Source organism: Notechis scutatus, chromosome 2, assembly GCF_049901735.1.
Source record: "Notechis scutatus isolate UNSWTSFEM ecotype Mainland chromosome 2, rNotScu1.2, whole genome shotgun sequence".
Classification (NCBI taxonomy): Eukaryota; Metazoa; Chordata; class Lepidosauria; order Squamata; family Elapidae; genus Notechis; species Notechis scutatus.
In genome coordinates, this window is record NC_142010.1 from 58,765,621 (window position 1) to 58,872,357 (window position 106,737).

Here is a 106,737-nt window from a genome sequence, read left to right on the forward strand (position 1 = left end):
CTCCCGACCCCATTTTAGTCAGAAATCCCACAGGATTCAACCTCAGACTTCCTATGCTTGTGCTCACTGAGCTGTGATCCCAATCTGTGGAAACTTCTGTTGGCCTTCCCTTATTTTGGAGAAGCTTCTGTAATGTTTTGTTTCTTGTGTTAGGCCAAGTTGCTTCTATGAGTCACCCATACCAAGTAATATATTGAGGACTAATGATCTTTGCGTTTTTCAGAGCTTGGAGTGGGACTTTATCTCTAAGCTCTAAATATAGCCTGATCCTAACAACCCCTAACATTAGCTACCCATTTGATTCACAACTTCATTTTGTGACTGAGATTGAAGGTCAGCCCTCCTGGTCTAAACATCTGATCTAATGTGTGGATTTACTCATTTGTTCTCCATCCTGTGTTTTTGCAACATTTTGCTTAACTAAACATTCTGGAGGGCTTTCAAGCACATACATTATTTTGTGTGACATTTTGAGTGGACTTACCCAACTATGGATTTTAGATTCTTTCCCCATAAGCCTTTGATTGTTTTTCCTGAATTACTGCGTTTCATCTGCTAACTTGGAGGGATTTTGTTACTGTTTTATGGATTATAGTTTCAGTATAGTGGATATGTTATTACATTTTTATGTAAACAGGCCTGAGTATAAACTGGGGTCTGGGAAAAATATGTAAATATTATAAATAAATATGAATATACATTCTTTGCCACTTTCTCAAGCTGTGCCTTTCACTGTAGTGTGAAACTTTGTCTGGATCAGAGCCATGACTCTACCCACTAACAGAAAAGGGTTAATGTAACTTGGATGGTAACTTTAATACCACAGAGGTTTCCAATCTAATAGCTGCCTACATGTTCTCCCTCTTCTACTAACACAGTCAAGGTAAGAACCAGTCAAAGATACTATTTGGGTCAGTGGTGCCTGACTGTTTCCCACTGAGGCCAGTTTCTTAAGCACTGTAGCAGTTATTACATTGCTCTTTCTTGTATTTATCAATGTCTACACTGCCCCACTCTTGCTTTTAGCACTGTCCACACAGAAGGCAAGTCTCTCTGCAAAACCCCCATGTCTGTTTACAAATGTAGAAGGATGAGTGTTTCTCAGAGATTAGTGGCAAGGCCCTGTTTATTGGTGGGAGTAACACAGCACCTAGTAATGGAGGTCATAATTAACCACTTTCATATGTTGCTGTAGAGGGAGGAATTGCTGTTTATATTAGAATGCAAGATTCTCCAGCATTCTAAATATTTACACATTCAGTGTTTATGGCTTTCTGGGCTTCTATTGCTCATATAAATCAATGATGTCTTGATATTTACGAACAGAGATGCAATGAAAGGTTCTTCTGAAAAGTCTTCATTTATCATTTTGATCCCAAAATGCAGTTTTTGCTTAATTGCAAAGCTTGCACACGTATGATTTGGTTATTTTTACTGAAGCTAACAAAGGGCATCTTCCAGGTTGAGAGAATGCTGGGCACAGACCTACAGACGAAGTCCGAAGGGAAATAAATCCCACGTGGAGGAGTACACCATTCCTTATACAACCTACTGGCTGCTGGCTGCAGAAGAAAATGGCTTCTTCCATGGGGACAAAATCTCCGGCTGCTCTGGAAGTAGTTTTTCCCTTCTGGCTTTGAAATAATACAGGCTTATATGCTGTCCCTCTGTCCCTTTTGTCCTCTTGAGAGGCTGCTTGCCTGCCAGCCATGCACTTGTGTTCCTAATGAGTATGACTAGGTAAAGTTAGAAAAGCAAAGATGGAAATTTAAGCCGCAGTCCCCACCTCAACATATTAGCCTGAATATCATGCAGTTTGCTTCCAAATAAACATGTAACCCCTCCCAGTTAGCTTTCTAAAATGGGATTGAATCTGGCAGAGAGGAATTAATGTCAGCCAGAACATTAAAAGAAGGGATAGGCTGAATTTTTTGTGTCAAAAATATAGCATCTGCTTCTTCTCTTCTGCTTGTGGCCATCAGAATCATTCGCCACAAGCAGAATATGAAATTTTGGTCTGCTAAAGGTGCTATTTCCAACTTTTGGATGTTGGAAATATTCCAATATTTTCAGTGGTGGGATTCAATTTTTTTTTACTACCGGTTCTGTGGGCGTGGCTTGGTGGGCATGGGTGCGGAAGAATACTGTAAAATCTCCAGTTAGAGGTGGTATTTGCCGGTTCTCCAAACTACTCAACATTTCTGCTACCGGTTCTCCAGAACTGGTCAGAACCTGCTGAATACCACCTCTGAATATTTTCCAATATTCTCTCCAAATGTGTTGCACCATAATATGCATCAACCTGAACCAGCAATCCCATGTAAAACTAGGATAAAAAAAAAGTTTTAGTAAAAGGTGAAAGATTTAAATGATCTGCAGAGAAACCAGAGTATGATAATTAAAAAAAAGTAAAAAAGAATTTTTCATCAAAGTTAAAGGAACATATTTAAAAAAAAGTACTGACAGGAAAGATATGATAAAATATGATAGAAAGAAGAGGCAGGGTGATAAACACAACTACTCAAAGTATTTTATCTGTTTTTTAAAACAAATTATTAGAAATGGCTTCTAGAAATCAGATTTATGCTTGCTGAAGTCGTGTTATTCATCAATTCTTTTCCAAAACCTGGATTTTGTACACTTTCCAGAAAATGAAAGAATCTTCGGAACTTTGATATGTTGACAGCAGCAAGTTTACTGTATGCCCAAAAATGGAAAGACATCTAGATTCCGACCATGGACAAATGGCTACAGAGGCTGATGGAGTTGGCAGAAATGGCTAAATTGTCTGTTTTGATTAAATAAATACCTTTCTTTCCACATGGAGACTGCTTCTGAACTTTGTGCTTGAGGTGGAAAAAACTGAAACTATGATTTTGGGTTTTACCAATTAGATTGATATGTATTTATAGAAATGGCTAGTTTATATTACTATGGAAAAGTTGTGGTTTGATGTTAATGCTTTATTTTACTTTATTTTAGTGCAACAGATGGAAGTTGCACTAAAGTCAACTTTTTTTCCCTTTTCCCCAGCCCTTCCTCACTTCTCTTTCCCCCCTTTCCCCTCACTGTCTTCCTATTTTCTTTTGTATTTTGTATCTTATTTTATATAGAATGAGGCATTTACTTATCTCTTTTGGGAATAAACTCAGTTTCAAAAAGTGAGATGTATTTTTGAATAGACAAGCATGGGATTTTATTCTAATATGAATACAATTATGTAGCACAAGTTGTTACAACCATTAAACCAAATCTCATTCATCTTCAGATGACTCTCCAGAAAAAGTAATTTATTTGATATTTTTCTATCAATATCTTTGTTTCCAAAGATTAGAACCTTTCCAAGAGTAATTTCCAGTTTTGGAAGAAACGTTACCATAAATCATGGGAGCATATTACAGGGAGAACAGAATTTGAACTTGCTCCAGTTTGGCATCATATGGCAAGGTTTTGTTCATGGCCTGTGCAAGGTCAGATCTGCAGCTGTATTTGACAAGCCAAAGATGAAGAAATGAACTGAAGACTCCAATAGATAACCAATAAATCTAGTGAATTTAGGATGAAATACACAGGCACAATCTTCGTCAAACTGATGGGCAACTCTTAGTGCCTAGGAGTCAGCTTAATATTTGGCATGAGCGAGGCATCTACGGTAGTAGCTCAGGTATGCGGTCCTGGGACCTTGTTGTTTTTTCTTGCTTTTTTCCACCCCGATGAGCTTGGTGGATTTTTTCCCTTTATTGTTTTAAATGTGAAGACTATTTTAGCATTTACACTGCAGCTGCAGTGGAAGTAATTTGCACTGTGGATTAATGTAATCAGAAAAACACTAGGAGTTTAAAGAATATATAAAAGCAGAAGCTGTCCTCTCTATATAAAAGATGTTTGAGGCTGGGATAGACCACCTGGTGCCCATAGATATCTGGACTATAATTGTTACATCCCTTATCCTTGAACATGTTCACTCAAGCTATTGGACATTTCTCCAAAACACAAGATTGTGTTTCTTTCTTTCTTGCAATGCAGGACAGCTTAGATGCACAACTAGCTTTGGTTAAATCTCAGTTCTACTCTCTTATTTCCTATAACTTGAGGAGCTTAAATGGGTAATAATGAAAGCACAATCATTGCACCTACATTTCCTGCTTGGTTCTGCTATCTTTCTGAACCTTGCTTTCTTCTACTAAACCTTTGAAACTTGCCTGTTGGTCCCACCCACAGTCAGTTTGAGAGATTTAGAAGGTCTTTTGGAACCCATCATTTAGTTTCTCATTTCATTATGGCAGCACTAGGATGGGAAGATACCCAACGCTTAGGCAAAACAGCTTCAAACTCGATTGCAGAAAGTGCGACTTCAGCAACAGAGTGGTCAATGCCTGGAATGCACTACCTGACTCTGTTGGTACATCTCTAATCCTCACTCCTTTAACCTCAAACTATCCACTATTGACCTCACCCCATTCCTAAAAGGTCTGTACAGGGTGTGCATAAGCACATAATCGTGCCTACCATCCCTGTCCTATTGTCCCCATTTATTCGTACCTATTTCCTGTATTCTTACTCATGTTTATATTTATGCCTATTATCTTGTAAGTGATTGACAAATCAAAAAAATAAAAAAATAAAAAATAAACACCAATTGTTGTGCTGGAATTCTCTCCCCTGCATTAACTGGCAAATCGTCTCCAACATCTGGAGCTACTTTAGCTTTCATAATTTTCCTCCATGAAACTACCATAGTTGTTGATGTAAAATGGAGGTTTCCAATCCTTTTGTTTTGCCTAGACCTTCCCGCCAGTACCCTGCTTGAGGCTGCAATTCCTGGCACTCAAGAGCTTCGGCTCCAGTTACATTTGCTGCTGTAATGCAGCCTCTACAAGTGACTGTATTATACTGACAATCTAAAAATAAAAGAGTGAGAAAAAACATCAAGCCAAAGCAAGAAAGCAAGCAATTAAAATTGGGTGGGGATGAAGAGAACACAGGAGGAAAAATTGCAGGCTACATTGAAAAGACGTTGAGAGGCTCCAAAGAAAATGTGAAAATACCTTGGGTGGTATTTAATTGGAAGTTGTGGGTTCACTGCCTTTTTTTCAGTCTGCAGCAGCCGGGTGTTCAGTCAAAGTGTTTGTCTAATCTGTATGGGAATCTGGGGAAGACAAATTGAGCTGTCAGTCCTGGGACCTTCCTCCCACCCTCCAGTTTAGTCAAGATCAGCTGCACCTTGTTTTCAGATCTGCTGAGATTCCTGTTCTAATTTGTTAGTTCTGCAAGCAAATAGGATGCCCGTTGTGTGAAAACTTCCTGATTGACCCTTAAGTGGAGAAAAGAAGCTTTTAGGACTTCTACTGGTAAGTTTTCATGCTTTTTCCAGGTTTTTTTTTTTAAAAAAATTCATTGGACCTAAAAATGGAGGATAATTTTGTCTAGAACAGGTCAAAGCTTGATGTGAAAATTACTGATTGGTAGAACGATTAGTCATGTATTACAGGAGCTAGAAAATAACAGTGTAAACTGAGATCAGTTCCATGTGTGGTTCAGTTCATTTCTCTTATCCTTGATTTGTCCCCTTGATCAGTTTCAATTCAGTAAAATCATCTCTAGAAAGCTCAGTTGTTTCATCATTAATGCAGAATTGTTCCTATGGAGGAATCATCATTTTTTGTGCCAATTAGATTGTTGCTTGAATTTCATGCATTGCTGATGGTCCACACATAAGCTGACACATTCAGGGATGAACCTTAAATAAAAAAATTAAAGGGGTGGTGGTGGTTTGAGGGTGCCTTCTTGCCTTATAATTTCAACAGGGACTTCAACAGGGTTGACTAGGAAAGTGATTGAAATAAAAATGTCTGCTGACAGCTCTTTTTCCAAAGCTTAATTTGAACAAGTTGGATACCCTTTGATATTTATAGCAGCCATTTATTTATGAACAGGCTGCATTTCCTTCTATAATAAATGCTGTGATCATTAAGATGTGGTGGAGAAACCATGGGCTGAGGCAATGGCTTCAGTCTTAACACTCTTTTTAAATGTTTGTTTTTAAGAAAAGCCAATCTAAAGATGCTGGCAGAATACATGTTTTTTCTGGGCAAAATCCTAAAAATGTTCCAGGTAGAACAAGGTAGGGAAACTCCTTGTTGTGGAAAAATCACAGTTTGGCAGAATAAGCAGAAATCAGTGGTTTGACTCAGGGCCATGTGAGATTGGGCGGGTTGATGACAGTGGGAGGACAATAGGTGGATCCAGATATCAAAGATCTGATCTGGAAAGCAAGAGAAGAACATAGGTATAGACCATGGAATTCTTGGGGTTCAAGCTTCAAAATGATGGTGATTGTTTTTAACCAATTGCTAAATACCAGTACTAAATACTGGCACCATACCAATACTAAATACCGTACTCTCTCTGCCATCTCAAGCTACCGGTTGATAGGCTTTCTATGCTGTTTAAATTGGCCTTCTTTGGGCTTTCAAATACTGTCAGGTGACAGATTGGGTTTAATTCACACATGATAATAGGCACTTCGTATGTTTATACTTAACTGGTTTTGATTACAGAAAGCATATCTTAAGAGTCCATTGCATTGGTCATCACTGTTGACTAGCTTCAAAATTCTGAAATGGTTGATTTCTCTTTGATCATTATTATTGGAGTGATAAATAGTCAGTATTGGACTGAAATCAGTATTTTAACAGAGGAGTGGAATTAGATTCATTAGAACCTCAGTTGTATTGATAGGTGCCCAATATAAATAGGTCTAAACTGCCACTAAATATTAAGACCACTAGTGTTACAAGTGGTTGTATGTCTATGGTTACCAATAATAATTATTATATACACAAAAATGAAAAATCATAACTGCCAGTTCTTTAACTGGTGTTGGCCTTCGTATACACTGAATTTTCCCAATAACCTAGGATATTAATATAACAGATCAGCATAGCTTATGTGCAGATTTAGTCCAACTGAAAATTTTGCCAATACATTTATAAGTGCCATTCAAGACTTTTTGGTATGGCACCTAATGCATTGATATTATTGTTATAATCATAGGAAGCATACTTTAGATACTATTAGTTCACAGTTTAGGAACAATGTTACTTTCCTGTCTGTGCTTTGAGCTTCTTGAAAGCACCTGTTTACCCAGTGTGACACAGATTGCTGGACTTGGTGTCTTCACCCAATCCAACAAGATCTTGTACTGGAATTCACTACTATGGCATTACTAGGATATGGTCATTGAACTTCTGCTTAAACAACTCCAGTAAAGGAGACTCCAGCTCATTCCAGTCAATCTGTTCCATTGTTGAACAGTTTTTTCCTAGTGTCCAAGTACTTCCTTGTACTGTCTTCTGGAACAACCCTGACCAAAACTGCTCAACTTACCTGACAACCCATAGATTTTCAAAGGCAGCTGTCTGGGATACTCTGGCTGTCTCCGGTCCTAAAGTTTAGCTACTGTATCTAGGTTGGAAAGAGCCAGATGATCACTTGATGGACCAAAGAGACATTTAGTTTTTTGAGATTCTTATCTATATCCATTTCTCCTACATTTTTCTTTACAGGCTTTTTACTAACTTGGTTGTCTCCTTGGGACATGACATCTCTGGACATGATACAATTTGTCAATATTCTTCCTAAAATGCAAAACCCAGAATTGGAATCAATATTTTGGGTATATTCTTAGGATGAACAAATATTTCTCTAATATTTACTTTCATATTTTTATATTATATTTTTTTATTTCTGACATTTACTTTTTCACATTTTTGATCACATCACACAAAAACAATTATTTCCATCCATATACTGTGTAAGTGTATATATATACACACACATGCTATATCCATAGATATATTTATCATATACACATACAGTACTGTACATTACGCATATGTATCGTCACAGGGATAAGACAAGTGATAGACTGAGCAATTAATGCATGATGCATTGAGTTAATTCTCTTTAACTCTTACAGAAAAATTTACTACTTTTATTTGATGGCAGTTGGTATGACCTTGGCAAAGACTAATTTTTTTACCTAAACCATTTTCACCAGTGATCTCATTAATTTAAGCATGGGAATTCTGAATCCCAAGACAATGTTCTCCTTCAACGCATTTATAGTGTCATTATGTATCTAGGCAAAAATGTGGGTGGCCACTAGAGGCTAGTATTCAGGTTTTCCTATTCCTTTACCTCCATCTATATCAGCCACTTGGATTGTTGCAATCTAGACAGGAGATATACTTTTAGGATGGATAGACCAAGAGTAGAGTTCAAATCCCACTTGCTTCTTGCATGTTTTCTTTATGAATGCTTCCAGCAAGCTAATATTTGTCTCTGTGGTATCACTACGGTTAGTTGCATTCCATTGTTTACAGCACACATTTCAAGCATTGAAAACCTTTCACATATAGTGGCCGTTTCACACAACTTGTTAAGCCTTGAGTTGCTTCTTGACGGTTTATTAAATTAATTACAATTATCTGGATCTATACAACACGCCTCCTTACCATTATGTTGTCATTCAGGAATTCTTGCTACCACCTGGTAACTTAGTCAAACTGATGCAAGTAAGTTATTGCTAAAGGCTTCTGAGTAACTATATGTAAGCTAACATTTGAGTCAGGTAATGAGTCATTGTTTTACGCTGTTTATGAATGCAAACCCTTTAAACAAAAAAGATACTCTTGGTAGGAGCACATTGTGCCTACTGAAATAGGTGGAAAAAAAATTCAGTGTGTTCAGAAACTCACATAGTAAACTTTGAAAGGCTTCAGGAACCATTTTCCTTATTTTCTCGATGCTGTGTGAGCTGCCTAAATTGTTGATTTTTATCAATAATCAAATAATGGTGGCTTCAGTGGAGCCAGGAATCCACATCTGAAGGCTGATAATTTTTCTCACCATAGGTTATTCTTGCTATAGTCTCCACAATTTTAACAGTCACCGAGCATAAGGACATTCAGCATGCAATATTTTTCCTGACATGCAGAATTTTGTGCTAGTGGAATACCTGCCAATTTTTGCTATTATATTATCCATCTATGAAGGAACGGCCCTTTCAGAAAACAAAGCTGGCAAGCTCATGTCTGCAGTGTTCCAAAGGCCTTGGAACGCTGGATTATATCACCCTTTTAGATCTTATTGAGTAGAGCCCTTTGGTGATTGGTAAGGTCGGAGGTGGGGGTGGGAAAATCAGACCAGTATCAGTTTTACTGTAGTCATCTCATTTAAACCCCCCAGGTCTGAGGTTAACTTTCCAAAGACATTCTGGTGTTGCAGAAATACGATTATTTGCAGAAATAAGGGACTGTAGGATATGCACTGCCTTCCAAATTCTGCATTCCAAAATCTGGCTGCAAAAATTCCAAGCAAACCCCAAATTAAGGTGTGAGGAAGAGACTGAAGGTTATATAACAGGGTATGCTTTGTTTGTAAGCAAAGCCTACAAGCTGTGACTGCATTTGAGATGCTAAACCAACATTCTAGCTGAATAGTCAAAAAAGTTTTATTTGGTAGTTCCAATAGGTGCAGTTTGGATAACACGCTAAGCAAATCATTAAAAGGAAGTTCCAACAAGAGTATCTAAGCAGCAAGCTCTGATAAATTGTGGCAATAATTATGCAAATCATACAAATTAATAATGCACAGCAGCTTCTCCCAGAAAGTGTCATAGTACAATTCCAGTGTTCCTCAGCTCTTCAACCAAGATACTACAAAGATTAAACTGTTTGAAATTGTTGACCAATGCCTTTAGTGAAACACAAATGAAGGCTGCTTAGAGAAATGTGCAACATGTGGTCTTCCAGAAGTTTGGACCATAATCTATCATTTCTCATTAGTTCTAGATGATATGCAAGTTCAATACCTGGAGAGTGCTTACATTGCTCAACTCTGGGTTGGAGGATGGGAGTTCAGTCCAATAAGTTCACCCAGTGAAAGGAGGACCATAGTGTGATTTCTTCAGTTTTCTTTCTTGCAATAAAATCCATAAAGTATCTTTTAAACCTCTGAAATTAAATGCTTAATGGAATAAGTTCCCTTCTTTCTGATGCTCCAAAACTTCACCAGTTAAAGAAATATCGGTTTGCAGAGCCATTCACAAGGAGCAGATATCCATGCTTTCTTTTTACCTGATAACATTGGCTTTACTTGAATGCAACAGGGCCTAGCAATGGCCCTCTGGCAGTCATTTTAGGTGTTGTCAACTCCCGATCTAGTCAGCAGTGGTAAATTAGGAATTCTTTGGGTGTATCAGACACTTAATTTAGCTCTGGGCATGTAAGAGGGAAAAAAATACAGGTTAGTTTAGGAGTTCAAAAGGGAAAGAAATGCAACATAATTGGATCAGGTCATTATATGATAAGTTGCCCTGAAACCCACTGAGCTGCATTCTGGGTCTTGAGACACTTTCCAAATCCCAGGAGAAGAAAGAGGAGGGGCGGTGAAAATTGTACAGGAGTTGCCTGCAGTGCCTCAGTTTGGAAACAACAGGAGCCATTTTTAGTTCCAAACAGGGAGCCATAGGATTAGGTTACTGCTGCATTCAGGCAAAAGGGACGCTAACATTTTTTGCTTGAGTCAGCGTGAAATGCGAGGTTGCATTGAGAAACAGCTGTTCACCTGAGAAATGATCTCTGCTTCAAAGGTGGTGGTGGATGACTTGTAATGGTCATGCTTTGCAGCCACTATAGTACAGGTTTTGTGGAATGTGCCTGTGGTTTTCTTTTCAAACTTTCAGTTTGTGCCAGGCTGTCTGGCTGGGAATTGGAACTGAACGCTATCTCTTCTACACAGACAATCTACTTTGTACTTAATTAGTATAGCAGCCTAGCAAGAATATTATAATTAAATGTTACTATGTTCCATATTTTTCCAGGCATGGGTAATAAACTGTTCAATTATTTTTAAATGTGTTATGTATACGTGTGATTTGCAACAATGAAAAAACAACAACAGTCCAATGTGCCAAAAAAAGGAACTCGACAGAGATAAAGAAAAAAAAAAACCCCAAACAGTTGTTTTGCTAGCTGAACTAAATGTATAGTTCAGTATGGGAGTGAAGGAAAAGGGAAATAATCAATTTTTTTTAAAGATAAAAGTGTTAAAAAGGGCCAAGAGGTTTGCCACTTGGTTCAAAAAGTTTAAGCAAAATAATTGTCCATCATTTTAAAGAACTGTATGAGTTGCAGGATCCAATCTGTGTCACCACCGGAACCAGAGATTTAGTCTTTTGAGTTTTCAGACTCATGTTTGAACCGATCCTCGATCCTCGGGGAATGTCTCTCTTACTAGAATGTGAGAGAATCTGGTGAGAGAAAAGTTCCTCAAGAATGAGCTCCAACACAGGTCCGAAAGCTCGGAAGACTAAACCTCTGGTCCAGGTGACCGACTCAGACTGTATCCTGGAACATGTGCATTTGCTTTCAGTTGTATGAGTAGATGATGTAATTAGTACATGTAATTAGTATATAATTTTAAAACTGAAAGTGATGCCACAAGATTACTTTTCCCCAAAATTTTTATAAATAGCAAGGATTTCCATTCCTTTTCTTTTCTCACAAAGCAAATTTCCACAGTGTAGGGTTGGTGACTAATCAGCAATACAATAAAAGACTACAGCCAATTCTTTTGCCTTTAACAACAGACAATCCAGCCTGTGTAAATCAGAAGGCAAGATAAACATCTTCTAGCAGGGTGATAAACATTATCGTCTGCTAATGTCTCTGGATCATGGGCTATTAAAGGAACAATGACCGTTTCATAATTGGCAACCCAAGTTCAACTCTAGTTTCTGCAATGTTCCCAGCTTCATGCTGATTTAAATACCATAATTTCTGTGTTCAGACAAGACACTAAAGCGCAGCCAAACAAACTTCATTATTCCTTTGCACAATATAAGATTTTTTAAAAAATGAAAACATGTGCTGTATGAATCCAGCCAATCACAATTGTTATGTCAGAGAGGATTACCACTGTAGTCTGCTGCCTGAAGGCATCATGGATAACCACTGTAGTCTGCTGCCTGAAGGCAGCATTGTTCAAAATCTTTACAAAGTGGATTCCCTTCAACTGAATAACAACTGCATGCTTATACTGTAATAGTACAATTTTCTGATGATCTCACCTCCTGATTTATAAAGCTCTTGGAATGAATGAACTATCTTTGCATATTATTTCTAAATTCTAAAACCTGCTGCTTTTGATATGAATGAGAGGTCATGTGGCAGTTTTCTTCAGCAATGGTGTTTTAAGCTGTTACTCATTTGCTGCTTTTCAGGAGAAAGTCATCTTGTTCCTCCATTGATCCAAAAACAAAACCATCTTTTGCTACCAGGAGTTTTGAGTTTCACTTACTTTTCCCCCCCACATGGAACTGCATTGAAAAAGGAGTTAATGGAGGACAAGTTTTCTACCCCCACTCACTACTTCACCACTCTACCCAGACTATTTTCAAAGCCACTGTCTTCCTCAAAAAGAAAGATTGTATTTTTATTTTCCACTTTTTATAGCACACACAAATCAAAAGACTCTGAGTGGCAGTGGTGGTTACAACAAATTAAAACTATAAATGCAACAATAAAATAAATCACAAGTATTAAACCAACCGAAACAAGAGATCATTAATAATCACTCCTCCCCCAAGTTGGATGTCAGTAAAACTTAGCTAGAGTTGACTGCTTGGTGAAATCAAGTTTCCTCCTAAAAACCATGACTCAAGTAGCTTTGTAGATCTCTGGGGATAAGGAGTTCTAAAGCTTGCCAAAATGTGGAGAGCTATAGAAGATGATCTGTCATCTTGTTCATTTATCTCTTGTTTGGAGGGTGGGGAGGGTAGGGGGAGAGAAGAGGATTTCTTGAGATATGGACAGATTCAATTCTCTATTCCAAAGATCTTTTAAAAGCTTTTCTCAGTCAAATTGCCCCTTTTTGCCAGGATTCTGCATAGTCCTGCAGAGCACCTACCTCTTATTCTTAGGATAGCAAATGCTAAAAATAGTTCAGAATAGCATGCATATGGTCCCCACCTCTGTATAACTTTTATAGCAAAAGCAAGTAATTTTGTTATTTGCAAGGATTTTATAAGATGAATATTGTATAAGATAATGGATTATGAGACCTTTATAAAGCATTACTTTACACATGCACAAAAGCCTGTCCCACTGATTTTGTACGAGCATAACACAAAAGCTTTTGCAAAATAAAAAAACAAGCCAAAACACTGTGAATTTACTAAAACATTTATCTTGTAAAACAAAGTTGTACTGTGATCTGATCTGTGAAATGGTGGGACACAGAACCACAGATTTGGATCATCTGCATATTAAAAGAAGAATGGTGGGATTAGATATGATGACAACTCAAGTCAAAATTAGAGGACAAAACACAACTGTATGCCAGGAACACAAACCACATCACTTTGTTTACAAAAAAACATATGACAGGACTAATCTTCACTTCTTGTTTGCCTTAACATAAGGTTGGGTTAGCTACCTTCTGTTTGGGGAGGACAGGAATGGATGACATTGTCTTCAGCATGCCACTAACATGCTGGGAAGCCAGCCTCCACCAGAGTTTTCTAGTTCTGCATCAAAAGCAGTGCTTTTCCCACTCTGGTCTATCTGCTGCACTATGTTCTATGTTTTCTTTGTGTGTTTTGGTAGACAAGTGGCAGAACACTTTGACAGAACACTCTGGAAAATATAGATTTGCAGTTGCTTGCTTGCAGTATCAAAGACTAGAAAGTCTCATCAATCAGTCCTGAACCAAATAAAGACTGATTGCTCTCTTGAGGCAGTGATCAGTGAATGTAAACTCACAAAATTTACCCATGCAAGGTGAAAGGTGAAGAACTAAAGGAAAAAAATACAATTATGTTTGGTAAGGTTGAGAGAAAAATATTATAATGTTGCTAATTACATTATAAATGGAACAGTTCAACAATTTTGAGCACATTACTCAAAATACATTCTTCTGTCTACCCCCCCATTTCCCCTTATTTTCCCCTATCCAAGAATAGCTTCAACATATGTAAAATCGATCATGCTTCACCCTTTGGTATGAAGTTAAGTGACCTGTTACTGGTGTGAGTAGAATGTGTTGGGAGAGGTGGCCATCTCTTTGTCCTCCCCATTATCCCTTTTGTTTCTTGAGTACTCTTCGTCTCCCTTGTCTTCCTGTTTTGATGTCATCTTTTCTCCAGGCTTCCAGATAAGCGGTACTATTTCACCATTTGGTGACGAAGAAGGAATGTGTTTGTTGTTTGATAGTTTTCCTGTGATTGTCACTTTCAATCACATCTCTTCCCTCTTGAAATAAGAAAGGTGGATGGCCACAGTTAGTTGGCTTCAGTGCTTAAGCTCTGCAGGAATTAATTGCAAACTACAGCAGAATCTGCCTCCTCCTCTCTCTGGGAATACTTCTACTCTAGTGTCTTCTCATATACATTTCCCATTCTTTTAACCTGGGGAAAGCCCAAATGAGGTGTGGGAAGAAGGCAGGCAAGGAACCCTTTCCTATTCCTGATGGATCATTCAGACTGGTAGAGGTTTCCTCCAATATCTAGTAACATTCTACAGAGGGAAGGCAGCAAAGACAGTGGACCAAACAACCCCCCCCCTTGACTATAATAAGGGGCAATCTTACTAATTGGGATAAGCCTGTTCCACAGTGACTTCAGATAGACTTAACAGGGATTGGACAGAAATTGACAATGGGGGCAATTTTATGTTAGCATTATTTTATGTCAGCTCAAGGAGGGTGAATAGCACTTCAACTTTGGAAAATCCCCAACTGCCTACATTTTGAAAGAAAAAAGTACAGAGGTGTAAGTTACTTTTAGATACTCTCAGCATTTGATTCTCTTCACCATGGGTCAATGGCTCTACTTGATTACGACTCATGGAATCCCCAGTTCATGGTAAAAACCTAGAGACTATGGCTTCTATTTCTTTTTCAATTGGGCTCTAAAGCAGGGGTCTCCAACCCTGGCAACTTTTAACCTGGAGGACTTTTAACCTGGAGGACTTCAAATCCCAGAATTCCCCAGCCAGCTGGCTGGGGAATTCTGGGAGTTGAAGTCCTCCAGACTTAAAAGTTGCCAAGATTGGAGACCTCTGCTCTAAAGGACCTATCCATTCCAAAGAGCCAACAAGGACCTGACCATCTTTAAAAAGGCTGTGGAGGAGAGTGGCTGTTCTATTAGCACAAATATTTATTAAAAGTAATTATGCCACTTCTCATCATAAAATGTCCTGAATGAGTTTATGAAATTGTTATAAAATAAAACTAAAATGTGATAGAACAAAAGGATCCATTAAAGTATCAAGAGGAGTTAACATCAAATGTCAGTGTGTGTTAGAAATGTCCCAACTTTCTGTATTGGGGCTTGGTGTGCTGCAGAAGAGAGATTGCCTTAATGGACAAGATCATCATGCTGAAGGCTTACCTTCCTATTATTGGTAAGTTGCAATTGGCAGGCTACAGAACAGTTGTCAGTCAAATGAAAAGGCTGACGCAAAAGCAGGCCAAACTATAGATGGTATCAACCTTCTTTTCTATAAGAGCTGGCATTCCAAGGATGTCATAACACAACTGTGTTACATTATTCACTTGATCTAACTGTTTGCACAAGCCCATGGTTGTCTTACTGGAACCAGATTTTGAGTATCACTCTGTCCCTCATGCACTGCAACATAATTTATTGAGGCATTTGAAATACAATCTCCAATACTTCAATATTAATTCTATTAACATTGGCAGCTGGTTTGATATGGGGTCTGGCCTATAGCTTAAGCAAGCCTATTATTTACTCGGCCTTGTTCTTTTTTTGGTGAGTCCAGTCTAAAAATTCATTTTTATAAAAAATAATTTTCATTTGTATAAAAGCAAAACAGCCATGACAGAATGCAAGTCAAGCCAAAAGTACAATGAAAGTTGTACTTAGTGAAGTTTGATTTTTCCCCCCTTTTCTTTGCTGATCCAGGAGGGCAAGATAAAATATAATCAGGAGAACAAACCTTTTCAGAAAGCCTTTGGGCAGTCTTATAAAGTCTTAAAAATAGCATTAGGCAAAATATTCCTTTATATCTATTGTGTTCTTTCACATTTTCGATGCATATAAATTTGCTCAAACTGATTTATTGAAACTGATTGGTATATTTTATGAAGACAGTGGAAATACAGTAGATTCTCTGTAGAAACTTCTAAGATGCTGTGACTGGAAGGCAGCCATTAGAAGAAAATGTGCTCTAAAAGCAACATTCCTCAATCAGCCACCAGATATTCTGGATTACAAATCTCATTATTCCCAGCCAAATTATTTGTCAGTTTATGCTACAGTACAGATCCCAAGCCTTAATCAATGCTTTATACTAGTGTTTCTTAAATTGTGGTCCTAGGATTCCTGAGAGTTCCCTCAAGATCCTTTCAGAGGTCTGTAAAATCAAATTATTTGCATCCTATGTTTAAAAATAATACCGTAATTAAAATCCCATCAAAGAATCATGACAATTATTTTAATATGGTAAATATTGTTACATATAACCCATACAAGCACAAGATCTTTTGAGACACTGCATAATTTTTAAAAGTGGGAAGGTGGCCTGAGACAAAAAAAAAATTAAGAAACACTGCTACATGCCATATATTCACACCATGACTTTCCTCAAACAAGCCTAAGGTAGCATTGAGGATGCTCCCTTTTTCATTTTAATTTGACAACATTCCTTTCTCAGGCAGGTTTGATTCTGAAAAACCTGATTCACCAGGGGGTTTATTTGCTTTTATACCTTTGCTTGTTGGATTAAAGATGTCCTTTATTCAATAAACAGTGTTAATTGCACCTGAATGAAATTTGTAAGCTTTGTTATAATCACTAGAATTTGTATTATTTAACACAATTAAAACATACTCTTGGCCATGCTGGGCATTGCTGCTGGGCATTATAGTTAAGTTAGAAGGCTCCCTGCTTTAAGCAATGCATAGAATAAAATTAAAAAATCCCTGCAAGCAAGAAAAATTAAATTAAAACAAAATCTGCAAGAAGCTCAAGTGTTTTTTGAACAGAGTTGTTCACTTTTTCATTTTGAAATAAAAGTTTACACATTGGTAGATCCTTACACATCTACCCATTCACAACAAAATTAATAGAGCCTCCTCTCTGCAACTTTGTCTATCAATAATGAAAGGTTTCCTCCTGTCTCTGTCTCTCATCCCCTGGCAACATTCTTTGAGATGATAAATTGCTGTGACAAAAACAAACATTAAGGGAAGTGATGTCCTCATCTTCGGAACCAGCTGATCCTCTGTCAGCATTTGTGGTTTTCATCTTTTACAGAGCTTTAAACAAACAGTATGGGTCATGAGTCTATTATTTCAGTAAAAATATAAGGGCATGCACCAAGGGTAGTGTCCTAACTTTCCATGCTGTTAAGCGTCAATTAGTAATAATGTTGACCTTGACATGTTCAGATCTCTAGATCTCTAGAGAAATATATTGCCAAAAAATACCCCAAGTACCTCAGTAGTTAAAAAAAAACACCTGGGTGGTTGCAAACTGTCCAATCATTTTGTATGGTTGGTATGTAGGACATGCAGATACCAAGAAGAAGTAGGGATCTACAGTGTTTGGAAAGTAGTTTGAAAATGTGCTTCAGAATGGTGAAGGGATAGAAACCGAGCACCTATCATTATCTCTTTAAAGCAGGAGTGTCAAACTGAAAGCCCGCTGTCCGGATCCAGTCCCCAGAGTGCTTAGATCTGGCCTGCAGGGCTGCCCTGGAAACAGTGAAGGACCAGTTCGTGGTGCCTCTGTCAGCAAACCTGGTACTTGGGAGGGCCACGTGCACCCCTCCCGAGCTCCATTTTCAGTTGCGACGACTTCCTGCAGCCCTCTGCCAACAAAAACAGAGCTTGAGAGGGCTGCACATTACCCCAATGAGCTCTGTTTTGGGGTGTGAGGGCCTCCTGCAGGCCTCTGCCAGTAAAAGCAGAGCTCAGAGCACTTGGGTCACCACAGGCCCCCCAACATGAGTGATGTTGAGCTGGCCATGCCCACCCAGCGAAGTCAAACACATCCCTAATGCATCCCTCAGTGAAATCAAGTTTGACACCTCTGCTTTAAAGCAACCATCTATTTTCCTGGGACTATGCAACTAGTTGAGGTGAAATAGGTGATGTAAAATTAAATAAATTAGTCCATGCCTTCACTCTGTCTTTGCTCTATAAGGCCTCCTCCGACTACTATCCTTGTTTTCTTCTGAATTATTCCAGGCCCTCACTCATACTCAAAGCTTCCCCATTCCTTCAGAAGCCATTCCTTAAAGAACAGTTCAAGTGCTAAGTCCTCCTATAAGTGCTCTGCTGATTGCACAAAAATCAGCCCCCTCCTCTCAATTACTGTTGGAGATCATGTCTACTTTCCACTAAATTTCTTAGTTGCACACAACCACCAACAAGCTGGATACAAGGTTTATTCCACCATTTCCTGTGATAGCACAGTTGTACTTTCTGGCTACCTTGAAGATACACTGGTTTTCCATCATTTTTTCCTGTCTTGAGAATAGTCTCCCCCACTCCTTACTTATCTCAGTCTGTCATGTCTTTCTAGCTAAATAAATAAGGAGACAAGTTTTAAGATAGAGATAGGAAGTTTGCTTCCCATTATTCAAGATACTGCTTATAAGTGCTATGTGCTTAGAACTTGAAGCATTGTTAGAGACCCTACACACACACTTTACGGTCTGTTTCTATTACTCCCCTCTGGGACGAGGTTTTGAAGTATTTCAAGTAGGACTCCCAGATTCTGTAACAGCTTTGTTCCCAATGCCATCCATCTGGTAAACTCATAAGATTAGTTTTTCTCACCATGTACATGTATAAATCCAAACTAGACTGTGATGTTTCTCTGTGTCATATAATATATGTGGATATGTGGGTATGTGCATATTTTTTGTCATGTTTATATAGTGTATATTGGAGATGGTGACCCTTTGAGAGCTACATGCAATGAAATTTCATTTTAATGTATGCAGATTAGTGTACATTTAAAGTGAGAATAAAGTTATTCTATTCTTATTCTATTCTAGAGTGCATTCTGGACTCTTGGTAAAGCACAGGTTATCTTTGGTATTTGATTAATTGGAATGCCTATCTGGGCACTGAATATCCCAGAGAAGTGTCAGAAGTTATACATGCATCTCTCCTCACCTTCTTTGCCATTTCCATTTTACAATATCTTCGTAATCACAACCCATCTGAGTCATCACACAAAAAAGTTTCTTCAGAAACCAGTAATTCTCATATTGGGGAGGAAGGGGCTTGAAGAAAGAGGGGAATTCAGGGGAATTGACGACTGAAGAGAGAATGCAGAGATAGTTACTCAGTGCCTATCAGTCTCTTAGGAAGATTTCCATTCAAATCAGGTTTAGGCCTGCCTGATCCAGATGGCATCAATTGGTTCTGTAAGCTGACTTGTCTTTTTCTGGCTCTGGATTAGCTTGTTTGAAAACCAAAGGAGTGCTGTTGCTTTTTTCTTACACAATACCAGAATTGTGGTTGGTCTGTTGTCTCACTGGTGGGAGAGAGGATGAACTCTGTCTTTTATAAATGTAAACACATTGCTGTATTATATGGATTCCTGTTATGTAGAGGTAACTTACACAAGACTTAAATTACAACACAGTACCCATTGCTAAATAACTCTGTTTTTGTTCGTTTGATGATTCAGGAGGATACATTTTCTCCACACTCTAGAAATAATTTTTAGAAATTTAAACTGGGAGATTTAAGGTTTACCGACATTAACATATGTGCCCTTTTAATTTGTGGAAGTGAGTGAATTGCCTCAGTGGAAAATCCCTGGATCAATCAGACAGGGACTTAGGTGATTTTTTAAAAATCTGCATTAATTTTGTTATCATAGAATGTGATAGACCACTAGTTTTGAAAAGTTATATGTTATAATGAGACTAAACTATATCTGAAGCAACTCACAGTTAGAACAGTTCAGAGGCGCTAATAGTCACAAATTGTGTGATGATTGTGTCTTAACATCTTCACACCCTACTGTGCAATCCTGGGCCCACTCATTCACCTTATGCCTGACTAATGAATGCTACATTTTCAGAAAAATATGGCTTGTTCTAAACTGCTTTGAGTATTGGTATAAACAACAGTTTTGGAAAAACAACATCTATGGTATATAGATGCAACAGTATGTTAAATGATTAGTCTTTGCTGAAGAGGAGCAATCAATGGTATATACTTATCCAAAAGATTTCAGCAATCAATAGCATATCCTTATCCCGCTCCAAAAAAGATGAGGGATTATTTTTCTTGAATAATTTACCTTCAAATGGAAGATCATCATAAGCCTTTATCCACTTGCTCTTATATCCACTGCATATATTTCTAGGTAATACACAGAACTATTAACCTGAGTAGAGAACATATGATGATCTGGTCTGCCTCATATGCTTAAGATCTTGGTAGATTTTCTGCCACTAGGATTGACCATGCTGTATAGAACTGGTAATTAGTTACGAGAAGAGCCTGATCTTTGTTCTTGATTTTCCCTAGTGCCCAGATGGAACGGAAATTATGATTCTTGGGCTTATCTCTTTCAAATAAATACACTCTATTTACTAGGTGAAATGGGCAGCATATTAATTAATTTAATAAATAAATGTTTTCCATTAACAAGTATACATAGGACTGCTGTCTACAAGGCAAGACACAATTCTTGTGGTGGCATGCCATAATGGATGTGTATATTGTGCACAAGGGATGTCATAATTTGGGCTTCTACTATAGTAGTTCCCATGAAGGATCACCAGAGCCTCTACCCACTTCCTTGCTGCACCCATAACAGCAGTACCTGAGGAAAAACCAAGTATGTCTTCTGCCATAGTCAGTTCAGAGACTCCTCTCTGCCCTTCATTGAGAGGAGGTAAGTGGCCATTCCATTCCTTCAACAGCACGACTTGGCAGAAAGGTATATGTTGAAAAGTAGATATCCCTGTCCAAAGGAGCACCACTTTAATTTCATTAGGAATTCTAAATGTATATGATCTAGGCACGAAGTTACACAAGGCTAAAAGAAAGTTGAAAGGAAAGGAAAACAGACATAAATAACTCTTTTTCAACAAAGCTGGTCTTGGTCGTGATCAACTCAGGAATTGGTGACCCCTCAGCTCCAAGATCTTCTCACAACTGAATACACACATACAGCCTAGTTCTCTTTTCATAAAGCAGCATACCATAAATAACTTTACTGATCCTAGCTTCCTGCACAAATTAGCAGATTCAGCATTTTGCTGGGATCTTTTCTTTTTTCTTATTTTCTTTGATGACCTCAAAAAAGTTACAAGCTAAATGGAGACTGCCCTCCCTTCCTTTAAAAGCTATATGAATTAGCTCTTCATCTGATTTTCCCATCTTCTATGGTCTCTGCTGGTGCCTTGGAGAGACAGATCATCTAACTTTTCTTTAATCCAATGTTTCTTAATTCAGCAACCTTAAGATGTTTGAACATTAACTCCCAGAATTCCCTGCTCCACATATCTTAAAACTTGCTTAGGTTGAGAAATACTGCCTTAACCCTTTAAGTGTCTAGACCTCTTGAGACAGAGTTTCCTCCCATTTATCACACACACACAAAGTTGAAAACCAAAGTGGCCAGAATTATGATGTCATCTTCTGGAGCAAACAAAAGATTTTTTAATATTTCTTGTGGTAGTTGTCTTTAATGTTTTAAGCTAACTTAAAACCAATCTTACATACCTCTTCAATTTTATTTTTAAAACTATGGGAAAGTGTACTTTAAATACTTAGGGCTTCTTGGATCATGCTCCCCCCCACACACACAAAGGTTCAGGGACCACAGTCAGTCACAGTTATTCACCTCTGCTTTAAGATACCCGATTTCTATGGGTGTTGAAAACTGACCCCTGAGGCAGCCTTATACTTGTGAAGTGTATTACTTCTTTTTCTTGTTCTCAAAATAAATTGTAGAAGGATCAGAACCCTCTCTTTTCTCCTGCTTCTTTAGCTTAGAGGTTCTATATTTAACATTTGTGTAGAACCAGAATCAATGCGGTTTTTATTGGAAGAGCGAACCATTTCAGCGAATTGCAGCCAGTCAGTAAAAATGACAGATTAAATGACTTGGTGGAAGCAGGGTGGGTGGGGAGGATCAAACTAAACCCAAATGAACTACAATATTGTAAAACTCACAGAATGCAATTGCTCAATATAAGTTCACTTATGTACATTAGACTAAATGATAAAACATCAATAGTTTTATTCTTCAAGATAAATACATGCTAAAGTTCTGATAAGGGTTGATATTGCTGTATTTGGATAAGTTTTGCATACATAAAATTGGGGTAGAATCTTTCTCTAGACCTGGAAGTTTCCATCTACGAGCGGTTCTGGGAGCTGGAGGGATAATGTCCCCTCTTTTTTTTTTTTTTCCCCCCAACAGAAGGCATCAGATTACTTTCTTCATTGGCTGCTTTAATGATGTTTGTTTCTATGGTCACTTGTTCTCATCCCACTCAAACAAACAGGGGGAAAGTATTATGTTTATTTATTGTTTTGATTAATTCTGGGCTCTTATTTAGGAACTCACAGTTGCTTTTGGAGCTTCTATTTTATTCTCAGAACAATAACCCTCTTTTCTAAATCATAAAGGCTGATTTGCATCATATGCTAAACCACATCCAAACAATAAAATGATGGCTTTAGATAGAAGTAGGTTGCCCTTGCTTGTTTCAGGTTTCTCACGCTGCTTGTGTACAGGAGAGGCCACAATGGCAGAACTATTTTACACTGATTGTACATTTAGAATAGAATAGAATTCTTTATTGGCCAAGTGCGATTGGACACACAAGGAATTTGTCTTGGTGCATATCAGAGGTGGTATTCAGCAGGTTCTGACCAGTTCTGGAGAACCAGTAGCGGAAATTTTGAGTAGTTCAGAGAACCGGCAAATACCACCTCTGACTGGAGATTTTACAGTATCCTTCCCCTGCCACGCCCACCAAGCCATGCCCACAGAACCAGTAATAAAAAAAATTGAATCCCACCACTGGTGCATATGCTCTCAGTATACATAAAAGGAAAGATACATTCATCAAGATTCAAGAATCATAAGGTACAACACTTAATAATAGTCATAGGAAACAGTCAATAAAAATCGTTAGTATACAAGCAACAAGGTTACAGTCATACAGTCATAAGTGAGAGAAGATGGGTAAAAGGAAGGATGGGAGGATTAATAGTAATAGTAATGCAGACTTACTGAATAGCTTGACAATGTTGAGGGGATTATTTGTTTAGCAGAGTGATGGCGTTTGGGAAAAAACTTTTCTTGTGTCTAGTTGTTCTGGTGTGCAGTGCTCTATAGCATCGTTTTGAGGGTAGGAGTTGAAACAGTTTATGTCCGGGATGTGAGGGGTCTGTAAATATTTTCACAGCCCTCTTTTTGACTCGTGCAGTATACAGATCCTGGATTGAAGGCAGGTTGGTAGTAATTGTTTTTTCTGCAGTCCTATTTACTCTCTGAAGTCTGTGTCTGTCTTGTTGAGTTGCACAACCAAACCAGACAGTTATAGAGGTGCAGATGGCAGACTCATTAATTCCTCTGTAGAACTGTATCAGCAGCTCCTTGGGCAGTTTGAGCTTTCTGAGTTGGCACAGAAAGAACATTCTTTGTTGTGCTTTTTTGATGATGTTTTTGATGTTAGGTGTCCATTTTAGGTCTTGTGATGTGACAGAACCTAGAAAATTGAAGGTCTCTACTGTTGATACTGTGTTGTCTAGTATTGTAAGAGGTGGTAGTATGGGAGGGTTTCTTCTAAAGTCTACCACCATTTCTACGGTTTTGAGTGTGTTCAATTCCAGATTGTTCCGGTCATATCATGAGACAAGTTGTACAACCTCCTGTCTGTATGCACATTTGTTGTCTCAAATGAGACCAATCATTGTTGAATCATCCGCAAACTTCAGTATTTTAACAGATGGATCATTTGAGATGCAGTCATTGGTAGATAGGGAGAAGAGAAGTGGAGGTACACAGTCTTGGAGGGCCCCTGTGCTAATTGTACATTTGAACTTGGTTTTGCTGTTTTATCATGAATATTAACACTTCAAAATATTTTTAAGACCTTACATGGAATCCCGCCTATTTAAATGTTTGGGTCCAAAATATTTAGCACTTGATAGTAGTTTTGATTCTGCTGCCAGATGAACCATTATCTGAGGAAATGGTTACAATTAGTTGCTCTGTAAAGTTCTACTTTTACTAGAGACTTGGCAAGAAACATGAGGAATTCATGGCATCCTTCAACAACCAGGTGCTTTCCCAATTTGCATGAACTGATCCATTCCCAGGCAATTAATACATTAGTCAAGGCTAATGTAAAATTTAAGTCTTGGCTTGTGTTTCCTGGGAACAACACTCAATAAGTCACACTGGGCTCCTCAAATTCATTTTCTGTTCACTGCCATTTTTGCCTGGTCTGAACTGAAAGATGTTTTAAAGTAGTAGTACAAATGTGGGCCTTTAAAAAAAAAACACCAATGTATTTTACATGCTGTAAACTAACACATGACAATGGAAATGTTTAATGTAATTTTTCTCCCATATTGAATATGTGTAAAACCTTAATTAACAGAAGGAAAAATTTGAAAGGGTGTCTGTTTCCCTGAAGATTGAATGCTGCAGTCTAAAATTAGATTGGTTCCTCATTCTAAATAATATATGAATGCCTATAAAACAGATATATAGGCATTGTATTAGCTAATTCTGTCCTGAGAGCTTTCTTCGTCTACTGCCCTCCAGATGTATTGGGATGGCACTCCCAAATTTCCCCACCAATATAACGCTGACAAGACATCCTGTAAATTGATTTATTACTCTTATCTACTGTTTCAATTATAATTGACTCTAAACTGTGCTCATATATGTAAAGAGAGTGGATTATAAACAACCTTAATACAGTAAGACAATAAAATAGAAGACAAAAACAAAAAATGAACTAGCTGATGACATAACTGACTCAGACAATAGACAATGTACCTTGATTTTGAACACTTTCTGAATGAGAAGGTTTCAATGGTCTTCTGGAAAATTATGAGAGAACAGATCATTCTTTGGTTCTGGGAGAAAGCTGTTCCAAGGAGGTGGGTGCCTATAGAGAGTTGTAGCTTCTGTGCCCATCTCCCATCAAAGGTATCATAGGGAAATAACATTGAATGGTTGGGTTCTGCTTTCGTGAAATAGGCAGGCAGATTATATCCAGAAGAGGCAGTCTCAAAGATGTAAGCTCTATAAGGCATTATATATGATAATCAACACCCTGAATTATACTTGCAAACTGGTACTAATTCAGTTCCTTCAATATTAGTAGAACAGTACAGAGACTCTTAGCTGATGGACACATATATTCTACACCAACTCAAGCTCCTGGATGATTTTCAGGGGGAGCCCTATGCAGTATGAATTACAGTAGTCCATTGGCTGACATGGGCATGAGTGACAGTGACAGTCTCCACACCCATTCCCCAAAAGGTCACAGAACTTGGTGGCAGAACAAAACAGCTGAAAGTGGACAAAAGCCTTCCTAGCTACAGCCTCCAACTGCTCTTCTAGCAGGGACCATGAGTCCAGGAAAAAAAGAACAACTTTGGATTGCTTTTCATAATTAGTTTAACCTTACAAGTCAGAAATGGAACAGTTGTGGGGTCAGGAAACCCCTGAATTGCTATTTATCTTTCTTGGGTTGAGGCTGAGTTTTTCCCCACCCAGTCCCCCAAAACATGAAAACATCATTTAGGACCTCTACTATCTCACCCATTTTGGTTCAGAGTCAAGACATAAGGTATCGTCAACATATTATTTAATAAAATGCAGGAAAGGATTGAGCTCTGGGGCATCCCATATTGGAGATCCTGAGGGGCCAATAGTAACTCTAACCAACTTCAAATTAAAATTGCCCCACTTAGGAAGAAGAAAAACTACTAAATAATGATATCTCTAAACCTAAACTCACAGGAGCATGGTGGCGCAAATTGTTGGCTTTAGATAGGTTGGAATGCTGGGCAAGAGGTCAGCAAGCCCACATTTGAGACCCTAGAGCTGTCATGTGGAGGGATTCAACTCTCATCCTTTCTTCCATCTCCTGTTGGAAACACGAAAAGAGCCCCCAACTGGGCATCCCAGGGCAATGGTGATGTCACCAGCTAATCATTTCAACCCAGAAATGCCTCAGTGCTTCTGACATGGGCGCAAAACTTAAACTCACAGGTGACCCCGAAAGATCCAGAATCCACAGTATTGGAACCCACTGAAAGATCTAGCCAGACAAAAATGGATGTATTTCTAGCATCCAGATGCTGCCATAGGCCCTATCAAGGTGAACAATGCATTCATTTTCTATAATTGCACTTCAATATAACCTTCTGGGTCTAGATTATCTACTTCTCTCAGGATTCTCAGGAAGTAACTGCTACCCACCAGCTTCTCCATCAACTTGCCCCTGAAAGGAAGATTGGAAATAGCATGATAGTTTTTCAAATTCAATGGGTCCAGGGTAGGCCTTTTGAAGAGGAGCAAATCAGTACCTTTTTCAAGCTGGCACTTTTCCCTTTCTCAATTAGATATTGCTTATTTATCAGACCAAACTCCCTACCCCCCTCCCAATCATCTAGAAGAGGCAGGTTGACAGGTAATAATGTTGTATCACAGAGAACATTTCTGAGACACCCCCATCCGACTCTAACCATCCAGTTTCCAACTCAGAGTGAATATGAGTGAATTTTTTTCTACAAAAATGCCCACCTAAACGGCTCAGTCTTCTCCAGATCTAGGTCAATCTTAAACAGTATTATTGCACGGTATTCCACAGATGCAATGAGGACAGAGAAAATAATGATGTTTTACCACCCTTACCAACTTGGTCTCCAATGTAGGCCAGGCCAGCAATGACCTGAGATACTCACAGTTGTCTTGGTAGCCATGAAATCCCATGCTACCTCCAAGAGCAAAAAAGAGAGGATGAAATTACTTAGAACTACTTCTTAGGATGAACTCTGCAGTAACGTAAAACAGTTCAAGAAAGGTAGCAACCCAGTAGCTGGGATGATAGTACAATAGTCACAGTAGTTCCACAAAGATTACAAACAGAACCTCATACCTGGACTCTTTGGTACATTGCTTCTTGTATCTTACACAGTCTCTCCATACATGATTGATACACCTCTTTTTCTGTTGAGGTTGATGAACTACCCAAAAGTCTGTGGAGATTCTCAGTCATCCAGGTTATGGTTGTCCCAAAGGTTCTTTTTCAAGAACAACTGGAGTTTCTGGTTGTCTTTGAAGAAGTTTCTTGGATGAGAAGCGAAATATCTTCAAAGAAAAACCAGAAAGTCCAGTTGCTTCTTGAAAAAGCACCTTTGGGACAACTACCTAAAAGCCAGCCAGATTCATTCTGGAGAGAGAACCCCACTCTGTCAAGCCAGGTAGTGCTGATATGCCCAGGTCCTTCTTCTTGTCCATGATCACGTCCTTGATGATAATAGACTTACTGCAGGCAAGGGGCATTAGGCTGGAGTGAGGATTAGAATGTAATCTGTTTATGATTACTGTGGCATTTGCAGCAAATATCACCTATCAATTACTTGTTCTGTATCAGATTTCCTCTCTCTGCTCTTACTCAAATCCTGTTCAGCTAACAGAATTCTGAAGATTACAATAATATTTGGTCAGCTGACAAACACCAAGATTACTAATCTGTAGTCATTACAAACACCAAGATTACTAATCTGCAGTTAATCGGCTTATTGGCTCTTATTATTTATTGTTCCATGCCATTTCACAGCAGTAGCATAATCTGACTTGGTTTAAAATAACTTCTGAATACTTTGCATCATGGTTTATGTAACCAAAATTCTAAATAAAAAAACAAGATTAAAAAGATCTGAATAATCTGTAGCTACAATATTATCTTCACAAAGAGGATAAGTGATTTGTCCCTTATCTTCAACTTTTGCTTATAGGAAAAAATGTCACTATAGCAATTTTTGCTGTCCTTAATCGATCTTTATTATGCGGCTTAATTAAATGCAAGGGAAGGGTATTTTGAAACAAATTAAAAATGCTTACTTCAGAAGAATTGTACTATTCTGTGGTAGAAAAATACAAGTTGATATTTGTAACTCCAGGTTTTTCTGAATGCCCATCTTCATAAAAATGACATGACTAATATTTTACTTCCTGCCATAAACATACAGTATGCTGTGAAATAGAACAGAAGGGAAGGCCATTTTTGTCTCCATACCTAGAGCCTTCTCTCCAGTCTTCCCTTTCCTCTCTCAGTTGGTTCTTAATTTCCTCAGTCCAAATAAACTTCATATATAAAAACTGTATAAACCAGTGGTGGAATTCAATTTTTTTTACTACCGGTTCTGTGGGCGTGGCTTTGTGGGCATGGCAGGGAAGGATACTGTAAAATCTCTAGTCAGAAGTGGGATTTGCGGTTCTCTGAACTACTCAAAATTTCTGCTACCGGTTCTCCAGAACTGGCCAGAACCTGATGAATACCACCTCTGGTATAAACTCCACTCTAGAAATTTTACCTCCAGCTTCTAAAATCCTGTAGCCCGGAGTCAGATATGTCCATCTTTAATCCTCACAATTTCTGGTTAGATCAGCTGCTTGTTGAACTTGATATTTGTTTTGCTGGCTTCACTTGCCATACTTTATTTCCTAAGTTCTGTTCTTTATTTCAGTTCTTTATTTCAGAAGTTGTGGGTGCATCACTGGAAGCTTTCAAGAAGAGAGTGGACAGACATCTGTCAGAAATGGTATAGGATCTCCTGCTTGAGCAGGGGGGTGGACTAGATGGCCTACAAGGTCCCTTCCAACTCTGTTTTCTGTTCTGTTCTGTTCTGTTCTACTCTACTCTACTCTACTCTACTCTATTCTATTCTCTGATTCAACTAACACCCTCCATACGGTTAAGCAATTAAGTGTTTCAAACTGTTGAACTACACAAAATGTGAGTTAACTTTTAATTAGTTTTTCTATAAAATTATTAAAATGTATTACTTGCTATAGGTGATTAAAATTTATCTTTAGTCTTTAATTTAAAATTAATCTTTAGAAGCAACTGTCAGCAATGAGTGAATGGATATATTGACTGAAAATTTAAAGTATAATTGCAACAGTCTTCTCACAGAAGTTGCTCTTATAAAATGAAAGTATGTTTAGTGATGGATGCACCATTGCAAATAATATATATGTCTTCACTTATGGATGACCATTTTACCATAAATGCATACATGGAAAAGTTCTTTACTGGGTATGGGTAGAGAGATAGTATGTTGAAAATGTTGTCACAAAGAGGTATGAGAAACAGAGACACCCTCTCTATCCTACTTGTCATTTACTATGTACTATGTATTATGTAATATAGGGAAATGGTGGTGCTAAAATATATTTCTGTCCCCATTTGAACACTGATAAATTACTCAGGCTGATCTTGTCAGTCCTGTCCCGCTCCCCCTAAGCACAGTTGCTCATATAATTATCCTTTATGTTAATTTGTTTTAGAAGAATATCTCAATCTCAAATAAGACACCAGATGAGGTGGGAGAATGGTTTTGTATTTTTATACAGAATAGTCACTCATATTTATTTGAGAACATTATCAAGCCAAAAGATCTCTGAAACAAAGACATAATTTCTTCATGATTAAGGGATTTCCCTCTGGTGCACTATATCCATTAAAAACAGAAACACCCATAAGAGAATATAATGTAAGACTATCTCATATTATTTATATCAGGGTGGTTACATCACTGCTAGACTACATTCCAATCTGCTAGTGTACCAGGACAAACAATTATTCTAGAAATCAAGAGTAACAGAAATTAGGTAACAGTGTTAAGATTTAGACTGTGGAGAGTGGCTTTGTAATCCAATCAGGTAATCACCTGGTACTGATGCCATTATTCTGGTCATCGTATTGAGACAATATATTTGTTTGTATAACTAAGTACATGAGGAGTAGTGACCACCTCCTTTCCTCTCTCCTTAGAGTATCATTAAATAGAGTTCATTTCTTGATACAGAAAAGATGTAGGCCAGAACTGTCAAACTTCCGGCCCATGGGCCGGATGCGTCATATGCTGGCCATGCCCATGCACGGTTTAGTGAAGGAGGGAAAAGTCCTGATACATCATGTGACGTTACCGTGATGACATGAGTTTGACACCCCTCATGTAGACAGTGGAGAAGCTTCCAGGAGAACTAAAACTTTGATATTGGTGATTTCCAGTTGTGCTGGAAACACACAGAGAGAGACCATCATGCTGCATCCAGTGATATCATTAGAGAATTGGAAGAGCAGAAGGTCTCTTCACAAGTTCTGTGACATTGCCTGAACTTGGTTTCTGTTATGTTGGGTTCCACATCTTTCCTCTATGGTTGGACTGATTCTTTATGACATCATTTTGGTTTAATGGATTTCTAGCCAAGCTGTCTCTTGTTTTATTGATCACACTACAAAGTGTCTTCAAAAGATAGAGAATTAATGTTTTAATAGTCATTGCAGTGCTTGGGTTTACATGAGCTGTAGTGTGATTTGTTCTGTGTTGGCTTTGCATTGTGGTTTAATTTTCTTTAATTATGATTAAACTAGAGACCCAGCATAGTTATGGTTAAGGCACCATTCTAGAAACAGGGAGGATGTGAATTTTAGTCTTGCCTTTGGCACAAAGCTGGCTGGGTGACATTGGGCCAATGACACCCTTTCAGCCCTAGGAAGAAGATAAGGGAAAATTCTCCTGCAATCTTGCCAAGAAATATTGCTGAGACTTTATTCAGGCAATCACCAGGCGTCAACATTGACTTGAAGGCACACAAAATAAAAATAATATAACATGTGAAGCTTTTTTAAAAATGCAAATTTACTGCATTTATCTGCTTTTTATGACATTACTAATGTGCACAGTCTACAACAGTCTTTGTGAATAGGAATTGTAATGTTCACAGGCTGGAGAGCAAGCCTAACCATGCTACAAAATTTGGGAAAACAGGAACAAGAGTTCACAGAATGTAACTTCATAGTTTAAAGGGCAGGCAGATTTTATGTTTGATGTTTTAGGTCAAAAGTTGATTGTTACCTGGAATTGCAAAGGCAAAATGTTTACTATTTTCAGGTCTGTAGGGGGCGTGCATAAGCGCACCAACGTGCTTACCATCCCTGTCCTATTGTTTCTTTTTATTTTTCTTATATGTATCCATTTCATGTATTCATAACTATGTTTATACTTATACCCGTTATCTTACAATCGCTTGACAAAATAAATAAAATAAATACAAATAAATACATCCAAACATTGTGCTATCACAGCCTTCTTAGTGCAGGAGCTGGCACAGTGAGGATTAGTTCAGTTAATTCTATAGCAGATTAGGAATGAAAGTTGACATGTACTTTCAAGCCAGACACCAGGTTTCAGCATGTCAGAATCAGGATCAGAGAACCAAGCAGTTGCTAAATGGACACAAAGAAAGTCAAGCCATGTTTGAAGCTTGAACAATTGGTTCTGGGGTGAACAGACGTAGACCACAGTTTCAGCAGTGAACTACAGACAAGAGGTAGTAGGGTACAGTGGAAATCTGGGCTCAAGCTGAGGGCAAAGCAGGAAACAGGTAGTAGTAATTGAGAAAAACTCTGAAGATCAGCATAAAATGGGTAAGAGGGGATATATGGCAGTGATGCATGAATAGGAAACAAGAAAAGATGGTCCCTCAAGAAGCAGAAGTCACTATCCTTTTCCAGAAATAAAACCTCCTACAAGCAATTTCAATTTGGGTTTGCCAGCCACACTGGACATTAGTTTGTTTGTTTTTTTAAAAATAGTTTATCAATAAATCACAATGGATTGGGGTTAATCCAAGTTATTTAAAAATTGATTGGGTTTGCATTAACTAAAAAAACCCCAACAGATGCTGCTGGGTTCAAAAACTCAAAGGCTCGACCAAACAACCCACTATAAGGCCATGTTCATACAACCTGTATTTGCATGGTCAGCATGCCATGTGCAAGACAAGATTCACCATGGTGTTTGAATTTGAAATGGACAACCTTGGAGTACCCTTCAACTCAGATGCTATGCCTTAATTTTGGGGTAGTCGGTTACAACTTTGGATAAAAGAGATTCAAGATGGTGTGTATTTTGAGTTTTACTAACAGAGTAAGTCCTAAACTTTGTGCAACAATATCATGTGTGTTGTCACAATTTAAGATCTCCTTCTCTTGCATGTGCAGACACAGTAGCTGTCTCAGAGCAATAAATAAAGTAATTTGCATTTCTAAGAGGGGGACCAGTGGGTGTATTGTAAGATCAGGTACTTCAATCAGTGGTTTAATATAGCAGCTGTTTGTTTATCCTTAGTAAGGCAACAAGGTCAGATGCATTACACTTTATGTCAGTTAAAATGTTGTCATGCTTGGAATCAAGCCACCATGGCTCCTGGTTGTTTTGCAATTTAGTCTACATAAATTATTTTAACCTTTAAATCTACCATCTTTGGAAAATTACATATATATATTTTCTCAGTCAGAATTAACGCACAGTTACTCTATTTTAGACAGATCTATGAAATGACAGATATATTAACAGGTTGCTGTACTACCTGCTTTTGGGTGCTACAGAACATACACCAGACCATGTTTTGGAGAATGTATGCTACTTTTTAGCTGATATCACTAAGTGTTTAACCAGAAGAACTTGCATCTGGGTAGTTTTTCTCTGCCTTCTCTGAAAAGTGGGTTTTCTGCCTGTCTTTTCAAGAGCACTTACATCAGTGTTTGTATTTTAATAACATTTGAAGCTTCAAGGGGACTTGAACTGAATGATCTCAAGGATTTCTTCTAATCTGGAAATTCCTCCAAGTATCTTTTTTAATTTGCTAACAAAATGCCCAATTTGCCATCACTGAGATTTAAATCTAATGTTTATTCAACAGGCCTGTGCAAACCTTCAAATATTGCTTCATTGTGATAAAGGCTGTGCGAAGCACTGTTTTTAAAATTGCTCTCCTCACTTGCTCCCTGCTAAAAATGAAGCATGCCAGACGTTTTTCCTGGCTAATCTCACTGTTGGCGGGCTTCAAGGTAACATGAAGTGCCTCAGGCGAATCACGTCACTGTGTACATTGGGACAAAGCACAGCCTCTGTGTATACCACAATTGTTCAGCTTCCCTTGCCATGTTGCTCATCAGTCAACCTTTCTTTTGAAATGTACTGCACAGTTTTTACCATAGGGAAACTCTGAAGAGTGTCTACAGCTCCTGGAAGTTACCTGATTTTTATGCAGGAAAATTTTGTGTTGCACAAAGGTTACATTTCAGCTCCTTTAACATCTGAAACTAGGACAGGTGTAATATTTATCATCTTTGATACATCTGTCTCATACAGATTTAGTTTCTTATTCATGGAGCTGCCACATCTTTGCCTCGGCATTATTATAGCTGATCTTCTTTCAAGGAACCTTTCCTACTGCTCAACTTAGAACGTTTTTTGAATGTTAGTGTGCCATTGTGTTGTCACAGTTAAACCTGCTCAGAAAAGCTTTTGAATAAGGTAGGATTTTTTTTTTTTTTTTTTTTTTTTTTTTTTTTTTTTTTTTTTTTTTGTTTGGGGGGGGTTTTTTTTTTTTTTTTTTTTTTTGGTGGGGTTTTTGGGGGGGTTTTTTTTTTTTAAAGTGTTTTGGGGATGGGTTGTTATTTTTTTTTTAATAAAAATTTATTTTTTTTTTTTTTTTTTTTTTTTAAATAAAATTTTTTTTTTTTTTTTTTTTGGAGGAGAAAATTAATATTATTATATTAATGAATTATTAGGGTTGGGAAGGGGGGGGGGGGGGGGTGTTTTTTTTTTTTTTTTTTTTTTTTTTTTTTATTTTTTTTTTTATTTTTTTTGTTTTTTTTATTTTACATTTACTTTTAATAATTTTTATATTATTTTTTTTTTTTTTTTTTAATTAATTTAGGTATTAATTTTTCCCTAACCATCATTATATCATCATGGTGCTATCATATGCTAGGGTCTTCATCTGCTTTTGTTTACGGCATTTTCTCTTGTCTCTGAAGATATTTTTTCCAACTTTTTCTAAAGGAAGAAATGATGAGATTTTACCTAATCACAACCCAATGCATAGGATGGGGATCCAGGAGGTAATTTGAAGAAAACTCAGATACTGGCCTACTGTAACAGCAAAGGGTAACATTGATTGCCAGATATTATGAGAAAGTTCTAGACCAGTAGCTCTCAAACTTGGCAGCCATATGCTGTGTAGACAAATCCCAGAATTCCCAATCTAATCATGCTCTAGACCAGAGTTCCTAGACTTTTTTGGCTTTGCAGACCAATTTGGGGGGGAAGGGAATGGTTCCGCATGAGCAGCGGGCAAGCGATGTGTGCGTAGCCCCATTTGCATGCACACCACCTGCCGCTCACACAAATGGAGCACCCACGCACCCACTCATCTGCTGCCCAGTGGGGATGCACGTGCATGTGCTTGCCTGCCACTTCATACGCCCAGTTCTTAACACCTGATGCAGTGGTGGTATTCTACCAGTTCAGCCCGGTTCTGCCAAGCCGGTAGCAGCTGAGACCAAACCAGTTCTCTCCGACATTCTGCTATTGGGCCCACCTGCCCGCCCGGGCTCCCATACTAACCTTTATGTCCTGCTTTTGAAGCACAGCTGCTTTGTGCGGCAAGCAGATTGCCGTATGGCAGAAGCCTCTGTGCCTGCACAAAGTGTGCGTTTGGCAAAGTGTGTGCACGCGTGCAAAGCGCACCCACCAAGCTACGCCCACCAAACCAGTGGTAAAAATATTTGAAATGCACTACTGACCTGATGGTCTAGTTAGGGAATACTTTCATGCAAAGATTTTAGTATGCTCCCACCTATCACACTAACTATTGATTTGGTTTGTTTAACTATCATTTGGTTAATTAACCATGCCTAAGCTTAGACCAATGAAACCCCATTAGGGACAGTTGGAAGTAGGGTGTCTCATATCACCTGTTCCTACTTATTTGCTAAATGAAATATTTTAAAGTAAGCCATTATTTTCAATCTAAGTACTTATACCTTCTATATAACCATAAATATTTCAAAACAATCAAATGGCTAGGTAACTTAAACTATTTTGATGCGATAGAATTTGGGTAGACATGTTAATACTTTGGCATAGAGTAATGTACAAGTTGAGCAGGTATTATCAGAATATAATACCAAATGCTATAAGCTTTGTTAGAATGTTAATACATATCATCTTGCCAAATTCTAATTATCTTAAATAAATCTATAAAATTTCTCTTACATCATACAAGAAAGCCAGAAAAAGAGGCAATTTCTAAAAAAAAACCCAGCAACACAAGAATCCCATTATGCTGCCCAGGTTCTAATAACTAGCTTGTCTGCAAGGTGTTATAGGATAAACTTCCAAACAGAGGACACCTTTCAGAAATTAATTATTAAAATAGGATGGGTTATATGTTTTTGCATCTGGAGGTCTTGTAGATATCAGATCAACATCCTTTAGGCTGCTAAATCATGTCAAACAGCAGATAGCTGAACCAATCTCCTTTATGAGAACCTGACCTAGTGGGGAGTACTAGCTGTTGCTTCTTAAAGGATTGAAATAATGCCGTTCTTAAAAACCAGGGGAAGGCAATTGACATAAGAGATAATTGGCTAGTGAGTATTATGAGGACTGTGGTTGATTGTAGCAGATGAAGAAAAGTTGAAGATACCTGAAAAGGCAGCATTGAAGAACTAGTATGTTTGTGAGCAGGGAAATGATCCTTGAAGCAAGCCCCATGATCCTTGGTGACAGTGTGAGTGCATGAAAAAGAACCAGAGATGAATATCAGGAGGAAGTTTCTCTTAAGACATCTTGCCTCAGTCATTCTCAACAGGGAGCATTTCTGTAAATACATTGGAAATCAATGGTCTGCTGAGTATGTGTGTGTGTGTTTTCTTAAGTTTTTGCGGGTATTTATATGTATGGTATTCAGCTTTGTTCAGGTATTTTCCCACGTCATTATAGTTGTGCTTTTAAAGTTGTAGCAAGGTTTCGGCAGAATCTCATCTGCCATCATCAGGCTTCTGTATAGTGTTCATCTGTGAGTCAGACTTTCACAGCAGTTTCTGTTTTTTTTAAAAAAAAAACCATTCTGGCACAGCAGTAGGCTAGCACCAAATTTAAAACAAGCAACAGGGCAATCCTCATAAGAATAAAGTTAGGCTTTTTTTTACCTCATTCAGAACAAACAATATTTTCTGCTTGCATACTTTTCTGGGAATATGTGCATATTTCTTCTGTGATCATTCTTAATATGTGGGGAAAAGCTTAGATTCTGAATATTATCCTTAATTATTATCCTTAATTACAGCAATTCTAAGCGGAATAGCATTTCAACATCCAGTTTAAGTAAAATTCTAGATCTACATGCATGTTCTATACTCTCTCCACGCAGACAAATACAAACACATTAACCAGAGAATTATTCAGGTACTTTCCTAATGAGTCTTCAGGAAGAAAATTACATCAGCCTCCCTGAATAGAATTGTGACAAAACAAAGCTAGGTAATTTGGATGATTCATCCAGCACACAAACACATACTTCTTTAAATTGGAAGAGTTGGACAACAAATTGGGATTCCCTGTGGGATTCCCACAGGCAGTACAGGTGTTCATACAGAAGCTTTTTTTTAGTGTCACAATTTTGCATGTCAAATACATAATACGTATTTTGTGGAAATGGATAAATAAAACATCAACTTTCTTCATTGGTTAGTACATATAAATAATGGACATGAATTTAGCATATACACACTATTGATATGAAGAAAAATAAATGCTCAAAAATGCCGACCAATAAGGCACAAAATAAAAAGTGTTATATATCCCAATGGGTGGTAAACTATGTGTCATATATTTTTTAGAACATGGTAAAACAGGATAACACATCACAGGCAATCAGTTAATAGGATTAAAATGCTCCAGCCTTCCTGGAAGAATCTGTTATGCAAACTTTTGCCAGGAATGAATATTTTTAACAAGCAAAATATTCTAAAGGTTAAACATTTCACCAACATATCTCTGGTATAATTCCACCGAATCCCTCAGGAAGTGTATTATGAATGTTAATGGATAAAGCTGAGCATACAACTTATTTTAGGCAGGCATTCATATAGTAAAACCATCATGATTGAACTAGACTGTCTGAAGCAGGCAAACCTCATATTTAAATAGCAAAGTCAATACCGTGGACTGAAGGCCTAAGAGAATTGCAGATTAAAAACATGGATGGCTGGAAGCCAGGAGAGATGAAATGTGGCAGCAGGGTTGAACTGCCTTGGAAACTGGCCCAGATCCATGGGAAATGTTACACAATTTGGGAGGCCTTCACCAAGCAAAAACTGGAAAAAAATTGAATTCACATGATCTTTGCTAAGCATTGTTTGCCACAATTGTTTCAGATTTAGAATGGAGTGTCTTTATAAAAACAATTTCTTATGAAGCCACTAGAGGTATGTGAACATGAATGAAAGCATAATATTAACAAAGATACTGTAGCCCTGTTCAGTAATTTATAAATGGCTACTATAGCAATACAATTCTGGAACAATATCATAAATAGCCCGCCTTACACAAACTATATGCCAGTATAATATGTTTTAATTGAAGTACAGCATGATCCTGTAAATGTGTACTGATATGTGCATTCCAGTGAATTTAGTGAAACAATTTTCCTTTTAAAGGTTTTTAATATATGTACAAATGCCTTATCAATCATTAGCTGATTTACATACGCCAAGCCATGATACAAAACATAAAGAGCTGTGGCAGCATAAGCTACTACATAATAAACTATGTTTTAAATTCACAATAAGTGGATCGCTAAGAAATTATATTACTGCTTAGTATAATGTATGAACTCAGCATTTACAAAACTAAACGAAATAGATTGGAAGAAGGAAACAAAATAAGTACATTGAATCCTAAATCTTTCCTTTAAGTTAAAAGATATTCAAAGAGGGTGACCGGCCCAAAGTTATCCAGCTGGCTTTCATGGCTAAGGCAGGACTTGAGACTCATTGTTTCTTGCTTTCTAGCCTGATGCCTTAACCCAGGGCTATCAAACTCCTGGCCAGCAGGCCAGATGTGTCACATGCTGGCCATGCCCATGCCTGGTTTAGCAAAGGGGGGAAAAGTACCGATAGGTCACGTGGTGTCACTGTGATGACACGAGTTTAACATTCCTGCCTTAACCACTACACCAAACTGATTCTCAGGTTCTCACAGATAACATGATAACTTATGCATTTCAAATTCTGAATAGTTTTAAACAAAAATGAACCAAGTTGAAACAACATGCTTAGCCAAAGAATGTTGCTGACAATAGTTAGGGAAAATGAAGCTGTACAGGAAAGGATTAGGAAAGCAGACTGTATGTCCTCATTAAACAACCAGAGTGGTTTGTCCTATCATACAAATATGCATGGTATTTATAGTACGTTTTATATGAAGGTAAAAAATTAGTGTAATTGATAGAGTACAGACCAGAAAACAAAATAATCTTCAAGAAGTTGTATTAAAACATTTAATTCTACACAAAGGTTTTGCCTCAGTTCAAAACTAAATCTGTCCAATCAGATATGGTTAGCTCTTTGATAGCATTTCAGCTTTTTCTGGCACTGAACCACATTATTTTAAACTCTGAGAAAAGTTACTCTATACAACACTTGAGATTGCGGGAGGTCCATTCTCTCACTGGCCTTCTCTTGGCTCAAGCAATCTTTCTTTTCAAAGGAGGCATTGGAAAAAATGCAAGCAGTCTAGCATTTTGCATGTTGACTGGCCTCCTGCCAAAGAGAAGGGGGAAGAATGTGTGTCAATTTCACCCCTGCAAGGGGTGCAAGGAATTGCACATGTCAAAACAGTCCAGTTAACCCTTGGCTGCATTTTGAAATAGAACTTCTGGTATTTGTGTGCACTGCTTAGGACTTATTTCCCCACTCTAGCTATTATAGCAGCATAGCACTATAGCACACTATATTGAGAAGTCACCAACCACAAAACTGCCAGTATAAAATCATTACATTTTAGATACTTTTGTATGCAGCAAAGCAAATGCAAGGCAGCTTAGATTTTTTTCCATCAATGGGACGCTGACATTTTTTTTTTTTTTGCATTTTTTGGTCAGGTGAAAGGAGTATAATGAATTCTGGTGTTCTCTATATATTTTCTGCACTGGAAGAGCAGTAGCAGTGAAGACAAATGTGTTTCAAATCTGCCTTAAAAGGAAAGAGATAGAAAAATGTAGTGTAGAAGGATCCTTAAGTTCTGAAGCGTTGAAATACTTTTCTTTTGTGCTCCCAATGGTGCTGTTAAGGATAAATAGACATTAATTGGATCACAATCTCCCCCTCAGATTTCTTCTACTTTCCATTCCCTTTGGTTACACTTTCCCCCTCACACTTCTCCTTCCTTTCCCTTCCCATTCTAAACAGCTTTTGTTCTTTTAAAAATTTGGATATGCTGCAGGCTAAATTGTAATTGCCCTCTGCATTATTTTTTCAGGAACTGCTCCATTATTTTTAAAATGTCGGTTGGGCTGATTTGGGAACTTCCGAAGTGAAAAGCTCGATTCTTTGCCTATTAATCTTGCCCCGGTCTTAAACTAAGTACGTAACATGGACATTCCTTTGGAAATTATTACAAAATGCTAGGATTCAATCATCACACTATACTATGGTTTAAATTGTGCTGAATAAGCCACATTTTAGCGGGCTTCCACATGCTAAATCAAATCAGGGCTTCGTTTACATAACAAGCCGAAGGACTTTACTTTTCTCTATGATTTATGAGCACACCTTAAAATTGTTCGGATTTTGCTGATTAAAATCGTCTACCTCTTTCTATGCGACATGTTGGGTTTGCCATACATACTAAGCTCAAGCGTGCTTGTTTAGCGAGTAGGGCAAACTTACTCAGTACTTTAGTTTGCGGTTCCCTGAATTTTGAGACACCCCCGCCCCGCATCTGGATTAATTCAGCACACCACGCGAAGGAGTCTTATATTAACACAGCCCTCGATAAATCCATTGCTTCTAGTCGTAGTATCTCTCCGGTTTCAGAAATGTAGGGATGAGCAATAAGACATTCCTTGGCAATATCAACTGGAAACGGCAGGGCAACGGAGGGCTATAAGCGCCCCTCTTGATGTTCCATTGATTAGATAGATAAGAAGACCTACAAGAAAACGAGGCACATTTGGGAAACTTAATCCGTCTAAACAAGATTAAGGAGCAACAACACGGGGCACCTGCCAGCCACCTTCCTAACCACGGCTGATCACCTGCCTGGCCGGGGGAGGGGAGATTTCTGGCCACACCCCTCCCCTCACTCAACCACCCCACATTCCCAGGCAGGAGTCGCAAATGGCGTCCGAGACAGGCAGACAGCCCCAGGGGGCGGGGCAGAAAGCCGCTCGACAGGGTGAAGTCTCGGCGCTCCGGACTGGAGAAATCGAGCGCCGAGAGCTTCGATGCGTTTGCAATAAATGTCTGGCTGTTCCCCTGGCCGCCATTTTAGATGACGAGAGGAGCGGGAGGTTTCGAGTGAGGGAAAAACCCTCGCGGTGGGGAAAGCGGCAGCAGCCGAGAAGAGGGCAGGTACGGCGCCAGTTCCTCGTGCTGGGGGACGTGGGGGAGGGGGGACGAGTTTCGCGGTCGGAGCCCGGGAAGGGGACGCTGGGCTGCTGGCTCGAGAGGAAAAGGGGTACGGGTGTCCGGTGCACAGTAGCGGGGCTCGGACAGGCTGCGTAAGGAGGAGCCCCCCGTACTCCTCCGGCCGCCGCGTTTGCAGCTCGGCTTCTGAGTTTCTGCCTCGGACCGCTTCCGAGGAGCGCCGAGAGAAAAGGCGGATACATCGGGGTCGCCTCGGGCTGAGCTTCATCCCCGCTGCTGCTGTTGCATCTGCCACTCTCGGGCTTTCGTCGCCCTCTTGCACTGGATGCCTGCTAGGCAGCTTCCCCGCGAAGGAAGGCGCCCCAGTGGAGGAGTCTGGTTTGTTCCCTGTTTGCTTTTGCCATTTTGGGCTCTTTCTCCCGAGCTCCTTCCTCATTTTCTTCTCTTCGGGGGTGGGGAAGAGCCGGAGGCACCAGACTGTCCGGCGGGGAACTCGAGTCCCGTGTGTTTGCTGGCAGAGATTGGAGGCATCTTGTCTGCTGGCGTCCTCCGAGGCTGCGGTGCGACCGGGGACCTCCGTTTATTGACAAGGGCAGGAATGGATGCTAGCACTGTTGCTGCTGTTGGTGCCGCCGCCTCCAGCCAGCTGTCATCGGACAGATTGGCGCTCCCTGGCTTTCTTTGCGGGGTTGTGTGCGGAGCATCCGAAACGTTGGCTCGGCGGGCGTTGAGCGAGACAGGCGAGCACAACAGGATCCCCCGGGAGGAGAGAGGCTTTTGAATTAAATTTGCAGGAGAAAAGAAGACGGGAAAGGCTTTTGCTAGGTTGGGGGGAATGAGGCAATTGCGGTTTGGCGCAAGGAAATCGAATAGAGAAGGGATTGAGGAGCTGCTCTTCAGTTTCTTGGTTATAGTAAGGTTGATGGGGACTTGTGAAAACGATGTTCGTTGTGTCGAAGTGAAACGTTCTGGAGAGAATTTATTCTTAATTTTTTTTATGACTATGATCATTCTCTGTAGATCCTGAGAGACGTGCCTTATTTGCCTTTGTTTATAGCCTACTCAGATTTTCTTGGTCGTTAAGTGCCCCTGATTTATAAAAGATCAAAGGATGTTAAGTAATACAAACCAAGCCAGCGATGGTAATATAAATAGGTTTGCCTTGAATAGTCTTGTGTAAGTAAGAATATTGCTTTCCACTAATAGCTCAGATTTATCAAGATTGAACTAAACTAAATTAAAAGTTCTGATTTGCATGAGATTAACTTTCAAGTAAATGTGTTTATGATTGTAACATAAAAACAGTATGGATTACTTAAATAACAGCACTTCCAGTCAAGGCTTTTGGAAGAGAAAAAGAAAAACTGATGTCTTTTCATGTGAAGCTCTATGAGCCATCTGTCTGGCAGTGCATACTTGATGAAATTTTATTTTAACTCATGAAAGGTGTGTATTTCACATGGTACATTGACACATTGTTCTAAATCTAAACCATGATTTCCTTCACTGGTTTGTTAAACTACATTGCAGGGATCCAAAGTAAGATAATTAATTGTAGCTTAATGCCTGAATTTGTGTACAAGGCTCACTCAAAATGGAACAAATGATATTAAAACTTAGTGAGGTATATACTTAATCAACTTGAGAAAAAAACCTAATTATGTACATACACATTATTGGTTTTACCTTTCTTCAGGCTATTTGTAACAAGGGTGCTTATGTGGCAATTTAATACTAATGAAAAACCTCAGGCAACATTCTAATTTTAAGTTCTTTTGGTTAAACATTTTTAGTAAGTTATTTTTGTTTGAAAAGCTGGAGGTTTGGATAACTAGCACATATGTTGCTGCTGCTAAATGCAACAATTAGTGCAGCCAATGCAGTTATTATAAGTCAAGCTTTCTTTAAGAGTTATGTATTCTAGATTTGTTTTATTTTGCTACTATATTTTTTTCTTGGCAGTAATACCAGTTACTGAAGAGTGCAATTGTTGTCAAACTAATTCATGGAATATATTGCCGTAATGTTGAACAAAGCCATCAACTTTTAGTCATACGTGGTTTTATACATGTAGTCCTTGACTTATGACTACTCATTTAGTGACCATTCAGTGTTACAATAGCACTGAAAAAAGTGACTTATGACTGTTGCAGCATTCTAATATAAATGTTAAGTATTAACATTTTTTTGCAGATTAAATCAGATGTATCACCTGAGCACACACAGGTGTATGATGGCTGTTACATCTATGTATTAGACTTTTCAGTGCCACCTGAGAGAGCTGGTTGTTTATGTGTGAATGGCTGTTTATGTTCCAACCTGGTGTTCCAGTATAGCTGTGGTGTAACCAAAATTGCTTGAGTACTGGCAAATACTCATAAAACTATCAATTAGCAATGTGTTTCATTTACTGTACATAATATCATTTAAGAATGTTTTGGACCTCTAGTATATTTTTAGATTGTGAACTGATTTGAGGTTGGTTTGCTGACTTGCTGGATGGGTGTGGTGTTAACTAATTAAATTTGTTAGAGGATTTTAGACCCAAGGGGGTTTAATGTTTCATTTCAGTTATAATTTTTTATTATTGTTAGTTATATAGAATACATTTTTGCTACCTATAGAATAGATAAAAATCTAAGGATGCAGTAACTTAATAGAAGAATTATATCATTACATTAATGTTTGTTTAATATGGAAAAGTTTTTTTTTTCTTTTCAATTCTGTCCAATTCTTGAAGAGTGCCTGGATAAGTCCCTGCAGTTGTTTTGGCAGGGTTTTTCAGAAGTGGCTTTGCCATTGCCTCTTTCCCAGGGCAGAGAGAAAGTGACTGACCTAAGGTCACTCAGCTGTCTCTTGCCTAAAGCAGGAGTAGAATTCATACTCTCTTGTTTTCTAGCTTGATGCCTTAAGTTCTAAACCAAAAAGTATATAGTACTCTAGATGTGTGTCTTATATTTATGAAACACAGGTTTGCTTTTGGTTTTTAAATAAAGTTTAGAGTTAGTATCCTAGTTTTTTTCCATAAGGTTTCCTCCATAAATAAGCACAGAATAAATCAAAGCCCTTCCCCCAGGATTTTTTTGCTTGTAATAAAATGTATATCTGTTTTATCCAATCTTAGCAACAGTCCCAAATATCCTAAATTATTCTAATTCTATTGTTACATCTTGCCTGGATTATTTTATTTGAAAAAGCTCCCCCTCTCCATTGAATTTGGCGATAAAATATTAATAGGACAATGGATATTTATGGACAGAAAAGAAGAAAGGCCTTTGCTGCCTTAAATGAAGGCTCGGAAGCCCAGAAATAAAATTTAGATTCTATTTCAGACATCCATAGCACATAAAATACAAATCAAAAGTCAAACTAGTCACTAGTATATATTCTGTCAATGGATCTGGAAACCCCAGGCTGACATGGAGCAGATCAAGTGGCTATTATGATTGCGTCTATATTGCCACTCTTACAGGGTTGGAGTTGCTATGTTTGAGTTGGATGGTCATATAAAGATGTTTAAGTAAACAAAATAAAATTTACTTTTAAGGATCACAACTTATAAAGTGCTGACTTATATTTAAAAAGATTTGTTGAAAGTTATGTTCAACAAATATCGTATGTTTCATCAGACAAGCAGCAGATAACAGAATCAAATAACTTTAGAAATGAGCTGTAAGCTAAAGGAAAAATTAAAGGGAGAGTTGAATGCAAGAGAGCGATTGAGTCTTCTTGCTCAACCTTTTAAAGATTTGCTGGTATTGTAGCCAAAGAATTATAAAAAGAAAGCTAGTTAATGTTGCAGACTAAGCAGTTGCCGTGTAGCTGAAAGACTCTTCTTTGGCATCTTTCGTAGTGCTATTTTTAATTATTCCGGGGGCTATGCCCTTTTAATTTTAAGCCAAAGGACAGTAATTGAAATTTGTTTTATTTGTTTTATAGCCAGGAAGAAAAATCTAATAAGATAAAAAATGTGAATATTGGCCTCCTTAATGCTTTGCTTACATAATGCAATGATTTTTATTCTAATATATTACTGGTTCAGGTTGAGTTTCCTTGTTGAGTTTCGATACTGTATTAGCTTCTTCATTTTGTAGGAAAGGTTTTCTTGAAACCTTAATACTGTAGTGTTTATTAAAATGTATAATGTGTCTTAAAGACATACCGTAGCTATCCCTGACCTATGCATTTTTAGATGTTGGATACCAATTTCTAGGAGCTGAAGTCCACACATGTGATGAATTTTCCAAAATGAACAATGGTGACAGTGTCTTTCTCTTAGATATAGAAAATTATATTGGTAGAATCCAAAATGTTAATAGAGGATTACGCTTTTGTCTTTCCTTATATGACTGTGTAATCCCTGAATATTCCTTCTCAGTGAATTATATTTGGGAGGATATTGAAGACTGAAGATTTGAAGATTTCTCATTTCTCTTTGCACTAATTAAAGTTTTTTTCTGTCAGCAAAATGAATTAATTGGGTCTGATCTTTCTGCATAGTTCTGTAAGTGTTCACAATAATTTTTGTATATTAGTACATAAGTTACAGCCATCTGAAGTACTTCATTTATCAGTGGTGATTATGTGTTTGAGAGCATCCGTGTAATTTAAGCAAGAATACTCAAGGTCATATCAGAAATGTAGTAGTTATAGGTTTGTTTTGTAGAAGCAGACCTAAAAATAAAATTACAAGATATTATAGGCACATTTATCTGTGTATGTGTATCTGTATATATGCACTTGCATATGTAACTTTAGAAACATGATCTAACTTCATCATTGCCATAAGTTAAACTGTTCTTGGGTATCTTAATCAGAAGAAATTATTTTTCAAATTTATACACTGCCCATATCGCTAAGTGACTAGGCGGTTTACAGATAAAAGTTATAAATCATATAAAAGAAACAAAATTAAAAACAGAGTTAATGAACAAATTATAAGGTGGAGGGAGTGCCCTCAAGCCAATAACTACTCCCAGGATTGCATGCCACTCTTCAGTCTCATGCCAATTGGCAGAGCTAGATCTTCATACTCTTTTGGAAGGGTGGGAGCCAACCTCATCTCTGGGTACAGGATGTTCCAAAGGGCAAGGGTAATGGCAGAGATGGCTGTCCTTCTAGACTCCATCATCCATGAAATTCTTTAACCCAACAGGGTCCATAACATATGCTTCCTGCATGACTGGTGGGAAGGGTTATGTAATTAGAATCAGACTATTCTTCTGGTAATATGGTCCTGTGCCATTACAGAGCTTTAAAGATGAGACCTAACACCTTGAATTGGACCTGGGAGCAAACTGGCACCCAACGCAGCTTGTGCAGCAAAGGTGTCACATGTGCAGTCCTTGAGGTATCCAAAAATGCTTGTGTGGCCAATTTCACACTAGCTGAAACTTCTGCATATTCTTCAAGGGTACTCTATATAGCAGTGGTCCCCAACCTTTTGACGCCGCGCCCGGCACCGGCATCAGCTGGGCGCCGCGCCCGGTACCGGCATCACTGGCGCCGCCATCTTTTGACAAAAAGTGCTCCGTGACCTCACCGGAAGCACTTTTTCATCAAAAAGATGGCGGTGTTAGCTTCCGTGAGCTTTTTCGGGTAGAAATGGCTTTCACCCGAAAAGCTCATCGAGAAGCGTGAGGCCACCATCTTTTGATGAAAAAGTGCTTCCGTGAGCTTTCACCCAGAAAAGCTCACCGGAAGCACTTTTTACCAAAAAGATGGCGGCGCCCAGCAACCAGCGGCCCGGTAAGACTTGTTCCGCTGGACGTACCGGTCCGCGGACCGGCGGTTGGGGACCCCTGCTATATAGAATGCATTCTAATAGTCCCTATTCTTCCAGTTTCATAAGCTCTGGGAAAACAAGTGTTTCAAGGACCTTTGCGATCCTCACAAATCGGACCCAAAATGTTAACTGTGTACTCTGATTCCAGGAAAAAGCTGTACAAAATGTAGTAGCCATTGTGACATATAAAAAGTTAAATGACCTTTATTACAAATTTGAATTTGCTACATAGGAATACGAAATTCAGTGATGTTAAAGTGAAATTTGAATCCAGGGTTTCCTTATAGTATTGATGCTCCTTGCCACTGTATTTCATTAAGTCAGGTACAGGTAGTCCTCAACTTACAACAGTTCATTTAGTGACTGTTCCAAGTTACAAGGTTGCAACATCCCCATGGTCAAAATTTGGATGTTTGGCATCTGGTTCATATGACGGTTGCAGTGTCCCAGGGCCGTGCAATCACCTATTGTGACCTGATTAGCAAAATCAACGGGGAAGCTAGATTCAATTAACAACTGTGTTACTAACTTAACAACTACAGTAATTGGGCGTTGGTAGAAGTTACCGTGAACGCCCTTTCTATCTATGCTGCGAGAGAGCCCAGGATGGGTTGACTCCTTCCTATGATGTCATAGCTGAGTCTGTACTAAGATATAAAAGCCAGCCCCCGGGAGAGACCCCAGCTTTGGCGAAGATACTTGATAGACTGAAAAATGTTTCTGTAAAGCACAAATGAATACAGAAATATGACTTACCCACTCTGGACGAATCAAGGGAGGGGCTGGGCTCTCTCGCAGCATAGATAGAAAGGGCGTTCACGGTAACTTCTACCAATGCCCATTCTCATCCATGCTGCATCGAGAGCCCAGGATGGGACATATCAAAGCTTGCATGTCCACGGGCGGGTCCTCGTCTGGCTCATCACACCGACTGTGGAACCACTCGTTGAAGCACCCGTCTGCCGAAGGCTGCAGTCTCCAAGGCAAAAGCATCCAGACGGTAGTGTCTGATGAAAGGAGATGGGGATGTCCACGTGGCCGCACGACAAATCTCCTCCAAGGATGCTTGGGTCGCCCAGGCAGCAGAAGTGGTCGCGCTTCTGGTAGAGCGCCGTCAGACCTCGGGGAACCGGAAGGGCCGCAACTTTGTAGGCCTGCTCAATGCAAGACCTGACCCACCTGCTAATTGTAGGAGAAGAGGCCTTGTGCCCCAAGTGAGAAGGGAAAAAGGAAACAAACATGGCTTCCAACTTCCTGAAGGAAGAAGTGCACTTAATGTATATTCTAAGAGCCCTTCTTACGTCTAGCGTGTGCCAGTGCCTCTCTAAGTCATGGTGCGGGAGAGGACAGAAGTCAGGCAAAACAATGTCCTGGGACCTGTGAAACCAGGTGTTAACCTTTGGAATAAATGAGGGGTCCAGACGAAGAACAACCCTATTATCATGAAAGGAACAAAGGTCCTGTCTGATGGAAAGAGCAGCAAGCTCGGAAACCCTCCTGGCAGAAGTGATGGCAACAAGGAACACTACCTTCAGAGTCAGGAAACGGAGAGACACTGTTCCAAGGGGTTCAAAGGGGGGCTTTGTAAGGGCATTAAGGACCAAATGAAGGTCCCAGGAAGGATACCTGTGAACCACCGAAGGGTGCAGGTTGGAAGCCCCTTTCAAAAACCTCCTGACTGAAGGGTGATGGGATAAGGAAGGAAGCGAACCCCATGAAAGGACTGAGGAGAGGGCCGCAACCTGCCTGCATAAGGTGTTGGGGGCCAAACCTTTCTCCAGCCCATGCTGAAGGAAGCTAAGAACTTCTGCCAACTGCGCTGAAGCAGGAGAAAGACCCTCCCTGAGGCACCATCGGGGAAAAAGCCTTTGGTTGTAGGAGAGAGCTGGGTCTTTTTGGTGTTGATGGAAAATCCGTGGCTCTGGAGACATGACAGGGTAATTTGCAGATCCTGATGGGTTGCAAGGATGTGCTCCCAACGTTGCAGGGCTCTCCTGAAAGACCAGCTACCCAGATCCCTGGGAGCTGCTTGAAGAGAGGAAAAGAGTACTGAAGATCGCTGGTGATTACTATCTAACAGAACGCGCTTTCAGAGACACAGCTACTGACTGAAAGGAGCTGAGTCAAAAGCTGGGGTCTCTCCTGGGGGCTGGCTTTTATATCTTAGTACAGACTCAGCTATGATGTCATCGGAAGGAGTCAACCCATCCTGGGCTCTCGATGCAGCATGGAGGAGAAGCACTTAATAACTGGCAAGAAAGGTCATAAAATGGGGAAAAAAATCTGTTAACAACTGTCTCATTTAGCAACAAAAATTATGGAGCTCAGTTGTGGTTGTAAGTCAAGGGCTACCTGTAGAATAATTGGTAGAGAAGGCTTCAGGGAAATTTTACATTGGCATTCAGTTGCATGAAGAAATAGAAATAATTAGAGACGTTGGAAGTATGACTTGACTTGGGAATGTATTTGTATGTGCATTTATTTCTTGACTGACTAGTCTTAAATCAGGTCTTCAACACCATAGCTGCTTCCTTTCTGTGCCAGCCAATTAGGCTGTTGCTTCTTTATAATCATGTTGTTTATGAAGAAATCTTCATTTAGGGGGTTTCCTTATGGATGCAAAATGAACATTTTTGGTACAAAAAAGAGAATGTTCTATTTTGGGGCCCTTGGATTGCAGACAATAGCAGCCTAGAATTCATACATTGTGTGTTAGATGTTCTAAGACTGGGTATATGAGAGATTCTTCATTGTTCCAATTGTAGATATGGATAAAAACTTACAAACAATTTCTTTAAGGCTGGCAGCAATTCCCCTGGTTGCAGCTGTTTGAAAAAGTGCTGCAACAATTGGAAATTTCAACAGCATGACCTTGCTGTATACATGATTGTTATCCAAGGGAATTCATTTATGTACTTGTGATTTTGTGCTACTTCAGTCCACAGACTCAATCTCACAATTCCCATTCCCAATAATTAAGTTTAAAACATAATAGATCCTAAAACAAGAATTTGTCAGGTTAAAAAAAAGATAATGTCTGGCATAACTAGAACATCTTTTAGATGCTAGCATTATTATGCCAGAGTACTGTTAGCCATGATAGTAGTATTAGTTCATCTCTTATTTTTACCCGTATTAGAAAATTTACTCATTCTGATTTAACAGGTGTAAAAATGAATAAGCAGTTGAAAAGTTCTTAGCTGGTATGATCAGCTGTCATCATTTTGAGAGCAAAATATTAGTTTATTATAGATTTTCCATTGAGCATATTTTTCTATGTACTATGGTATTCTTTTGACAATGTACATGTTTAACAGAATTTTACTGGGATGTGATGTGTTTCTTATTCATAGATTCATTGAATCATAGGGCTGAAAGGGACATTGGAGGTTTTTTAGTCCAATCCCTGGTCAAGGCAGGAGACCTTATACTATCCTGGCCACCAGTAGTTATCCTATCTGTTCTTGAAAACCTCCAGTGATGAAGAACCCACAATTCTGGGAGGAAAACTGTTCCATTGATTATAGTTCCCACTATCAGGAAATTTCTCCTTACTTCAAGATTGGATCTCTCTTTAATAAGCTTCCACTCATTACTTCTTGTCCTGCCCTCAGATGCTTTGGTGTTGTCTACAAAGGATTCAGCAAATTGTTTTGATACTAAGCACAAAAGAACATCTACTTGGTTTGTGCATGATCTTCAATTATTCCCTTTCCTTAAAAAGATCAGGTGTTAAAGATGCAGGTATTAAACATTTATTGAATCATCAACACCTGTTTTCCACCCTATTATTGAAGAGCTAAAATATAAAAGTACTCCCAGTGAAATTCTTTTTTTATTTCAAAGACAAGTACCGTATTCGCCGGCGTATAAGATGACTTTTTGCCTTGAAAAACATGCCTCCAAGTGGGGGGTCGCTTATACGCCGGAGGACTCCGACTCCCACTTCGAGCTTGAGTTGCAGCCGGGAGGGAGGCTGGGGGAGCGATGTGTGTGTGTGTGTGTGTGTGTGTGTGTGTGGCGGGTGTCACTCGCCACGCGCTGCGCAACCTTTCCCCCTTCCCTTCCTTAGCGGTGTGGGGAGGAGAGGATTCAAGATCCTCACGTGCGGCGTACTTTTCTTTTTCTTTTTGCACGCAGGTTTTGCATGCGGGCGGCTGTAGGTTAAGGATGGGGAGCCCCGGTGGGTTATCAGGTTTTACGGTGCTTCCAACATGTGCGAACGGTGGGAGAGCGGAGAAGAGAGAGAGAGAGCGCCCGCTGTGTGAAATCCCGGCCGTCAAAGCAACACTGGGGAGGCAGGGTATAAATTTACCAGGTTAATGTAGCAATGGTGATTAATGCCCAGAACATTGTTTGCGGGTATTGGGGTGTGTGTGTGTGTGTGGGTGGTGGTGAGGAGAGGTTGTCCTTTGAATGCGGAAAAGTAGGTGTGACCTTGTGTAGGAAAATAAAGAGATCCTTTTAGTGTGTTTGGCTTCTTTGCCTCCCCTCGTTCATTTTGACGTGGAGATAATGGCCTTCGGGCGGGAGGGGAAGAAAACGGTAGCTGGATCATTTCAAATTTCACTTACTCTCCTGCCTCACTTCAATATGTCTGAGCGACTTCAGATACTGGAAGACTTTTTGAATGAAAGTGTTACCTCCATTTTTTTTTTTAAAGAGGGCCACTTGGGAAAAAAAAAAAGATTCTAAGGAATTCCTTGTTTCTTGATTAAAGAGAAGGCATTGAATATACTGTTCCTTGGCAGCCTTTTTCAGTGTCCGGGTTTTTGGTGTGTGTGTGTGTGTGAGAGAGAGAGAGAGAGAGAGAGATCAACTGTATTGAGAAGAGAACGTTTCCTGTGTTCTCATTTTATTTACAACATATTTTACGCTTAATGGTAAGCAATGAAAAATATTTTTAAAACTCATTTCTAAACTCCATAGCTATTTGCATATTCTTGGTTCAAAATTGGATTAGCTCATTTCAAAATTGTCCAAAGCAGAAAAGTGCGTCAAAAAAAAAAAAAAGTGCAAAAGTGGAAGGTGTGTGGAAGAGGGGGTAGTCTTATACGGCGAGTATATAACAAACTCTATATTTTGAGTGGAAATGTTGGGGGTCGTCTTATACGCCCAGTCGTCTTATACGCCGGCAAATACGGTAGTTTGTACATGCTTCTCAAGAGGTTGCCATATAACTAAAGCAACCAGAAATTCATAAACTATAAACATAGGTTGAATGTCCTTAGAGGATCTAATCTGAGTCAGTCACAGTCTGCTGGATTAGATGGTGGACATTTTATGGACAGGTAGTCCTCAAGTTGCAACCATTTTTTCAGCAACTGTTCAAAGTTATGGTGGCGTTGAACAAATGGTACTTATGCTTAGCTGCTGAGTTATGGCCATTGGAGTGCCCCTGCCACAGCTATCGCAATTTGGGTGCTTGACATCCTGCCTGCACTTACAACTGCAGGGGTTCTTCAATTTTCCCTAACTGCTAATTCCCTTCTCCCTTTCTGACTGCCCTGCATAGTGGCATTCCTCAGTGGTGGTGCTGGGATAGTAGAAGCTCAGTCTTAGCTTGATACCCCCAGGCCTCTACGTTAGCCACAGTCTTACGATCATCACTTAGGAGTGCCACCTCAAGCCCCATGTTGGGTCCAATCACTCCAGCACTATAATGCAGAACCTGCTATTCCATTGCCCTGGATTCTACAATTCTGCTGCATTCAGCTGATCTTTGCTATCTTCACTGCTGGCGAAGCATATCTGGCTTGACTCTATGTAAGGTAATTGCTGGATGGATGGCAAGGCCAGCAACCTCAGGTGGGCAGGCCTAGCAGAGCTGACAGGCTGGCAGGGCGGCAAGATAGGCAGAGGTAGTGGAGTTCAATACAGTAACATTCAGTGTAATAGACTAATTGAGGCCAGTTGTTTTTTGTTTCAGATTGGTTAATTATGCAAATGAATAATAACTGCATATGTTATAAAATTAAGGTAAAACTTAAGAGAACTAGAAGGTAAAATACTTTGAATGCAACAAATTTGTTAATGGCTTAATGTATTTGGGTCCATTGCACCCAAAGTCTCTTAAATGGGGACTTTTAATCAGAGGTCAATTAAATTGAAGTTGTACAGTACTTTAAACAAACAGCATCTAGGCATACTAACAAATCATGGTTTATAACTGATTTAGTATACTGAGTTGTTTGGGCATACTGAAGCTATAACCCTGGGTTCAAACATTATTTAAAGTTCATTCATTCTTCATTTGGTCACCTGTCTATAAATACAGAGGAAGTGAATGGATTGAATACAATAATATGCATTTTTATTATTTTTTTCTTTCTAACTAATTTTTATTCATCAGGGATATTACCTACATGGAGCTGATTCAAAGGATAACTTGTTTAGGTAGAATTTCTTCAAACAATTAATAATCTGTTTTTGTCATTTATACTTCTATTCTTATAATATGCATATAGCCATACCCTAAAAAACATTATAGAGCTTCCTAATTTACCGTGGAGTCTGTATGCCCAGGGAGAAGTTTGAAGTATGGGATTCTTAAAATTGGTTTTTAAAGGTACATTGGGCTTTCCTATGATATTTGAGAATTGGAATATAACCCTTGATATTCTGGACGGTCTTGCATGCTGGGCAAATGAGACAGAGAGCTAGCTACTGCATTCTCTTAATCTATTAGTCAGGGTTACTGCCCCATTCAGTAAGATTAAGCTGCTTTAAAGTTTAACTCATGGATTGCTGCTCATGAATTTAGCAGGTCAAAATCCTTTTGAACCTATCATTAATTTAATTATAAGATCTCTTTTGACATCTTAAATTAGTACTTATTTTATAAGAAGCTGTCCTCAACTAAATGGAGTTTTCTTGTCTATTAATTCAGTTGTACTATTTGTACAAATATTCATTTATTTAGGAATTCCTAATCCTGCATTTTAAACTCTTGTATATTAAATGTACTACCAATGCTTTATTTCTAAAATTATTTTACTGAATTGCTGATTTTGAAACATTGATATTTTGAAACAGATAATTTTTATAATATTTCATTGGTGCAAGTATGATGCATAAATGGTAAATTAATTTTTATTACTCTAAATTCTTTAATAAGTAAACATTTTTGTATATTCTGGAGATTTTTTTAAACAAATGTACAGTAATTTATTTGTCTAGTGATTATTCTAAGTTTTTGGAACTGTACAAGCGTGTATCTGTTTGGTCTTTATTAAATCTATAGACTAGTTGGTTTCCAATTGTATATTGTTCCTTTATTGCAATTTTGAAATACTGAAAATTAAGCTAATCTCATTATAAGCATGTATCTGTACTTAAACACGAGTGTTATATACATTCTTTGTGCTAAAACTGCCAATTATATCAACATATTTTTTTAATAAAATGTCACCAATAGTTTTGAAGAGAGTCTCCTTGTGAGACCATGAGTTCTAATCCTGGCTTAGTCATGAATCTAGCTGGGTGTCCTTGGGCCAATTTCTCTTTCAGCCCTATGAAGAAAACAAGGGCAAATCACTTCTAAAATCTTGCCAAGAAAACCTCAGGAACGTGTCCAGGCAGTCACCAAAAGTTGAGACTGACTCGAAGGTTAAATAAATAAGTAATTGAAACTATTATAAAAAGATAAGCAGATGAAAACATCTTGGATAAAGTGTATGTGAATGTAGAGTGAAAAATATGCTAAATGCTCATTTTTCTGGTTTTAGAATGGGCGTTGGTAGAAGTTACTGTGAACGCCCTTTCTATCTATGCTGCGAGAGAGCCCAGGATGGGTTGACTCCTTCCTATGATGTCATAGCTGAGTCTGTACTAAGATATAAAAGCCAGCCCCCGGGAGAGACCCCAGCTTTGGCGAAGATACCTGATAGACTGAAAGGTGTCTCTGAAAGCCCAAAATAAATACAGAAATATGTCTTACCCTCTCCGGACGAATCAAGGGAGGGACTGGGCTCTCTCGCAGCATAGATAGAAAGGGCGTTCACGGTAACTTCTACCAATGCCCATTCTCCTCCATGCTGCATCGAGAGCCCAGGATGGGACATACCAAAAGCTTGCATGTCCACGGGCGGGTCCTCGTCTGGCTCATCACACCGACTGTGGAACCACTCGTTGAAGCACCCGTCTGCCGAAGGCTGCAGTTGCCAAGGCAAAAGCATCCAGATGGTAGTGTCTGATGAAAGGAGACAGGGATGTCCACGTGGCCGCACGACAAATCTCCTCCAAGGATGCTTGGGTCACCCAGGCAGCAGAAGTGGTCGCGCTTCTGGTAGAGTGCGCCGTCAGACCTCGGGGAACCGGAAGGGCCGCAACTTTGTAGGCCTGCTCAATGCAAGACCTGACCCACCTGCTAATAGTAGGAGAAGAGGCCTTGTGCCCCAAGTGAGAATGGAAAAAGGAAACAAACATGGCTTCCGACTTCCTGAAGGAGGAAGTGCACTTAATGTATATTCTAAGAGCCCTTCTTACGTCTAGCGTGTGCCAGTGCCTCTCTAAGTCATGGTGCGGGAGAGGACAGAAGTCAGGCAAAACAATGTCCTGGGACCTGTGAAACCAGGTGTTAACCTTTGGAATAAATGGCTGGCTTTTATATCTTAGTACAGACTCAGCTATGATGTCATAGGAAGGAGTCAACCCATCCTGGGCTCTCGATGCAGCATGGAGGAGAATATCTGTCAGTCAACAATCCATTGGATTAAACGATTTCAAAACTTGATATGCAAAATAATCTATTCAATTTTAGTGAAAAATTTCTGTGTTCTAAAAAAAAGCTTGATTTATTTCACGAGACATGAAATTACCACCTCTTCACCTAATGACCCTAACACACACACCCCATCGCTGGTCCGCAGAATCAGAAGGTTGGGAACCATTGCCCTAAGGAAGCAAGAGGGAGCATTCTCTTCTGGATCTGAAAGAACCTGCAGGGATGAATGGGAAGAGGTAAATCCCACAGACATTGGGGACCTAAATGCTAAATGCTAATAAAGCCATGAAGGGCTTTATTGAGAACAGCCAGCATCTTGAATTGCACCAGAACAAACTGGCTACCAGTATAGAACTTGGAGCAGTTATTACATGGGCAGATCATCTACAGATAGCCCTGAACTTACGACCACAGTTGAGCCCAAAATTTCCGTTGCTAAATGAGACAGTTGTTTAGGAGTTTTGATCCATTTGGTACCTTTTTTTGCCCCTGTAGTGATTCACTACAGTTGTTAGGCTTCCCCATTGACTTTGCTTGTTGGAAGGCCAGGACAGGTGATCACATGACCACAGGACACTGCAACTGTCATGAATATGAGCCAATTACCAAATTTTGATCATGTGACCACGTGGATGCCACAGATGCTGCAATGGTTATAAGTGAAAAAACTCATAAGTCAATTTTTTCAGTGCCAATGTAATTTTGAATGGTCACTAAACTAATGGTTGTAACTCAAGGACTACCTGTAATGCGTATGACTGCTCAACCCATTGAAGCAGTTGAAGTTTTGGCGGGATCTTTAAGGCACATAAAGAGCATATTGTTGTTACTCAAATGTGAGATGACTAAAGCATGATGGGCAGTGAGCAAAGCCTCCTGGTTTGAGGGAGGTTATAATTGGAGCACAAGAGGAAACTTTGCAAAGGCTCTCTTAGCCAAAGTAACTCCACCCAGAAACAAAGATAGAATTTCTCTAGAAGAAGATATTTAAGAAAGAAGCTACTGCAAAAGGTGCCATGACTGCTAAAACTCATATATCATATCCAGCTATTGCTGAAGCAGTCTCTGGTTCAGAGTTTTCTATTTGTCAGTAGCCATGAGATTTGCAAGATTGATATCAACAATAAATGAATGATAGATCAAATCAATAAACCAGGAAGGCTGAAAGTATTTTTATATAGGCTATAATAACAGATTTTTGAAAGTCTGGTTGTTCTGAATTTCTTCCTTCTCCATTGAACTAGGGAGATGTCTGTTTGTGCTACTTCTGAATATTATCTCTCTTGTAGATTTAAGAGATCTCTTGTTCTGCTGATATAGCAACCACCATCTCTCCTATTTTTGAATTTTCACCGAAAACCCACTTTGTAGAAACATGATGTAAAAAATAGCTCATATTGCCACTTTAGTAAATTGTGAGGTATCTCTACTCTGATAAGAGTTATGTCTTCATATATTAACTGACGTGAGTAAAACTTACCTTAATTTTTTTCTAATCCTAATATTTGTATTAATTGCAACACCAATAATGCTCAAATAATACTTTTTGCAATGTTTTAAGAAGTACTGCATAATAAAGGAGTTTGAGATATGTTTATCATGATTCCACAGGCACTATGTTCTGCACCATCAAATCAATTTCCAGTTTAATGTGTTGTGTAAAAATTATTTGCATTAGCTTATTTGAATTTACTGGAAGTACAAGCATGGTATATTTCCTCCTTACAAATTATTTCTGCTCTATTTTTTATATAAAAATCTTTAATAAGTATAATTTGAGTTTAACTTTTATTTTGAAAAATATTTTTTTCAGTTACAGTGAGTTGTATCAAATGGTGTTTTTCAGAAAAGTATTAATGGCCAAAGTGGTAGACTTCCTTGTTGTACATTGCCATTTCTACTTAACTCTGCTTCAGAAGATTAGAGCACTTTCCAGAGCAGGGCATGCAGAGTTTGTTCTAAAGAATATTTTGTTTTGTTAATTCATTTGCAGTGCAAACATCTCAGTTTTCTTCTCTTTTCTATCAGATTAATCCTGAATTGTATTTAGCCTTTGTTTTCAGCCTTTTGCCCTTCCTAGCAATGTTTAAATAACATACATTTTTCCTTTAAAGGATTAGAAACCATTGTCCATAGAAAAGAGAGATTATTCTGATTCCCAAGTTCATGAAATATGCAGCATTGCATTCTTCAGCCCACATATAAGGTATGATTGATTGAAGCGATGCAGCTTTTTTAGGTTGACTGCAGTAAAGGATAATCTTGTATTGGTAGAAGGAGAACGTTTTGTAGCAGATAGCTGAACTGATAGGCTGGAAGTCTGGCGATCTCTGGAGTTTCGCACTCTCACCTGGCCTTGTGCCTTGATAATTTTCCTTCATGCTGCGGCGAGAACCCAGGATGGGTTAGACTCCTTCTGATGACGTCATTAAGCTGAGTCTGTTCTTGTATATAAAAGGCCAGCCCCCGGGAGTCTCCCCAGCTTTGACTCAGCTTCTTTTAAGTCAGCAAGCTGTGTCTCTAAAAGCGTTAATGGTTATTCAGTTCAGTGGACCCTCCTGTGGACATGCAGGCTTTGGTATGTCCCATCCTGGGCTCTCGACGCAGCATGGAGGAGAATGGGCATTGGTAAATTTACCTGAGAATGCCCTTTATATCTATGCTGCTAGAGAGCCCAGCCCCTCCCTTGGTTCATCCGGAGATGGTAAGAAATGCTAATGTTCTAGATTTGTTTGATTTCAGAGAGACTTATTCCAGTCTGTCAAGTATCTTAGCCAAAGCTGGGTAGACTCCTGGGGGCTGGCCTTTTATATACAAGAACAGACTCAGCTTAATGATGTCATCAGAAGGAGTCTAACCCATCCTGGTTCTCTAGCAGCATAGATAGAAAGGGCGTTCTCAGGTAAATTTAGCAATGCCTATTACTATTGCCATCACCTAATTTCCAGGGGTGCCTCACCTGGTATTCACACTGTAATTTAAGTTTAATATTCATTAATTGCTATGGTAAACTAAAAGTCCCTAAATTTAGAAGAGTGTTGTTAGGAGAGTTATGTGTGTGCATCTTTGTTCATCAATTTTCATTTAATGTAGTGGAATTTTGAATTTTTTTTAAAAAGCCTCTACGTGTTCAAGAGATTAAGGGCTTAGTAAATGAATTTGGTGAACAATTTTAATATTGCAGAAATAAGAAATTACTGCAGAATATAAGTAACTTTTCATTTGATGCTAATTAATAAAAATTATGGTTTTATATATTGTGGAAGAAATAGCTGGGTTAACAGCCTCTGTGATATAACATATCTCAGAATTGCATTTAAGTATTATACTGAGGTAAGTTTTACAAAACACATTTAAAATATAGCATATATTTTTCACTGTAGTTGATTTGAATGAAATAACGATTTAAAGGATTCTCTTCCCTCCCCATCTTTCAAATACCTTGTGGTGTTGCTAATTCATGTCATTGTCATAATTTTGTTAGCGTTTTTCTGTGATTAAAAAGCTAAACTAGAATTGTTTATCATTAATGCTGACAAATAATATATTGGCATCAGGGGTGGGATTCAAATTTTGTAACAACCGGTTCCCTGGGCGTGACTAGGTGGGCGTGGTCATCTGACTGGGTGGAGTGGCTTCTTTTTTTGGCAGCACCCCTGCCCCTGTTTTTTTGGCCTTCTGGGCCTCAGGAAAGCCTCCTGGGGGGGCATTTTTGCTCCCAGAAGGCTTCCCTGGGGCTCAGGAAGAAAAAAAAAAGGAGCCTGGAGGGGCATGCAGCACCCCTCTGAGCTCTGTTCTGGGGCCTCAGGGAAGCCTCCTTCGGGGGCCTTTTTGTTCCCAGAAGGCTTCCCTGGGGCTCAGGAAGAAAAAAACAGAGCTTGGAGGGGGCATGCAGCACCCACCCACACTCCGTTTTGGGGCCTCCTGGGCCTCAGAGAAGCTCCTGGGAGGGCATTTTTGCTTCCAGGAAGTTTCCCTGGGGCCCAGGAAGGCAAAAAATGGAGAGGGGGCAGGGGTGCTGCTGCAACCCCCCTCCGCCCCCAATTTTTTGCCTTCGTGAGCCTCCGGGAAGCCTCCAGGGCGAAGCAGTAAGTAAGTGAGGGGAATCCCGGCACAGCCGATCATAGGAACAACTGATTATCGGGAGTGGGGGAAAAAAGAAACATCTTAAGGAGTGACTGGGCAGAGAAGAACACAGTCAGCGATGTTGGGCATGCGCACAATGTTGCGCATGTGCGATCAGGTCTTCCTGGGCAGCAAAGGGAGGGGCGGGCAGAGATGGGCGGGGCCAGCCAGGGGCACGATTTGCCAGTTCTCTGAAATGTGCAGAATCATAACAACAACCAGTTCTATAGACCCAGTCTGAACCGGTAGAATCCCACCCCTGATTGGCATCTGCTATTATAGTTACTATAACATATATGGAATTTCAGGAACCACTAGTTTGCATTTTCCACTTCAGGGCATTCAGAGACACTTGAACGGAGTTGTGTTACAAATAGAGGGGTTCATTCTGTTTCTTAAGGGGACTTCCCAATTTAGGAAACCTGGCAGGCCCTAGGGAGAAGATGGTCTTTGCTAATTCAATATTTTATCTACATATCTAGGATTGATGGCAATACCCTTTGGTGCACATTTCAGCATTTCTTTTACTATGGTGATGATGATATAAAGCTTTGTGCTTTGACAAAATTGCATTTCTGAAGAGGAATGCTTCTGCAAGTTATGTTATTACATGTTATAATGATATAATAGTAGATTCCTGGACTGGATAGAGGGTTGTATTACATAAGTGATTTTCAATTTGTGGTCTGCAGGCCCTGGGGGCCTCACGAAGACTTGAAGAAATGTTGTGATTTAAATCTTGAGTCTTGGTGGTCTATAGCCACAAAATATTTTTAAAGAGGATCGGAAGTGAAGAAAAGGTTGAGAATCTTTAGAATTAGATGATCTTCTAGATCAGCGAGAAAATTTTGGTGTTCCGCAGAGAAATATCACCCCCAGAGCATCCCCCAAAGCAATTAATCCAGGCTGCTCAGGAACACAAGGCTGCCCTGCCCACATGGCCCTCCCTCCCCACCCATTCACTCCTTACCTGGCAAACTTGCCTGCTAAGTTGCTATTTTTTCTTTTTCCGACCATCAGCTGTTCTGTGCTGGGAGATTTAGATTAGCTAGAAAGCAGGAAATTGTTGGATTCCTTGCTTTTTAGCTAATCTTTAGATCTTTGGCTCTGCTTTTAAGCACAGCCGAACTTTCCTAGGACTGAAGCAGTGCAGACTCAGCTAGCCGATGGCAGAAACACAGATCTCTAAGTGAATCTGTGATTCTGTGAGCAACTCAATCTGCCTGCCTGCTTTGCCTGATTTTGTGTAAAAGTTGCTCTTTTTTTAAATAAAAATTCAATATTTACATACATGATGTGTTGTTAGTTAATTTTGTGAGTTTTCTTGCTAGCAAATTTTATGGGTTTGCTTGCAAGCAAATTTTATGTGACAGGCTCAGGTAGCCAATCTCACAGATCTCTGAATGAATCTGTGATTCTGTGAGCAACTCAATCTGCCTGGCTGCTTTGCCTGATTTTGGGTAAAAGTTGCTCTTTTTTAAATAAAAAATTCAATACTTATATAAATATAATATTTACATACAAGCCATGCCCAGGCAGTCACCTGACCACCAAGCCACACCCACAAATTAGGCCACTCCCACAGAACCAGATTTAAGACATTTGAATCCTACCCCTGCCTCTGTGTGTGTGTGTGAGAGAGAGAGAGAAAGTGAGAGAGGGAGTGAATGAGAGGGAGAGAGAGAGGATAGATCAGATCTCTTTCTTCCTCTCCCTCTCCCTCCCACTGTCAGCAAACCACCGTCAGTCAAAATTCATATTAGTGGTCCCTGGGATTTAAAATTATGAGTTTGATGGTCCCTGAGGTCCAAAAGGTTGGTGACCCCTGTTCTAGATCCCTTCAAACCTTATATTTTATGAAATGACACTGGATGATGGAAAGAATGGGCTAGGTTGGGCTGATATAGGTAGTCCTCAGCTTACAACCGCAATGGAGCCCAACATTTTGGTTGTTAAGCGAGACATTTGTTCAGCTAGTTTTGCCCCATTTTATGACTTTTCTTGCCACAGTTAAGTGAAGTACTGAGCCAACTCAGAAAGCTCAAGGAGCTGCTGATCCAGTTCTACAGAGGAATTATTGAGTCTGTCATCTGCACCTCTATAACTGTCTGGTTCGGTTCTCAACCCAACAAGACAGACACAGACTTCAGAGAGTAATTAGGACTACTACCAACCTGCCTTCCAGAGAGCCTGTATACTGCATGAGCCAGAAAGAGGGCAATTACAGGACCAACCTGCCTTCCATCGAGGACCTTGTACTGCATGAGTCAGAAAGTACCTTTGGGCTTTGAAAATATTTACCTCAGACCCCCCCTCACATCCTGGACATAAAAAGCACTTTCTCGTCAAACAAGATGGCTACCCAGCAAACCGGGCGGCCCGGGGAAATTCCAACTCCTTCCCTCAAAATGGTTGGGGACCCTGCTAAAGAGCACTGCACACCAAAACAACGAGACACAAGGGCAGTGTTCCCTCAAACGCCATCACTCTGCTAAACAAATAATTCCCTCAATGCTGTCGAACTAGTTACAAAGTCTACACTACTATTAGAATTAATCTTCTCATCACTCCTTATCACCCATCCCCTCCCACTTGTGACTGTATGACTGTAACTTTGTCGCTTGTATCCTTATGATTTATATTGACTGTTTCCTAGTATGATTTGATTACTTATTGTACCCTATGACTATTATTAAGTGTTGTACCTTATAATTCTTGACAAATGTATCTTTTCTTTTATGTAAACTGAGAGCATTTGCAACAAGGCAAATTCCTTGTGTGTCCAGTCACACTTGGCCAATAAAGTATTCTATCTATTCTATTCTAGGTTGTTAAATGAACCTGGCTTCTCCATTAACTTTGTGAGAAGGTTGCAAAAGATGATCACATAAGTTTGGGACATAGCAACAGTCAGAAATATGAACCAGCTGCCAAGCATCTGAATTTTGGTCACATGGTCATGGGGATGCTACAAAGGTCGTGACTGTGAAAAACGGTCCTAAATCACATTTTTCATTGCCATTGTAACTTTGAACAGTCACTAAATGAACTGTTCTAAGTTGAGGAATCCCTATAGATGCACGGGCAGAGAGATTTTCAAATTTTATCTTGTGTTTTTCCCATGGTTAATGTCCTTCAGTAATCAATCTATCTGAATCAATCTACACTGACCTTGAATCTAATGTCTGATCCCAAATCTAGGTAAATTTTTAAGAGTTCAAACAAGCATCTTATATGGTTGTAAAAAAATAAATGACTAGTAACTGAAGAGCTTCTTGATTAATCTTACCGATAAGGTTCAAAATTAAACTGAATACAATTCTGAAAATATTCTTTTAAAAATGTACATGTGGAAGGAAGGATTCCTCTGTATCCTTCTAAACAGCTTTTGGTGGACATAGAAAAAAACCCTATTTTGTTAAATTAATTAGTCATAGTACAAGCTCAGTGATATAGTGAAACTTGAGACCAAAGAGGAATGTTGAAGGTTTGGAGTGTACTAAGATGGGAAATAGAAATTTATCATGTACTGAGCAGTAGAGTTAATAATTTGAGCACATTATATATGGTGTATCACTTTATCACTGAACCTAGTGTGGCCTAGTTATGATGGACATATTGCATTTGATATTCTTAGGGCTGGAGCACATAACTACATTTGCCATGGTGGAGATGTGGCTGAAAACAAGAGCATGGGATATCAGTGCATGATCACGGAGCTCCACGCAGTAAGTACTTCTGCATGTTCTAGCCAGGATGGTGATGACAGCATCCCCATGGCAAAATATGTGGACTCCAGCCCTTAGTCTTTAATTGTTGTGCCATCTCTGAAACATATACTGTAGGTCAGCCCTTGAAAATAGACACTTGAAAGGAAGAAATTCACACCTTGAAAATGAGAATTGATAACGATTACCACCTGTGTTGATAGGTTAAAGTTTAGAAACAAACACAATTGAATTCTGAAGGATTAGAGTATGAGGTGCAGGTTTTACAAAGTAAAGACAAAAAGCAACACATTAAAAATCGGATACAAATAATAAAACCAGTAAAGATTATGTCTCTGACATACTGTATGCGGAAGAATTCTAAAAGGAAACTTTCCAAATTCCTGAACATATTTTCAGAAGTATTTATATTCTTTTTCATGTAAGTTTACTGTTTTAGTTGTTTAATTAAGGGATGACAGGATAATAAAAACTGAGTTTTTAAAGTTGTGTAATTGGTAAGACATTTAACTTTCCATGAAAAAGTTAAATATTCACTTTTTCCTAATAGTCATCTGTCTCTATTTTTGGAAAAACATGTTTGTGTACTTTAAAAAAAATCAGTTCATACAGATCTTTCTCAAAGTCTCTCAATTTATGTTTACTGCAGTCATAATATAAAATTTGTTTGTTGCCTAAACTGCATATAATCCTTTTTTCAGGAAACGGCACCTCGTTTTTAAAGGCCCATTAGAGCACAGAACTTTCCCATTGTGGAATTTCTGGTAGAGGACTATTTATACCCCCCTTCAAACGGCCAGTCTGCTGCCATTATATAAATGGTGTATTTTGTGCCTAGCATAATTTGAGATTATGCTGATAATTTGGTGGTGGTTACATGCTATGCAATATTTATACGTAGTTCAAGTTCAGCATAACATCCTCAGTTCTTGCTACTAATGCAATCAGGTATTCTTAAAGCAGTTTGATGGATGTATTATTTTGATTTGCCATAGTTGGTGATATATCATGTAAAATAATTAATAATATGAATTATCAACAAGAAAGTACAGAAGGACATGACTTATTTTGATTAGAATGACAAATACTTTAGAAGCAACAGATTTATTTATTTATTTCTACTTGATAGGAATATTGATGGCAGTACATTAAAACCTCACTGATGTAGAAATTTGTCATCTTAGTAGGGTTGGTATAAAATTATTTTTCACAGGCACACAGAGCAGAATGTAGGGATTAAATTTACTTTTAAAAAAATTCTTTGCCTCATATTTGTTGCTTGGTAACTATATTTTTATAAATGAGAATATATATTATCTGTTTATTAGATTTTTATCCTGCCTTCATTAGAGGAAATATATTTTCCTTTCATTGAAATAATGTTGGGTTTTTTATGGAAGTTTCGTATGAATTTTATATCTGATATATAAAAAACATCGGAAATAGCTAAACTCTTTTATTGGAAATAAAATATTGATGATGTATTAATTTCTGCTTAATACTGTTTCTGTGCAGTGATTATCTCAGACTTCTATATATGGTATGTCTGTTTTTGGTACAAGAAATATAAAGCCCCTACACTATAGAGTACATTAGACTGTGTTTACTGAAAGGAATTATTTTTGCCAAATCGTGTACTTTTCAGATATCTTTTGAAAATTTGTAGTACTTTCCAAAAATCATAAATGTATTGATGTTAGGCATTTCTTTGTTGAACTTCTTAAGGAAGGCTAGTGATATTTTCTAATATCCTGTAAATACTTGGAATATCTGTTTTCAAAGATAATGTTTGGTATGAGAAAGGCACAGGAAAATGTACATGAGTTGGCAAAAATAATTCCTTTCAGTAAACACACCTGAATAAATAGCCTTTCCACAAATGTCAGATCAATGATAGTACTTTTTGAACCTGAGATTCTCATAGTAGTGAATAGGCAGTGCACCATCTTAACTACAAAATCCAATGGTAAGCCTCTAACATGTTAAAATTTCTCTGTTAAAAACTGAGCTAAGACTAGAAAGCTTTACATCAAATATCTACAGTCATGAAAATCACTGGTGTCACTTGCTGTCTCAGTCTAAACTACTTCATAGATTTGTTGTGAAGATATTTGGACAGAGCTTGCTTGATTTTGTAGATAAAAGGTGATTTATCAATGTTTTAAACAAATGGCATAGACAAGGAATATCAAGTGTAAGTTGCAGGTTGTTTGATTATGCTGTGGCGAACAACAAACATCAGCATTTGAGGGTTGATAATGTTTCACCTCTTTTGCCACATTTGATAAGAGTACCCACCTGAACTGGCAGTTCAATGAACTGTTATTGATGTCATCATTATTGACCTATAAAATGTTGATATTGGTATCGCTACAAATGTACGAATTAGGGTGCTTATTTAATGTAATATGTGAATAACTTCTGCATGCATTTCAGAAGCACTTCACCAGAGAAAAATATTTAATTATCTACTATTAATGGCATGAATTTTGTAGGCTTCTGGGATCTATTTTCCTCTAAATCTTATACTCTGTTAAATTTAAAAAAAAGCATGCAGAATTGTTGCAGAACATGCAGAAAAGAATGGTTAAACCCATGAGAACATGCTGAAACAAAATTCAAATTACATGTGATCATGGTTCCTAACACTTTGTAACATAAATCTAAAAGGGCTTTCACATATTTACCCATAGTCTTGAACTGAAAAATGCTATGTTTGAACCTAAATGAATTGTGTTTAATACTTTCTGAAAAATAGATTCAAAATATTCTAGAAAAATCCCATTATTGTATAATAATGCAGCATTGTTGAATAAATTATAGTTGGTTGGATTCATTCATTGTGCTAGCTATACATTGTGATTTATAAACCACAATACGTTAGTTGTAATTATTGAACATATAATGTAACAAGGGATAGACTTCTACAGCAAAAAACCAAAACCAAATAATAACAACAAAGAAACAGTATTAAGAGAGTCTTGTGGCACCTGAAGGATTAACTATTTTATTATAATGTATAGGACTGTATTTTGCATGCCATCTAATTATTTACATTTTTCTTTAATAATCATGCCCATTTTAAATGGTTTTAAAACCTATTCAAATGTTTAGTTTTTCCCCCAATATAATGTAAAGTATAGTAAGAGTATGGTACTAAGATTCTTACATTGCTTAAATGTCAAGAAAAATACACAAAAGTTGACAGCTATTATTCCACCATTAGAACCCAAAAGCCACATTCCTATATGGATTGCCAATATGGGATGTCTGTATGCATGATTCACCTCAAAAATGTTTATTAGAATACCAATATTGTAAAATAGTATATCTTTTAATATGGATTTTTTTCCACAGAGAAATATAACTCTGGAAAATTTCCTGTCTCAATACATATTCCATACTATTTTCCTGTGCAACTATCACAATTCTAGGTGAAGCTTTTTTTTTTTTTTGCCGTTCTTTGCTATTCAATACTTAGACCAGAGGTCATGGAGGGGACCCCAAAGACTGGTGTTTCCATTTTTCTCATCAGCTCTTTGTGGAAGTTGTCAAAGCACGGTTCCTTTCTCCCTCCTAGTGGCAAAAAATGTGATAGAAAGTTAGACTGGATGAATTTATTTGTTCTCATAAAAATTTAAGTGAGTCATATTGGGCTGGAAGTGCCAGAGTACATGTGTCTTATGGATAGTATTCTCTGAAAATGACAAACACTTCTGACTGTAACAAGGTGAAATATCAGTTTTTGGTGTACATTACAAAAATAATACTAAATAGGTGATGTAAATAAAAATGGAATGGGTGGAATGGATTTTCTTTTTTCACCAGTCAGACTATTTGTTCTCTCTAATTTGTGTGCAGAATTCTAATTGTTGAAGATTTTGTAGCAAATTAAACTGTCTTTTTGTTAATGAAGACCACACTACAGTGATAGAAACTGAAATAATATTCAGTACCTGAATAGATAATTTTAAACTGCATATATTTGTAATACTAATAGTAATCTAATATAAAAGAAGAGTGTTTCAGTTCAGGATTTTGTTCCTAGATCAAATGGGGAATGTTAAATTTCAAGATCAATTTTGATTGGTAGTGATAAGTTAAAGTATACTTGCTCTCTAGTCTCTTATGGTAATAATGCAATCTTGTCTATGTCTGTTAATATTATATTGGTATATAATATTCTGTATAGGCTGATGAAAAAAAAATACCTCCAGCATGAAGACAGAGCTACAACCTTTTAAAGAAGTTGTTAGGAAGCAAATATGTTTTGTTATTAGAACTGAAATAATGTAGTCTGTATAATTGATTAGGCATGGCTACATGTATGGTGTATTTTTCCTCTTAAAATGTCTGAAATGTATTCCTGATAAATTGTATTGGAAAAAGAGAACAGAGGCACTAATAGCTGAGTTGCCACACCATACAAAATCATTAACATTTTTACGTATAAATAATATAAATTTAAATAATATGAATAATAGCCTGGTCTATGCAATAAGACACATTATGGCTTAGTACAATATTTAAATGAGGCTCTTGATCAGCGATTATTTTAAAGAAAGGTTATTATAGTATATACTATATACAGTTGCAGCATTCAGGATTCACATGATCACTTTTTTTTAAACAAATTTTATTAGTTTTTAAAGACAAAACATAAAACATAAGAACATAAAACCTCTTTTCTGAAAGCTACTTGTAAATTTTAACAAGGCAAATAAAACATTGTTTTATACAGCATAGTTCTAAATTATCACATTTCCATATAAACACATATCTTTTTCAAATTTCTTGTTATTTCTCCCTTTGCTTTTATTCAATTATATTTCTTTTCTATATTTGTCTATTTTATATGTTTTTATTCATTATACTTATATTTTCATCTGACTTGTTTACAGTTTCATTATTCTCTTCTAACATTCCTCCAAGGTTTTATTAATTCTCAATCAAACATGAATACACAAAACACAAAACATAGAAACATAAAACTTCTTTTTGGAAAGTGGCTTAGCCCCGGGTTACATCTTTTTATACAGACCTAAATCAAATTCATGCTCACCTTGTATACCATTACTTATCTTATTTACCATTCTATATTTTCTATATAACTTCTCCCCTCTTTTCACTCTCTTAATTCTATTTTATTTATTTCATCTTAATTTAAATCATTATACTTGTATCTTTTGTCCGTTCTTTTCCAATTATCTATTTATCTCTTCTCTTTAACACAAAATTTCTCCTGTAATCACTAATTGAAGTATGACGCCTTTCTATCTTTCCCCTAAGTTTAACACTTAAAATAATACATAATTTCCATTCTAATTCTGCTTAGTACATTCTACATACTGCATTTTAAAATAAGAAAATAATAAATTTATTATATAGTTAGATATATAGTTTCCATTCTGATTCTGCTTAATACATTTTACATACTATATTTTAAAATAAGAAAATAAGAAAATGATAAGTTTATAATGACATTAAAACAATAGCAAATTAAACTCTATCATTAAATCTTAAACATTTTACACATTCCCTTTAATATTTTATTAAATATTGAAGTCTATCATTAAATCTTAAGCATTTTGATATTTTAATATTTTATTAGATCTTGTAATATTCCAATTTTCTATTTCAAATATAAATACTACAATACAATCTTATGTACTTTGCAGAATCTCTTTTTACCCTTTGTCTCTAAAAAAAATCTGCTTTTTTCCATCTTGTTTCAAGCCTTTGTGACTTCCTTTTCCTTTTTCCCTTCCTTTCTTATCCAATCTGGCCTTTTTACCCCCCCCCCCTCTCTTAACCTCCGGCTTTTGTAGCTTCTCCTCTCTGTTGTATTCCTCTTTTCTGTTGCTTTCTGACATTGTATCGATTTGCACCTTATTTTCTCTTTCTTGGTTGTTTTTTTAAATCTTAAATTCTCCATTTTCCTTCCCCTCTTCCTCTCTTCTTTCTTGGCTAAAATTATTTGTCCATTAAAGATGGCTTCTTCTTCTTGTTGTTGTTATATTTGCTGGTAGGTAGAAATCGCCATTTCTAAGAAGTGGAAAACACATCCAAAAGAGCCCTTGCCTTCTTGTTCCTCTTCTTTTAATTTTTCAAATTCCATTTTTAATTCTTCCACAGATAATGCCATTATAAAGTTTCTTCTTCTTCTTCTTTTTTTTAAAACAACCCAAGTGTTTTTAATCTTAGAGTAGTTTCCAAAAGTCCAAAAGTCATCAAGCAATCCAAACAAACACGAAATGTTTCATTTAGCACCTTCTTCCCTTTACACTTTCTCCTCCTGGGGCAATATCAATTACAAAGTTCCAAAGTATATTTTTGAAGTCTTATTGCAGTTAATCTCTGATCTTATAAACTCCAAGCTGTCTCCTCCAGCAAGATCTTAATATAAGGTTTTTTTTTTTTACCTCTCCCTTCCCACTTATAACAAAAAGCTTTTGATTTTTACCTTCTGTGCCAAAGCAGATTTTTCAATGTCCATTTGCTATCTCCTTAAGGAAGGAGAGTGAACTTTCCCTTTTAACACTTTCGTTTGCCGCTTTAACAGTCTCCTTTGGAAAAAATATATCATTCAAAAAAATTAAGTTCCCAGGGTATTTGGATATATCTTAGTGTCCCGGTTCAGCCAAAAACTTTCACTTTCTAACACTTCCTCCTGCGTGATCTTGTCCGGCTGAAGGTTTCTTTGTGGCGGCCATTACTGACCGCTGCTCCACCGCCTTAGGAAAAATGAGTCTAGCTAGCTGGGGAAAGGGGTTGCAATATCCCCAGACCCCTGCCCGGATCTCCTCTATCTTCCGTTACCTCTCCGGGGTAACGACAGCCTCCAAATCCGACTGGATCGGAGTCACTTCAGCGGCGAGCGCAGCAGGAACCGCGCACAGTCGCAGATTCCTGCCGCCACCGAAGCCTTGCAACCGGAAGTTCCCAAAGCCTTGCAACCGGAAGTCCTGGATTCACATGATCACTATTAATGATCTTCCTACCTAACTTCCAACCAGCAAAATCAATGGAAGAAGCCGGATTCACTTAAAGACCAGCGTGATTCACTTAACAACTACAATTATTGGCTTATCAATCATGGCAAAAAATGTAAAATTGGGTGTGACTCATTTAACAACTGCCTTGCTTGGTCTCAATTGGGGTCATAAATAAAGGATTATGTCATGCCCCTGTTGGAATCTGATTCAGAGGGGAAGGTCGAACAGCTGACAGGGAGTGGGAGTGTGGCTCCGGTGGCTATGGAAGAAACTGGGGAAGGGCACAGTCCGGCTGGGCATTCAGAGGAAGACCCAGGCCCACTCCCTCTTCATCCTAGGGCACGCAGGAAGGAACGGAGAAGGGAGCAACGTGAGTTATGTGGTTTACGGGGGAGAAAAGGGGCCTGATTCTCTTCATTAGCTGCAGCTGGGAAAACAGGATTTAAAAAGGGTGTTTGCACAAAGCACCTTGCTGGAAGCAAAGCGTGAATTATTTTGGCTTGTCAAATCTTATCTGAGTTCTGGCGTCCTCCCAACTGTGTGTGTTTCATTATCTTTTGAAGTCTGCAATTCCTTATCCTGCCCTGTTTCGTTAATTGCTGCAGTGTGGTTTGTGTTGATTTTTATTTATAATTTTTATGTACTTTGGGTTCCGACGGAATTTCTTCCCTTTAAAACTGTTCTTGAGAGAGTTTTTTCTCCAGCCGATGATAACTGGACATTGGGAGTCAAGCTGGAGGTATTAAAGGGACTTTACCTACTTTTGTGACTTTGTTGCTTTTGTGCCATGCTCCGGGTCATCACAGATTACCTGTAAACAGTTGGTCTTATTGGTGGTTATATAGTGTGCTGCTCCAGAAATATGGTCATGTATCTGTGTATGTCCACTAAAGCAAAATAAACTCAGTTGTTGATGTAGTTTTCTTATATTTAATACCTGAATTATAAATCTTTTACCATGCATTGGTGTTGCAAATGCTTACTTTATAACAAAATAATAAGAAACTGGTTTCAGCATGCTCGTGAGCTGACTTGTCTTTCTTTTAAAGGTTTGGTTGCTTAAAGCTGCTTCAATGGACCAAGTTCACGGAGCTTGGAAGACTCTTCCGGATGGAATTGGATTAAAGGATTCTGTCTTCAATGGATCCAGCTGTATTTCACCTACCATTGTTGAACAATTCGGTTATCAGCGCAGAGCATCTGATGATGGGAAACTTTTAGATTCCTCCAAGACAAGTAATACTATTCGTGTTTTTTTGCCTAATAAGCAACGCACAGTGGTGAGTCTGTTTCTTGTTTTGGGCAAAATAAAGATGCACTGTTTTTTCCCTACTAGTTCATAAACATTCCAGTAGCCTAGTAGTCTAAAAATGTTTAAATGTGGAAGAATCCAGAATTGACACACTGACATTTTGTTCAACATGTTTATTCAATATATACACACACATAACTTTGGAGAGAGCAGTGAGACTAATGTAATTTCTCTGAATACATGTATACCTGCTCTTATGAGTAGGTCCTGTTAATGCATCCTTTCTAGACGTTAGATGGTTTCTTGTGTTTTGCTCTTGGCTTGAAAGTGTCTACTGTGTTGAACCTCAAAAGAATTTCAGACTTGAATCCACATCATGAATATACATCATTAAACATCAGCAGCAAAAATTACATAAGCTCAGGCAAATTAGAATCCAAAATGGATTCTTTTGTTAAATGTCTGGCAAACTTCTGGATGCATAGTAATGGTAAGCTTAGACAGAACCTTAATTTTACCCATAAAAATTATCTTAAAAAGTGTTTCTTATCTGTGAATAGCATTCTTGCTTTCTTCTCTGTTATCCTACTTTCTTTTTTGTTTGTTTCTATTTTGCCAAATATGCAATTGATGGTATTCTCCAGCCCTTCTCTGTTTGTTATAGAATTTAACCTTAGGTTAAATTTGAAGTAGATTATGTACTGTAAAGAAGCCCAATATACTGGTAGGTATAAAGCTACTAGGCTGTCTACTGTGAGTTTTAAAGAAAGGCAAAAATGATCATGTCTATTTTTCTTTTTCCTTGATTACTGTAATCCGCTGCATAATTGCTTATCAAGATTAAGAATTATCTCTCAATCAGAAATCAGAAAAGGTTTCCTCTCAATCAGAATCTAAAATTGTGAATTTGATAGGAAACCAGGCTAACAATATTAATTCACAGAATGTGTGTTTTGGCTATTCTATATATACAGTTTTAGGCAGTTTGCAACAATATACATAAATTTAAAGTATTCGTGGCTTCCGGTTTGCCAGGCTTCGGCGGCGGCGGGGATTCGCGATCCTGCGCGATCCCTGTTGCGCTAGCCGTCTTGGTGCCTCCGATCCTGATGGGTCTGGAGGATAAGGCTGCCCCGTAGAGGCAGCCGAAGATAGGGAGGATCCGGAGAGGGGTTTGGGGTATCGCAGACCCCCTCCCCACCCGGCATAACCTCCTTTTCTCAAGGCGGTGGAGCGGCGGTCAGCAATGGCCGCCACAAAGAAGCCGGCAGCTGGATAAGATTGTGCTGGAGGAAGAAGGAGAGAGAAGAAACAGGAGAAGTGAAAGTGCTGGCTGAGCCGGGAGAATAACAACTTTTAAATACCCTGGAAACTGAATTGCTTGAATTGCCTGAAAGATACATTGTATCCCTAAGAAGCGGCGGAGAAAGCTGTCTTTTCTTCACTCTCCCACCCCATATAAAGCCAAGGGATAAAGGATTCCTGGACATTGGATTTAACAACTTAAGAAATCGGAAAACCTGTATTGGAGGTATGGATTTCTGAACAATTAAAGGAAAATTATTGTTGTAAGTGGGAAGGGAGAGGAAAAAAAAATTGGAGCAGAATTTGAAAAAGGAGGAGATTGCCTAGAACTTTAAAGAAAGATATATCTTAATTGGAACTTCTTGATTAAACAGTAACCCCAGAAAGAGAAATACAAGAAAGAAAGAAAAAAGTATTAAAAGAAATAGTTTATTTGGATTCTTTGGTGACTTTGGAACTTTTTGGAATTATTCTTGATTAAAAATACTTGGGTGGTTGTTTTGGAAAAAGTTTTTCTCTTCACGATGGCATTGCTTGTGGATGAACTAAAAATTGAATATCAAAAATATAAAAAAGAAGAACAAGATGGAAAAGATACTTTGGGCACTCTTTTTCAATTTCTAGAAATGGCGGTATGCACTTATGAAAAATTGACTACGCAGCAGGATGACTGGGACAAAGAAGAAGAAGAAGCCATCTTTGATGAACAATGGGTTCCTTTTGGGGAGGAGGAGAAAGAGGAAAAGAAAAAGGGGATTTTAAGGTTTGAAAAAACAATCAAAAAAGAGAAAAATGAGATGAAAGGTGGATATAAGGTTAGAAAACAACAGAAAGGGGGTAAGCAGAAGAAGAAAAGGGAGGAAGAGAGACAAAGGGGTAAAAAGGGCAAGGAGAAAAATAAGCAAGAGAGAAAGGGGGATGAGAAGCCTTAATGGTGGGAAGCAAGATTTAAAGAAACAAAACTTATTTAGAGACAATGGGTAAATCTAATTGAAAAAGGGATTCTGGAAGGTACATAAGATTGTGTTTTTATATGTGTATTTAGAGTAAAATGTTTAAGATATAAATGAGTATCAATATATATGATTAGCTTTTTAATGGTATTGATAGTGGTTTTATATGCTTTTATTTTGTTTTTTGTTTTTCTCATAAAATTTATTGTGTAATTTTAGAAGGTACTAAACAGAATCCCAATATAAATTAAGTGTTATATTAAGTATTATTAAGTTAGGGGAAAGAGTCCAAGGCGTCACTCCAATCAGTGTACAGGAGAAGTATATTTAAAGAGAAAAGATGAATGGATAGCTGGAAATAGAACAGACAAAGAATGATAGGTATTATGAATTGAATTGAGATAAGATAAATAAAATAAAAATAAGAAAGATAAAAGAGGGAAGAAGCTATATAGAAAATTGAAAATGGTAATAAGATATGGAATGATATATAAAGTAAATATGATTTTTGAATTTGTGTCTGTGCGAAGAGTTTTAACCCGGGATCAAGCAGCTTTCAGAAAAGATGTTTTATGTTTTTTATGTTTTTGAAAGGCAATAAAATTCTAATTAGCAAGAAATATAATTTGGATAATAGAATGAAAAGAAGAAGTTGGGATAAGATATGAAGTTGAACAGATAACGTAAATATATATATTACAATTTGGAACTATTTTGTATGTTCTATTGGTTTTCTTAGAAAAGATCTTTTATGTTATTATGCCTTGATTGTTTGTGTATTGTTTCGTAAAACTAATAAAATTTGTCTTTAAAAAAAATAAAATAAAGTATTCGTTTAAAATAGCAGAAAAACATAGTTGGAAGGACCTTGGAGATCTTGTTATCCAACCTCAAGCAGCAAACACCTATGCCTTTTTAGATAAATGTTAGCCCAAATGAGGAGCAGCCACAACTTCTGAAGGCAAGCCATTCATTCCACTGATTAATTGTTTAGGAAATTTCTTCTTAGGTTTAGTTCTGTCCTTGATGTGGGGTGGAAACTCACTCATCTGTGTGGCTTCAGGAAACCATAGTGATATTTAGAAGAGAATGGCCAGCATGTTTCACCTGTTTTTCAGTGGTTTAGGAAATTTAAGTTTCACTGACATAGGCCCTTTGCTTGTATCCTCACCTGTGTTTTGCCTAAAATTGGATTTCCAGAATTTTGACAATTTGTTGTCACAATGAGATTTTGATCCATTTTCTCTAGTTTTGGAACTTTTTACATGGGATTGTGAGGTGTTTTTTTTAATTTATAGAGGGCTTATGTTCCCAATCCTCTGTGATTACTGTCCTAGTTCTTAACACAAAAGTCACACCCTGAATTTTTATTTATATTTTGCCACTAAATGTCCATAATACAATCTCTTGGTGCTTTAACTGTCTAAATGGATGCTGAATGCCCCAAAAGAGCAGAATAAATTCCAATGCAATAACAACTGTAATAAGCAACAAGAGAACAGGGGTTAAATCAGTCCCCGCCCTCTCTCTCTGTGTGTGTATGTATCACTATCTATTTCAGAAAGTTCATCTTCCTACAACTGAAGATTTTCTCAACTTTTAGGATTTTAGTGAGGAAATGAGATCATTTCCAAGTGAATGTAATTCCAGAATTCAGGTGCATTCTGCTAGAAACATCAACAAACAATCCATCAAAATAAACTAAAGGCCTTCAAATACAGTTTTCATAGGCATTAAATTCAGATTAAAAAAGAAGTTCTTTTAAATGCATTCATGATAATCCATGTAGGGTTTTGGAGATTTGTATGATTTGTAGCAGCATGAATGGAAGCCTGGAAACACATTGAAAAAAACAGTAGCTATATCAGGAGATCAGTCCTACATTCTCAAGTGCAGTATCTGTTAACAATTGGGCTGCTACATTTTGACTCAGTTGTAGTTTTCAAGTATTGTTTGAAGTTGGTGTTGGTAGAGTATACTGCAGTAATCCAGATATAATGGAACTGAGGCAGATGTCATAAGATCTGTATCTCGGGAGCTAGGTGAGGTTGATAAACCAGTCTTCAAATAAGATGATCGCTTTGTGTGACAGGAATTTCTCAAGAGATTAAAATAAGTTGGACTCATCAATATCCAGGTGCAAGTAATCCGTATAGTTACTATAGCTCTGCAAAGTCTGGCTGCACTGACCCTATCTCCAGACCAAATAATGCTTTATTGCTGACGTTCTATCTCTGTTCAGTTTCTTCCTCCATTTCCTCCTGGTTCCATCCTGCAAAAATAATTAGATCCAAGAACAATCAATGAATGCAGCCATAGTACCAATGCAACTAACCCCAAACAAACATAATGGACAGTATGTATGTCTCTCTTGAAAAGTAAATCTCTCCCAGAGTTGCTGCTATATTGTAATTACAGGTAGCCCTCAACTTGCAAGCATTATTTTAGTGACCAAAAAGTGACTTTTGACTGGGGTTCACACTTAGAACCATTGTAGCATCCCCATGGTCACATAATCAAAATTTGGATGTTTGGCAACCAACATGAATATACAATAGTTTCAGTGTTCCAGGGTCATGTAATTGCCATTTACTATCTTCCCTGCTTCTGGTAAGCGAAATCATTGGGGGAAATGGATTCACTTAATGACTGCAATGACAAAATGGCTGTAAAATCAGGCGAAACTCACATAAAAACTGCCTTGCTTAGCCATAGAAATTCTGGTCCCAATTATGGTCAGAAGTCAATACCTTTAATGCATTTTGCATTTAGTTTTTCCAAGGTAAAAGTATACAGAGTTACAGGGATAGATGCCAAAAAAGAAAGAAAGAAAGAAAGAAAGAGAGAAAGAGAGAAAGAGAGAAAGAGAAAGAGAGAAAGAGAAAGAAAGAAAAAGAGAAAATAAAATAATTGACAATAGTAAGGAGATAAATTTTCAGTTCTGTTCAGTTTACTAGCATTTAAGGCATCTGGCTATTGTCTAACAAATTGTTTCTTCTAGAGTTTAAGAACAATTGCTCTATAATTGAAATATGAAGATTAAGCTAAATAATAATTTATATTTTTGGAAATAGAAACACTTTATTTTTGTGCTTAACAGGTAAATGTGCGTAATGGAATGACTCTTCATGACTGTCTTATGAAAGCACTCAAAGTTAGAGGTCTGCAGCCAGAATGCTGTGCTGTGTTTCGATTGCTTAATGAACACAAAGGGTAAGAATTGGAATTAAGTTGAATATAAATAATTTCTTCCCATGAGATTATTTAAGATAATGTTTAGTATATTTTATTTCATATAGGAGCTGCAGATTCTTCTCTTAAGACAGGACCTTTTTTTTGTTTTACACAAATCAGCTATGATTCTTGCTTTAGATTGGGGTGTCAAACTCGAATTCATTGAGGGCTGCATCAGGGTTGTGTTTGACTTCAGGGTTGGGGGGGGGTGTAGCCAGGATGGGCATGGCTAGCTTGACATCCATTTTCAGCTGCGACAGCATCCTGCAGCTTTCTGCCAGTGAAAATGCCCTCCCCCCCGAACTCCATTTTCATTGGCAGAGGGCTGCAGTTCATCACAGTTGAAAACAGAGCTCAGGAGGGCCACATGTGGTCTTCTCGAGCTCCATTTTTTGCTAGCAGAGGCACTGTGGGCCAGTCCTTCACTTTTTCCAGGGCAGCCCTGCGGGCCAGGCCTAAGCAGACTGGATTCGGCCTGCAGGTCTTGAATTTGACACTCCTGCTTTAGATATTCCTCTACTTTTTATAGGAGAAGATCAAATAATTCTATACCAAGCTGCTGGGGAGGATAACTCCAGTCTTTCTAAGGCTTATACTGAAGGCCACATTAAACCCAAATCATGGATGATGTCAGTTTCCTTTCTTCTCCTGAATGTGTAAATTCCAGATAACTTCAGGTTCACGTGGTTATATAGATGCTGTTGCACCATGTTTAACAAAGTTAGTGGTGATGCCAAAATAACAACAGATACAATGACATCAACACAGAAGTGTAAAATTATGTGCTTGTATACTATACTGATGGCTGACCTAATTACAAAATGATGGTATTTGTATGGTGATACGTTTCATACGTTTTATCATGTGCCACCCTTGGCTTCCACGAACAAGTATAATACCAAGTCTTATTGCTTGCAATTTTTGTATACTTCAGCCCAGAAAGTAAAATACATTATCATGTGTATCTTAAGGTAGTTCTGTTTCTAACTAACATTTATCTGAAATAAATGAGGTTTCCAAATAATTCCCCCCCCCTCCCCCCATAATTCTAACATCTTTGGAAAGTGAATACTTGCAGATATTTAAGTGGTTTTATTTGTTTTTACAGTAAAAAAGCACGATTGGATTGGAATACAGATGCTGCATCCTTGATTGGAGAAGAATTACAAGTTGACTTCCTTGATCATGTTCCACTCACAACACATAACTTCGTATGTTGATCTTTTGTATGTATAGAAGAACTGGAAATGCTTTATGGAAAGCAGTGCTGCTTGATTTCTATACAGACCTTACCCTTTATTTTGTCTTGTTATAAAATAAACATGTAAATCAGAAAACTGTACTATCATTGAGTTTTCTGTTCTTTCCAATAATGATATAAAATGAACAGTTTTGTTCACTAGTTTTGTAGAATTTTGTCTTTTTCTTTTCTGCAGTTTTTTTCCCTGCTTGCATTGGACATTTTTTTTTCCTTGCAAGATTAAGAATTACCAAGTGCAGTTTAAAACCTCTCCTTTTAAAATGTCCATTAAGATGGTCAAAGTGTAGTTGTAATTGGATTTTATACCTAAGGTAGTCAGGGGTGAACTACAGTGTTCCTCCTTTGATCTGGGTATCAATGCCACAAACTAATTTTCTTAACCGTTTAGTGATTTTTCCATTCTTTATGCTCTTAGCAGCAGCAAATTTGTGAATGGGTTCTCCTGGTATATATATGCCTAAATATATAGTAGTCAAAGATATTCTGACCTTCTATTTCTTGCATGAAGAAAGAGGCAGAAAATACTCTTAATTTATGTTATGATCCTGCAGGCACCTGTATAATTGCTATGCTTAATGCTTCTTCCAATCTTGGCCTAATAATTGTAATAGAACATTCTCACTAATCAAGTACAGGAATTACAAAATGAAAGTATGGAGGGAGCAGAGGACAAGCTCTTTTTTGCTGAAACTTTTGAAAATTGGTGAGAAAGCTGTAAAGAAAGACTCTAAACTTTGCTGAATATGCAGTTCTCTGTATGAAATATGTAGTTCTCCATATATATAAGCCCTTGTCATCAGTGTACAAAGATTGGAACACACAATTTCAAGATCCTTTTGTTTTTTCAATTAGTAATGCATGCATTGGGCTAGGATATATGAAGACTCAAAGTATTTTTTTAATAATCCATCTGTAAATTTAGGATGTATTAACCTTCCTAAAATTTACGTCCCTTGGATATGCTGAACTTCAGAGAATCTTTGAAATGGATATGGTACATAGTGAGAAGAAAAGATAATTGTGAGCAAATACAATAGGTACTTGTTTTGGGGGGGAGGAGGAATTAAAGGAAAATTTGAGAATTTCTTCTCTGTATGATATCATATATACAAACAGAGAAAAACCTGTTTGAGCATGTATTTGTTTCTGTGTGCTTATTAAAATTTGATCATGATGCTAGAATTTGCTGAATGCTATAAAAGCTCAATGCCCATGAAACAATTTGAAAATATAAACTAAAGTTAGTTTTTGAAAACATATTTATTGAAAGATGTTTGCTCTTTGTAATTGACAACATAAGTGACAAACAATTACAATTGTTTTCCAGGCACGGAAAACATTTCTGAAGCTTGCTTACTGTGACATCTGTCAGAAGTTTTTACTAAATGGATTCCGATGTCAAACCTGCGGTTACAAATTCCATGAGCACTGCAGCACAAAAGTTCCAACTATGTGTGTGGACTGGAGCAATATCCGGCAACTCTTGTAAGGACTTTTGAGGATCCAGTATAGAAGTAATTCTACTTGTTGAAATAATGCAGAGCTCTGATTCCTTTAAAAAAAATGATTGAAGAATTGCCTGTTTGATTATTCTTTCCTAAACTATATAAAAGTTACAGGGGAATGTTCTGAAAGTTTGAACTACTTTTGTTTGCTATTATCATTTCATTTGCCTAGTTCCTATCTAATGCCTCCATCTATGACTTGATATGCACTAACAGTGTGCATACTATTTTAATCATGCACTCTAACTACATCTTTTGTACTTTTTGTTTGTCCTTAGTATACCTAGCAGGAGTTAGGCTTTGGTCTGTGTTTGTTGCCAGTGCAGTTTCCTTAAAGTACTCAGGTGTTTGTTTTTCTTTTCTTTTAATTCTGGTGCTTGTTTCAACAAGTATTATCAGGAATGGGGAAAAGAATTTGTAAAATTAGCTGTCCCTCCTGTTTGTTTAGAATCTTTGTCATTTCACTCACTGCTGCAAAATTTATAGTGGGTTTTGTTGCTCAAAGATGCAAAGCAAGGTACTTGAATAGAATATAAATGTACTCATTCTGACATTGTAGAAAAGATCTCTGCTAAAGCTAATATGATTCTTTTGACAGAATTACCCTAACTTACACATTTCTGCAAAGAATATGCGAAAGCATTTAAAATCAAAATGACATGCTTTGAGTTCAGAATGGCTGTTCTGCATTCATTATGTGTTGTTTCAATCATTTTGATAATATTTGGAACTAGAAATCCCCCCTTCTTTGAACCCAAAATATCATGTTTCCAAGTAACTATTTTAGACTCAAAATGGGAAAGCCTCAAAGTTGTTTGAATCCAAAATAATTTGCGTGCCCCTTTTGCCTTTTTTCAGTTACTCATTTCCAATTTGGTGCTATCATTTCACCATGATTATCTGTTAGTAACTGTTTCTTTGAGTTCTCTTGAGCTCCTCTGTATGTCATCAGTGATAGTATCTATCCACCTGACACCTTTCCTCCAAATTGTCTTTTTCCCCCGTAGACCTCAGGGTCTCCTCCAACGACTTTCTCATTTTGTGTCCAAAGTACTTAAACTTTAGCTTCATTATTAGTCCTCTCAGTGAATAATATAGTTTTAATTCATCTGGCACCGAATGATTTGTGTGTCTTGTAATCCAAGGTAATCTAAACAATTTTCTCCAGCAACTATAATAGAGAAATATTTCATTGTTCCATCTTTCTGGTGGTTCAGCTTTCAGGGTAGTGTTTTACCACTGGGAAAGTCAAGGCCTTGGTTTGTACTTTTGTATGGACTTTTGCGGCCAATTTGACATCTCTGCACTTCTTTCACCTTTCTTTCAAGGAGCAAACAGCTCTATTTTACTCCATATTTTGCTTGTACCGTAGTTTCTTGGTCGTCTTAAAAATACTTGAAAAGATAAATGAGTTGGACAGGTACACCCATGTTTTTAAGGGCTACTTATAATTAGTTGCAATCTTCACAGTCAAAAACCTTTGTATAATTAATAAATATAAGCATCTTTTTTGGAATTCTCTTGCCTCTTTTATTATCCATTAGATTTTAGCAATATAATCCTGGATCATGCCCCTGCTTTTTCTCAATCCAGCATGTTCATCTGATAGTTCATGTTCCATCTATTATTGAAATCTCTTTTTATCAATTGAATCCCATAAACCTATTTATTTTCATTCCATAATCATAATAGGATATTATTCTGAGATGCTGAGGTTTTATAGTTTGCCTGATAGTATTTTGGGTTGTGGGAATGAAAATATTGGTATAAACATTCATTTTTCTTGGGTATAACCCTATTGCTCTATTTTGTTTGTGGCTAAATTTTCCCATTATTCCAGATACTGTTTTACTTCCAATTTTAGCATTCCAGTCATTTAAAATGAGTGTGGCATCTCTTTTTGCTTTGTGTTGACAAAGTGCTGCAAGTTGCCATAGAATGCTTGCTTCCACTGTACCTGTGGTTGGAGCATAGATTTGGACCATGCAATAGAAGATTTGATTGCATGGAGTCACATGCCAGTGAGTTTCAGTGTGCTGATTCCCAGAATTCAGTGTCCAATCTTGTTGCTGTTGCTCTGATAACATCAAGTTTGCCTTGGTTCATGGTTGTAACATTCCACATACCAATGGCACACATATTTTGCAGCACTGAACTTTTTTTTTTTTTTTTTGCCTCTGGCCACATCCTCTTGGCCTTTAATTTTGTCTGTATTACCTGTTCAAACGTATAATTTTAATTAAACTGGTTCTCAAGATAAATGAGAAATAGAATAACAATCCTTATTCCCTTACCTAAGATATAATGCTACGAAGAAAAAATGAAAAAAAATTGTATCAGTAAAAGAATTCTAAGTTTATCATGCTAAGTCGTACTTTGCTTAACCATAACTTGATCATGATTTTGCCTAAGATGATTTGTTGTTGCCCTGGTTGAAATATTAAGATCTCTTGGATTCAGTAATTTTTTACTTGGTTGCTTTGATTTTAGATTATTTCCACATTCAAATGTTGGTGATAGTGGTATCTCTGCACCTCCTTTGATGACTCGGCGAATACGTGAATCTGTGTCTCGGATGCCCATTAAGTAAGAGGCCCATTAAGTTGTATTGTATTACATTGTTACTGTTTTTCACAAGATAGCAGTATTATAAATTTCTGGGCAAAATTCAATGTGTGAATGAATTTTTTTTTTTGAAAGAACACTTCATCTCAAATTGATTCATTTCTTCACTACCACTTCAGGCTGCCCAGCAAAGGAGTTGTAGGTTTGCACAGTCATCATAAGTTAAGAAGTAATTCCTTTGCCTCTCAATCTAAAGTAGTAAGTGCTTCCACTTCACTTTCCCTCACCCACCTAGCTCTGCTCTTTTGTGTGCCGAACTATCTGCCACAATGCACCACCCACTGCCGTACCCATCACACTATGTGTTACTACAAGCGATGCCCTACTTTCGTGCCACCAGAGCCAGGGCCTTTTTTGTGTCCTGGGAAAGAGGGCCCCAGCTAGTAGTGATGCACAGTGCATACCTGCCCAACCTCCCTAATGCACACCACTGCCCCTGGCCCCTGTCCGCCACTCATAGTTTCCACAACTGGCATGTGGAACATTGCTACAGTGCTCCTCCACATGTGGCCGGGATGAAGAGTACGGGGGCAGGCAGGAAAAGATGATGGGGAAGCAACTGGGAAGGCAATCGTGAATGAATGGATGAATGTTAGGCGAGGACTGCCTGGAGTTGCTTTGTAATGCACTCCATAGTTGAGAATAAATCTGCAGTTTAGGGGCAGGGTCCTTATTCAAAGCCATTGTATAACATTGGTTTTTCTAATCTGAATGTTTTGGGAATCTCTCGGGTTAAAAACCAAGGTGGATTAGGGGGAAACACATAGTTGTGATCATTTCCAAAATAACCTTTTATTTCCAGAGAACTATATTATAAAGCGCGTTATTTTTAAGTAGGTTCTATAGATTTTCACAAGTTAATGCTAAGTTCTTCATATAAAAACATGCATCTATAATTTTGTTTTCTCTCCTTAGTTCTCAGCATAGATATTCTACACCTCATGTCTTCACATTCGGTGGAACCAATCCTTCTCCTGAATGTTCCCTTTCTCAAAGGCAGAGATCCACCTCTACCCCAAATGTCCACATGGTCAGTACTACTATGCCTGTGGATAACCGGATAATTGAGGTATTCTCATTCCCTATTATTTAATTGGTATTTTACAACATCTAACTGTATGTTTAATAACGCTTAAAGGGGTTTCATTCAGATGTATTTTTTTTCTGATTTTCTAAATCATTAAGCTACGTTGTATGCTGTTCATTCACTGTGTGCCTGGCCTATGAAAAACCTTTTTCTCAAACATTTCTCAGGTAACATCCTCACATAATTTGTCAATTGTCTATGCTATTAGAGGATCAAAGAACAAGTTATTGCTGCCATGTATGTTAAATCTAATAATATATCAAGTTTTCAAAGCTATTATCTCTGCTAACTAATGAACAGTGGAGCCAGTTTTGATCTTTATAACTATGGCTGTACTACAGCTGTACTTTACGGTAGCTGATTGAGTAGAATAAAGAACAATCTTTGTATCACAGGGCCCACAACAATAATGCTATTTATGGTCTCTAAGATAAAAAGGCTGCTACATTATTCTTTCCAATATAGCATTTGAACAAATGATTTGGAAATACACCTTCTTACAATAAAAATATAATAATGAATGGAAAATATCTTGTATTTTAATATTTTGGAATCAGTTTATTTTGTGTAAAGCAGTTGGTTCATTCTGCCTTATTATAAGGCCTGCCATGAATAAAATTAAACACAGATTGTGAAATGTTTGTTTGCTTGAGATCCAAAAGATTTTAGATTTAATTTTTACTTACTGTACTAAAAAAGTAAAAAAATAATAATATTGATTTTCTTTTCCCAATTCAGATATCAAATAACAGGGTAGTATGTAGCCAATGTAGATTTTGGGAGCTATTATTAATATTGGTGAAGTTTCAAGTATGTGAATGTTAAAATGCACAGGAAGAGTTTATGAAAGATACCCAGAGATTTATTAAGATAAGATGTTCTTGCATAATATTGTTATTCAAATTTTCATTCTGGGAAAATCATTTGCCTTTTCTATAAAAAACATCCCCAGGTAGTAGCTACCAAATTAACAGTTTTAGAGACATAGCAATGTTAGAATGTAATGTAATGTCTGATTGCATGAATGTGGTGGGTTTTTCTTCATATTCATGTACATTGCATTGATCTGCCTTTTTTGGAACAGATAAATAGGTTATGTTCTCACATCTAGAAATGCTGAAACCAGCAATGAAGTGCTTCTTAAAGTATTGAGATAAACAAAGGAGGAACACGATTTTTCCTTGGAGTCCATGATACTCTTGATTTTTTTTCTTGATTTTTCATTGAATGAAGTTATAGGGGGGCGTTGAGAAATGAAATGTCATTGATTAGTTTAATTCTACTTGATTTTGTACTATTGGGTTCTTTTCAGGTGTTTTTCTTATATGGTTAAGTGTTTTGTTTAGTCACAACATACTCAAATTCTTTTTCATTGGTCCGTTTTGCATGCAAGTTTGGCTTTTAGCGGAATCTTACTCCAATTTTGAGGAGGGGAAAGAAGATAATTTTGAGAACTTCCTTTTCAGGAACTTTCATAGTCTATGGAAGGTCAGCTTGGCTAACTTTGTGAGGCGATTGCATCAGTTTTAAAATTCTTGCAGTTCTTAGTGTAACTTATGCTTAGCTACTACATTAACTCTCCCCCCTCCAAAAAAAGTCTATTCTATACTTCTTTCATCTTTAGCAGCTGGAAACTGTTTTTTTACTACTCCTTCTGTTCTTTTCTTATTTCTCATTGCTTTGAACTAGAATAACAGCCTGAATGCTTCTCCCAGGTCCTGGTGCAGACGATTCTGTTTAAGGGGAAGAGTAGGTATTATCTGGATGCCTTTGCTTGGTTCATTTAACAAAATTGCTAAAACAGCTGACCAGATTAGAGTGAATTAACTGAAACTTCATATTGAAGTACTGATGTGGCATGTTTGCTTGACCCTAATACAAAAACCAGGGCTGTTTTTTATTTACTAGAATTTCAATTGCAGTATAGCACTATAGAATAAGATCCCATAGCCACTTAGCCTGAACTTTTTCATTTCAATGTCATCCTCTTATATTTTTCAATTGCTGGTTAAATACGTATACAAAAATAGAGCCAGAAATAGTCATCTGTTTATTAAGGAATCAGTATAGACTCTCACTGAGCAGGTGAGTGGGAATCTGCATTCACAGTTCAGGTTATATAAAGTAAGATTTCAGTATAATTTTTTTTTCTTTTAAAAGTGAACACACAATACATAATTGAAGTGAAAGTAAGTGATTCTCAAATTAGTAAGACTTGGTATAAAACTTGAAATTGGTACAATTTCAAAATGGCTGAAATAAAGCCATTTATTTTTAGCATTAGCAATTTGGGAGCTTGGTTCTATGTCTTGCTGAAAATAGAATTGATTTTTTTAAATGTCGGAAAAACAGCCTGTGTTCTACATAAATCTACAAGAACGTGCAATAGTTGCTTTCAGTCTTATAGGGATCTAAGGCATCATTTAGTGAACCTTGTGTGCACACATGCTATTTTCCCTTTGCACATGTGCAAGAACTGTTTCAGAAGCTCTGCTGATTATTTGGAACACAAGTTTTATGCCTTGCAAAAGTAGAATGAAAACAATTAAATAAACTTAGGACCTGAAGTTGTTCCCAATTGTCTTTTTTATAATCTTTTCATAGATTATATAATTCTCACACAGGATTCCATTCAATTTTTTCATATCTTTATTAGAAAATTATTTGAACCTCTGCTATTTCTGTTTTATGGATTGTATTCTCAAACCCACTTATCTTTCAAAAAAAATTCTGATTGGTTTGTAGCCAATTTACAGAAACAAACAAGTTCAGCTTCTTCAAGCCTTTAAGCCATTTTTTTTTTGCCCATGTTTTGACCTTGGCATATTGGGACATGTATATCTTTGTCAATTATGCAAATATTGATTTGGACAGTATTGGACAGAATCAGGAACAGTACAAATGTGTGTTTGATCATAGCTGTGCATGTTTACATAGATTAGCATGAGTAACATTAAGGAAGAGAAAGAGAAACCAGCTCAGCTGCAGCAGTGCTATGCTGGAGGGCATCTGAATTTATTTTACAGATCCAGTTTGTTGCTGTGTTTTCAGCAAGGTATCTGCTTTAGACACTAGGATAAAAACCATTTTATGCAAAGATGAATTTGAAATATTAAAAATGTCCTATGCGTTTGTTCTTCTTTTCTCAGTTTATTTATTTTGGATTGCTTGTAAGCAACTTATTAAAATAATCTCTAAGCAGTGCACAAAAATGGGGATTTGATATTCCTGTACAAACTGCAAATAAATCACTTGGGCCTCATTTTGAATGCTAAGCATGTTATAATTGCTGAAAGTGCAGTTAGGGTTCCTTGTGCTTTGATTTGCCAATATCCTTTCTCAATATATGTTTTGGCTGATGTTTTGAAGTCTAAAATCAAAGCTGCTGTGTCAGGTCTCTTACAGAGACATTGGCTACTGTTCTGTTTTTCACAGGGGTTATATTGCAAGAGTGACCTTATTTTTTCCCCCTTTTGTTTCAGGATGCTATACGTAGTCACAGTGAATCTGGTGAGTGTGTTCACTAAAATATAGTAACTAGATACTCCTTAAAAGTGTGAAATGAAGCAATCCACAACTTTTTAATTTTCCTTCCAGAATGGACTACTTCAAATGTTCCAGATTTAGTTCTTTCCAAAGGTATCATATTTTTCGGAATATAAGATGCACTTTTTCCACCCCCAAAAGGGGGTGGAAATGTCTGTGTATCCTACACAGCGAATGTTGCCGAAGCCCCATTCACCCGCCGGCCTGCACCCTTTGGCCTCTGTTTCCCAGCAATTTGCCTCCTTGCAGCAAACAGCAAACAGCCTATTTCAGCTTCAGCACAGCCTGATTAACACAAGCAGCTGATTGTTGGTTGGATTGGAATTCCAGTTTTGGCCTCCGCATGCCCCATTTTCCGCCCATTCTGATCCCGCCGGTGGAATGGGCCGAAAACTGGGTGTTTAGAGGCTGAAAACGGGGCGCGTGGAGGCTGAAAACTGATGCGGAAGCCGAAAATGGGACACACAGAGGCAGCAATAGGCGATAACGATCCCTGCAGCATGAAACAGCTGATTGTTGGGAGGCTGATCCAACTGACAATCAGCTGCTTATACTAATCAGGCTGTGCTGAAGCTGAAACAGGCTCTTTGCTGTTTGCTGTAAGGAGAGAAATTGCTGGGAGGCAGAGGTAGATTTTTTTTTCTTGTTTTCCTCCCAAAAAGCTAGGTGCGTCTTATACTTCGGAGCATCTTATATTCTGAAAAATATGGTATATCTTGGGAAACAGGAAATGTTTCAAAATGTTCCTGAAACAGGCACTTTTGGAAATGTTCAAATTATCTAGAATACTTAGGTCAGACAGAATGTTCTGACGAGAAACTGCTCTATTTTGCATTATAGTGAGTAGTGTATACAGATAGTCCTTAGATAGTCCTTGCTTAACGACCCCAGTTGAGACTGGCAGCTCCATCACTAAGTGACATAGTAGTTAAGTGAGACATCACGTGACTGTGGCTGATTAACATCACTTTTCCCTGCCGTCATTAAGTGCCAGCTTCTCCATTAAGTCTGCTTGTCAGAAGCTGTCAGTGAAATGAACAAATGGTGGTCAGATGATTGTGGGATGCTGTAGTGACCATGAGGATTGGTAGTAATTTTGAGCACCGTCACAACATTGTATGGTTTCTAACAGGGCAGCCATTAAGGAAGAGCTAAAATGTCACAGTCCAGTATAAGCTAACATTAATATTGTCATGTGCTATTTAATCTTTATACAATATGCCATATATGCAAGTTCTTGTCTACAATCTTTGCTTGTGGTCCTGTATTGTTAGAATCTTATTACTTTTTTCTTTAAATATTTTAAGCATCACCACCAGCTATGTCAGGAAGCCCCAACAATACAAGTCCAACAGGATGGTCACAGCCTAAAACACCAGTCCCAGCTCAAAGAGAGCGAGCTGCAGGAGGTAATCCACAAGAAAAAAAAATAGTAAGTATTAAAATACAATTGTACGAAATGAATATAATACAGACATCAAATATCTGCACATGCAGGTCTGATTTGTACATGCATGTAGCTAAATGTTTCTGACCTAACTTGAATATTATGTAAGTTTCTAAAAAAATTAACGAACTTGTCAAAATTGGTGTTTTCTCTTGATCATATCTGATTGGAACTCTGCTTGCAAGCTTGCAGATGAAATCCCAAAGTTTTCAATAGATCTTCTCTCCGCATAACGGTTCAAAGAAAGAAGAGGTTGGGAAGAGGAAAGGCATTAGCATCCTTTAATCAAATTAAAAACTCACAGGGCTTTTATAAAATAAAATGTTTTCTTATTTGTTCTTGAGGTATTCTCCCATACCTTCTATATTGGGATTGTAATGGTAGTATATGCTCCAGCTACTTGAGGTAGGGCACGGGTGTCAAATGTGTGGCATCACGTTGCTGTCCTGAAGTATTGCAATGTTCTTCCCTTCACGGAGCTGGAGTGGACATGGCCTATTCATGATGCATCTGGCCCATGGGCTGCTAGTTTGACACCTCTGCGCTAGGGGAACTCATGCTCATTGACAGCAATGAAGTGAGTGTTAGAAAAGAAGCAGAGGAACAGAAATGAAATTGCACTAATTTTTAGAAGAATGCAAGATGAGTTCTGTAACTTGAAACATTTTATCAGGAACAAAGTTATCAGATGATCCATAGATTTCTGAGAAGAAAATTAATGATTTAATGCTCTCTTTCTTTTTTTTTTTACAATATTTTGTGTTCAGATTTTAAATGCACAATTCAACTTTACACACTGTACGGCCAATGTAGGTTGTGTGTTCAAGTATCATGAAACATATTTCATATATACTTTTAATAAAATCTTAAAATGTGGATTCCATGTCATGCTGTCTGTACTAGAAATACTTACTTGTTTTGCAGAGACCACGTGGACAGAGGGATTCAAGCTATTATTGGGAAATAGAAGCAAGTGAAGTTATGCTCTCAACCAGAGTTGGATCAGGCTCATTTGGAACAGTTTACAAGGGAAAATGGCATGGTAGCTGTTCAGTATTTTTTCATTAACTTTTGAACTATATAAAATAGTAAAAAATACACTTTTGGCTCTCTATACCTTTCATATATTTTTTATTCACAAGTAAGTACTAAGGATTGTCATAATGTTTCTGATGAGTGGAGTGGTGTACCAAATAGCATATTTGTTATTGCTTCCAAAAGTATATAATAGGAATAACAGTACCATCTTTTTTAAAAGATAGGAATAGCGTATATAATGGAATCCATGTGCCATAACTGAGGTAGTTTTAAGATGCAATAGTATATCCAACTTACTATGTCTTTCAACCATGTGGAAAGATACCGAATAAGAAAGACAGGATACAGGCATCATCATAAGATAGACATTTGACTCTGCTGATGCTCTGAAAAGGAATGACAGTAAATAAATACGTGTACATGTATATTTCTTCTGGTCTTGGTGCCCATAGGATAGAGTGGTTATGTATAAAGCTACTTACTGAGGAGAATGCCACTTTGTTACAGAAAAACCGGGTTTGACAAAGATCAAATGTTTATATAAATATGATGCAAATAGTTCAGTTTTTCATTGCCTCAATTCTACTTAGTGTGTCCATATCTAATAATCTGAATGATACTTTTATCTCCTAATCAGCAATTTATACTGATTGGGGGAAAACCCAACATTTCATAACTGGAAAAGTTCTACTGAAGAATTCATCTAGGGTGCAGCACATAACCAGGGCAGCATCAGATGAATACTGCAGACTAAATTGAATTGAATACGACAGGCTAAATAGGCTAAAGGGAGTTCACAATTCATGAGGCTTTTGGAAGATAAGATATGGTTTCTCAAGCACTTAACTAAGATTAAAAACAAAGCTAACCTGATAGGGTTTTACATGTGTTTCTTTTTGCTTAAAAAATTATGGATAGAAAAACAAGGAAAGCTGGTTAGTTGTTTTTCCTAGGATCAAATTTTAATTAGTTTTATGTCAGTAGTACAGAGTATCGAGATCAATTGCATAATTCTCTTCGTTATCTCAACTTTCTTTTCCAAACCCATTGTAGATATACTATTCCAAAGGCAACAAGACCCACATCCTTCCCAAAAGGAAAGATTACATCTTATTTGGCCAAAATAAAAATAGGCTAGATTTGATGATTAAGAACTACTTTGTTAACTTAAAAGTGTAGCAAAATGCTCTCCAAGCATTTAACTTTATCAGATATATGCCATAGATGATTTTTAATGAGTTATGCAGAGATCTAAGTTGTTTTCTCACTGTTTTTTATTTTTATTTTTAAAAAGTTAAGTAAAAAAACAATAGGAAAAATAAAAGAAAGAAAAAAGGGCGAAAGGAATAGAATAGATACATCTAAGTACAGTACATACATAGAAGTATCATCCCTTTCATCCGTACTGTTTTTGGACTTTATGTAAATTAATATTATTGCTGATCTTGCATAAACCTTATACTGATGTGAGAGTTGAAATAAGAGTTCAAAAGATGAGATTTAATATAAAAAAAATGAAGACTATTAAAAAAAATGTTTTTAGAAGCATTCAAGCCACTCCATTCTTTTGTTTTCCCACCCCCACTGACTGATACTTAAGTATTTTTCTACTGTGCTTTAAGCTACTATGATTATTGCTTATTTCTGTTTGGTTCATTTAATTATTTAAGGCAATTTCTTTTCTTTCAGAAACCATATTTAAGTGACTAAATTCAAGTTTCTGTGTGATATGATGCATGTAAGGGAGCCATTTCTTCTTGAATTCAATTAGCTTCTGTTCAAAATATGCAGCCCAATTTTCCATTGCTGCATGTTCTCCAATCTTGACTTTCCAATCTTGTATTGTCAATACAAGATCCCTGTAGTTTTTCTGAATTTGTAGTTTGAATATTTAGTATTGATTTGTTTTATGGGAATTAGGACCTTTGCCTGGCTAAAAGACTGTAAGTGAGACTTTTCTTTGGGCAGACTTTCAAAAAGAGATGTTAGATTCATGCCACCAGGTTTGATGCTTGTTGTCTTTCAATAAGAACATCCAAACTTTGCCGAATCCAGAGCAGAAAAGATCAGGAGAAAGTGGAATTACTGGTTTAGCCCAGCTTCATATTAAGAAGTCGTCTTAGCTATGCATTATACTTGCTAGAAGAGGCTTCCCTGCTCAAAGTGGCTAAGACAATTATTGACAATTTCCTTCATAAAATTGTGCTTCAACACATCCTTTCCATTACTCTGATGAAGGGAAAGTATATACGCTATTGTTTGAACCTTTGAAGACTGGGACAGTTTCCAGGAATACAGCATTTGAAACAGTGGCTAGGATCCAAAGAGCTACTTAACAGCCCCCATGTGCTTGGGTATTCTGTACGAGACCTCCTACTGCTTCTTTTTAATTGAATAGACCCCTGGGCCATTATGCAACTTGTTCTGAGAATTTTCTATATTTTAACAGTGTTGGCTGGCAGAGTTCAGGATGAGGGAGGGAAGGGGAGAAGGTTGCTGCTTCACAAACCGAAAGAACCTTTGGGTTATGTAACCGATGGAGATCTTTGCACTCTGATCTGTATATTATTTTAAGCACATGTGATGTTTGTCTCTGTTCAGATTCTTAAGAATAGTAAGCATACCTTCTGCAGAATACCTTCCGCTATTTGTGTTTTTTATGCAATCATTGACTATATATAACTTTGTCCTTTAACTTTTGATTCACTTGTGCTATCAAGTTGGTGTCGACTCTTAGTGGTCACATAGGTGGATTTTTTTAACTGCATATTTTTTCCATGATGACCACCATATTCTCAGAAATTTTCAGAAGATGCCAAAGTTCAAAAGTGTCAATATTCTTACCAGCTTGCTTCTTCAAAGTTCAATTTTTACTTCCATAGAACAGGGAATGTTCTATGTCAGAGGTGCCCAACTTTTGCAGCTGGGTGGCTCGGCTGGGTGGGGTGGGAGAGGGGAACTGGGCCGTGTGAGCAGCAGGCCCTCATGCAAGTTGGCATAGCTCAACTCGCGTGAGCGGTGGGCCAGAGTGCACACACAGGCACACACAGCTCGACTGCACGCACATGCAGATGCAGCTTGACTACCTGTGTGCCGGCCCATGAGCTGCATGCATGTAGCCTGCCTCTCCTGCTACATGGTTCCGAATAGGCCATGGCCTGCTGCAACCCGGGGGGTTGGGGACCCCTGTTCTATCACAGGGTATGTCATTGCTTGTCCTGTTCTAATTTTTGTAGGTATAGACACATCATAGAATCTAAATATCTTTTCCCAGGGCCTTCATTCCTGCTCTACAAGTGCTAATCTCTGCATTTTTCTTGATTGTTTGTTTATTTATTGTTGATTGCTTCTGTCTTTTAGGATCAATGAACTGCAACTTCAGTATTTTCATTCTTAATCCTGAGGCTGTTTATTGTGCCCATTGTCATTAGTCTATTCTTTATATTAATTTTAGTGCCAGGTTTTCATTCCTTGACCTTTATCATTAGAGCTTGCAAATATACCTGGGTCTCACTCCTGTATAGTGATACAAACTCCTTCCAACCTGGAAGGAGTCTGTCTGTATCACTATATTCTGTCTGCACTGTGGCTTCCTGACTTGTATATATAATTCTCATGTGGACAGTGAGATGTTCTGGAATTCCTATTTTTCTAAGCGCGTAGCTTGATGTGATCAATACAAATGCCTTTCTATAATCAATTCTTTTTAAAAAACTTAACAGGTTTAAAAATATTAGTTAACAGAATAATATGTTTAATAATATGAAAATATTTATTATATGAACTATTTAGAATTTGAAGTGACCTGTTTTGAGGGCAAAATAATGGTTTATAATATGAAATGTACATCTTGGTCATATTTAGAGTTCAACACTATGTCTTGGAGTCAAAAAAGGGATGAGTCGGAGAACTTGAATATATTTTAAGAAATAATCAAAACAGCTTATTCCATACAGGAATTGGGTTGTTTCAAACTAAAAACGGAGCATTTTTCATTTAAAGCACTTTGATTTTAGCCAAATTGGCATTGGGGAAAAATGCTTTTGTGCTTTTCAATATTTTCATTTTATAGGTCTCTGTCAAGAAGTATACATTTTTATGAAACAGCCTGGTGCAGTGGAATTAAACTTCTAGTTTTGTACTTTCCACTGTAACTGGCATGTTATTTTCAAGTTCTCCCTTGCTATAACTGCTGTTTTATACATATATACATAAAAATTGTATACTTGAAACTTTTCGATTATTGATTTTGGTGTTTTGCTTATTACTTATTATTTTTGCAGGTGATGTAGCAGTAAAGATCCTAAAGGTTGTAGATCCAACCCCAGAACAATTTCAAGCCTTTAGAAATGAAGTAGCTGTATTAAGGTAAAATATTACTAGGATTTCAATACAGTGAAACGTGCTGGTGGGGAGAATAAAAAAAAGAAAGTTGATTGATTGATTATGTTCTATCAAATCAATGTTGATCCTTCATGACCACACAGGATTAAAAAAAAGAAAATTGTTAATGTAATAATTTCAACAAATATTTTAAGGGAAGCTAGCAGGTAGTTCTTCTTTATTTTAAGGACAAAAAAATAAAGGCATTGAAATCGGCATGCTTTGTTCAGATATCTGCAATGTGCTGTGCTGTGTATATCCATGTTCAGTGACAACTTTGAGTTTAGATATAATATTGCATTTATTCCAGATTTCTGGAATTTATGTTGAAAAAGAAAATGGAAAAAAATTCTGAATTTCATTGTTTAAGAAACTTCCTGTTTCTTAAAATTATCCTGTCAGTGTTGTTGCTTAGATTGTAGTGAGGTTTAAAATGCATTGCACTTACAGATCTAAAGAAGTATCAGTAAAAAAATAAATACATCAAAATGTGTGTGTGTGTGTGTGTGTGTGTGTATACATACATCATACACACACACACACAGGTAATGTATAAACACATATAAACTGTATTAACATAAAGCAATACTTGGACTTTTCAAACTTTTAAGTAATATTTACATTCCATCATAGCTAATATATAGATTCTAACTACCAAAGATCTCTTCTTCATCAGTTGTCATCCTTAGTTCTGCCTAATTTGTGTTGTGATGGGAGAAATATATATGCCTTGATATTTATGTAAGCCAATGGTAATGTTTTCTATCTGAACTCAAATTTTAATTGATGCCATTCCGAAGTCAAGGCACTATGCCTCAAATGTTTTTAATCCACCAAGTATATAATTACTTTCCTTCATACAGGAAAGCTAACGATGGCAGCTATATTTCTTTCACCTTGTCTTTCAAATACTGAACTCTCCAGCATGGAAAACAGTTCTCAGATATTTCAGTCTCTTAAAATGTTTCATAACTTTCCTGTTAATTTACCACATTGAAAGACCATTTTTTAAATGTATTGAATGATGGTTAATAACGAGGCAGTTAATTTTAATGCTCTCTTTGGTTGAGATACTGTAATGGCTGTATTATCTCTTGGCAACAGACCGTATTAAAGCCTGATCCCAAGCTGTATTTGTCCCTGGTGCTTATAAAGTGACAGTTAATGGGCTTTGTGCCCAAAGCTCTGCTTTTCAAATGATCTGAATTTTGGTACTGTGAGGCATGAAAAATCAGGACCACACATGTAGTTCCAATTAAACTGATTCATTATTAATCCTGCCTGTGTACAGAAATATATTAAACTATCTTGGCTTTACATAAGGACCAGCAGAATTCAAAGGGGGGGGGGACTTTTTTCATCTGTGGCTATGTAGATTCTCTAGGCTAATGCCCTCTTTTGACACAGCACGCAGGTCCTGCTGCTCTGTCTCCTATAGGTGCAGGAGTATTAATATTGTTAGTATAAGTATTTTTGTGTTCTTAATCTGTGATTTTATGAAGATATTAAGTAAATGGGAAACAATATGAAATTCTGTGTGATATAAACGAAAGCAATGAAATCAACTGCTAAGGACCCCTATACAAATTAAGGGACCCTAGCAGGTGGGGGAACCACCATATACTAATACATGCAGCCCAAGTAATTGAAAGGAATATTGTTTTGGAATTATAGCAAAATTAAGACTAAATGTCAGTATTGAAGAATTAGTTTAGCAGTTCATCCATATCACACATTTGTTTTATATTATATTGAACAACGCATGTGAAGCTGGACTTTCGGCATTTTTTATTGATGTTAAGAAGTTTTAAATTAAGGTGTTTAACATTTCAGCTGAATATGCTTTCTTATTTGTCTCTGGCAGGAAAACTCGACATGTTAATATTCTACTATTTATGGGCTACATGACTAAAGATAATCTGGCCATTGTCACACAGTGGTGTGAAGGAAGTAGCCTATATAACCACCTACATGTTCAGGAGACCAAGTTTCCAATGTTACAGCGTATTGATATTGCAAGACAGACAGCACAAGGAATGGAGTAAGTAGGCTTAATGATAACAGACCTTGTTGCATTAAGAGGCTGTTGAAGTGCGATTGATTGCTCAGTAGAACAAAAATTATTATAGAGGAAATGTTATCTTAAGCTTTTGACAAAGACTTTTGTGATGATACGGGACTGCGCCGCTTAGTGATAGCAATCTAATAAAGGAGGATATTTGTAGCTCAGGATTGAAATGAGAAGTCCTTGGTGCTTTCTGAACTTGGTTGTTTTCTTGCAAACATTTCATTACCTAAACTAGGTAACATCATCAGTGCTAGTAATGATGTCACCTAGTTTGGGTAATGAGACGTCTGCAAGAAAACAACCAAGCTCAGAGAGCACCAAGGACCACTCAGATAGCAATCTCTGGTTGCCATTAAGCCAAAGACTTACTTGCAACTTTCTATTAGCTTCCAACAAGAAAAGGAAGCCGGCAGGAAGTCACAAATCTAGGTAGCTCACAAATGGCTGCTGTGGCATGGTGCAAGTGCAGTCAAGTGGGGGTGGGCGGGGTTCTACCAGGGTGGGAGAACACACAAGTGGCTGCTACAGCACCACACAAGTGAGATGGGTGGATGTTACGGAGTACGAGATCTCCAGGGTCTTAGTGTAACTGGGCTCCGGAGGAGAAAAAGCATTTGGAATAGGAGTGACTTACAAACAGTTCCCAAATGAGTGATCATTAACTGAGGGCTACCTGTATTTCTCTTTGTAGAGAAAGAAAATGATCCTGCATGGATAAAATTGTCTAAAACAGTTTGGGGAGATTAATGCAGTTGCTTATTGTTGTTGAGATTTCTCACATTTATCTCATTCTATTTATAGCTATTTGCATGCAAAGAATATAATACACAGAGACATGAAGTCAAATAGTATCCTTTCTACTTGTGAGATTTCTAGTAGTCAGTTGATTAAGACAGTAAAGAAGCTTAGTACTTCTAATTAAGGGTAATGATTTGGTGAGATCAAGATGACTGCTGTTGACAAAACAAATTAATCCTTCTGTATTCATTCAGTATTTTGATACTAATTAGGGCTGAAAATTAGTATAAAAAGTCTCACAGAATGCAGCACTTACATATAGTCCCTAATAGAAAAGTGCTTGTGTATAATAGTTAGACTTGTCCTGCTTGTGGACAAGTTCTTAATCAGTATTTTTTTTTTTTAAATACAGTGCCCTTAGGACAACACTTTTCTACAAAAAGAGATAATTTAACTACTCTAGAAGTTAAAACAATAAAAATATTTAGAAACACAAATAATAAATAATAAAGTATTCATATCATAAATTCAATGATAAATCAGTTGAAAGTAGTGAATGCCAAACAGTCAATAAATATTACACAATGTATTACTTAGCCTTTCTCTCAAATCAAAATGACAGTATTAAGAAGAAAATGGTTGTTGGCCTATTTGTAAATTTTGAGTTTTGTAGGTGGGAAGAGGGGAAAACAATGACCTTTTTATTTAGCAAAACACAAACACAAATAGTAGTTATCTTTTTGAAAGGCGGATAATGAAGTATAGAAAGTATACATAAGTGGCTCCTTCAGTTAATATTAACGCAACGTATTATATATTTTATAAATACATTAATTGCTATAAATATTATAGTTAACAGTATGGACAGCCTAAACACATTGGCTGAACCTACTTGCAAGTGGGACAGTGCTTGGTAATTCAAATTATGGTCCAGATGTGTTCCTTAACAATTGTGAAGATATATTTCTTCATGAAGACCGAACAGTGAAGATAGGAGACTTTGGTTTGGCAACAGTCAAATCCAGATGGAGTGGTTCTCAACAGGTGGAACAGCCTACAGGATCTGTTCTCTGGATGGTAAGTTATAAAGGAAAAAATGATTAAATAATGCTCCCATTGCTCCGACATTAATGAGGATTTCTACAAGAAATTTTGGGGAAAAATTAATTCCCAGAATATAGTGTTCTCTATTCCATTACAGCTATTTTTCCTTGTTATGAAAGATCCAGTGTTAATATGTTTGTGTTTATAGCGCCCATCAAACAAAGTAATAATTTTGCTTCAAGACTTGATTTGGAGTCAGGTCCAGACCTACCTAGCCTGCACTTATGCGCAGTTTCACACTTTCCACCCCTGCCTTCAGAATGTGAGGCATCTTTCACTGTAGTAACCTACAGTCTTTTTTCCCCCAGCCTTCCATTATATCCGTGCAGAAGGTTGGTGCTGGGGGGAGATCTTTTATCCCAGTCTTTTGTATTCATCAAACGCTATAGCAATACCAGATATTTCCTTTGAAAATCGTGCGTAGAAGTCTGCAGTCTTAATTTAATTTGCTTGTCACTGACAGACATAATAAAGGGAAAAAAGGGAAGATAAAGTAGTTTACACCCAAACCATTCACCTTAAGTTATGCTTCATGATTTTTCTTTTAACCTAAGACCTTTAATTTCTTTGACCCTCTACTTCTTATTCCTTTTCCAAGCAGTGCATAACATTGCTTACCTTGAAAGGTAATAGTGAATGGGAATGCAATGTATGGTCTTGGACCCAATTTAAATGCATTAGAAAATTACTTTCAAAGTTTAACACTCTTCTAGTCCACAGTTATGACTGTCAGTGGTGGGGTATATACAAAAAAGTGTGGGCTTTGGGGTGGCTTGCTATATATATATATTTTTTAATCATGTTATGTTTTCCAAAGGCACCAGAAGTAATTCGAATGCAAGATAGCAATCCATTCAGCTTTCAATCAGATGTGTATTCTTATGGAATAGTACTATACGAATTGATGACAGGAGAGTTACCCTATTCAAATATTAACAATAGAGATCAGGTGAGAATTTTTTTGTGTGGAATGTTTTATATTTTTGATCAAGTCTTGTTTTTAAATTATATTAAAAGTAACAGAACAAAAACTATACACAGTTAAGAGTTGTATTTGGATCATATCTATCTGATATGTTATTGCATGCTTTCTCAATAATTTTGTAATGTTTCCTGTTTTACAGTGCCTCAAGTCAGTGTAATGCCATCATCTTTGTCCTAAGCTCTTTTTCTTTTGTGAGCCACTACAGGATTCATATATTTAAAAACAGAGATTTAGAATTCCCATATACTGAACTCATTGATGCTTATTGATGTTTTCACATTGTATATTCTAAGAATTTACTTTAGTTTTATTTGGTCTTCCGATTACTCTTTTAATCAGAGACTAGATGTACTTGTATACTCTTCTTTTCCCCTCTTTTTAAAAAATCTACTTTACCCAGAGATCATTAATAATTATGCTAGCTGGGAGAAGGTCCTGAAATTGTTTTAGAACAGTGAAATATGATGGAATTAATTGTTTTTTTAAAAATCTAACTAATCCAGTCTCTAAAGAGAATGATCAGAGCATGCTAGGTTTTAACATTTTCACTTGGCATAATAAATATGACACTTTCCTCTAGTGAACATAATAAATGGATAGTCTTCCTCCCGAAACGGACGCAGGGAGACAGGGATTTCACTGGAAGCGTTCCCACTCATTCCAAATCCATGGAAGAAATGCTGACAATTCTTGTTGGAAGATGTGAAAGCCTGTTCTTGGCTGCTGATGAATAAATAGACTGAAAATGGTGCCACTACACAGGAGTAAAGTTGATACATTCCTGCCTTTTTCTTCAGGGATGAAAGGGAATTTATGTCTAGGGGTCCCTTGTGCCCTGTTTGGCAGTTGGACTCTGAGCCCTTCTGTCAACCTGGTCTAAAACACCTGTCCTTTAGGGAAGTTTTAAGAGGCACATCATTTGTTGCTAAGCAAAGGTATCTGTCTTCCTTGAGAAGGCTTGTCAAGGCTTGAAACTGCTAATCTTTGTACTTGTTGAATACAGCAATTCTTAGGCTCTTATCGATAAGGGTTTCCTACGCTTTGATTAGCTTCTACACTCTATATTGTAAGGAAAAAACAAATGCTTCATCAAGGTCTATATTTCAGGAAAGTTATACCTCCATTTTCTAGTAACAGAATTGAATAGGTGCAATTCTGCATTAGCACATCCTTCTAATTATTTTCTCCTTGACGTGAATAATATAGAATGTTTGTTATATTTTTCTCAAGATGGCAACAGCTATAGTTTGCATTTCTATCAACTTTCATCCACATTTTTATGCCATAACACATCTGAAAAAAATTGGATTTCCAATCCTGCTAGTCTGTTTCACTGATTCCTTTTTTCTTTTCCCAACCTGGCAAGTGACTCTGATGGAACTTAATTTAGTGCAGTAGTAATGGCTACTACTAGAAAATGCCAGGGGTTGGATGTATGCTTTTTGTATGAAAGGCTACTGTCCCGAGCTTAGCAACTGCTTATTTACTCTTAATTTTTTCATGAGAATTATGGAAAGTTGATGCACATTTGCACATTTATAAAGTTGATATATATTTACAAAAATGTATTTATTTGTAATTTGTAGATCATTTTCATGGTTGGTCGTGGTTATACATCGCCTGATCTCAGTAAACTATACAAAAACTGTCCAAAAGCTATGAAGAGGCTTGTAGCAGATTGTGTGAAAAAAGTGAGGGAAGAAAGACCTCTTTTTCCACAAGTGAGTATAGTTTTGATACATTTGAATAAAACAAGATCAGAAAAAAATAGCACATACACTCCGTGAATTACAACTCAAAAAATAAAAATTCTACTGTTACTGAACTCTTTGATTTGGAAAATGATCGTGTTATATTGAAATTAATGATGATGAGTGTTTCAATTTTCAAAATATATGAAATTACCAACTCATAAATTATTCCCATTATTAACACCAGGTTTTCTTTTGTGTATCTATAATGTTAATGTTTCTAATGTTCACATGCTGAATATAATATTCAAAATATAATCTGTATAGATGTGTTATTTCTGAAAAATAAAAACATTTCTCACTTCCTTTCCCCCTCATCTTCCAGATATTGTCTTCCATTGAACTGCTGCAACATTCTTTACCCAAAATTAACCGAAGTGCTTCAGAACCTTCTCTGCATCGTGCAACTCATACCCAGGACATAAATTCATGCACATTGACTTCAACAAAGTTACCTGTGTTCTAGGAGATCCACGTGCTGTCTTCACAATTCTCCCCAATAACAGTTATTTTATAGCAGTTGTGTTTTGAAAGCTTCAATCTACAGAATTGAACAGCCAGCGTGGGATTCACCTGGGTGCCAATTTTAAAGAGTGAACTGCTATGAATTTCTGATGTTCTAAGCCTACAGGAACAAAACTCCATGTTGCCTTTTGCTACAGTTTATCTTATGGAAATAGTGCACAGACTGTCTAAAAAGAAGTTCTATTGCTATTTTTTATAGATGCACTTGAGCCTTATTTTTTCCCCATATGCAAAACAAAAAACAAAAAAAGGACAAAGGAAAAAAAGAGTATTACTTTTCTGGTTTCAACTCTTGCATTCTTTTGAACAAACTGTTATTTTTTTGTATAGCAACAGCATTTGAGAAAAGACAATGCAAATGGTGCTGTTTTTCTTATACCTTAAGAACATTCTGGCTTGGAGAAATCATAACTAAAATGCCAATTTGTAAAGATGACTTAAGGGAAGGGGGAAATGTAAGTTCATGGAAGTGTCCCCGCCTGAGCATTTGTCATAATCACTTAATATTGGTGGTTAAAGTTTCATCACTACAAATAAATTTGCACATAGGAGGAAAAAAATCATTTTAAGATGAGATGTATATTATAAGTAGTACTCCTCAGAAGCTGGCACAATCTTGCTACGATCTTCATAAGGTAACATAAGAAACTTATTGGGTACTTCAGACTTGTTTCTTGCAGCACCTGGAGGGTTCATTAAGACATGATAGTTTTGTGGGAGAAAAAAGAAATAAGCAATGTCGGTATATTTCTGCAAACAAGCAGCCATTAGACTGTTTGGGGGGGGGGGGGGCGACCCCTTTTTTCCTGAGATGCACTACCGTATAAGGAAATTTGGCATATACAGGATTTTTCCTTGCTGATTTGGGTTTTAATTTGTTTTTATTGCTCCTGAGAGAAACACATTTATTGTAAACCCAGGTTCTTCTGATTATCTTATTTTAATAAATAAATTAAATTTAAATTTGTCATTTATTTATTTTTCTGGCTGCTTTGCACACGGCAGGTTTGATCTCCCAACATGTGTAGGCACGTATTTAAGTATCCAATCAAATCCATAAATTCTACTTTATCAAGTACTTTTAAAGGAAGGGAACAAAAAATACTAAAAAGCAATTCTTTTTAAAATGCTATTTCATAAAAAAAAACACCATTGTATTTACAGCTTTTCACTGCATTATCCCACAGATATTTGACATACTTTGCTGGGTTCAGACTTGCACTCAACCGAATTCCATGAATGTTGGAAGGAGGGAGGAGTGATTTGTTCAATTCTTCTGTAGGCTTCTGTGATTTTCTATGCAAGAAGAAAACACCTTTCTTCTGATAGCCAGGTATAACTGGGTTGACCCATTCTCATTCTCTCTCCATCTCTCTCTCTCCTTTCCCTCCTTCCTCTCTCATTAAATTGTTAGATTACCGAAGCAGAAGGTTGTCATCCAATATATGTTAATACTATATGTATTTTATATTAATTCCCTTTGAACAGCATTGTACAGTTACTGATCAGCTGTAATTACATTTCACATTTGTTCTTTCTTGACAGATAATAGTGCTAAACTATTTAGGATATCTTACAGAAGTATTTCCATTTAATTTCTCTTTATTTCAAATCTGCTAACTTTGTAGTAAATTATTGTAGAAATTGTTAAATTGCTGTTAAAGTATTTAAGTTCAGATTTATATTGTGGGTTTTTTTATGTCCGGCAAGTCACACATCTCTTGATTATGGCTTAAAAGCACTGTTACTGTAATTAAGATCTTCTATGGACTTTTTGTTCTTTATCTTAGTGTTTGTTACATTTTTCAAGGACACAGAATAGTTATCAGTCTCTCTGAATACCTATTATTTGTTGAAAAGAAAGGATATTGAAACATGTTTCAATGATACTTTATTTTCTCTTACATTCAACATATCAATATAAGTCTTTATAGGGATATATATGTTTGCATATGATGGCCTGGCCAGATTAGTAGTAAGGATTATTCAATCTTTGCTGCTACTGTTTAAATGAAAGAGACTGATGCGTACATGCTATTGAGTATTGAGAAAAGTTATAACAAAAGCATTTAGACTTATTTACCACGTTACAGTGCATTACAGCCCTTTCTAGGCAATTTAACAAAGTCAGCATATTATCCCCAACAATCTGGCTCCTCATTTTACCTACTTCAGAAGGATGGAAGCCTTGAGCCAGAGGTGGTATTCAGCAGGTTCTGGAGAACCGGTAGTGAAAATTTTGAGAAGTTCAGAGAACCGGCAAATACCACCTGACTGGAGATTTTACAGTATCCTTCCCCTGCCATGCCCACCAAGCCATGCCCACAGAACAGGTAGTAAAAAAATTTGAATCCCATCACTGCCTTGAGCCGATCAAAATCGAACTGCCCAACTGCTGGCAGTTGGCAGTCAGCAGAATTAGCCTGCAATAATGCATTCTAACCACTGCACCTTCTGCATATCATTTAACAATGGCCAATAAGAAGCCTGGTATGTAATTGTTGGTGATTGTTTTTTAATTGCTGCAAAGAAATTAGAATTAAAGTTGGCAGACTAGGGCAAGGGGTGTCAAACTCACGTCATCATGGTGACATGTGTATCAGACCTTTCCCCCCCTTTGCTAAACCAGGCAAGGCCGTGGCCAGCATGTGACAGATCTGGCCTGTGTGCCAGGAGTTCGACAGCCCTGGACTAGGGAGTTGGATGTGATATTTTGTTTGATTTTTCAGGCAGAGAATGCATAAGTGCTTGTATTGCACTATTGTGCCCGCAAGTCATGTTGCTGCAATTGTGCAAATATAAGGATTATTATGTTAGCCTGTGATGGTTAGCTGAACTCTGATGTCCACTTTACATTCTGTGAATGTTTTCATATTAATATTGAGCTTCAGTGTACATTTAAAAATGCAAAAATCTGTTAAATTGAGCTGGTTTGCCAGGCTTCAAATTACGCGGGCATTCCCTGCATATTATTTTTGTCATGTTACCACGTTATTTTAATTCAGTTCACAAGCACCAGCCAGAAGTGTGACCAGTGGCATACTTCTATGCAAGTAAAACATTAGCAAAGAAGAGTTTGGTTGCTTTTGTTAGATTTATGCCTAGAGACATATCAATATTTACATAAAAATTGGCTGACACTATTTAAAAAATGCAACTTCAAAACATTAAGATTTCATAGGGGAAATTGCTGTTTGAAAGAAATATTGAAAAGATGCGTGCATTTTGTATCCTTTAAACCAGTATTTCTTAACTGGCAGTATTTTGTATCCTTTAAACCAGTATTTCTTAACAAGGCCCAGAATTCCCCAAATAGCATGCTGTACTGCTGTAATCATTTGAATGACAGACTCAAAATTAAATATATTGTCCTCTGAAGCTCAGTAAGTCAAACACACGTCATTGGTCAAAAGAACAGTTTTCCACTGTTAGGAAAGTAACCTGAACTCAAACTTATATTCTATTTAAATAAAACTATTTACTACTAACCTAGCTATTTAAATACACGGTAAGCGGAAAAATTAATTTCTTTTCAAATGAATTAAATTTGATACATGGTCTTCCATTTTGCCTAATTTGTCAATAAAGTAAAATAATTGGAATGATTATCAGTCAATGTATACCACAGGACAATGTAGTTTTTCGTATGTACAAGCAGTTTAGAGTATTCCTTTTGATCAACTGTAGATGCTGGAATGTAATCAAGTTTCTCTATCTTTCCAAGAATGATACACTATTTATTTATATAGGCATAAATAACAACCTTTGGCTCAGGTTTTAGATGGCATATAGGTATGACCAGGACCCACTTTTTTTTAGATTTGAGTGATTTTAAACAGATGCCTTAAGTCCTCATGCGGTTTAAAGTGTGCTTTTTTCCCCCCACAAATCTTGCCCAAAGATGAGGCTGAAGATATTGGTTCTTACTCTGCAAAAGGTATGCTGGCAAATCACATGTCATCCCTGGGCTGTATTTTTTTGCATTCTTTTTGCAATCCTTCAATAATATTTCAGATCCTAAATCTGTAGTAAGAAAGCTGCACATGTTCAGTAGCATTTAAAGGACCACAAACCTGGAACAAGATTTAATAAATTATCTAATAAATTTACAGCAATAACAGATACAGTCTTCAAAATAAGTGTCAAGCTTAGGATGGGTCAGAAAGTGATATTACTAACCATTGACAAAGAAGCAAATTAATTCAGTCTGCTTGAATGTTTGTCTACAACCTCTAGATCCCTATGAGTAGCCAATTTTAGATACCGAGTTTTAAAAGGTGACTAATTATCAAAGATGCCACCAAGGACTTTTATATGAGACTAAATATCTGGTTTAGGTACAGAAAATGATGCTATTTTGGAACTATGCTGTTGGAGAATAGACTATGACTATATTATTTTCACCTGATACATAAGTGCCAAACCAGCTGATTGAATTAAATGCATTTTTAAAAGATCTACTAGAGCAGGTGCTGACCACATGGTGTACATTCACATCTTTGGGCATTTATAAATTCTTGTAAATATAAACACACAGCCATTGATTGCAAGAATGAACTCATAATATACTGTCAAAACTCCAAACATACTCCTGATAGTATACACTACCTGCTCCTATGTTAGACAAGCAAGCCAGACAGGATACTCTGCTTCTCTATAGTACTTACACCACAAAGAGGGCCTATATGATTATTTCCCTACATACTTTCCATATCTACACAATCCCATTTGTGAGGATTTAGAATGTGACTTCAGCAGCACTTGTGACTGTACTTTATAACACTGTAAGGTATTGAATCAATTACCAGTAATAAACAGGAATGGCCTAAAAGGTTAATAATTGTCTCAGCAACTTTAGACAATCTCAAAATTTAAGTAGAGTTAACCATGATGAATACTTTGATAGGAAACTACCTGGGAATTCTAGGGCTGTAAATGAGGGATTCCCTACCCTCCCACCCCCGTAAACAGCAGCAAATAGATTCTTATAATGTCTGCCAAGTAAAGTACAAGTTTCCTGCAGTTACTAGGAATATGGGCATTATTTTTAAATATATATTAACGTTCAGTTAACATCAAGAGGATGGGACAGTTACCAAGTGACTCATTCATTCTGACAGGGACTGCAATTTCCATTCAAAGAGCAGATTCAAAACCCAGAAAATTCTTTGTGTGCAAATTAGTATACGCAGGTCAAATAGTCTCTATTCCATTGAACTTCTACCACTCTCACCCACTAGTTGGATTGACCCAAGTCATGATTTTCTGTTACCTGCCATCCTCCTGTATAGTATGGTATCATTGAGGGCTGTTTTTGAAAGCTGAACACTGCTATTAATTGCTTCCACTAATGGGGCTGGGATAAAAAAATATATCTTAAAACTGGAAAGTTTTGCAATACTTTGGATGTCAAGGCAAATATGCACAGCATCCAGAAAAAGGCACAGCTGCTTTAAAGAGCTGTAGAAAGGGGCTCCATGAGCAAACATGCTGCTCTGAAGCATCTTTTCGCCTCCAAATTTGAAATACAGCTTGGTCCTACTTTTCAGGCAATGTTCAGATAGTGGTGCTACTTTTTAAAAAGTTAAACTATATCATGTCACAGAGCGCCAGTATTTTAGCAATGCCTATTATGCCCATGAGAGCCAGTTTGGTGTAGTGGTTAAAGCATCAGGCTAGAAAGCAGGAACTTGTCTGTTCTGCCTTAGGTATAAAACCAGCTGAGCCAGTTAGTCACTTTCTCTCAGCCCTAGGAAGCAGGCAATGGCAAACCACTTCTGAA

General features: G+C 37.5%; 1 protein-coding gene across 15 annotated transcripts; it reads left to right on the plus strand.

Moving 5' to 3' along the window:
- The first annotated feature begins 4,855 nt into the window (after positions 1-4,855).
- RAF1 (Raf-1 proto-oncogene, serine/threonine kinase) lies at positions 4,856-101,918 on the plus strand. Of its 15 annotated transcripts, none has more exons than XM_087954841.1 (19): positions 5,194-5,351; positions 63,063-63,153; positions 71,198-71,428; positions 76,759-76,871; positions 78,001-78,103; positions 79,481-79,638; positions 82,149-82,244; positions 83,199-83,352; positions 85,060-85,119; positions 86,853-86,880; positions 88,224-88,348; positions 89,288-89,405; positions 93,685-93,769; positions 95,649-95,825; positions 96,654-96,700; positions 97,549-97,667; positions 98,512-98,643; positions 100,266-100,400; positions 100,756-101,918. In XM_087954841.1, exons 2-19 carry the CDS (start codon positions 63,118-63,120, stop codon positions 100,894-100,896), a joined length of 2,058 nt encoding a protein of 685 aa, XP_087810967.1. In that variant the 5' UTR covers positions 5,194-5,351; positions 63,063-63,117; the 3' UTR covers positions 100,897-101,918. The 15 variants fall into 15 exon arrangements, with proteins under 15 accessions (XP_087810969.1, XP_087810967.1, XP_087810973.1 ...); XM_026677015.2 differs by lacking the exon at positions 5,194-5,351 and adding an exon at positions 40,619-40,775; XM_087954846.1 differs by lacking the exons at positions 5,194-5,351; positions 85,060-85,119 and adding exons at positions 40,632-40,775; positions 66,511-66,587.
- Positions 101,919-106,737: the final 4,819 nt, after the last annotated feature.

What these genes read in the sequence shown, in the direction of transcription:
- RAF1 (XM_026677000.2), top strand. Translation starts at nt 40,542, where the DNA reads ATGGCGTCCGAGACAGGCAGACAGCCCCAGGGGGCGGGGCAGAAAGCC. An exon ending in AGCAGCCGAGAAGAGGGCAG is followed by an intron (nt 40,776 to 71,197) that starts GTACGGCGCCAG and finishes TTTCTTTTAAAG; the next exon opens with GTTTGGTTGCTTAAAGCTGC. An exon ending in TGGATAACCGGATAATTGAG is followed by an intron (nt 83,353 to 86,852) that starts GTATTCTCATTC and finishes CTTTTGTTTCAG; the next exon opens with GATGCTATACGTAGTCACAG.